Source organism: Quercus lobata, chromosome 6 (genome assembly GCF_001633185.2).
Source record: "Quercus lobata isolate SW786 chromosome 6, ValleyOak3.0 Primary Assembly, whole genome shotgun sequence".
NCBI lineage: Eukaryota > Viridiplantae > Streptophyta > Magnoliopsida > Fagales > Fagaceae > Quercus > Quercus lobata.
Window position 1 is genome coordinate 8774878 of NC_044909.1, and position 144179 is coordinate 8919056.

The 144179-nt window shown below is 35.6% G+C and overlaps 10 protein-coding genes, 1 long non-coding RNA gene and 1 pseudogene across 13 annotated transcripts; 5 read left to right on the forward strand and 7 right to left on the reverse strand.

Annotated features, from left to right (window-relative positions):
• Positions 1-14140: 14140 nt before the first annotated feature.
• LOC115993898 lies at positions 14141-18224 on the forward strand. Of its 2 annotated transcripts, none has more exons than XM_031117885.1 (7): positions 14141-14562; positions 14650-14691; positions 14991-15044; positions 15141-15194; positions 17475-17528; positions 17611-17682; positions 17818-18224. In XM_031117885.1, exons 1-7 carry the CDS (start codon positions 14509-14511, stop codon positions 18025-18027), a joined length of 540 nt encoding a protein of 179 aa, XP_030973745.1. In that variant the 5' UTR covers positions 14141-14508; the 3' UTR covers positions 18028-18224. The 2 variants fall into 2 exon arrangements, with proteins under 2 accessions (XP_030973745.1, XP_030973744.1); XM_031117884.1 differs by having other exon boundaries at positions 14145-14562; positions 17812-18224.
• Positions 18225-21996: 3772 nt separating this feature from the next.
• On the forward strand, positions 21997-23592 carry LOC115949683 (heavy metal-associated isoprenylated plant protein 35-like). The gene is made up of 3 exons (XM_031066975.1): positions 21997-22217; positions 22323-22398; positions 22601-23592. Exons 1-3 carry the CDS (start codon positions 22170-22172, stop codon positions 23362-23364), a joined length of 888 nt encoding a protein of 295 aa, XP_030922835.1. The 5' UTR covers positions 21997-22169; the 3' UTR covers positions 23365-23592.
• Positions 23593-27132: 3540 nt separating this feature from the next.
• On the reverse strand, positions 27133-33816 carry LOC115994977 (probable protein phosphatase 2C 40). 2 transcript variants are annotated; one of them, XM_031119353.1, is made up of 4 exons: positions 33475-33816; positions 29344-30539; positions 28287-28551; positions 27133-27598 (listed from the first exon to the last, which is right to left on the reverse strand). In XM_031119353.1, the coding sequence occupies exons 2-4, from the start codon at positions 30526-30528 to the stop codon at positions 27471-27473; spliced, it is 1578 nt and encodes a 525-aa protein (XP_030975213.1). In that variant the 5' UTR covers positions 30529-30539; positions 33475-33816; the 3' UTR covers positions 27133-27470. The 2 variants fall into 2 exon arrangements, with proteins under 2 accessions (XP_030975213.1, XP_030975212.1); XM_031119352.1 differs by lacking the exon at positions 33475-33816 and adding an exon at positions 33161-33440 and having other exon boundaries at positions 29344-30537.
• Positions 33817-39259: 5443 nt separating this feature from the next.
• On the reverse strand, positions 39260-45000 carry LOC115995299 (alanine--tRNA ligase). Its single transcript, XM_031119813.1, has 8 exons — positions 44793-45000; positions 44549-44698; positions 43127-43239; positions 42534-42626; positions 42026-42128; positions 41874-41948; positions 41124-41219; positions 39260-39563 (listed from the first exon to the last, which is right to left on the reverse strand). The coding sequence occupies exons 1-8, from the start codon at positions 44874-44876 to the stop codon at positions 39504-39506; spliced, it is 774 nt and encodes a 257-aa protein (XP_030975673.1). The 5' UTR covers positions 44877-45000; the 3' UTR covers positions 39260-39503.
• Positions 45001-49546: 4546 nt separating this feature from the next.
• On the reverse strand, positions 49547-51604 carry LOC115993644 (40S ribosomal protein S21-2). Its single transcript, XM_031117591.1, has 4 exons — positions 51501-51604; positions 50893-50987; positions 50646-50778; positions 49547-49830 (listed from the first exon to the last, which is right to left on the reverse strand). The coding sequence occupies exons 2-4, from the start codon at positions 50940-50942 to the stop codon at positions 49765-49767; spliced, it is 249 nt and encodes an 82-aa protein (XP_030973451.1). The 5' UTR covers positions 50943-50987; positions 51501-51604; the 3' UTR covers positions 49547-49764.
• A 1740-nt stretch (positions 51605-53344) lies between these two features.
• On the reverse strand, positions 53345-55351 carry LOC115949775 (annotated as a pseudogene).
• A 3173-nt stretch (positions 55352-58524) lies between these two features.
• On the reverse strand, positions 58525-60035 carry LOC115949776 (peroxidase 5-like). The gene is made up of 2 exons (XM_031067055.1): positions 59826-60035; positions 58525-59295 (listed from the first exon to the last, which is right to left on the reverse strand). The coding sequence occupies exons 1-2, from the start codon at positions 60033-60035 to the stop codon at positions 58525-58527; spliced, it is 981 nt and encodes a 326-aa protein (XP_030922915.1).
• A 2120-nt stretch (positions 60036-62155) lies between these two features.
• On the reverse strand, positions 62156-68334 carry LOC115993849 (cellulose synthase-like protein D4). Its single transcript, XM_031117827.1, has 6 exons — positions 67500-68334; positions 66663-67058; positions 65219-66023; positions 64484-64888; positions 63815-64152; positions 62156-63458 (listed from the first exon to the last, which is right to left on the reverse strand). Exons 1-6 carry the CDS (start codon positions 67946-67948, stop codon positions 62483-62485), a joined length of 3369 nt encoding a protein of 1122 aa, XP_030973687.1. The 5' UTR covers positions 67949-68334; the 3' UTR covers positions 62156-62482.
• Positions 68335-79909: 11575 nt separating this feature from the next.
• On the forward strand, positions 79910-80548 carry LOC115995213 (protein RALF-like 33). Its single transcript, XM_031119683.1, has one exon. It carries the CDS (start codon positions 79999-80001, stop codon positions 80386-80388), a length of 390 nt encoding a protein of 129 aa, XP_030975543.1. The 5' UTR covers positions 79910-79998; the 3' UTR covers positions 80389-80548.
• A 7444-nt stretch (positions 80549-87992) lies between these two features.
• Positions 87993-88816, reverse strand: LOC115993824. Its single transcript, XR_004093085.1, has 2 exons — positions 88694-88816; positions 87993-88603 (listed from the first exon to the last, which is right to left on the reverse strand). It is a non-coding gene; the product is annotated as an uncharacterized LOC115993824 (long non-coding RNA).
• Positions 88817-117044: 28228 nt separating this feature from the next.
• LOC115995265 (xyloglucan 6-xylosyltransferase 2) lies at positions 117045-119033 on the forward strand. The gene has a single exon (XM_031119768.1). The coding sequence runs from the start codon at positions 117354-117356 to the stop codon at positions 118713-118715; it is 1362 nt and encodes a 453-aa protein (XP_030975628.1). The 5' UTR covers positions 117045-117353; the 3' UTR covers positions 118716-119033.
• A 5223-nt stretch (positions 119034-124256) lies between these two features.
• Positions 124257-125114, forward strand: LOC115949778. The gene has a single exon (XM_031067056.1). It carries the CDS (start codon positions 124257-124259, stop codon positions 125112-125114), a length of 858 nt encoding a protein of 285 aa, XP_030922916.1.
• The last annotated feature ends 19065 nt before the right edge of the window (positions 125115-144179 follow it).

A 144179-nucleotide genomic window follows, 5' to 3' on the forward strand; every position in this document is an offset into this window, starting at 1 on the left:
TGGGGATTTAGATTTAGTTGTTAAGATTTGATGTTCCTTGCACGTGCTTGTTTTAGATTTTGATTTCAAATGTATTTGGTTTCTGTGAATAGTTTGATTTTAGCTAGAATAGGTGCTAATCAAAAGGCAAATTTCCTTTTGTTTTCCAGTCCGCCTGTGGACTTGCTTAAGATCTTAGAGGATAACTGTAATGGAGTTTATTTCAACAGACTTTGTACTGATTTGGATGTAGTTGTTTAGTTTAATGATATCGTCCTTTTTAATAAAATTAAAAAAAAAAAGTTTGATTTCAAATGTATTTGGTTTCTGTGAATAGGAAATTTGAATGGGTATGGTGGATTTGATTTGAGATTTACTTGGATTTGTTGTTTGTGCTACTGTGATTTTTTTTCTCAGGAAAACATAATTTATTTTTTTGATTGGGCCACGGATTGGGCCACTGTTAGGGGCTGAAGATTGGGCCCTGAGGTGGCCTGGCTGGGCGGGGCCCGTGGGGCCCGACGTTGCGGGTCTGGGTCCCGGGAAAAAAAAATCCGTTTAATAAACGGGCCGGATCTGGGCTGCGGGTCCTGACCCGTGGGTCGGGTCTAGGTATGAAAAAACCCGGCCCGAACCCGACCCGTTACCATTCCTAGTATTGTTTGGCTCCTTGGACCATATACTTTGAGCAAATTAACACCTACTACTCTTTTGGTCTGCTACTAAGTGGATGGGTATGTGAAATTGTAGGTAGGTGGATGTTTTACCATTGTTTAGGATTGAGAAGGAAAGCCTACATATAATCATATGAGTTGCCTGCTTCAGACACGTAAGGTATGTTTTTCAAGTCAAGATTACACTTTATTAAGAACTGTAGACTTGGAAGGTTTAACCTGTTATGTTGTTAATCGTGTAAAGTGTAGCAATTGTATTGTCACTTGTATAGATAATTGTTGAAGTCAAGAATGTAGGAATATCTTGAATTGAATGAGATTATATCTCATTTTTATTTCAATTAAGTGCGAGGTAAAGCAGAAGTTATATCTGAATTTGCACAAGTACAATAAGCATTAAAGAAAGCTAATAATTGTCATTAAGTCAAGCCTTGGAAAAGGCAAAGTAAGTACAGTTTCAGAAATGCAAGTTACAATTGCAAAAAAAAAAAAAAGAAAAAAAAAGAAAGGGGAAAAACATTACAAAATATAACTAAGTACCACTTAATCTTCAGTGGAGGGTTTTCTTTTGCTATGGCCTTGGTAGGTTTGGTTGTTGCAGTTGTTGTGGAGGCTGAACCTTTACCCTTAGAATCCTCCTTGGTAGGTATAGGGAAGGTTACCAGGACAATTTCCAGGCTTTGGGAGACCTCTTTGTTCTTAAAGGGGTCCTTAGGTGCAGCCGAAGGCTTGGTAGCTTCAGGGACCACCCCTTTAGTTATATCTTTCTCTTTTTCGGCAACCCTAACTTGCTCTGCCTCTTTGGGAAGATTGTTGGAGGAAGGGAGAGCCTTGGTAGCTATGTCCTTGCTTGGATTTGGATCCTTGGAGGTAGCTTCAGGTTGGGAGCTTGAAGGGCCTGATGCTCGGATGGCTGGGGGGTAATAGACATTTTCTACTTTCCTTAGGGCAGAAGATGCCTTAACCCCAACCTGGTTGAGGGCCTCATTCCACACCTGGAAGCAATAGGATCTATAGACCCGGAGACTTCAGCCCTGAGGGATTCTTCAGTCTCTACCACCCCAATGTCATAGCCAACCTTCTCAACTTTCTCTACAACCTTCCTCACCTCTTCCAGTTTCTTTTTCAAAGTCCCAATCTACTCCTTAGCTACAGACAATTGGTCCTTGGACTGGCAGAGCTGTTTGCGCTGAGTTTCCGCTTGCTGTTCGGCCCCGTGTAGAGTAGCCGCAGCACTCTTCCTCTCCCTATCAGCCTCGGTCAATTGATTATTAAGCTCTTGGATCCTCTTTTTGGCTAGGGAGAAGGCTTCCACACTATCCTTCTACCTTCCTTCTCCTTCATTTGCCGGTGGGACTTAATCACCAGTTCCTCGACCATATGCGCAGATTGCATAGCTTGTAAAAAAGACAACACAATGGTTATAGAAAGTAATTAGAACCTTAAGTAAAAAAAAAAAAATATATATATATATATATATATACACACACACAAAATACTTATCAGCACAAGGTCTCTCTTCAAACTTAGAAACACCTCGTGTTTTTTCATGGTCCTCAAGTCGGCCATGTCCCCAGGCAGTAGAAGGGCATGCTCCACGGCATTGGCCACGTACCTAGCCTTCCCATGTTGGAAGTCCCTTATAGAAGCATGGGTAGGGAGAGAAGCTTCGTCCAGCATCATGGGGGGGTTCCAAGCTTGAACCTTGGTTTGGCGATCATGCCCCCTCTCCACGATGGATCCTTCACTAGAGGACTTTGTTTGCGTTGTCCTAACTACTTTGGCCCCTTTCTGGGGCTTGGCTTCTTTGGAGGGAAGGTCATTTCCTTCTTCCACCACCTCCTTACCCTTCTGGTCCCGTTTCCTCTTCTTATTTGCGAGGTCAGGTTGGGGAACTTGGGTAAAGGGAGGGGTGGGAGGCTTGGTTTGGATTGTCGTCTTGGGTACATTGCCTCCTGCATGGGACTCTAGTAGATCCAGAAGGCTTGTTCTAGTTTTGCATTGTAGCACCATTGCATTAGGAACACTTGAAGTTTCCTGGAGGTTGCTTACTTAAGCTGGGGGAAGGTGGCTGAAATCACCAGCTGGAGCTTTTGGGGATTGAGGCTGGTTGAAAACCTCAAAGTCGTCCATAGAGTCTGAGACTTCAACCACTTGTTCTTCATCCTTAATAGCTAGTTGGGAAGGGGTTACGTCTTCCTCGGCCATGTGCTGAAAGGGTAGTAATGCTTGTTGTACGCCTTCTGGAACAGGGCTCGCATCAAGAAAACCCAGTACAACGATATTGATCTGGTGTAGACGGATGACTTTCGCTTTAATCACGTACTTGGGCGCCTGGAAGCTAGACGATATGGGATAGTAACTGAGGATGAGGTGGGCTGCTCTTAATTGTCCGTCTTTGTGGACAAAGATCTCGACCTTAAGTATTTTTGTCAAATCAGGCCCATTGACAAGATTCAAGTTCCGGATAGCAGAGTATTTATCTGCAAATTCATCAAAAATCAAAAACATTATTAGGAAACAATACAGGTAGAATAAGAAACAAAGTTGTAAATAAAAACAAAAAAGGATAAATACAGGAAAGGTTAGTAAGCAAAAGGATGTCGTTAGAATAATAGACCTAGACCTAAAATACCCCACCTGGTGTCCCTTCTCGTGTCGGACAGTGAAGCTCATCGTGTCACTCCCCTGAGATGATTAGATAATCTTTATCCATACCCTTGTTGGACTCAGGGAGATATGATATAAGCCTGACCGCGGAAACTCTAGTTTTTAAGTAATACCCTTGCCTTCTTAATTTGTGACGATTGTAAATCCAATTAACGTCATGGTGGGCAAGGTTCACACCCATCTTCTCATTGAGAACATCTACACTACCTAAAATCCTAGACATATTGGGGGTGCACTGAGTGGGGAGAGCCTGTGAGCAATTAGATAATCTTTAGTTACTCTACCCATAGGGATTCTCATCCCTCCCTCTATAAATGGATCATAGGGATTACTACTTCTCCCTCTTGCCTTATGGCATGCCACTCCCCCCGGTGACAATACCTAATAAAAACCCCAGGTGGGATACGATATTGAGCTTTAAAGCTTTCTATGCCCTCTGGGGTGTCCACTAGGTGAGCAAATCTACCCATATGAAAAAGAGTTGAAATTAGTAGTGAGACGAGGTGAAATTAAAGGGGCCAAGGAAGAAAAGGCTCTAAATAAAATAAAAATAAAAAATAAAAAGAGAAGTAGAAAATACTAAGGACAACTTAAGGAAGAAAAGAAGGGCTCCTCGGACTAGTTCTTAAGATTTGAAAATGCAAAAAGTGAAATAGTCGAAGTCTTTAGGCCATATATATATGGGAGGGAAAAGCAAGCGGGAGAATTCCCACCGAAGTCCTCATAAAATCTTCCACCGTTGGATCTCCATCGTATCGTAGAGCATGGGGAACATAGAGCCACAAAAAATAAATGCTAGTGCATCTCGGATGCCGAAATGTCAAGAGCAAGCTTTTGGGCAGTTGAGGAGACACCTGCATAAACAAAAATGACGTAAGAGTAGAGCAGAATAATTGCTGTAATATCGAAATCCCCCTTTTTTTTTCTGGAGAGCAAAAAAGTGGAATTTCAATGGGCTATTATAGGGATGAAAGGCCTAGGAATGTATATTGGGCCATGGGCCTTGTCCGAGGACATTTAGCTGTTTGAGGATGGTTAGACCTTAATGAAGATGTACAAATGAATAAGTTATGGAAGGATTTTGGTCATCAAGGTTTGGGAAAGTAGTCTAAGGAGAAATGCCTCCTCGGCTAAGCAGAGTAGAGGTTAAAGGTTCGACCAGCCATTAAGAACAACACATTGGACAATTTTATTGGTAAGGATAAGCATCAAGAGAGAATAGGACAAAGAGAAGCTGAGAAATATCTAGGAGAAAGCTGCTACCACCGCATTAAATGCTCTGCAGCTAACTCCCTATCCGCATTTATGTGGAGGTGATACCTGAATACTAGTATTCAACCTTACAACTATCCCCAAAGACTTCAGGAAGGTGTTGATGGGACAAAGATCAAAGCCAGCAGCTTGATCTACATGTGGAAGGCTGAGATGAAGAAAAACGTGGTAATATAAAGAAGAAAGATCCCATTACAAGGGGGGTGTTGAGGTACAAATTTTCAGGCCTTAAATTCTTTAGCCCACTCACAAAAATACCCACATGAGCCCACACATTATTTTAAGCCTACATAAATATTTCCCGCATATTACTCAAATATTCTCCATGATATTGGGCTCCCACAAATATTTCCTATATAAAGCCCCATATATTACTTTGGGTCCACTCACAAATATTATCCATTATATCCCACAAAAAAATACTTACCATGTTACTATCGAAATTGGGCCACAAAATTATACCATCTCTACAAAAAGCCCAAGCTCATTTACCTTGTAGGCAAAGCTCAAAAGCCCAACAAAACCTTTACAAAGCCCGTTGCTACACGGCATCTTTAAAACCCGCCACGATGCAGCATCTCTAAAGCCCGTTGCTACACGGCGCCTCTAAAGCCTAGTACGATGCGACACCTCTAAAGCCCGCTACGATGCGGCACCTCTAAACCCCGTTGCTACATGGCACCTCTAAAACCCAGTATGATCCGACACCTCTGAAACCCGTTGCTACATGGCACCTCTAAAGCCCGATACGATCTGGCACCTCTAAAGCCCACTATGATGCGACATCTGTAAAACCCGCTACGATGCGACATCTTTAAAGCCCGCTATGATGTATCACCTATAAAGCCCGTTACGATACGGCAATATTTTTTCAAAATCTTATAAATCCCAAATGCTAATTTGGCATCTATTTTCGTAAAGCCCAAACATTAATATTTGACACTTATTTTACAAAGCCCAAATCTATTTTGGCAACTATTTTACAAAGCCCAAAATAATATTTTGGCAAAAAAAATTACTTTATGCTCAAAGCCTAAATACTAATTTGGCACTTATTTTGCAAAGCCTGAATATTCTTTTGGTAACTATTTCATAAAGCCCAAATGCTACTTTGTCACATATTTACTAAATTCAAATATTATTTTGACACTTGTTAAATCCCTCACTCATGGGAAGTATAATTGTTCATCCCTCAAGAAATACCTCTTTTACAAGATTTATAAAAGCTCATGAATATCACCCATGGCAAAACTATTCATTTTGTAAGGATAACCAAGCCCAATGAAGCTTAACTACAAAGCTCAGCTAAGTTAGGCCAGCCCACACACAAATCCCAACAGCTAGAGGTCACGTGAACTGACCAGCCAAATTTCAGCAACAACTGAACAGCTGGAGCCCCTTCCCATCAGGTCCCAACTTGTCCAATCAGACCAAAAGAGGACACGTGTCCATCAGGGGTTGAACCCTTCCTTCACAAGCTGAAATTCCATCATCTCTCATGTGACATAAAGTTGAAACTAATGTGATAGAAAGCTGGGAAGCTTCAACCATCTGTCCCCTCTTTCTTCTCCAACCCAGCCGGTCAAAAATCAAGAGCAACCATAATCAAACCACTAAAGCTCCTGAAACAACATGAAATCAGCTTATTTTCATACTAAAAATGTGTATTCTCTAGTTCATGGACCAAGCACATGAATCCCAAATGGGGAAACTTAGGGAAATGTAGTTTGGAGAGCACCAAAGGGATCCTAGCAGAGTTCCCAGTAAGGGCTCCAAGGTTGACACCTGGCTTGGGGTGGTCCAATCTACACTAGGGAGCCCTGATTCTAGTTGTAGCACAACTAAGATCATTAGCCTAAAGCATGCTCTAATCCCATCAGCCAAGGTCAATCAGCATTCAATATTAAATCAGAATTCCAGCTGTTATTACCCAAAACAGCAAAAACCTTCTAAAGTTGAGCTTACTACTCTTAGCTAAAATCCTAAGAAAAATTCTCTAAGGATTTTCTGAAGATTAAGGGAGATTTAGCAAAGATTATTTGTTAATTACCCCCTAAAACCCAACTATAAATGAAATTCTCCATTAATGCTTCAAGGGGACTAAGCTACACACCAAGACTTTTCCTTAACCTCTCTGTAAAAGGGACTTCTCTAAGCTCTGAAAAAAAGACTGAATTTTTAGTTTTTCAAGCTTAGAAACTAAGTTCCCCAGCTCATAACTCCATTCATAAACACTTGGCTACCCCCAGCAGAAAATCCCTGCAGTCTTACTATACACTCCCACTCACTACTCATACTACTTACAAATGAGTCTCACTACTCATACCACCTGAAATACCCCTCACTACTCATTATATTCATGAGCATGTCTTGGTACCATAATGATCTTGCTGCGCTAGTTGAGATTTCTCTCTCTCCCTTCATCCCACACTAAGCTTTTCTCATTATTTATCATAATGAAACCCATGATATTTACTTATTCATTTACTATTGATGGTTATGATGTAACTGTTACTATAGCATTTTTCCCTCATGTTATTGTATTGGAAGACTCTTCTCCAGAAATAACTGATGATGAGTCTGAAAATGTAGACATTTTCCTTAATCTGTGAAATAGCTAACAGCTGGAGATTTACACCGTTTTATCTTACTATATCATTGGGACATTTTACCGCTGGGTTGTTTTCTGTAGAAATATTTTACCGCTAGGTTGTTTTCTGCAGAAACATTTTACCACTGGGCTATTTTCTGCAGAAACACTTTACTGTTGGGTTATTTCTTACAGTATGTTTTTTTAACCGTGCTAACGTGTTTGCTGTAGGGATTGTTTATGGGCTACTCTTGTCAGTCCTAATCTAGGCCCAAGGCATAAAATATAATGGATTCTTTGGATTTTCACCGATAGCCTTTGGGCCGTGCATCAAACCCATCGTCGAGTTTTGGTTTAGACCCTCCAACCCAAATGACTCTCACTACTCATACTACTTACAAATGACTCTCACTACTCATACTACCTGAAATATCCCTCACTACTCACTATATTCATGAGCATGTCTTGGCACCATAATAATCTTGCTGCGCTAGCTGGGATCTCTCTCTCTCCCTTCATCCCACATTAAGCTTTTTTCATTATTTGTCATAATGGTACCCATGATATTTACTTATTCATTTACTATTGATGGTTATGATGTAACTGTTACTATAACATTTTTCCCTTATGTTATTGTATTGAAGACTTTTTTCCAGAAATAACTGATGATGAGTCTGAAAATGTAGACATTTTCTTTAATCTGTGAAATAGCTAATAGTTGGAGATTTACACCGTTTTATCTTACTTTATCGTTGGGACATTTTATAGCTGGGTTGTTTTTTGCAGAAATATTTTACCGCTAGGTTGTTTTCTGCAGAAACATTTTACCGCTGGGCTATTTTTTGCAGAAATACTTTACTGCTAGGTTATTTCTTACAGTATGTTTTTTTAACCATGCTGACGTGTCTGCTGTAGGAATTTTTTATGGGCTACTCTTGTCAGTCCTAATCTAGGCCCAAGGCATAAAATATAGTGGATTCCTTGGATCTTCACCGATAGCCTTTGGGCCGTGCATCAAGCCCATTATCGAGTTTCGGTTTAGACCCTCCAACCCAAATAACTCTCACTACTCATACTACCTGAAATATCCCTCACTACTCACTATATTCATGAGCATGTCTTAGCACCATAATGATCTTGCTGCGCTAGCTAGGATCTCTCTCTCTCCTTTATCCCACACTAAGCTTTTCTCATTATTTGTCATAATGGAACCCATGATATTTACTTATTCATTTACTATTGATGGTTATGATGTAACTATTACTATAGCATTTTTCCCTCATGTTATTGTATTGGAAGACTCTTTTCCAGAAATAATTGATGATGAGTCTGAAAATGTAGACATGTTCCTTAATCTGTGAAATAGCTAACAGCTGGAGATTTACACCGTTTTATCTTACTTTATCATTAGGACATTTTACCACTGGGCTGTTTTCTGTAGAAATATTTTACCGCTAGGCTGTTTTCTGCAAAAACATTTTACTGCTAGGCTATTTTCTGCAAAAACACTTTACTGCTGGGTTATTTCTTACAGTATGTTTTTTTAACTGTGCTGATGTGTCTGCTGTAGGGATTGTTTATGGGCTACTCTTATCAGTCCTAATCTAGGCCCAAGGCATAAAATATAGTGGATTCCTTGGATCTTCACCAATAGCCTTTGGGCCATGCATCAAGCCCATAGTCGAGTTTCGGTTTAGACCCTCCAACTCAAATGACTCTCACTACTCATACTACTTACAAATGACTCTCACTACTCATACTACTTGAAATATCCCTCACTACTCACTATATTCATGAGCATGTCTTGTCACCATAATGATCTTGCTGCGCTAGCTGGGATCTCTCTCTCTCCCTTCATCCTACACTAAGCTTTTCTCATTATTTGTCATAATGGTACCCATGATATTTACTTATTCATTTACTATTGATGGTTATGATGTAACTGTTACTATAACAATTTTCCCTCATGTTATTGTATTGGAAGACTCTTCTCCATAAATAACTGATGATGAGTCTGAAAATGTAGACATGTTCCTTAATCTGTGAAATAACTAACAGCTGGAGATTTACACCGTTTTATCTTACTTTATCGTTGGGACATTTTACCGCTGGGCTATTTTCTGCAGAAATATTTTACCGCTAGGATGTTTTCTGCATAAACATTTTATTGCTGGGCTATTTTCTGCAGAAATACTTTACTGCTGGGTTATTTCTTACAATATGTTTTTTTAATCGTGCTGACGTGTCTGCTATAGGGATTGTTTATGGGCTACTCTTGTCAGTCCTAATCTAGGCCCAAGGCATAAAATATAGTGGATTCCTTGGATCTTCATCGATAGCCTTTGGGCCGTGCATCAAGCCCATCGTTGAGTTTCGGTTTAGATCCTCCAACCCAAATGACTCTCACTACTTATACTACTTACAAATGACTCTCACTACTCATACTACCTAAAATATCCCTCACTACTCACTATATTCATGAGCATGTCTTGGCACCATAATGATCTTGCTGCACTAGCTGGGATCTCTCTCTCTCCCTTCATCCCACACTAAGCTTTTCTCATTATTTGTCATAATGGAACCCATGATATTTACTTATTCATTTACTATTGATGGTTATGATGTAACTGTTACTATAGCATTTTTCTCTCATGTTATTGTATTGGAAGACTCTTTTCCAGAAATAAATGATGATAAGTCTGAAAATGTAGACATTTTCCTTAATCTGTGAAATAACTAACAGCTGGAGATTTACACCGTTTCATCTTACTTTATCCTTGGGACATTTTACCGCTAGGCTGTTTTTTGTAGAAATATTTTACCGCTGGGTTGTTTTTTGTAGAAATATTTTACTGCTAGGCTATTTTCTGCAAAAACACTTTATTGCTGGGTTATTTCTTACAGTATGTTTTTTTAACTATGCTGACGTGTCTGTTGTAGGGATTGTTTATGGGCTACTCTTGTCAGTCCTAATCTAGGCCCAAGGCATAAAATATAGTGGATTCCTTGGATCTTCACCGATAGCCTTTGGGCCGTGCATCAAGCCCATTGTCGAGTTTCGGTTTAAACCCTCCAACCCAACATAAATCTCATTTGTCGGAAAGGAAACTTTGTCGGGGGCACTTGAGAATCTGTAGAAAGAAAAACACTGTAGCAATAAGAACTATAATCAAGTTGAAGAGAAATTTTATACAAGAACTACTCTCCTCGGACTTTGTCAAGGAAGATTTTCCTTGCACAAAATTTGTTTATCTTTGTTTTCTTGTCATCTTTAACCTACTATGATTGTTGTCCAACTTATTGAAGTCTAGTTTCCAGTCCACTATCTACAAATTCATTATGTTAGGCTCTCTGGGTCTTAGTCCTTTTACTTTTTGGGCCTAGGAACCAAAATGCGCCCTTACAATTATTAGTAGAAACAGTAAATTAAACAACATATTGAATGGGTCAAAAGTAGCTGGGACTATAGTGCGGTATCTCCTTCATGCTGATTAAAAACAGAACAAAAGTCTCCTTCATGCCTTTAACTTTCCAGTTTTCTATATTGTTTAGGTAACATTAAAGGTTTATTATTATTATTTTTTAATTTTGGATTCACAACATTTTCACAACAAATCATATGTAGCAAGTTGTTACGAGTTGTTATTGATGGGGTAAAAAAGTAATTTTTGTAGTAGGTTCAGATTAGAACCAATAATAACTAACTGCCTATGATTTGTTGTGAAATCTTATGCAGCAAGTTGTTACTGGTTGTTATTGATGGGGTAGAAAAGTAATTTAGTGGTCGGTTCAAATTAGAACCAATAACAATTAACTGCCTATGATTTGTTGTGAAATCCTATGTAACAGGTTGTTATTGGTGAGGTAGAAAAGTAATTTCAGTGTTAGGTTTGAATTATAACCAATAACAACTAATTGCTTATGATTTATTGTGAATATGTTGTGGACATAATACCTCTCAAAAACAAAAGAACACATATTTATTTATTTATTTATTATTATTTTGAGTTTTTAGGGTAGCTCAATACATTTCAAAATGTATAGATGAGATTTTGTCTCACCATCGTCATTTAACCAAACATTGACTAACACAATTTTAATAATTATTTAAATTATTAATAACATGACAACATTAGTTTACTTATTTCAAAATTAAGGATTTTTTTTTGGGAGGGGGGGGGGGGGGGAACTTACCTAAAAACTCTTAAAAACCGTTTTGTATTTCTTTTTCTTTTTAGTAATTGAGCATCAACATTGGTGGTGCCAACAATTTTAACTTTTGGCATCACAAAAAAACTGTTTTATCTATTTACCACCTCACCTTATAAAATACTCAACATCAATGGTTTTATTTTAGCATTTAACAAATTAAAATAATATAAATAATACAATAAAATAATATATCCACTACAATAAACAACAACCACAACCACAACAAAAAGAAATAATAATTATAATAATAAGAGTACAAATAAAATATATTTTTTAAGTATAACATTTGAGCTACAATGCATAGTCAAAAATGGTTGTGCAATGTAGCTCAAGAACCAAAAATTATACATTTAGCTCCATTGATGTAACTCTATTTTTCTTATATTGGTTGTTAAATTTGGTAATATGGCAATTTGATACCACCAATGCTAATTTTCACGCTTCTAATGATTAAATGTGTGTTTGGGGAATGAGTATTAACTAACTTTCTTGTTTATTTTATGTATTGTTTGCTGGTCTCACATAACTTTTTGTCTCAACTTTATTTTAAATAATCTAACTTCTAATTTTTTCTAAATAAACTATTAACCTTTTTGTCTCACATGATTTAAATAAGCTTTAAAAAATAATTAATTTTCAAATGGACACTAATTCACTTTCGTTCATTATTTTCTTAAATGAGTGCCATTGAAAATATTTCATGGACAAGGGGAGGGTTTGATAGGAAAACAACGGTAAACGGTAACTGGCTAAAATTAATACATCTAACATAAATAAATACACAATTTTATGCGGTGGTTGTGATTAAATATCAATAGTAGTACTAGTAATAGTAGGTTAAATGGCCAAAATATTACCCCATTCTTTAAAGTCCTGAACCAGAGCTCAAGAGATGAAGCAATAAACTAATTAAATTGTCAATTTTGAGGTTCCCCTCCTTTTGTTTAAGTAATTAATTAGAGTATATTGAGAAGTCAATGATGCATAATAGAGTTAGGCTTTGTTTGAGAGTTTATAAGATAATGGAATCGAATGATCATAAGGAATGAAAAAAAATGGAATGAAATGGAATATATTTAAGCCTCGTTTGGGAATAGGGAATGGAATGAAAAAAATAATTTTAGAATATTCTTCCATTTCCTTGTTTTGGAGTTTTAATGGAGGGAATGGAAAACTCATTCCCTTATTTGGGAGTTTAAGTGGGAGGGAACACTCATTCCTCTCTATTCCCTTAAAATCTCAAATTTTCATTCCCCCTGAAATTAGGAGGATTGGGAGGGAATGAAATTAAATTTAATGATTTTTTTTTATTAAAACTCCTAAAATACCCCTATATATTCAATTATTTATTTTAAAATAGGGGTCTAACAGTAATATTGTTATAAAATGATTCAATTCCATTTCCTCTATGTTGCTCCAAAATAATATTACTTACATTCCATTCATTTTCATTTATTTCCATTCCTTTATTTTAAAACATTCAATCAAAGTTACTTAATTCCATTCCATTCCATTCTCTTATGAACTCCCAAACGGAGCCTTAAGCAAGGGAAATGAATAGAATGGAATTGAATTAAATAACCTTGATTGGATGTTTTAAAATAAATGAATGGAAATAAATGGAATATAAGTAATCTTATTTGGGAGTAACATAGAATGAATGAAATTGATTCATTTTACGACAATATTACTATTAGATCCCTATTTTAAAATAAATGGTTGAATATATAGGGTTATTTTGGGAGTTTTAGTAAAAAATTCATTAAATATAGTTTCATTGCCTCCTATTCTTTATAATTTCGAAGGGAATGAAAATTTGAGATTTTAAGGAAATAGAGAATAATGAGTGTTTCCTTCTACCCATTCAATTTCTTCCCACTTAAACTCCTTAGTAAAGGAACAGATTTTCCAACCCCTTCATTAAAACTCCCAAAACAAGGAAAGTAAAAAATATTCTAAAATTATTATTTTCATTTATTTTCATTTCATTTCATTCCCTCCTCCCAAACGAGGGCTTAGGGTGTGCAACTAACCTACTAACATGCCAAAGCCGAGCCAACAAGGGTTTGGCTCAGCTGGTAAGGTTCGTTCGCTCCGCCTAACCAGCTCAGGTTCGATTCCTGCTGCCAGTGAGCTCTTGTTGGTGGGTTGCTGTGCGAGAGATTTAAGGGGAACACAGGTTCGAGCCTTGGCAGGTATCTTAGTGGTCCTTGTGGGTCCTGTCCCTCATATGGTCTATACTAACTCGAGTGGCATAATACAACCATAAAGGCCCCCATTTTAAGATTATAAAAAAAAAAAACATGCCAAAGCTGACCGATCCAACCCAACTCACTGGGTTGGATTGGTTTTTAAGGGTTGATGGGTTGAGTTGGATTGGATTGTGAATTTTTTTTACATTAGGTCAGGTTAGGTTCGAGTTATAAGATTTATAAATTCGCATAATCCGATCCGACTCACTCATATTTAAAATTAAAAAAAAAATTTTAAAAATATTATACAACTTTACGTTGCTATCGTTTTATTAGAAGAACCAAACCATATTCAAGTATCTCATTCTCCAATCTCTATTATTGTAATTGAATTATGAAAAAGAAAAAGAAAAGAAAAAGACCCAAAAGCCAAGTAATTAAATTTGTGCCAAGTGGACGGCAATAGACAGAAGCATAGGTTGTCCTGAAAAGGTGCAAGCAACTACACTGAAAGAGACCCCCTTGAGTTTCAGTACAATAATTCTTCATGTTCCCCATGTGACTATGAGTCATGTGATTGATCTACGTTAAAAAACTTTTAAAACACAATTGAGTTTGAGCTTGACCAACTGGCCTTTCATTTTCCTCAAGTAGCTACAACTACTACTACAACTAGTGCTTTAATTTTGACATAGCCCGCCCAAACACATCCCTAAACTCAAATTTCAAATTCTCATTCCTGTTTGCCTCTTTTCCTAATCTCTCTCTCTCTCTCTCTCTCTGGCAAAACATCAAACACTTCACATTCAATTCACAAGTACTTCGTTAAAGCTTAGAACCTCATTCAAATCAAACCCAAAAAAAAAAAAAAAAAAACCCCCAAACAAGCCCTAGAAATCTCATCGGAGTTATTGATCCAATGGCTGATTCTGACTCCTCTCCTCCTCTTCCAAAAGCCGCTCCTCTCTCACTCGTAAAATCTCTATCTCTCTCTTTCTCTATGATTTATTTATTTATTTTACTGTGTTGAAATTTGATGATCTGTGATTTTTGTTGGCAGCAAAAGAAGGAGAACATTCCTCCGATCGGCACAAAGATCGCGGTAATTTTTTTTTTTAAAATTTTTAAATACCACCGTTGATTTCTTTTATTTTCTTTAGTGTTCTGTTTGGTAGCTTAGAAAAAAAAATGCAGTTTCAGAATTTTAGGTTTTAGATTAGCTGGGAAAGAAAAACCCAGAAATGAATTCGTTTAGCTTGATTAAGGCTTAGTTTTTTTTTTTTTTTTTTTTTTTTAAAGAGTAAGAACAGCTATTTTCTATTATCTGCCCCCATATTTTCTCAGCAGCCAAACAAGAATTTCAAGTTTTAATGTTCTCATTTACGTTATTTTTGCTCTCAGGAACTAAATGAATCAAGGACTGAGCTGCTTAATAGAATTCAAGGACTAAAACAGGTCACATTTAGCTTAGTGGTGGTGTTCTTTTTTATTATTTATTCATTTTACTTTATTAATTTTCAATTCTCAATGTGCTTGTTTTTGGATACTTAGGATTTGCAAAGCTGGAGATCAAAATTGGACACTCAAGTTAAGACCTATCGCGATGTAAGTGTAGGATAATTATTCACAAATTGTCATTGTATATATAGTATTATATGCTACATGGGTTTATCTGGATTTTGATCACTTGGATTTTTTTTGAGTTGTGGAAAGTTTTGGGCGAACATGATTTCTTGCTTGTGTGCGTGATTCAGTGATAAGTAATTTAGTAATATAAGATGTGGGTGTGTGTTTTTTGGTACTTACTGTGGCACTATATTCCTTTTGTATGGTATTTAGATCCTATATATGGTTTGATTTGTCTCATGTTAAGAGTAGCTTTCTTGCTTTGAATTTATTTTAAACAAATGTTGGAATTTGTAAGTCAGTTCTGCACTACTTTTTGCAAACTGAAGCTCTGTCTGTGTGGCTGGGTTGCAATTTTTGTATGCTAGACTTAGATTTAGTCTATAGGGGTGTTTGAATGATTGGCTAATATTATAGTCTTATGTGCCTGATGTTAGACTCTTCAAATTTAAGGTTGGATATATTCATTATCACTCTGTGATTATTATTTAATGTGGAAAACCTCTTTAGATTTTATAGTCATTTTATTTTAGTGACATTGATGTTCTTTAATTCTAAAGTTGCATGAAGAGTTAACTTTTCTGGTGCCTCTTAATTGATATGGGTTGAATTTTGATGCATGTTGTGTGTGCGTATTTCCATTCATCATAATCCTGATTAGCAACAGTGATTGTGTTGATCTTATGGTAGTCAAAGGCGAACTGTGCCTTAAACCATGTAAAAGGTGCTAAGGCAAGAGCCTAAGTTGTCGGGGGTTTTTTTTTTGGTGTGTTTGTGTGTGTGTTTGTTTTTTTTTTTTTTTTTGTCCTTCCTATATATATATATAATGATATAGAAGCTTGTTATAAATTCTTTAAATTATTAACTTACAAAAGCTTATTGTAAAATTATTGTGAGATTAATTAATTTATAAAATCTTGTTGTAAGACCTATTGTTAGAATAATTAATTGAGTGTAAATTGTGTTAAGCTTTTTTTGTAATCAATTAATAGACCTAATTTTTTCAAGTAAAACATGTCCAAAACACTTGATTATAATATTTTAATATATTAGATACATATGATTTTCGTTCTATATGTATAATTACTATATTTAGAATTTGGTGCCTTTTTGTTGCCTCATTCCTCATGTGATACAAGGCCTTGGCACCTTAAGGTTGCCTTTTGCCTTGACTGCCTTGGTTGATCTTTTCATCTCTTCTCACTTTCTGTTAGATTCTTCATCTTGTTCACAGCAAAAGTTTATGGAAATGCATTTAACTAAATTGCATATATATACACAATAGATACTTCATTTATACTAGTATAATCTACTCTGGATGAATGACATCAAGAGTGGATTATATGTTTTTGATTGTGTGGCATGCTTTAGTGCTTCAAGGTCCAAAACAATTAGAAAGTGATTGGACAGTTATGTAAAGAAAGTAACAATGGGCATGGTCACATTGGGAGAATTACCAAAAATTTCATTTAGATGGTAGTAGCTACCTCTATGCATTTCAATTTACAAATCATACAAGGTTTTATAGGCAACTAACTAGTAATAGATATTTGAGGATATTGGTTGACAACTCTATATGTCTAATCATTCCGTTGGAAACTAAGCATCATATGAAAGAGGACTAAGGACATAGAATACACATAGGTGCAGCATGTTGATGCGATAATGTATTTTAAATAAATGGTGACTTGGATGCAAGCAAATGATATTTGAAAATTTTCAATTCTTTTATTGTGATAAGTCTTCTAGGGATGAAAAGATGGAAGCTTGGCATAAATTTTTTTTCCTTTTCACTTGTTAATGCCAATGGTTAAACAACAATGGTCTATGTTCAAATCCTGAACAATAGGACAAAAATCCAGGTATAGGTGTTGAACATCAGTACTTGATATCTAAAATGATCGTAATCCATAAATTTGTAATATTATATGAATAAGTTCAGACTGTAACATATATACATGGTGATTGGGGTGGCAAAATAAATCTAAAATAAAACAGGATTGTCTATCAATTGAGATTCTAAAATCATCTTTAACCATGCTTCATGGAGTTAAATATTAAGTACATCAATGTGCTGAATATGTCCAACTGGTGATCTAAATGTAAACATTACTTTGTTCAATTTCTTTCTTTCTTGCTTGTTTTTGTTTGATATTTGGATATTTCAACTCATCTTTTCTAATTGGTGTGGAGATTACTTTGCTCTTCAACTTTCACTTGCAACTTTTTTTTAATGCAATTTTCTCTTGCTTCTTACAGGAGCTTTCGGAACTCAAGAAATCGCTCAATGTTGAAGTGGATCAACTTCGATCAGTGAGTGGTGCTCCAGATTTATCCTTCCATTTTTTTTAAAGATATATCTGTGTGAAGATTTTTTAAATCAAATTGAAACCAGGAATTTCAAGAACTGAGGACCACTCTGCAGCAGCAACAAGATGATGTTTCTTCAAGCCTAAGAACCTTGGGGGTAAGCTATTGTTATACTAAATTTCCTTTGCATTTGCAGGGTTTATCTATTAAATAAACTTCTGTCATTATCTTATGCTTTGGTAACTAATCACAAGTACCTGGATTGATCTATATCGAGTTTTTGCAGCTGCAGGATGTCTCAGGTGATCCTAAAGATGCCCAGGCACAAGATCCCAAGGTTGAAGATGACCAGGACGGACTTGTTTTGCCTAGACAGATGGATTATGATGTCTCAGGTGATGCTAAAGATGCCCAGGCCCAAGATCCTAAGGTTGAAGAAGATGACAAGGAAGAACTTGTTTTGCCTAAAAAGTTGGAATATGATGAAGGAAGTGAAAACTAGGATGGGATTTGCTCTGGAGTGTGCATGAGGTTTTGTCCCAAATGGAGATGAGTATTCTTCGTTGAATTTGTACTACTGTGCTTTGCCTTGTCTTTAGTTAGTATCAGTTACAACCTTGTTGTTAAGCACAACACAGAACTCTTTTCTAAATCAATTGTTTGTGGAGTTTTGCCTGGTTATTCTCTAATTCTTGTTTATCCTCTATTCACTGATTAGAAGTTATAATTTTCTTTAGCAATCTGGCCTGCACTTGCCCCCTCTTGTGGGGTTGATGCCAATATAATTACCATAGGGTGAGGTTTGGCTTCAGTATCTAGTTGTATTGGACCCGTTGAGATTATAATATGTGTCAACTTTTGAACATATGTCACCATCTTAACTAATCCAGTGCATGGTGCACTGGACCTAAGCCTCACCCATTACCATAACGGTGTAAATTTCTGGCGGTGCTGAGGTTTTAATATCAAATTCTTGAAGCAAAATTTTTTAAGTAAACATGCACAAAAATAACAGCATTCACAATTGAGGATGCCCTATTCATAGTTGTTAGGATCATATTTACTAGTATCGTCTGATATATATTGAATGGAGTGAAAAAAAATATTGTTTTGTAGGTGTGTATTGACCAATTCATGAATTGTAAGATATATAGATATTTATTGTATGAATCATGAATTATATGTATTGAACAATACACGGGATTAAATTTATTTATTTTTGTTAAAATTTGTGCTTTGGCCTTAGTCCAACAAGTTATTAGATTTGAATTTATAATTATTAACCTAATTGATTGAGTTAGATAAAATGATGGGTTTAGCTTACTTCAAGTATTTTTTTTAATTGGAATTTCTTTTTGTTTGAATGAGAAACTGTCACGTTACTCATTAACTAAATAAAATGTGGAAATTAAAATTTTAAAACTTACTGTCACTTGCTATTATGTATTTGAAACAAAATGACACCTTTAGTTAAAAAAGTTCTGGACGTAAGCCAAATTCTAAAATGATATGATCTTGAGTTTTATTTCTTCTCTTTCATACAAAATTTGAGCAACAAAGTTGACATTTCACTTTTATATCGGTAAATTTCTTTTATATACTGTAAATAAATTATTAAATGATAACACGCGTGCGCACACACACATATATTAGTATTGTTATAAGTTCAAGAAACTAGAATGCTAGAAAGAAATATAAAGAAAAAAGCTATTAAAATAGAAGAATAAGATATAGTAAATGTTGGAGATGATGAAGATGTTAATGAAGAAATGATTTTGCAATTTGATGAAAATGATGATAATATTGACTTAAACTATGGAATAGAGATTGATTACATAAGATGATGAATATAATAGGAAAGAAATTAGTATTATTTTGGCATATATATACAAATATCATGTATAATCATTATTGAATTTGACCGATTTGAATGTGTTATAAATATATTTTCATTTGATTTATTTAGTTAGCAGTGTTAAATCTTATTACATGATTAATGATTAAACTTATCTTCAAATTTTGAATATATTTCAAATTTAAAATGAATATACTTTTTTTGTTTTTTTGAAATAGTTTCTCTAGATTTCTTATACAATCATTAAAAACTTTATCAGTTGAGTTAATTAGAACTAAAGTACTTTTTATTTATTTATTTATTTTTAATATATGTATATTTACAATTTTATTTTTACAAATTTTATGGAGTCCATAAAAATGTCAAACGGGCTACGACTCTAATTGACCCATCAAATCATTTCACAGATTCAACCTGTTTGTAGCAATTGAATGGCTCTAAAATGATTTGATGGGCCAAGCCCACTCGCTCGGTTTTGATTATGGGCTTTTGGCGGGCTCAATTCAATTTCAAATGTATTATTTTACGCGAAAAGAGGAAATTCCTTTTCCCGGTGAAAATTCAAACCACACCGTTTTGGGCTTGGTGTTTTCATTTTTGTTCACAATTAATTAATTCCAACATTTAATCCATTACCTACCATTGAAATGTTTATTTATTATTTGCGACAAAATAATGAGATTATTAACGTAGAGTGTTAGTGTTGTCTACTCTTTTGTCTTGTCAATCTCTTTCTTGCTGCATTTAGGGAAATATGTTAATATAGGTATAGGGGGGAATTGGAGCTTCCATCTGAAAATGTCAAAAACCATTGATTGCACAACTAACTCAAATTTTGAGCAAGTTTAAAAATATATGGAGTAGAATTTGAAATACATTATGATGAAAATGAAATTAAGAGTTATGTAACTTTCTTTTATCATTAATGTACATTACTTAATAATCTTTTATTGGATTAATATTTCAAATTTTAAATGTAGAATTACACTTTTTTTTTTGTTCCTAACATATTTATACATTGATGTTAAATATATTTATTAACTATTCAATTAATAAATTCTTTGGTATAAATAGTAAAAAAAAAAATGTAATGCCCTGTGACTTTATTATAGAAAACATCCAATAAAAATATATGGAAAATGTTACAGTTACAAACTATTTTATAATTTTTTTATAAATTGTTGATGTAATGGATAATTATTAGTAAGTAAAAAGATAATATTAATAGTGAGTCCAGATAAGAACTAATAAGAATTTATAATATAAATAATGAGATGGGTTCAAGTTACACCTAGTGTAACTCTTGTTAAGTTACACATTTTTTACACCGTAGATTTGTAAGTAATCTAACGGTTAAAAAAATATCATTAAATGCTATTACTTTCCATCTCATTCATAATTAATATTAGTATTTTCTCTCTCTCCTTATTTATTGTTTTTCTAGTAGACCCTGTATGATAAATCAGATAGAAGTTACAGAAGAAAATTTTGAAGCTAACATCAATAATGGAAAACTTACAGCAAGAACTCAAGAAGAAGAGACAGAAATCGGTCGAGTGAAGAACAAATCCTGTTTTAAGATTTTATTTTGCATTTTGACAGCTTCACCATGATAAAAGCTAAATATGTTTCGAAAGAAAACGTACCAAAGCATCACACTTCATGTAATTCTTAATGAAAAAGACTATACATGTTTTATCTAACAATACTCTTACAAATATATGCTGCACGCATCATTTTCTTTTCATCTTTAAAAAATTTCATGTTTCTTACAATGGTGCATCACTAAACTGTGGTGTTCATTTCACCTTTCTGTAGGATTATTACATTAACACTGCTAGAGAACTAGCCCGAATGGTTGGAATTCGAAAGGCGCCAATCTTGCATCACTTTTCAGAATCAGTTTCTGGGGCAGCAACTAGTCATTGCTGCCCTTTAATCAAGCAAAAACTTTATTTTATTTTTTTTCAAGTATAGAAATGCAAGTGGTTAAAAATGGTAGTGTGCCCTTTTATCAAGCAAAAAACAATAAATAAGGACAGAGAAAAAAATACTAATATTAATTATGAATGAGATGGAAAATAATAGTATTTAATGATATTTTTTTAGCCGTTAGATCACTTACAAATCTACGGTGGAAAAAATGTGTAACTTCACAAGAGTTACACTAGGTGTAACTTGAACCCATCTCATAAATAATTTGTAAAAATATTATAAAATAGTTTGTCTATAATATTACTCTAAATATATTAAATAAATAACATTGACAATTAAAAATTACACTAAATGCAACTTAACTCTACAAAATATATTAGGGTAGTGTAACTAGTGATCTTCCACTCAAGTTGATCGACAAAATGAGTAGAAGTTTAAATGTTAATCAGTTCATTTAAGTTCAAGTTGATTATTATTATTATTATTATTATTATTATTTTTGAGGTAGGAACAAGTGAAAATAAAGGTAATCAAAACATGTTTTTCTTTGGCAATAAAATGAAGAAAGAGAGAGCCCTTGTTTTGTTTTATTTATTACACTCATTTATTGCAAAAGTAGGCAGCAAGGTGTTATTGTCATTTTCACTTTATACTTTGATAGTTATCCTTCCTGCACACTTGGTTCACATTCCTAACATTGAAGTACTGTGGAGTACAAAGGCATAGACTTGGCCTTATCTTCCTTTCTCAAATTCTCTCTCACATTCATTCCTTCCTCTCTTTAACACTCTTCTACTGTCTCTCAAGTTTCTTCACCTCCTTCAGTCTCTCAAACCTAAACCTCTCTTCCTCTAATGGCTACAAAATCCACTCAAGAACGCTCAGAACCACTTCAATACCAGGTACATTAAAAATTTAAAACACAAACCCCACTTCTTATTATTCTTCTTCTATTGCCACTGCTTTGTCATTTTAAAAGCTCATTAAGTTTGCATTTGTTTTTTCAGACATGGGTTTTGAAAGTTTCTCTCCACTGTGAAGGTTGCAAGAGGAAAGTCAGGAAAGTTCTACAAAGCATTGATGGTACTAAAAAAACTAAGAAAAAAAAATGAAAACCCTTTTTTCATTTGAATATATGCTTAGAAAAAGTAGGACTACGTAAACAGTCAAATCCCAAACCTTTTTTTATGTGTTTAATTGTACTTTGTTTACCTAAAATTCTCAGCAACCAAACACTGTTTCAAAGTTCCAACCTTTATTGTGCTTTCTTTTTTGTCATGTGCAGGTGTTTTTACCACAAGCTTTGATTCACAGCAAAACAAAGTCACAGTCACAGGAAATGTTGCCGTTGAGACCCTGATCAAGAAGCTAGTTAAAACAGGCAAACACGCCGAGATATGGCCGGAAAAGCTTGCCGGAAAAGGGAAAAAGTCCGGGAAAGCAAAGAACAAGGACAAAGAAAATGATCCAGAAAGTGGCATTCATTGCAGTGACCAAAAAAATGAGAACCCATGTGAGAAAGTTGAGGAAAAGCCTAAAAAGAATGGAAGTGAAAGTGGCGGGAAGTCGCCGGAAAAGTGTCCCGCCGGTGAGGTGGACCAGACGGCAAGTGAAAGTGAGGTTGGTGGTGGTGATGGTGTTGCTAGTGGTACTGCTGCAGCCAAAGGTGGTGGTAAAAAGAAGAAAATGAAAGGGCAAAAAGGTAATAATGAGGGTAGTGGTTTGGGTGCACAATTCCTTGATACACCTGCATCCACTGGATCTCAAAATCATGATTGGGGGATGAACCATGCTGTGGGCCCGGTGAATCTCGGCCCTACACGTCAGCCATTATCTCAGTATGCACCACAAGGGTACCCTCACCTGGTGTATGTTGCAAGTTACAATAGGGTACACCCTAGCCCAAGTTTTGGTCCCTCCTATTATGTTCCATCATCACCATACACGTATGCAGGTACCCACCGTGAGATGAATCCAGTGCATGCAACACCGTTCGATTCCTTTGAGATTTTCAGTGATGAAAATGCCAATGGGTGCTCCATCATGTGATGAATGATGATCAGCCTAGCCTTTCTTTTTGGGACTCCTTTTGTTAGGGACAGAGTTTATTAGAGTGCAGGGTAGGGGGCATTTGTTAATGGCTTATTACTATGGGTGTTTGATGTATTTTGTAGCATTCAACTCTAGTTTGTTTAGTCTTTGTAACTTGTGCTTAGGGCTAGTTTGTTGACTTATTGTAATATGAAAGCTGAAATCTCCTGGATTTGAGTAACCACATATGAGTATTACTCATTATAATTGTTTATAGTTGGGTCCGGTTAATATGTGCCTTAAGGGCACACATTAAGCCATTCATTTTTTGAAATATTTTCTTGGAAATTGAAAAAATTGTCAATATTTTTTCAATTTCTGAGAAAATATTTCTAAAAATGATTAATTATTGTGTGCCCTTAGAGCACATATTAGTAAAATCCTTGTTTATATAGTCCAAATCAACCAAATATACACCTATATAATCTAATTCATATAACGGATTTACTAAGATGAGTAATGCCATTGTTTTGTGTTTGTGTTTTGAGAATATGGTTTTTCATTTTTTTCTTTCAAAAAATTGATTAAGAACAAAGTAAAAATGTTTATGATGTTTATATTTGATATGTGCAAAACTTAAGACTCAAGACATTGATCCTTAAATTTGGGACTAAAATTTTATTGTTGTATTTGCGGAACTCGAGGAAAGCACATAGTAACTTATCTCACAATCTCACATAAGAGTACATTAACACAAGAAGCAAAACTTGTAGGATGCTCAAATAGAGACGATATGCCTAATGCATTACTTGTGGGGAGGTAACCCGTAAAATTGACTTTGAAAAGAAATGAATTTTGACTTAATCTGTGATGATAAAAAAAAAAAAAAAAAAAAACCATGGTCTTATAGGTAGCATAACACTGACACAAGCTTCTGGCAGTTTAGATTCGAAACAAAACAGAGTATTGTAGTTGCAGTGGCAACTGGCAAGAGCTATCTATACAATAATACTTCTTTTTCTCATTCATTGAGGTCAAACTAAGCGTCCAAGATAATACTATTAAATTCGAATCATTGTGTAGTGTATAGCATAGGATGGTAGTGTCTATTAGTTATTATCATCAACATGAGGAATTTTCTTATCATTCAAGTTCACTTTCTTTGGTATAGAATAGAATACTCACAAGAGGTTTTGTTCATTTGGACACTATATATTTAAAAGATAATTTATAAAGAGAAAGAAAAGAATGGATCAGACAAGCCCCAAACCTAATAAAGACTATTCCTTATACTTTGATTCCATTGGAAGAGTATGGTCAACCAAAATAATCCAACACCATTTGACATTTCGAGGCTCAGGTCAAAAGAGAACCTTACGACCAAATTTGTTTATTCTTTGATGCAGGTATTTATGCATTTTGATATATATATATATATATATTTTTATATGAAGATATTATTTACTACTACTACTACCTGAAAATGAAATTAAGCATTTAGCAGATGAGACAAAATGTCACGAGATGTACAGTAAAATGATGATGAAAGTATTGTGGACCCTGTTTTTAGAATGTGATATGATTGATACATATCTATGAAAGAAAGAGCACTTTTTGTTTGCCAGTGCTCATAGTCATTGTTCAATTAAGGCCACCCATTTTGGCGCTTCAAAATTTGATTCGTGGGCCACACTGCTGGTGGTGCAAAGACATTAGTACATTACCTTCCTGGTGAACTTGTTCTCTTTGGAATCTTGTATGCACCCAGGTAAAAACAAGTGAAACAGTTTCCTGTGTTTCTTAGAGCACTAGCATTGAAAAATGCTATCCTATACTATTATACCATCCTAAAAAGTCACTTTATTACTTATACCATCCCATTTTACAATACCTCCCACATCCTAAAACTCTATTCTTATTAAAATATTATTCTTTAATCTTTTTTTATTATTTCTTTTTAACCAAAATTTTTTTTTTTTTTTCAGTTCTACTTTCCTAGGCTTTCCAACCGTTTCTTTTTTTTTTTTCCCTCTGCCTCCCTCAACACCAGCTCCTCTCACAGAACCACACAGACCCATCACCGATCAACCCACCACCGATCAACTCACAACCCAACCACTACCCAAACACGACCCAAACCCCGGACCCAACCACCACCCACAACCCCTTTAAGCACCGGTCATAGCCAGAAAAAAAAACCAGCATCACAACAGAACCATCACGCACAAACACAACCATCAAACCTTAAACAGAGCAACAAACACACATAATCCAAATATCCGCCGGCGATTCGATTAACTGATTCTGGTGACATGTACAAATGAGTTTCTCTAAAATCCTACCGGAACAAAAATCCCAATTAAAAAAAAAAAAAAAAAACCAGCATCACAACAGAACCCGATCTCCACTCCGATCTCCAATCTCCGATCTCCGTGACCCACGCCGTGACCAATTAGCCATACCCACAACCCACTTCAGCTCACTCCGATCTCCGACTCCGTGACCCATGCCGTGACCCGCGCCGTGACCCACTTCAGCCACTCCGATCTCCGATCTCCGTGACCCACGCCATGACCCACTCCGATCTCCGTGACCCACAACTCACCTCAGCCATACCCACCACTTCCTTTAAGCACCGGTCACAGCCAAAAAAACAAAGCAGATGAGAAAGAGATGATGATGTTTGGGTTTGAAAGAGGAAAGAGCAGAGAGATTGAAGAGAGCGGAGAGAGCAGATGATGTTTGGGTTTGGAAGAGGAAAGAGCAGAGAGAATGTGAAGAGAGCGGAGAGAGCAGATGATGTTTGGGTTTGGAAGAGGAAAGAGCAGAGCAGAGAGAATGTGAAGAGAGCGGAGAAAGAGAGAGGAAGAGGAAAGAGCAAAGCAGAGAGAATGTGAAGAGAGCGGAGAAAGAGAGAGTGAAGAGAGAAATCGGTGGATTAAAATATATATATTTTTTATACCATTGTGCTACAGTACAATTCTAAAGATAGAATTGTACTGTAGCACTATTGTAAAATTTTTTACAATAGTTGTGTTTAGCATCCTTTGATGCAGCACATTTTAAGCCATAAAATGCTAAAAAAGGCTTAGATATAGCATTAGCATTTTTCAATGCTAATGCTCTGAAAGGAAGGGCCAACAATGACACACACAGCTCTTTCAAACTGGTTTAAGAAAATCTTTTTCAATTCATTATATATGATGATTTATAAGACTATCTATGTGCATTAAATCACGACACAGATAATTAAAACAATTAACATGACAATTGAATAAGTGATGATTAACACTCATTTGGTAATACGTATTTTTTCTAGGTATAATTTTTTTTTTAGATAGAGTTTTTCAAACAACCCTCTTCTCAAACGTAAAATCTTTTTTGGATTGCTATGTAAAAGGCTGGAGGAATTCCAATAGTTGTGTTGGTCAATGACTCAAGAAGAAGAAGATTCGCAACGATCTACCATGATAAGAAGTGCATATATATGCTGGTGGACCTGAACTCTTAAGGAAAACCACTCAAATGAGGTGCAAAAAGCACAAAAAGAATAAGCTTGTGTAAACAGTAGCTCCATTCTCACAAGCCTTGGGGCGAATAAGCTAAAAAGGATGAAGAGAGAAGAAACAAGTGGCATTATATTGATGTAAAAAGGGAGGTCACATTAAGATTGCAGGACCATTCATTAGGGGAAAAAAAGAGATTCTCAGAAAAAAGCAGGTAGATTGCATATTTAGCTTTAGTTTGTCTAATGGAAGCTGTTGCTCCACATGGGACACTAGGCCATTTTGTTGACAATTTTTTTCAACAACTAGATTCATGCAATTTATTAACCACCTTTGCCAAGTTTCTCACCATACAAAATTTCCAGTACAAAGGAAAATAATGCTAACATTGCTTATATACAGACAAAAGACACTCGTGCAATTTGTGAGTGCCATACAAGAATGCAGTAATAACAAACTTTTCTACACTCAAGAACAAGTGTTTCTGTAATCTTATATACAATTTGGAAACTATAATGTAGAAATTACTGGGCATACTATCGCAAGATTTGTTTTTTTTTTTTCCAATGAGTACTACAGGACAGGCTATTGCAGGATAGAAGATGGCCATTTCATAACTCACATGCAAGTTGATGCTTTTGAGGTTCGCTGGTTTGTTCCAAGCATGATCACAATCACAGTTACATCATCGTGATATTTCCTCCGCCTACCAGCTGGAATATTCATTAATTCTTCCAAAGTGAAACCTGCAGCAGTCAAATTCATGCTTAGTAACTTGTAGACTGGATTATATTCAAGAAACATGGTTCTTCTGACAGAAAAATGAGCAACAAAAACTGATTAATGTATCTTTTAATTCCTATTTTAAATATCCTCTGTAGCAATAACTACTTTTGGTGACTATCCTAAAGTACCTATTTCTAAAGCAGCAGGGTTGTGTTCGAGCGAATTGCTATTATTGTGTTGTTAGTTCACTTCCTGGTATAATTAGAATTAATAACTGAGGTTTTCTGATTCCAATGGTTTCAGTTGCTTTAATTTTAAGCGACTTAAATAAATACAATTGTTCATTGATTCAGAGCATAATCTTGTCACTGTAAGTTGCATTAAAAGTAGATATACATAATTTCTAAAGAAGGTAACTTGCTATTTCAATACACTTACAGGTTACAAGAATTCGTAGTATGGAAAATTTACAAATATTTGTACAATGCTAAACAGGAAAAATTCCACTAAGGATGCATTACACCTAAAAGAAACAAATCATGAGTAAAATCAAAGTACAATATTGCAACATTTAACTCTGAATAATTTAATTAACAAGAAAGAGATATCTTATATACTGAGAAGAGGAAATTTCACAACAAATAAACCGTTCACAATTCAAATGAAATGAAGATTAAGTTTTTGCATGAAGATAAATTAAAGGTTTACCTGCACAGTCAGCTGCTCTCTCTACAAGCTGCTCCAATAAGAACTTCGCTGGATCACCAGAAGGGTTGCTCAAGATATAAGAATGGACAAGCTTTACTGCCTCATCATTGCTGAAGAAGTCAAACAAACCATCACTCCCAACTATAACAAAGCAATCAGATTTTGAAATTCTATGTACATTCAGTGATGGTTGAGTAGATATATATGGAGGGCTAATAAGGTTCCGAACTCGAAGGATACCCATCAGTGCATCATTCAATTTTTTCTGCAAGGAAAAAAAACAGACTAATCAACTTTTCATGAAGGATAGAAGTATATTTCCTGTGAGCACAGATGAATTTATATAACGGCATACCTCTTGTCCTTTTTGGTGTTTCCACTCAGATGAAACATTAGGCTAATTTTTTTTGTTAAATTGGTATATGAGCAAGATGGAGAACAATCGCATTTTTCATATTGAGACAATTTTATCACACATGAAATTAGAGAAAGAAATTTTGAACATAGCAGATAAAGAAGACATTTTGGACATGGCAGAGAGAATTCTCCCTTTATGTATTAACCATGTCTATAACTTGAGTAACAGACTACAGTAGACTCCCAGAAACAAGTAGGTTGGGTCTCTTGTGGAAATGCTCTGTGTCAATAAGTTCCATATTCCTTTTTATAGTAATAGGAAGTGATTTTGGAGTTCAGGTTCTCAATTTTAAATGGATCTCTGGTTCATTAGGCAGTAATGCTGTTATTGAGGGAAAGGATCTAGGGATATAATAATGTGGGGAAGGGGGTGAAAGGTCCCCCTAGCAATCCCCTAGATCGGTGGTGGCTGCTCAAGACTATCATAGTATGAGATGGTCCTTCCACTTTCTTTGCCAAGAAGGCAAGAAGCAGCCTTTGCATGTCTTTGCCTTGTAACTTTCACGTATAAAGAACTCTGTATGACTAAGATGTGATGTGATGCAACGTTGTTGCCTGATGGATTTTCCAAGCACAAATAAAATAATTCCTATGTTTACCAAATATAAAATATAAAAATAAAAAGAAAACAAAAACCTACCTTTTTTAAGTAACCAACTCCAAAAGCACGAGTGACCTTCAATTTTCCTTTCACTTTTCCAGCTACAATGGTCATTGGGTCATCAGGATGATCATGCAGAAGTTGAGTTTTTTCAACCTCATTGTCAACAGTGTGACTATCGGTGAGCTGGATAGCTTTCAGTCTCTCATTCCCACTCATTTCATCACCTTTACCATATGTTGCCAATACAGCTCTGCTGTCACCTAAATTGAGCGTATACAAATCATTCCCATGAAGAAGCACAACTAAAACACAAGATCCTACTGAAACCAAATCAGGACGGTCCTCCATTTCTTGCTCGACCATGTATAAAAAATCATTCTCAGCCTGACTAAGAGCACGTTGGAAGCTATCAAGTACTCCATGCTGAATTGAGTCACATGACAATTCTTCTTTAGCAGATGAGCCATTCTTGTTGATATGGTCAAAACATGAATCCTTGTTATTATGAATTCTTGATGTAAGCTTTTCTTCATAAATAGTACTATCGTCTAGAATATATTGGCAACACCGATCCAAATACAAACTATCAGAGGCTCTTGAGAAATCCTGCTTTGATTCACAACCTAGTAATTTAAAGTATAACATGATGGTCTCATACAATGTCCCAGCCAGAAAATCAGCTGCATCTCTTCCATTAAAGCCATCATAGATTGCACAAAAAAGCCACCCATTTTCTTCAGAACAAACAGCTTGAACCCTGTCTTCACCAGCAGCCCCACCTGCCACTTGTACTTCCATAGCATTAAGAAAACCTTCACTTCTTGAAGGAGCGCTCATAGGTTTTAACAGATAAGAATCATTATCACTTGGAGGGGAAGGACTGCAACTTAAATTTGACATGCTACTCTGAAGAGAAGACGATAATATATCTAACCTAGAAAGGTTTGGTGAAGAGGGAACCTTTCGAAATGAATTAGGGGAGTCCAAACTAGGAAGTATTTCTGCTCCTATCAAACCTTTGCAAATATTTGTGTTTGCCAGTGTAGCATTTGCACTCAAGGCAGCACCAGACAAGCAGGAGAAGCTGCTGTTCTTTCGGATTTCAGGTAGGATTTCATATCCATTGGAAACCTCAAAAGAGCTACCTCTGTTTCCATTGCATTGATAACCAAAACTGACTTTTAGTTCTCCTTCAGGTTTAATCATAGTTTCTCCCCACATGATTTTTGGCTGAAACAGTAAAACACCGCATTGTTAATATTTTAGAAAACTAAATAATAGAATGACCTACTTTACAAGTTAGTTCTGTAGAACCATAACATGCATACTTGAGTACCTATCATTTAAGAAGAACCAGTTGAAGGTAGCTAAGGCTGTCAACTGTTATTAAATATTTAATAGTATCTACTGGGAATGGATTATCACGAACATCTTAGGAATCCATTAATGTTTAGTTGGTTGCTAAGAAGTTGGTGGGAAAATAATGGAGCTTTACCACTACAAAGGATCCTTACATGATAGTGCTTCATTTGTCTGCTTGGGAAAATACCCAAGCAGAACTTCCCGACAATTACACTTAGTATACATTCTTTACTTTTTAGAAAGACCATAAGAAATGTAGAATGTGCTGCTGTTCAGATAAACACTTAGAAATAAAATAAGACAAATTAATAAGCAAAGCACTTAAAAATCCAAATTTCTCTTTGACAGACCAATATATAAGATGCTGGCGTGTTCGTGTGTGTGCGTGTGTGAAAGAGAGAGAGAGATGCATTTGTTTTCTTTTATTTTATGTGGAAGTATAATTCAACATCTCCAATTCTTTTTTCTTTTTCCTGGCCAAAGAAAACAAAACTCTCCAACTTTAAATAGGATTCTTAGAAACTAGACTTGTTTGTTTTGGCCACAGTGATAAATGGTAAAATAAAAATAAATGATATTCAGGTAAGACAAACAGCTAGAAATAAGGTTTAGAAGGCAAGGAAAATGAAAGTGCAGATAACACGCAAGGAAAAATTTCAGTTTAGATGGCTGAAATGAAAATTCATCATACAAACTGGTACTAAAACTTAGTGTATACATGGAAGAAAGCTTACATCAGGAAATTTGGCTTCTAGGTAATTATGTCACTGAAATTTGATACACACAAATGAAGATTCTTATGAATATTAATGTGCTTTAAAGAAAATTTTAAAATTGTGGAATTGCTGTGATTTGGACTTGTAAGTAAAGATTCTCAAACGTTCATAGATACGTTCTTTCTCATATCATTATAAGATTTGCAAGTGATAGATTAGCTGAACCTTGAATATTGCAATCAAATAGTAGAGTCACAAAATCAAGATCAAAGGTCTTTACATTCAGGTTTGAGAAGAAACCTGATGAATTTATACAAGTAGAAGTAACCAACCATGAGCCCCTGGATGCAGACATTGCACAAGTTTCTAATATTTGTATTAGATTATGAATCTCCCATTTAAGTTTTAGTGCATGGTTGTAGAATTCCTCTATTACAATATTGGAACAAAAAAGAAGGCTTGGGTAAAATCCAAGACCAGTTATAGACAGACCTTATGTTTTAATCTGTATTAATCCCATCTGTGAATGTAATTCATATTCAAACATGTAATCATATTTCTGTTATATGTGTCTGGGGGCTACTTGCTTACAATTCAAGCAAAATGAAACTGAAAAAAGCACCTCTTGGCTAGAAAAGAAAAAGTGAGACAGAGAAAATATACGAAACTTCTATTTATGTGTGTTTATACTAAAGAATCTATTACAGGACCTCTCTCTTACTCCCCCTAAAACACACAAATACAAATCTCAAAGTTCAGTATGAATACTAAGTACTAACACACTAAATCCATAGGCACCACAAGAGAAAGAGAGAGATTCAAATGAGCTAATTAAAGAGATTTGGACACAAAATTGAAAACGAAGAATAAATAAGAACTTAGACATACCAAGAAGCAATTCCTATATGGGTTTGCTTTCAATATCAGCACAATACATCAAAACATTGACTTGGCAACATTTTACGCATCTAGCTGACTATTTCCAAACAAAATATAAACACCCATATGAACCACCAACATAACAAGAAGCAATCCCCATATGGGTTTGCCTTCAAAATCTGAACCACAACATCAAAAAGTTGACTTGGCAACATTTTATTCATCTAGCTGATAAATTCCAACAAAATATAAACACCCATATGAACCACCAACATACCATGAAAGAATCAACAATTCAATCCAAAAATAAACTAGACATACAAAGAAGCAATCCCCACATGTAAATTGCCTTCAAAATCTGAACCACTACATCAAAACATTGACTTGGCAACGTTTTACTCATCTAGCTGACTATATCCAAACAAAATATAAACACCCAAATGAACCACCAATATACCATGAAAGAACCAACAATTGAATCCAAAAAAAAAAGACTTAAGACGTACCAAGAAGCAATCACCAACATACCATGAAAAAAATCAACATACCAAAAATAAACTTAAGACATACAAAGAAGCAATCCCCACATGAAACTTGCCTTCAAAATCTGAACCACTACATCAAAACATTGACTTGGCAACGTTTTACTCATCTAGCTGACTATATCCAAACAAAATATAAACACCCATATGAACCACCAATATACTATGAAAGAACCAACAATTGAATCCAAAAAAAAAGATTTAAGACGTACCAAGAAGCAATCACCAACTACCATGAAAAAAAATCAACAATTCAATCCAAATATAAACTTAGACATACCAAGAAGCAAAAGCAATCACCAACTACCATTAAAAAAAATCAACAATTCAATCCAAATATAAACTTAGACATACCAAGAAGCAATCCCCACATGTAAAATGCCCTCAAAATCTGACCACTACATCAAAACATTGACTTGCCAACGTTTTACTCATCCAGCTGACTATATCAAAACAAAATATAAACACCCATATGAACAACCAACATACCAAGAAAGAACCAACAATTGAATCCAAAAAAGAAATGAAAAAAAGACTTAAGATACACCAAGAAGCAACCACCAACATACCATGAAAAAATCAATCACCAAAAAAAGAGAGAGACCAAACTCATGAAATATCATACAAAAACAGAACAAATAGACATGAAAATCAAAACCCAACTCACCTTTTTTGATCTGAACGAAGGCACCAAGTGCCCACAGAGAGATAAGAGGCAAGCCCAGAATGCAAACTACACGCACTTAACAGCTGTGTGTGTGTGTGTGTGTATATATTTATATAAAAGAGGTCAAAAGCGACCAAGTGTGGTAAAAGAGGGTGTGTGGGCTGTGACTGTGCAAAGCTAAAAAGCAACAAAAAAAAAAGAAAAGAAAAAAGAAAAAAACCTGGAGCAGATCTAAAAGAGATAGAGATAGAAAGAGAAAGGAGAGGATTGTAATGGAGAATCTGTATCTGGGTGGTACGTAAAAAGTGGTGCTTTTTTTTTTCTTTTTTTTGAAAGGATTGGATGGTAGGGAATGAATGAAGGAATGAGTCTATGCTAAATTTAGAGGAATTTTATTTTTCCTTGGCTGGCGTTTTACAGCTTTTGTTTTTTCGAGATTCACTGTTACCGGTATTGCGGTTATTCACTTATTCTTGTGTTCCGTGTGTTTTTCGAGTTCCTTTTTGAATTTGAACTCTTAAGACTATCTTATGTTTTATAGTACTTGTGTTCAACTTAAATCTCTGCTAAAGGCTCGGTTTTGGAGTGTTTACTATGCCAATATAAGCATATAATTTTAACTTTTACTTTTCCAATTTTTTTTTTCAACTTTTACTATATTAGGAAAAAAAAGTACATGTTATCGGTAAAATTCTCTGTGAAAGGCTCGGTTTTTAAGTGTTTACTATGCCAATATAAGCATATAATTTTAACTTTTACTTTTCCTCAACAGAAAAAAAAAAAAAAAAAAAATCAACTTTTACTATATTAGGAAAAAGAAGGTTCTTCTCAAGAAAAAAAAAAAAAAAAAAAGGAAAAAGAAGGTAAATGTTATTGATAAAACTTAGATATAAGATGTTAGATGTAGCCGTGTAGACTGAGTTATTTAATTAAATTCAAATACATAATTATATTAATCAATAAAATACAAAAATTATTGTTGTGTCTTATTATAATTAAATTCAATTCACTTAAGTGTCTGAATTTTTTTGAAAAGACTTAAGTGTCTGAATTTAATTGAAAACTTAAAATATTGCATCTACACATTAGTTTTTTTTTTTTAAAAACTAATCACTAACATGTGCGATGCACGAGATAGTTAAATAAAATTATAATTAACCAACCTCACGTTAAAAAAAAAAAAGGCTAAAAGAATTATTGAGAGACTGATTTGCCCACCAAGAATTTAAAAGAAAAAAAGATTGAAAAAGAAAAAGATTGTGTAACGTTGGAAACTAAAGCAACATTAAAGACAATAGGGAAACTATTTGCAAAGAGGATTGCAACCTTTGTATGTTTACTTGGCTCAAGGCCAAAATTCAAATTCAATTTTGCAAAAAAAAAAAAAAAAAAAAAAAAAAAAAACAGCCTCACTACACAAATCCACTTTTTGCTCTAATTTATTTAACAAATCATACACCATCAATAATTCAATAAACACTATTGCTAAATCTGCTATTTACTGAAACAAACTTGATGTAAAGCCAAACATTGGGCTTTCAAGGGGTTCAACAAATACATTTTTAGCATTTTGAAAAGATGATTGACAATAGCTTTTGGAACTTGAACATTTGTTTTTATAAAGAATATGCACAAATTGTGAATGGTTTTCATGTATATAGCTAATTTAAAAAGAAAAAAAAAGTGTGCACAATCAAATTATTATTAAGTAATTGTTTGTATTTATCTCAAAAGTCATACCCTTGTATAAATACATTAACTATTTTATATATACATATATATTATCGCCTATTATATACTATATTAGATTATATATAACATTCTTTCTCTCAACAACACGGTAAAACTTTCAAAAAAAAAAATACGGTAAAACTTTAAACTTTTTTTTTGATACTAGACAGAGCTTACAACACAAAATTTGGAGTTTGTCTTGCTATCATATTAGCAAGTTCCTTGCATTCAGTTAGTACATAGTCTGAAGTTAAAAAAAAAAACACGGTAAGACTTCAAACTTGACAGCCACAAATTTTATTTTTATTTTTTTAATGAAATCAATAGATAGCCACACGTTTAGAAGTCAAGGAACTTAAATTGTTGAAGTAGAGCAATAAGTTTATACAGCACACAGTTTCTCAAATGTCAAAAGAAAGACAACAAAAGCAGTAAACCACTTAACAGTAACTAAACAAAGTGCGAGAGAGATATATACCAATGGTGGTGCGAGTGTAGAAATATATATATATATATATATATATATATTTCTTAGTCAACGAACAATGGTGGCTATGTCATGGATGGGAAAGATGGAAGAAAATTGGGGAGGGTGTTTGGGGTTTTATATATAATAATAATAATAATAATAATAAAAACAGAACACTAGAGCAGAACATATATTTTTATATTTTTATTCGGGGTTGTTATTATTTGCTTATTTGTCTATCTATCTTATAAAAGAAGATTCTCCTTTTGTGGTTGGGTTTGAAGTCTTTGGACTTTTAAGTGAAGGCCTACTAGTACGGACCAATGTTTCATATATGGTCATGTTAGATTTTTTTATTTTTTATTTTTTTTATTTACTTTATAAACTTTGGATACTTTATAAGAGGAAAAAAAAAGTGGCAGGAGATTAGCGGAGCATAAAATGGAACACCTTATTATTCTAAGGAAAGAAGATTCCTAGCTAATTAGGCAATAAGCATTGCCATATACACGTTTTTCCTTGAGACTTTTATAAGAAAGTTTGATAGGTAGGGGGCATTAGGTTATTTCGACGATGATTTTTACCAAGAATATGATTTTCCATTATTTGACAACTAGATAAAATAATGAGCAGTTCAGATTTTTTAAAGAATGAGGAGCATGATTTTGTATATTGGAGAATATGGTACTAGTGTTGTGTTGTGTTACCAATCATTTTTTTAAATGCATGGTAATAACCAACTCAGATTCAAATTTAATCATACATTTTATAGTATAGTTGTCCCAATTATTGAGTTTCCAAATTTGCTAAATGTTTTCAAAGGAAATATGGATGGTTGAGATCTAATGCAAGTTTTTGGATTTTAGCATTTTTTACCTCATAAGCAAAAGCACCAAATTTGCTAAGTGCTAACATAGTCTATTATGGTGATTGAAATGTGAACTAGTCACAACAATGACAACTTGATTTTAAGTTTGTTTTACTAGATTTCTTTCCTCATACAATCTGAATTTGAGTGGTGTTTGTCAATCCCCCTAATTAAATAACCCATCACTCTTTGGATAACTTGTATACAAATCTTATTTTATTTTTATTTCAGCCCCAATATCTTCAAAACATAGTTTGGAGTAAATTGGTTTTGAGTGAAATAGAAAGCCCTTGCCTAATATATTAAAAAACTAATGAGTTGGGTTTTCAATAATTTTATATAGCAATTACATTCAACTTTGTAAATTGAGTTGCAAACTTGCATTGTCCTCTTTTTTTAGGATTTCTTCATGTTGAATTGTACAACAATCAGATACTATGGGGACAGAGGACCAAAACGCCAAAAAAGAATGGAGCCGCAAACTATATCTTCCATGCAATATATATGTGGACCACATTGGCATGCCTTCTTGTACATTTGGATGCAACTTGTCTCCTAACCTTAGCCTTCATGTTCTGACCAACCCTAAAATTCATGGTTGTCATCATTTGTTCAATGACAAAGACATTTTTTTTTCTTTTCATTTTTTGGGTTTGAGAGTTTAGACAGACTAATTCCAATTCCAAAACAAGCTCATCACTGATCACCACGTTTTCCAATTATCAGCCACAGGCAACAATTCTATTTGTCTGGGCTTGCAGCCTCAAGTGGGTTTGTACTTTGTATGTGGATGTTTATAGCCATTTTTATGTTAGTTTTTGGTGCTAAATTGTCATATTGTTAAAACAAAAAGAGGGAGGGACTAGCCCAGCTCTATCATCCCCTAATTGGGCTCAACCCAATTACAACTATAAGTCCGTTTTAGCAAGATTAACCCTACGTTTGTTTGGAAGAATTTTAGGGAGGACGGATAATTTAAGAGAGAAAAGTGGGGAGAAATAAATTTTAATAGATGTTTGGTTGGGAAGGGAGGTGAAAAAAAGCTGGAGAAAATTAAGGTGGAGAATCTAATTTGCTTGATTGGCAAAAATGCTTATGCACTTGCACATGGATTCTATCTCATTTTTATTTTATTTTATTTTTTAACTTTTGCTTTCCTTGGCAGCGTTGACTCTTTTTTTTATTTTATTTTTTATTTTTTATGTGACGTTGCTTCTTACTTTTCTTCTTTTTTTTTTCTTTTTTCTTTTGATTTCTTGGGGACCATGGGCGTAATAGTGCTTTGTTTTGTATTGCTTTGTTTTATTTATTTTAACTAGATGTGATTTTTTTTCTAGACATGATTTTTATTTTTTTTAATAAATTTGGGTGATTGCTTTTTTTTTTTTTTTTTTTTTTTTTTTTTTTTTTGTGTGTGTGTGTGGGGTTTTGTTTGTCACTTTTTTGTTTTAATTGGACATAATTTTTAAAAAGGGTATATGAGTAAATTTATACAAACTCACTTTTTCCATTCCTCTATTCTTTCACTCCCAAACAAACAAAAATGAGGGAAATTAAAATCTTTTCTATCCCTCTCACTTTTTTTTATCATTCCATAATTTTCTATTTTCCCACTTTTTCAGCTCTCCAACCGAACGGACTAAGGGTCACAAAATTACAATCTCTAAACACAAGTCTACTATCAAAACAATAAGGTGAAACAAATTGTGTCGACTCATGGAATTGATAGACCATGAGAAAGGGTAATCCAAATTCTTCAAGGAATCTACCACAGTGAGTGAGTCGCCTTTAACAATGACCTTTTCAACTCTAGCAGGCGTGCGCGCGCACACAACAAATCACTGCTAATATGACTTTCATCTTACTGAACAACTGCATCAAAGTTGAACTTAACCCAACCTGAAGGAGGGGGAAAACAACTTCCATGCTCTTTATCAGCCTTGAGAGATTCTTTCCAAGCCCTTTTATGCTCAAGTCTGGGAAAAATATACCCAAGCAACCAACTAACCAATTCACCTGTCTACGAGTCTCTTATGAGGAAAGTAATGAAGTTTGCTTGAGCCTAAGGATGAAAAAAAAGGAGGCAAAAACTAGCAAACCACAGAGGGCAGTGTTCCAACATTTTCTTCTAAGGCAAACATTCATCATACTGTGCAATTGCTATTATCTAATGCTAAGAAGATAGAATCCATATCTCCTTTGAACATCAACCAGAAATTTGTCCCTATCTACTAAGATTTTGTAATTGGTGCGCATCAGAAGGAAAACGCTTTTCTTAATCTAGTATGTACAGGCAGAGTCGCATGGATGATTCACGTTTTACAGGTGCCAATATATTTACAGCCAATAACTGGCATTGGAAAATTACAGCAGCCTTGGTTGGCTAAGATCAAGTACCAAGCCTATCCCCACAAAGGATTAAAGAACTGTCAGAAGACAAAGATGCTAAAGAAGATTAGTTTAAACACCATACTTGTTTGTCAATTTGCAAATTTTAAAATGCAAATTGAATCTGAAACCTGAATCAAATGCAACTGCATCATGAACTCAATCTGTGCTCCAAAAGAAAAGGGCCATCAAAAATAGATATAGAAGGAAGGACAATCTTAACAACCATATCACCAAAATGATGGCTACCTTATTTATCTGAGATAATATATATATATATATATAATGATTATGAGAGAGAGAGAGAGAGAGAGAGAGAGAGAGAGAGTATGAACTAGAAGTGGAAGTTTATGTATCAATTTCTTAGTCATTACAAAGCATTTGTTCAGATTTGCAAACATTGAGATCCCCTTGGTCTCCAAGAAAGTACATAAATGGGGCTGACCATATATTTCATCTGATATTGATGTCACATAATCACATCTAATCAGCTAACTAATGTAGGCATCAAGAATGAAGTTCTGTATAGTATTTCTTTACCATAAGTTGCAGAACTTTGTATGGTCACCATAAATTAGGACCCAACATTGTAAAATACTTTTGTCATTCCCTTCTTTGACCGAATTTGAGAAACCTGGAAAATAAATAATGTATAAAGTCAGTGAAAGCATATTAATAGAACATGGTGTAACCAGACAAATAAGACCTCAATAAACATGGTTTATTCATCCATGTTTGGGAAAATGACTTGAATACATGTCAATCATTTTATAAGCTCTGCAATACTACAAAGAGAATGCTTGATTAAAGTGAACAAAATCCTTATAAATACAGACACCCACTTGCTCAGTCAAGTTATTGGATCAGGTAATTGCAGGAACTGGAAGTTTGCCAAGTACATCAATGGATGCAATGGACATCCCAATTCTGGCACTCGAAGATGATTATCCATTAGCAAGGTTTACGTATTAATATTGAGCAAAATTTGCTCACTGATCCATATCTCAGACATCGCATTACATGCAAGGCATGAGCAACTAGTGAACAAATTTTTCTTAGTGACAGAATAAGAAAGCAATTATTTTATATTTGGCTAATGAATTCCATTACAGTTGCTAAGATGATAAGAGTCAAGTTACAAACATCCAAAATCTTAATTTTTTACAATTTGAACATCTAATATCCACATGGGATGCCTAACCAAATGTATTAGTAGACTAGTAGTAGTGTAGAATTGGAGACCATTGTGTCAGCACCTAAGATGCACAGGTACTGGTACGATATGTTGGGGATACATGTATTAATTACTTATTAAATATATTTTATTTATATTTTTTATATATAGTTAAGCATTTATGTTACATATATTGTTAAGTATATATCAATTTAAGAGCAATAATGGATAATAAAGTGAATCAATGGCCACTAAATGATGTCTATAATACAAACCAAGATCCAAAAGAGTATATAAAAAATATAAATAGATAAGTTTTCTGTTCAACATTGAAACCAATATATAAAAAATATAATAAAAATTCTTACAAGTTTGGGCTATCTCACATTATTGGGGGTTGGGTTACTAGTTACAACAGTATCCAAGCTGTATCACAGGCACGTCCTAGACATATTACGTATCTTAGAGGTATTTGGTATGATATCGGTACAATATGTATCAGATACGGGTACATAAGCAAAAGTGGAGTATCTGTGCATCCTAGGTCAGCACCTTGTGTCTTATGGGATAATGATGCTTAAGTATTTACATAGGCAAAACTAAATCTCAGATCACAACAAATTCATGCAATTATTTGATTAGTAAAATGATCTGAATGCTACAACAGCAGGAAAGTCCATGAACTCAAAGGTGGAATTATCAAACATAACAAAATTAAAAATGCAAAACTGAAGCCATCAACTAGGCAGATGAACCCCTGTGCTTCTAATATGTTATTGCTGATCTTGAACAGTGTCTAAATAAGGGTAAATTCACTATATCACATTCTCTTTTATAGCATGACATGTTTGGAATAGGTTATGATCACAGCTAGTAAATTCACTATATCACATTCTCTTTTATAGCATGGCATGTTTGGAATAGTTTATGATCACAGCTATAGAAATATCCGATAAGACATCATCAGAAAAAGTGAACATGAAAGGAAGAGATGAGTCCCACGACAAATTGATTCAGTACCTTTAAAATCCCGATTTCAGAAATATCAGAAACATGAGTCCCACCACAGGGGCCACCAGGACTGTTTCCTAACTTCACAATACGAGGTGTGCTGCCCTGCAAGAGATGCAAAAATAAGCTGCACTTACTATTTAAGAAATTGTAACAGTAAAGTGAAACAACCTCTATGACCTCATGAAGAAAACCAGCCTAATATAAGGCCTGAGAATCTGAGATTAGATGACATGGTTTTCTTCAAGAAAATGTGTATGGCCTAGCCACTTTTAATGCTAACACGCAGACACATCAGGGATGCACTCTGTACTAGAGATCTTACAACCTACTGTAACTAAATTGAAGTCAGACATGATATTTGTATGTACAAAACTATAGAGCTAATTGACCATCTAGCAAAAGCAAAAAACCATCATATGGACAACAGGCATATAGTTATGCATGCTTGTCCCCCATGTGGATAGAACCCCAGAAAAATATGTGCAGAGAAATAAATTAAGTAAATGTACTAATCCACCACATTCTTTATAGGGTACTGATAGTGATTGCAGTGATCTCTTTTTCTCTCTTACAACATCCTCACATTGACCTCAAAAGAAAAATTCGACAAACCATATTCATAGCCCCCAAAAGTCATATTTCTTCCAAAACCAAAGGCATTGACATAGGACATAGGGCAACTTATACAGTATACTCAGCAAAGAAAAGCAGAATTGGAAAACTAATTGTTTGCATATTGATTTTTCACAGCCTGACCTTGGGAATATAATCTGGAAGGGATCCTCCACATTGCTCAGAAGCTTCTTCATATGGTAGTATAGCGACAGAAACCTAAATCAATGTGATAAAAGAATTTCAGAAATTAAATGCTATACAAGGCAAGTAAATTTACAAATAAAAAAACTTACTTTCCCTCCTTCAGATATTAATGCATTAGCTTCCAGCTCTATATCCTTTTGTTTACCTTGCATCTCATTTTGTGGAACTGTACCTTTATACTCAACAAAAGGCCTGGCAAAAAGTGCAACATTAAATGCTAATTCCAAGGAAAATTATTCTGAAACAAAGACAACATCTTTACAACACAACTATGTTAATATAGAAAATAAATGGTAGGTACACATAGCTAGTCGAGCTTAAGTTTGCTTGGTTATTCCCTCCTACAGTGTTTTCACTAACTGAACGACAAAGTATTTGGACATATGTCCAAGTACTTTTGACAACGTAGTCTCAAAACTATTAGTCAGTGGAAGCATCAGATAAAAATATTTATTAAAAAAAAAAAAAACACATATCTAATGTCCTTTGAAGCTTTTAACATGATTAGTTCTTGTCATGGGAAACTTGTTTTTTGATCTAAGTCTGTTTTCATTGGAAACATGGAATATATACAAAAAATACAGGTCAAAACCATACCCATCAGGGAAATGGTATCCTTTGGTTGGCTCTATATGACCCAATCCCACTTTTTGCAAGCATGCGTCAATCAAATGCCCAGCTGAGTGTAACCTGCACAAGATAGAGACAAAAAGCTTAAAGATCAGAAAGGGTATGATTTTTTTTTTTTCTCTCTGAAAATCTAATAGTGACATATAAATGACCAAACATTCAAGTTTGTTTCAATAAATACCACGTTTCTGAAAATACAAAGATCAAAACATTACAGTTATGTATAGACAGACTTTTCAGTAAGATCCAATGATAACTGTAGGTCAAAATTCAAGTCATTTTTCAATCCTAAATTACTTAATGCACCTAGCAAATAGTATCATAAATAATCTCATAGAGATATAACGAACTATCAAAAACATCTTCTCAGATATACCAACATGATTGTCTCGATATCTAGCATTTTGAAATTAGTAAAACAAAAAGCTTCATAATGTTAAAAAAAAAAAAAGTGACAATTATCTGACATATTATATAATCCTTAAGTAGAATCAACAATAATACAATTAATTCAAATTTATATTCCACTTAATCCCATTTTTTTGAATGTTTTATAATACCTGGAATTTAGCTTACGCCTTGACTCATCCACATATAATAAAGCTTCCTTCCCTTTTTCAAGCTTTGACTCCAATTCCCCGTCAGGATTCTCAACGAACCCGTAATGAAAAACCTATTAAATTTCAATTACAGAACAAATCAAAATTAATTCATTTAAAAAAGGCTTAAACATTTCATCGTCCCTGAGATAGCCCAAGATTTGATTTTAATGGTCTTAAGTTCATTCTTGAAAAAAACTCAATGAAAAGTATCAAATTTGTTCTTATGTTCCATTCTATTAAGGAAATAAAACAAAATGCTAATGTGGCACGTTAACATGTTAAAAAAGTGACCTCAAATAAATTTAATAGTTGAAAAATATTGACACGGTTACAAAGTCCATAATATCCTATCTATTCATTTTGAATCGGGAGGATTAGATTTTACCACCTTATCAATAATTTCACTAGACGCCAAGAAAGACGATAATCAATGTTTCTTTAAATTGTTTATGATGTGATAAAATCTAATCCACTCATTTCAAAATGCATGAATTGGATTTTAAGAACTTTACAATGGAGTTACCTTAAAAACTCTTAAAAGATCTAAATTCAACTAAGCATTAAGTTCTGCCTGGCAGCCTACATCAACTGCATAAAATTCTTGAGCAATTACATCTTTACTATATAGAACTTCCGTTTGGATTGAACTTATTGTTGCTGAAATTGAAAACTGAAAACTTAAAACATAGTAGTAAAATAATTTTTAAATGTGTAAATAGTGTCGTGGGATCCATTTTTAATATTTTTTAATCTATAAACAGTTTTGCTACAGTTATGAACAGTATGTAAACAGTAACAGAACGGTATATGAACAGTAAAAATGTCTTCTGAACAGTAAAATTACTGTTCATGCACAAAAAAAAAAAGAGAGACGTAGACGTAGGATTAGGTTGAATCCAAACGCCCTCTAGGTGTTACAACAATAGTAGCTAACCCTAGGCTTGCACTACACTTACAAGTTAGGAACTTAGGACTAGGATTACTTTACTTTCAACATATACTTTTCAATTTTCCGAAAAAATAAGAAAGAAAATATTGTTATTTTTTAATGGCAAATGTTAACTGATGCTCAAAGACGTTAATTTATGAACTATTTTAAGAAGCTTTAATGGAAAAAGAAAAAATCAATTAATTTTTTACTACTGATTTTTTATTTTTCATTGAAAATGGTGTAAAAACTTTTATGAACGGTTTATTAACAAGAAGAGGACCATTTTTTTTTTTTAATATAAGGATGAAAATCGACCTTAGAATAAATTTCAATAATAAAAATAATTTAAACAAAGAGCTTATTTTGCAATCATAAAACAATTATTAAATGATTGAGGGAAAAAAAAAAGGGATTGAATTTGTTGTTGTTGTTGTTAGGTTTGAACTTACAATTCCGTCTTTGGAGCGAACATCTTGAACAATGAATTTACAATCGGAATCGGCAAATTGGATGAAGCCAGTGTCAGCAGGTTGACCACCACCTTGTGGGTAAAAGATCGTTGACTCTAATATCAAAGCGTCTCGACCATCTTCTTCGCCCTTCAATTTTTATTTTATTTAAATTGTGAAAATTTGTATATAAGGCTGTGTTTGGGAAGCTAAGAAGGAAAAAAAAAAAAAAGTGAAGACTGACCTTGATGAAGGAGAGGAGTGTGGTGTTGGAATGAAGTTTGGACATGTCGTCGAAGTAATCCAGCTTCGTCGCACTCACATCCATGGCTGAGACTGAGAGTTCAAAACTGCTTTTTCTTTCGATAAAGGAATTTATGTGTTTACTGTTTTGAGAAGCCGTTTCTTAATTGTGTTTTTTTGTTGTTGAATTGGAGGGGCAAGCCTCCACTTATATACTAGCTATTATTTGTAACGGTCAAATTCGCGGACTATTTGAAAAGAGTGAAAGTGATAGGCGCACTATGAACAGAGAAATGGTAAGTAACAAAACATTTTCACGGCAATTTCCCATTAAATTCTAGGTTAAGTTATAATTTCAATGACAGACCTGGGAGAAATGCTATGTGCAGTGAAGTTTTCACAACATTTTCACAACAAATAATTTATTTTGATTTTTGAGATTTCCCTAAACCCAGATTAGAACCTTTAACAATAATCACGTTAAATTTGTTGTGAAAAATTGAAAATGTTATGATAGCATTATTCTTGCGAATGAGAAAGTTTAAAGACGAAATATTTCACACCTCCTACACATGGTGTGGCTTGATAGTAAGAGTTCCCGTTCTACACTTAAAGAGGAGTAACGATAGCCCTAGTAAGGCTCGTGTGGTACACGTGGTATTACTCATTACCGTTACGTGGCGTGGGATCGATGAGCCCACATTGGACCCCTTTTTTTATTTAGCAAAAAAAAAAAAATTCACACCTGCAAATTGTTTTTTGTGAAAGATACTGGGTTCGCACGTAAATAGGCCCAAACAATATGATTTGTAGAGCGTGGGTGTAAAGAACTAGGTTAACTTTTGTATAATAAAAAGATTCACCCTCACGTATATTGAAGGCCTAGAGCTGGCACAATGATCGTTTTCTTTGGTAATCGATACAGTTCTTTTTCTCTTTTTGTTCTTCTTCTTTTGTCTCTGTTTTCTTTCTCTCTATTTTTTCCCGATCCTCCCTTGCATGTTCTTCTTTCAGTTTATATACTACCCTTTGTGTTCCATCCTCACCACACACGTGTAGGTTGGGTTCGGAGGATTTCTTTCTGTCCCATCTAGCACCTCCTGGAACTTCCTATGGGCAACTGTAAAGCTGTCTCCTTACTGTTCAGGTATCACCTCCACATTAATGCGGCCAGAAAGTTGGTTGAGAGGTCATTAATGCGGAGGCAGTTGTAGTTATAGATATTTGTTGGTCTTTTCCCTTTTACCCTTGGTCTGTTATCCTATCTTCAGTGGTGACGTAATTCTAAGGTCCGGTTGCAACAAGACCGTGTCCTGATCGTCCTCGGACGCATACTGCCGAGGAGTATGGCGTCCTCGGACGAATACAGAACTCTACCCTCGTGATATTGACTACCACCCCCCTTAGTAATTGCCTTATGACCTGACTTAGCCTCCTCGGACGGATATGCATCTTCGAATGGGTCACAGGCCCAACGATCCTGACCTTAATGGGCCTATTGATCGAATGACCCCCACATAATGTAAGTAGAATAAGTAAAAATTTATCAACTTAACTAAATTTTTTTGTGAATGTAGGATTGTTCTAATATGAATAGTGGATGAAATTAATACCTCATAATTCTTTAAATAAAAGTAACAAATTAAATTTGAGATTTCAAGAAGTGATAAACAAAGTCTAGAGTTTCAACAAGGAATTTTTGTGTTTTACTGTTTGAGAAGCCGTTTCCTAATTGTTTTTGTTGAATTGGAGGGGCAAGCCTACACTTATATACTAGCTATTATTTGTAATGGTCAAATTCGCGGGCTGTTTGAAAAGAGTGAAAGCGATAGGCGCACTATGAACAGAGAAATGGTAAGTAACACAACATTTTCACGGCAATTTCCCATTAAATTCTAGGTTAAGTTATAATTTCAATGATAGACATGGGAGAAATGCAATGTGCGGTGAAGTTTTCGCAACACTTTCACAACAAATAATTTATTTTGATTTTTGAGATTTCCCTAAACCCAGATTAGAATCTTTAACAATAATCACGTTAGATTTGTTGTGAAAAATTGAAAATGTTACAATATAGCATTACTCATGAGAATGAGAAAGTCTAAAGGCAAAATATTTCACACTTACTTACGTGGCAAAATGTTTTTAGTAATTTGTGAAATATAATGTCAGTAGAATAAGTAAAAATTTATTAACTCAACTAAATTTTTTGTGAATGTAGCATTGTTCCAATATGAATAGCAGATGAAAATTAATACCTAATAATTCCTTAAAAAAAGTAACAAATTAAATTTGAGATTTCAAGAAGTGATAAATAAAGTCTAAAGTTTCAAAAAGGAATTTTTGTGTTTTACTGTTTGAGAAGCCGTTTCCTAATTGTTTTTGTTGAATTGGAGGGGGAAGCCTACATTTATATACTAGCTATTATTTGTAATGGTCAAATCCGCGGGTTGTTCAAAAAAGAGTGGAAGTGATAGGCACTGGCCGTGGGGGGTGGGGGCCGAAGGGGGCTTCCTTGGGTTTTGAAAAAAAAAACCCTCCTTCTTGTATTTTCTACGAAAAATAAAAATTTTATATTAGTTTCTGCACATAAACACCCCCCCCCCCCAAGAAAATAGTCTGGTTTCACCATTGGCGATAGACACACCATGAATAGAGAAATGGTAAGTAACACAAACATTTTCATGTCAATTTCCCATTAAATCTTAGGTTTAAGTTATAATTTCAATGATAGACCCGGGAGAAATGCTATGTGCGGTGAAGTTTTCGCAACACTTTCACAACAAATCATTTATTTCGGTTTTTGAGATTTCTCTAGACCAAGATTAGAACCTTTAACAATAACCACATTGGATTTGTTGTGAAAAATTGAAAATGTTACGATATAGCATTACTCATGCGAATGAGAAAGTCTAAAGACAAAATATTTCTCACCTACTTACATGCAAATTGTTTTTAGTAATTTATGAAATATAATGTCAGTAGAATAAGTAAAAATTTATCAATTCAACTAAATTTTTTGTGAATGTAACATTGTTCCAATATGAATAGATGAAAATTTATACCTAATAAATTTTTTTTAAAAAATTAACAAATTAAATTTGAGATTTCAAGAAGTGATAAATAAAGTCTAAAGTTTCAAAAAGTATAAAGTTTAATTTAAAATCACTTCCATAAAAAACCAAAAAATAAAAAATCTGTGTGAATGTAATAGGTTCACTAAATAAAAACGTGGTCAGTCACGTCACGTGAATTGGGCCTAGATAGTCAAAACCCACAACTCAGAAAGATATAGGAAATTGCACCCAAAGTTTCCAACATTGCATCGGAATTGGATTTCAGTAAGATATAGGAAATTCAATTTTAGCTAGGAATTCTAAATCGGTTTAAAGAAAACTATACTCTATACTATCATAAATAAACTTGGTTTAGGTCCAGTGCACTAATGCACTGGATCTGGTTAGATGGTGACACGTGTCTAAAAGTGGACACATGTCATTATTTCAACGGATTTTAGATACATGTCATCATTTCAATGGGTCTAGTATTACTGAACATTAGATCTAAACCTAACCTATCGTAAATCATCAACACTGTCCTCATAATTATTATTATTATTGTTATTATTTTTTTATAAACACATGGGCTTGATCTTGATCAATAAAGTTTGATGAAACTTTCTAAGTGGAAACTGAAGCAGAATTAGATAAATTGTATAAGCCACAGCAATTGATAAACAACGTCTGATGGAAGCTACATATTTGCTTGCTAATCTGATGGAATCTATTTATTTTGAGTGCTAGTTTAGAGATACATTCATACAAATAAATTAATTTGAATTAGGATTAGTTGGGTTATGAATTAGTTTTATTGATAGATGAAATTAGTAATCATAATTTTTTTTTTGATAAGATTAGTAATCAAAATTTATTAACTGTAGTCTGAACTTTCTCGAAATAGATAATTTATCAATTTAGAGGTTTTAATTCCATCACAGCATCCAAGGTAAAATAAATTCAATTTTGAGGCCCACAATATTATTTAGATAAGAATTATGCTATGCAACAAGATTGTCACAAGAAAGCACTTCTCTATTATTTATGCCAATAACTTTGTAAACCCAAATAGAGGCTGGCACAACTTTGTAACCCAAATAGGCCTTAGGAACAATCAAATTATGACAAAAATCAACTTATCACAAAAAGGAAAATCATCCACCCAACCCCACAATCACTTGAAGATCCACAGGACATCCAATGCTTTAAACAGAATATGCAAGGCAAAACACATGCAACCAAATAACAATGAAAGACCTCTACTAGCTGGTATGAATCAAACATGTACCGGTAACAGAAAAATTAGCCATTACAATCAAAAATCTTGAAAAGAAACCTCAAAAACTAAAATAAATGCACGTCACAATTTAAACACCATCTCAAAGCAACTACCTTCTTCTTCTTCTTCTTCTTCTTATTATTATTATTATTATTTTTTTAATGACGTGGAACCACACCAAGTAGGCCAATTTGGACCAACTCTTGAGGAGTAAACTATGGATACATGGACCCATCCACCAAAATCGTGTATCTAGTAATTCTGGGGTGACTCCTAATGGGGATCAAACCCAAGATGTCTTGGCTTACAACTCAGACCAAGCCTCCAAGGCTCCAACCATTAGACTGCACCCTAACGAGTTCAAAGAAACTGCCTTATTGGCCACATTTAGCAATAGTTCAATAAGCAAATCGATATATGTGTAGAAAGAAATTTGACACATTAGCATAAATATTTTAATTGTTGAACAATCACATTAAAACAGCAACACATGGAAGAGCTAAAGCTAGTTGTAATATTTTGAATAAATGATTAAAAGTACTCAACATCAACAGACAACATTGTCTTTTTCTCTAAGCAAAATTTCACAAACAAAAGCAAACTTGAGTCTCCCCCTTTTTGATCTACTGTCTCTTGTTCTACTGTTGTCGGGCTTCGGCTTTCTTCTTTTGCCAGAGACGGTCCAGCCCACTGTCTGCATCTCCCTGTAAAGAAAACAAAAAGAACAAGTATAAACAGCCAAAACTATGAATTAAAAACTGAATAAAAAGCATTTCATGAAAGACTGAAGTATTCCTATCAATACACTTAACAATAAAATAAGTTATAATGCCTGAATTACAGTCCTACATAAATCCACAAGGTTTGATCAATTGTACATCTTTTTTCTTCCAATTTGCTTCGACTGAGTATCTACTGTGGATTTTAATGGGAGTCCTACCTTCATATTTAATTGATGAGGATGTAAATTTTAATAAGACCAAGTTACCCCACATTGTAAAATCTGAAAGAGCTCAATTTAGGATTCTAATGGTTCAACTACAGGATAGATTTAAGAAAGAAAACCTATAATCTTTCTTTTAAGAATAACCAAGAATATTAATAACAAAACTGCAGTCCTTGCTTCAACATTCAGAGTTATCAAACCCTACGATAGAGTCAAAGGAGGTTTCAATTTCAACAATCTTCAAACCATAGATCAACCAGAACTAACAGGAGGCCCCATTTGAGCTAAAGTTCATTGGATTGCACAATTCAAACACATGTCGTAGTGTTATCAGAACAACGCGGGTAAACCATATTAAACAGAAAGCCAGATCATTTATTCCTGTTAAGAATCTCAAAGAATCAAATTACAACCAATACCACTACAAGAACCATTCAACAAAACAAAAACAAGCAAATCAGTTCCAACACTCCTCTACTGCACATAAAATAAACTAAAATCAAAGCAGTTACACAAACTATTATCACAAAATGCTTTACAACAAGTACAAAAACTTTTAAAACCATAACAAACCTGAGCACGGACAAAACCGCAGAGAGCAAAGGTGGAGAAATGGCCGTTGTACACACCATTCTCATCCAAATGGCCTACATTGATCTGAACGGAGGCGTGGTCCTTAGCGGTAATCAGCCTGTTGGTGGCCGAGCTGCATTCATAATACTATTAGTTAGCTAAATCCCAATAACAAAACATAGTCCAAAAACCAATATGAAAACAAAATAGAATCATAATATATGATTAACTCAATGAAATTGAATACCATTTCCTAGGAATGTAAAGCTCAGTAATAACTCCCTCTTCGTTCTGCATGTTGGCTAGTACGTGTCAAGTGCTTCTTCAAACAACTTAGTAAATCTGAAGAAACAAAACCAAATTAAATCCAAGAAAAAAAAAACCCAATAACCAGTAAGTAAGAATCAGACCCAGAAATGAATAAAGATCCAAATTTCTGAATTTCAAATTGATTTTCTGCTTTAAGCAAATACCCACAAAAAAAAGAAAGAAAGAAACTTCAGGTTATTAATCCTCATGCACAATTTACACAGCATTTGAAGAGGTTTTTAATTTAAGCCAGAAATAACCAATAAGTAAGAAACTGACCCAGAAATAAAATAAGATCCAGAATTCTGAATTTCAAATTGACTTCTAATTTAAGCCAAAAAATACCCACAAGAAATAAAGAAAAAATAAATTCAAATTATTAACCTTCATAAACAATTTAGACGCATTTGAGGTGATTTTTCTCATCAAAATTAGAGGGTTTGAAATTTAAATTTCAAAGCAAAGACAATTTATGCTTATTTTTCTTAACAAATTAACACACTGATAGATCTAACACAGAGAGAGAGGGAGAGAGAGAGAGAGTACCAGAGGAGGCGAAGGAGCAAACGACGAGGGAGAGACTGAGAGAGGAGGCTAGGGTTTTTAAAGAACTAAACTTACTAAACCCTAAATTTGATTCAAAAGCCCACTTTGAATTATGGGCTTTTTTTGTGTGATGGGGAAAGTGAAGATTTATATGTATATGGGCTTTATTTAACCAAAACAATAAACTGTGACCATATACATGTGTGTTTGGGCTGAATAGTTTTCAAACAGAATATTTTACGGGCCTAAGTTCATTCAGTGGAGTTTCGATTTTTTTTTTTTTTTTTGGGTAGAGAATAGAGATGGAGTTTTGAAATCATTGTGAGTTTATTTAGCACTCTTGGAGTATCATAAGTATGTATTTTTCCCTTTCATATAACTGTAAGTTCTACTAATTAAATTTATGGTGAGACTCACAATTCATGTGAGAGGAGGAAATACATATTTATGGAACTCGGGTTTACGGATCTAAGTACACATTTTTACTTCTGAAGTATTCAATAATTTTCCATATTTTATGGGCCTAAGTTCCTTCTACTGTTTGGTTATTTGTGAGTTACAACGGCTCTGACCCTACTATTACCTAGCTGCAGAGGGTTATTATTATTATTTTGTTTATATCATTGATGTGTGCATTTGTTGCTGAGTAAGGAAAAAAAAATTTTATTTGAAGTTTTTAAAATGAATGAGTTGTTGGTTTTTGGGTAAAATTGGTTGCTCGAGTTTAATTTTTCTTAATTTTGCTATCAGTTTTTTTTTTAATATTTTGTTTTAGATTTTAGATCTATAATTTTTTTTTTATGGTCTTTAAAAGGAAGAAAATTGTAGAGTTATAAATTTTTTTACAAATTGCTAATGTAGTGAGTAATTATTAATAAATAAAAAGTAATGTTATAGAAAAACTATTTTACAATATTTTTGCAAATTGTTAATGTGGCAAACTTTTATTGATTCTCATCTGGGCTCACCACTAACACCACTTTTTTACTTACTAATAATTACCCACCAAATTAGTAGTTTGTAAAAAAAATTTTGGTTTTAGCATTCTTCTAAATAAAAAAAAAAAGTGATGTGAGGGTGGAAGCAAATGCGAACTAGTATTAATTTGCTATTTCAACAGTTTGTAAAAATGTTGTAGAAAAGTTTGTGATTGTAACATTACTCTTAACAGAATCTAGCAGTACTTTTAACCGAATCAATGATATTTTTAAGGGGACAAAGTGTAATTTTATAGAAAAAAATTACTAATTTATATATATATATATATATATATATATATATATAAACACTAGTATTTCTTAAAAAATGATTTGAGGGGACATTTGTCCCCCAAGGTTCAGGAGTACCTTTGTCTCTATGTGTGTACATGTATAAAATAAGCCTAAGAACACCACTTTTACCACAACTTGATAAAGTGGTTGAAGATAAGTAGGTAAAACAAGAAAACTAATATCATTTAGTTTAGGGATAGCTTAGAATTCTCTAGTAAATAATCCTAACATTGCATTCATTGTAAATTAACTAGTGCTTAATAGTAAAAGTGTAACAGTCTTTCTACTGTGAACTTAGACTGTTTGATTGATTCGTGTGAATCATTGCTTTTGTTCTCTTATTTTCTCTTTTTAATCTCTCAATTACTCAACAATTTTAACATCAAACATTTTATTGCTCATCATATAAATGGACACACTTTTACCAAAATGAAGTGGGCGAAAGCTGCGAAAAAAGGGCCAAACCAATTCACACAGAAAGTAAAAATCACACAATTACCAAGTCTAAACTGAAAAAGGCAAGACTGCAAACAAGAGAAAAAAAATCATAGCTTATTAAGGGAAAAAGATATTCTAATTCACCATCCTACAATTCTTCCTAATTTCACCTTGTTTCTCACTAAGTACATCAATTGAACCAATGTGCACCACTGCAGCAGCAAATTTTGAAGCCCATGAACTTGGATGTTTTACATTTTTCTTCACCATATTTCTCGTTAAAGAACTAGTCCATAGCACTTGATCTGTAGCCAATAGCCCCTTGTAACTTTTTAAGTTCTTATAGTAGTGTTATCGAGCCGGGTTGGTGTCGAGGTATTGAAATGCACTAGAGGATCACGCAGGATTCATGGAGGGATTGAGAACTTTAGCATAAGCAGGATTCATGGAGGGATCTTGTGCATATGTTGCATTGAATGAATATAAACGTTTTGAGAAAAAAGAGCAATGTGAGCCACCAATAGAGTGAGCACCAGAGAGTGTGACCATTTCCTCTAGTGACAACCCTTTTTGGGCAAAGTTTTTTTCTATTTGTGTCACATTGAAAAATGGATCAGGAATATTTTTGATTACTTCATCTTTCAATGAGACCCTTCCATCAAAACGCCCTCCAGGGACATCATAGTGATCAATACCACCAGCATTAAATACACTATCTCGAGCTGCAAATGCAATTATGTCAGCACATGAAACTGTTTGTGGGCATTGAGCTTCTATCTTGGCTTTAGCTTCGTCTATCACCTCAAAGCCTTGTACCCCTTGGTTCACTGTGCTTTCTTTCTTTCTCTGCCTTCTTGCCTGGTTTGGAATCAAGCAGAATAGAAGCATCACATCCCTACAACATAAATAAAATAATCAAATTTCTTAGACCTTGACTTTCTCAAAAAAAAAAAAAAAAATTTCTTAGACCTTGAAGTTCTATTCTATGAGAAATTGATTTTTACAGGGCAAAACTGGCAATAAATATGGATGTGCTTTCTATTTTTCCCTCATACTTTTGTCTTACCCGGATAGGCAATAGTAGATGTCACCATAGAGAAAGGTAATTCTATTAAAAAAATTATTAAAATTATAATCAAATTTACTGTAAAGAGCTTACAAATTGACATGACATTAGCAACATAATAACTATTTTTATAATGTGTAAGAGTTGTTATGTTGTAAAATTTATCATATTCTTAGCATTACTTGCTATTTGAACTTCAAAGAAAGAGATAGATATGAACCATTAGAAACATTATTTGGTTAAAAATTGATTTTAATACTTCCAATAAGCTTAATACAAGAGATGGATTGATTTTAAGAGCAATGGGATTTCTATACAATTTCAAAGAGCAATATATCCTTGTGTAAATTAGGAAAATGAGAGTAAAAAGTGTTATTACCCTAACAAAACAGTCATGGAAATGGAGCCTAATGAGGAAGGCAGCAGCTATGCCAGAATCATTGACAAATGCTTTTGTTACTGTACTCTTCACTATGGCCTCAGCTGATGGGCATGATTTCTGATAGAAATCAAGCTTCAAAGGCACTGAGAGTGTGGGAGAGTTCAAAAAAGAACACAGAATAGGTGAACAAATTTGCCATTGAAGCAAAATGGTTATATAAAACAAGATTGCTCCAAGACCAAGAGAGAGAGAGAGAGAACCGTAGAGGACACAAGTCTTGGTTAGTGCATTTTATAGTGACTCGCCATAGCATGTAGACAATAATCAATTGTGGTAAATAATGGGAATGCTAAAGACAATTGTATTAAAGCTTTTTTTGCGCATTAATTTGTGCAAAAATTCATGTATATTTTAACATAATAATTTACTCTTTCTATTTTACGTACTTACTTTTTAAAACACCTTATATTAGATTATTTATTTTATTTTTATATAACATATCATTAAAATATTAAATTTTCTTGATTTTTTAAATTGTTTCTGTTTCTTCACATACAACAACCACCATCACTCTCTTTTCTCATCCTTAGGATACGTAAAGAAAAAAAAATGCAAAATAAATAGTGTCAAATGTAAATTTACACGGTTACTATAGCAAACTTGTAAAATTTATACACTGACTGATGTGGGTCATTTTTAGATAAAGTTGTGTACATTTTACACATTTTTCTATTATACACCCACTAATATGAGTGCTCCAAGTTTTGTTCTGTTTTTTTGAAAAAGTGGTGATTTTAATAAGTGTGGTATGAAATTAGGTTTTCTTTATTAAAAAAAAAAAAAAAACAGTGTTTGTAAAAAAAAAGAAAAAAAGAAATGCTTTTTGAAAAAGTTTTTTTTTTTTTGAGAAAGTTGAATGTTTGTATAGAACTTTTCAAAATTGTGGTTTGGGTGTAAATTACCGAAAATGACAAACTATATATGTAAGGTAATTCTTTCATAATTATGGTTTCACCTTCTTAATAATAATAATTTATTATTATCATTATTATAGTTTGTCTTATTTATTACTTTTGTTAGTGTCATAATTTTTTAGTTATTACTATTAATGGGTTAGAATCAGGTGTAACTTGGTGCAATTATCCCTCCTCACTCACAAAATATTTTTACCACTTTCACTTTCTAACTTTTTTTGACTTTTCTTATTCAATAATTGAGATTAAAAGTTACTTTTTTCAACTTTCAATACTTAGCCATTGAGAACTATTGCATCAAGTGCAATATCTAGTATTAATAACTCCTTATAATAGTAATTAATTATTTAAGTCTTCATCATCATGTAGTACAAATTCAAAAAGAAGATCAATGCATACCAATAATCAAGTTTAAATTGTACTACATCATTTATAAAAAATAAAAAAAAATGCAACTGGGAATAATCATCCCTCGAAATAGAATTAGCAATGCCATTACAAAGAAAAACTATATGGGAAGCTATTAAAAGATCATATATTGTATTGAATTTAATTCTCATTAAAAAAGATAAAACTATATATTTTATTATTATTATTAATTAATGCAACTAAGCCCGTAAATTCCTTGGCACAACCAAGATGTGTAGATCATATAAAACTTTCTCAAACGTAACAATAGCCAATATTTAAAGTTTTAAACCATTAGACATTATGGTGTGGTTTGGATTTAGCATTTTCAAGTTTTGCGCGTTCACGTTTGTGTGTTTTTTTTTTTAAAAAAAAACCAGCACTTGGTGCACCAAGGCATATGAATAGTAAAAAAAGAGTGAACAGTAGCCGTAATATTTGACTTTTCAGCACACCAATGGGTCCCATGCACTGTTCATGGGACCCACAAATTTCACTTTTCAGTAATTTTTTCGTTAAAAATGGTATTATTCATACATTTAAAAATCATTTTACTACAGTATTTTCAATTTTCAGTTATATCTAGACATGGCAAAACGGGTCAGACCCGTTTTGACCCGACCCGTTTGACCTGCAACCCGTTTGACCCGTAACCCGATTGACCCGTTTAAAAATGACCCGTTTTGACCCGTGACCCGTTTTGACCCGCGACCCGATTGACCCGACCCGAACCCGAACCCGAACCCGACCCGCATGTTTTGCCACGTTTACCAATGTTGAGTAGATTTAGATTGAGGTGTAATTTTTATAAAATATTTACTTATTCTTTTTTACTTAATATGTTATGTACTCCATTATAGTTTGTTATTTTTTACTTGTCATCTTTATTTTCTCTTCCTACTTTAAATAGATTGAAGATTATACCAAGATTAGTTTCTAGAAAGCTGGAACAGGAGTTGCACCAAATTTGGGTATCAATTCAAGTGTTTAGTGGTAATTGGTAACAATATCACTAGTGAGAATCTAATCACAATTAAGGAACTCATAAACAATTGACAGATTGCATCTATTTCCCAAAAAAAAAAAAAAAATTGTTTGAAAAATACGGGTCAACTCGACCCGACTCACGACCCGACTCAACCCGCGACCCGTTTGACCCGCAACCCGATTGACCCGTTTTAAAAATGACCCGTTTTGACCCGTGACCCGTTTAACCCGTAAACCCGATTGACCCGACCCGAACCCGACCCGACCCGCCCGTTTTGCCACGTCTAGTTATATCCAAACAGATCTTATATAGTCCAAAAAGGTCCATACCAAACGTAGTACTCGTAAATCAAGAAACTACAAGAGTTGGTTTATGGTTAACCTAGAATTTTTTTTTTTTTTTTTGGTGAGAAAGGTTAACCTTGAATTCTATAGTAAATAGCAAGGATGTCAATACCGTACCGGTTTGGCCATTAGTACGATATATTTCGGATACCGGTCAATACCGGTGTACCGTTTCGGGTTTACCGCTATTTTATATATTTAATATATGTATACACACACACACACACACACACACACACACACACAAAATCTCTATTTACCATAAAACAATACCTCAAAAATTCATGTTTACCATAAAACATTACTTCAATTGAGAACAAATAATTCATAGTTTTAAACTTTAACATCAACTAAAAAAAAAAAGAAGGTATATTTCATGTTTCGGTCCGGTATCCAATTACCGACCGGTACAGCTGGATTTCGCCGGTACGGACGGTACGATGTCGGTATTTTTTCCAGTACGAAATAGGGGGGTCAAGCGTACTGGATTGCTGGCCGGTATGGTATATTCCAGCCGTACCGGCCAGTATAGTACGGAATCGATAATCTTCGTAAATAGTCCTTACATTTTTTTTTTTGAAGAAACAAACACACACACAAGAGAGAGAGAATAATCCTTACATTAGATTCATTGTAAATTAACTAAAGTGCTTAATAGTAAGAGTAATGTTACGACCACGAAAATTTTATAACATTTTTATAAACTGTTGTTATATAGCTAAATTCTTACTAGTTCTTATATGGGCTCACTAATAACATCATTTTTTTTTATTTACCAATAATTACTCACCACATCAGCAGTTTGTAAAAGTTTTTGTAAAAAATTTTTTATCTTTATTTCTAATAGTAAAAATGTAGCAATAAATGACTTTTTACTATGAACTTAGGCCGTTAGGTTGAACCATATCCATGTGAATCATTGCTTTTGTTATCTTATTTTCTCTTTTCAACCTCTCAATCACTCAACAATTTTAACATAAACATTTTATTGCTCATCATATAAATGGACACTTTTACCAAAATGAAGTAGGCGAAAGCTGGCCAAACCAATTCACACAGAATGTAAAAATCACACAATTTAAGTTACAAAGTCTAAACTGAAAAGGCGACACCGCAAACAAAAAAACATAGCATATAAAGGGTATAAGATATTCTAATTCACCACCCTACAGTTCTTCCTAATTTCACCTTGTTTCTCATTGAGCACATCAATTGAACCCATGTGCACCATTGCAGCAGCAAACTTTGAAGCCCAAGCACTTGGATGGTTAACATTATTCTTCACCATCTTTCTTGTTAAAGAACTAATCCATAGCACTTGATCTGTAGCCAATAGCCCCTTGTAACTTTTTAAGTTCTTATAGTAGTTGTTATCAAGCCGGGTTGGTGTCGAGGGATCAAAAGGCACTACAGGATCAAGCATGGTGTTTTTTGAGGGTTTGGGACATTGAGATTTTAAGAAATTAGCATAAGCAGGATTCATGGAGGGATCTTGTGCATATTTTGCATTGAATGAATATAAACGTTTTGAGAAAAGAGAGCAATGTGAGTCACCAATAGAGTGAGCCCCAGAGAGTGTGACCATTTCCTCAAGTGACAGCCCTTTTTGGGCAAAGTTGTTTTCCAATTGTGTCACATTGAAAAATGCATCAGGAAGATTTTTGTTTACTTCATCTATCAATGAGACCCTTCCATCAAAACGCCCTCCAGGGACATCATAGTGGATACCACCAGCACTGAATACACTATCTCGAGCTGCAAGGGCAATTATGTCGGCACATGAAACTGTTTGTGGGCATTGAGCTTCTATCTTGGCTTTAGCTTCGTCTATCACCTCAAATCCTTGTACTCCTTTGTTTCCCATGCTTTCTTTCTCTGCCTTATTCCCCGGTTTGGAATCAAGCAAAATAGAAGCATCACATCCCTACCACATAAACAATACAATCAAATTTGTTAGACCTCGAATTTCTATTCTAGGAGAAATTGATTTTTAAAAAGCAAAACTAGCAATAAGTATGGATGCACTTTTTATTCTTTATAATTTTGTCATACCCGAATAGGCAATAGTAGATGTCACCATAGAGGAAGGTGATTCTACTATAAAAAAAAAAATATTAAAATTATAACTAAATTGACGGTAAAGAGCTTACAAATTGACATGCCATCAGCAACGTTATAACTATTTTTATACTAATGTTTAAAAGATATTACATAATAAAATTTATCATATTCAAATATACTTAGCATCTCTTGGTATTAGAACTTCACGGAAAGAGATAGATTACATATAGGCCATTAGAAACCTTATTTGGTTGAAAATTGATTTTAACACTTCCAATAAGCTTAATCCAAGAGCTGGATTGATTTTAAGAGCAATGGGATTTCTACATAATTTCAAAGAGGCATATATCCTTTTTGTAACACAAGGAAAATGAAAGTGAAAAGTATAATTACCCTTACAAAACAGTCATGGAAATGGAGCCTAATGAGGGCAGCAGCTATGCCAGAATCATTGACAAGTGCTTGTGTTACAGCACTCTTCACTATGGCCTCAGCTGATGGGCATGATTTCTGATAGAAACCAAGCTTCAAAGGCACTGAGAGTGCAGGAGAGTTCAAAAGTATGGCAAAAAAGAAGACACAATAAGTGAACAAATTTGACATAGTAGCAAAATGGGTATATTAAACAAGATTGCTCTAAGAAAGAGAGAGAGAGAGAGAACCGTGTGGTGTGGAGGACACAAGTCTTGGTTAGTGCATTTTATAGTGACTCACCAGATCAGCATGTAGACAATATTAAATCAATTGTGGTAAACCATGGGAATGCCAATTGCTAAAGCAGTCAATTGTATTGAAGCTTCCTTGGTTAGATCGTTTAATATAAACAAATGACAACATGTAATTAACAATTGCAAGGCGTGTGCCCGCCACACGATTCCCTAATATTTTTTTAACACTTTTATTATTTGTATAAAGACCGGAACCATATGAATTTCCCCGGGTGAACCTACTTTGAAATTACATTTATTGTAAATTTATTATAGAAAAGAATATACAAAATTCTTATGTGGTTTTTTTTTTTTCCCTGAAAAATACAATACCCTTTCAATGTTTTTATCATAGCACTAGAACTCCACGTGATAATGTTTTGTGTATGAACCGCTAAGGATGTGTTTGGATAAGTTATTGCAAACTAGTGTTTTAGGTTTAAAATAAGCTTTCTTAAAAAAGTTATGAGAAGTTGCTTTTATGAAATGAAGTTTTAGGTTTTAAAAATGTACTTTTAGACTCCCAAAATGCTTAACCAAAAAGACCCTAATTGTGTAAAACTTAATCTCCGCAGTTTTGAATTTAACACAAAATCTCTATACGATATTACTCTAAATGTAGACACATATCATCGCATGAGCAATTATATTTACTCTTTATTTTAAAAAATGTTTAGCATTTTATACATAAAATAATATTAAATGGGATTGAGTGTTACTTTCAAATTTAAGAGTTTTTTATTTTTTATTTATTTAAAGCGAACCAAAGATTTTGTATATTTTTTCTTTTATTGAATTTAAGTTAGAATGCGCCAGTGGATTTCAACGAAAGATTAAAGTAAATTCAATAATAAACACAACTAGTTGTCTAATCTAATATATTTTAAAGTTTCTATGTGGTTTTACAAAGACATGGTTCAACGAAAACTTAACGCGTCAAGAGATATATAGTTTATCTTTTTCTTCCTTTTTATTGGTATTATATATATATAATCAAAAGTCAAAGGTTTTTTTTTTTTTGATAAGCTTCAATATTTATTCAAACCAAGGCAAAGAACAGCCTGTCTTACAAGCAGCAACGATTAATGCCAGAGGGAGAGGTTTACAACTATGACGCGTGTTACTAGAAGAACATTTTAGTCTACCATATTTGACTAGGTGTTCCTATTTTATACTGAGAAATAATGCCATGTCTCTTGTTTTTTTAGGATGACGTGGTTGTCTACTTTTATATTTTTCATAGCTTCAACTCTAGATATCTTTATTGGAAGTATCCAGAATATTAACTAGTTGAATTATAAAATTTGTAGCAGTTCAGCTCGGAAGTACTTTGTAGAGTTAATAATGGTTTAAAATAAAATCAATGGGCTTGGATTACATATCACGACTGAGGTAGGCACTAAATATATATTATATATTCAAGTAACTATGACTTTAATTAGACTTTTGAGAGAGGGGAAGAATGAAGAGGACACTAAAGAACTATGCATTATATAGTAATAAAGTCCATCACCCTTTTTTTTCTTCTTTTGAGAAAGAAGTCAATCACTTAATTATATGGGTATAGGAAGAATAACTCTGGTTGTATCCAATAATTTCACAAGAAAGATGGACTAAAATCATAACGTGAGAGTCGGCAACTTATTTTACATGCCAAGTTCCTTTCGATTTGGTAAAGGAGTTGTAGGGATTTAGTTGAAAATTTTCGGTCATTGCAATGAAACAAATGCATGATAGGCCAACAACTTTTTAAAGTAATCATGCAATACTCTTAAGTTAATGACAAAAAAGGTAGTTTTCAATTAATTCAAGTGGTCAAGTTTCTATTTGTTATATAGTCCACAATTCACATGAAATTTTATCCCACTTACACTATAAAAGAATTAAAAAAAAAAAAATTCATTAGCGTTTTGAAATTATTATGAAAATAAATCATATTTGATTGTACTCATAATAAAAGAATCTGTAATTGAGAAGTATTAATACTACAATATATTTATTACAGTCTTTCCATGTTACAAAAAAATATGTTTGCCTTAACAAAAATTATGTGTGCAGATGTATTTGGAGTGGAAGTCCTTGATGCACATACCGGACAAGATGTTTGATGATATTGTCCTCCATGCATGCATTACATATACAGCATTGTCACAATTGCTAAATAAATAGTTTTTTTCTTTCTTTCTTTCTTTGAAAATTCTATAGTACCACAAGAGAATAAATTATGTTATACTACCATTACATATAATGCCCCTCATATATAAATGTGTGCTACTTAAAGTGTTTGTCGGTCTCCTTGCTCTGACAGAGGCATTGCATGTAATAAAATCCATCATTTTCTCTTCAAGGGAATTGAAAAGTTGAACCACCTGTTCCTGTACTAGAATCAGCTGTGGCTATCTGAGGTGGATTAATGGAAACCCAAAGCAGAGAGAGTGTGATTGCAATGAGACCAGACCAAACAAACACAATTGTTGGTGTCTTTCCTCTCCTCCCCATCAAACCTTTAGCAAAAGGGTACAAATGAGCCAACACCCAGAAGCTGAAAAATGCTCCACCAACAAACTTACTCCACTGAGGAACTGTGCTATACACTGTCCTTGAAAATGCAACAGCAATTGCAATGATATTCACCATTGCAATAACGATTGGTGGGATCATCAATGAGGTCCACTTCACAAGGTACAAGTCCGCAAAAGCGTCATCAATGTCCTCTCCTCCTGACTTAGAAGTCAATGTGAAAGAAATATCAATCCCTGCAATCACTTTTAGTAGGCCTTGTACCACAGCAGCCAAGTGAGCACTGGTCCCAGAAATGAGCCAAAATTGTTCATTCCTCCACCACTCTTCTAATGCAATACCAGACCATTTCACTTCTAGGATAGCTAGACCCATGAGGCATAGGGTTATGGTAAGCAAGTAGATCAAGAAGGACACACTTAGAGTTTGCACAATGAAGTAACCAGAGAAAAGTGAGAGTGCAGGGAGGAAGCAATAGACAATGAGGAATATGGAAGTAAAGGGGTAGACACCAACATTAAGGTAAGCCAGGCGTTGAAGAAGCTTGAGCTGCCTAGAACCTAGCAAAGGATTGTTTCTAGAAAAGAAAATCTCAACAGAACCAGTGGCCCAACGAAGCACTTGGTGAAGCCTATCAGTGAGGTTAATTGGAGCTGAGCCATGAAATGCATCACGCTTGGTGACGCAGTACACTGAATGCCACCCTCGATTGTGCATTCTATACCCTGTTACCACATCTTCTGTGACTGAACCATAAATCCATCCCACACGGTCACCCCATTCTGTCTTGTCCTCATACCTATCACGGAAATGGTAACATGCAGTTTCATCATGTAATTACTTCTTGTGTCTAGGCTTTTTTTTTTTTTTTCACAAAGGTAGAGCTAGGGGATAGAATAAGTATAAGTAAACAACATTTTTCATAATATACACACACACAAACTATTTCATTTGTAAGGTTTTCTTGACCCTTTGCATAATTAATTTCTGTTTTATATGATTATGTGTTTGGTTCTTACTCAAATTTCGACCAAGATTGAGGAACTGAAATTATTGGCACTCGTGCATTGCAGCTCTTAAGAAGCATGATTCTGATAGTAAGATTCCAATCACATGAATATAATATAGTACTAATTGAAAGGCAGGCAGGCATACCAGCAGGAAATGACAGAGACAGCTTCAGCAACAGCTGCAGCATCAAGAGGATCACGCGGGGCCCTGAGAATACCAGGAGGCCTTCCATACTTAACTGCAGAATGATCAGCAAGGGGTCGGCCGTGAAACTCAGCAACGGGTATGGACTCAGCCAGCAACGTAGAATTTCCAAACCGTTTCGGCAGATGATTTACATCAAGTTCAGGATCAAAGTCATTGGGCTTCAAGGTTTGCATTTCAGTCTCAGTACTTTGAACAATCTTGTCGGGTTTTGGTGGGTCGAAACCATACAGTGCAAACCGCCTGAACATGCAGCCAGTTCCCACATAAACTGGACCCTGCATATTCAAATATGATTTTGTTATAATTTTCCAACTTCTTGGCCAAACTATCAAATCTTTTTTTGAAAATTAAAAATAAAGGACGGGGTTTGTTCCATAGACATTTTTCTTTATCATTTTGCCAAAACACCAATTGAGATTTTATAGAGGCAATTCAATCTAAGTATGCTATTCAATAACTAGAGAATTTAACCGTTGAACTAACTAAAATCCACTTTAATTAGTTAATTAAACAGACGTTGAATAAGTTGTGCACACACAACATCATCCTCCAACCAGTCTTGTGGGAGGAAGTCTCAATCGTGACATGGTTCATATAGTGTCATACCTGAATACCATCAAGGGCACGCATGTTGCCATCAAAGAACACAGTATTATGGTTGGCATATCGGTCAGAAGGATCAATTCCTTCAAATCTTTGAGGGAATTGAATGTAGCAAATGTTCTCGCCTCCACGATCCATCATGAAGCACATTCCTTCGCGGATAGCTTTGCAATTGAAAATGTAGTGATCACAGTCAAGATTGAGAATGAATGGGCCATTGGACAGGATGGCCGAAGCTCGTACCAAGGCATTCATGGCACCAGCTTTCTTGTTATGATCATAGCCCGGCCGTTTCTCACGTGATACATATACAAACATAGGGAGGCGTATGTCCACATCACTGAAGTCTATGATCTTCTCATCTGTCCTTCCCATTAGTGGATCATTACTAGGGGGCTTCAACATCACCTGTGCATTGTTTAGTACTTGAATGTCAGGGCTCTAGGTATATGATTCATGAAACAATGAAATGATAATCCTAATGGTATAATAATAATAAGACAACAGAGTAAAATGCACAAATAGTAGTAATAAACATGAGTGATATCAGGAATTTTACCATATAATCCATTCAAATTGACATGTGATCAATTACATAAAAGTAATTCGAACATCTCTCAAGTTTTTTGAAGTAAGACCCATCATATTCATTGCTACGTCAAATTGCAAGCATATTTATAATAAAAGTCTTCCACTTAGCAAGCAAAGGAAGAGTGATTAATCTATGCAAGTGTGTACCTGAAGAATTCCTGCATGGTCACCTTTGGAATGTTCAGCATAAGGTATTGTCCAGGTACCAGGCCAGTGTGTTCCATCAGCCATCCATGTGGCTTTGGGGACCTTTATTGGCTCCCCAGGTTCACTTCCACTCTCCCTCATATGCTTCAACACCTTCATTTCCTCTCTTGCATTGAATGCTTCTGATCTCCTCCTTATCGAGTCTGTAAGCCCATTGATCCTTACCTTAAACTCATCAAACTCTCTCTTGACCTTCCTCCTATCCTTCACAAAATCCAATCTGCTTTTGTTCTTAGTTGGGTCAACTTTCAAGCCGAAGTAAGTCTCAGGATTCCTAGGCTCAATATTATGTTTTCGACAAAATGGAACCCATAAATCAGCAAAGCTTGCAGCCTCAGCCATTGCCTCAAATGTAAGGAGTGCCCCTCCATCATCAGAAACATAACATGCTAACTTTTCCACAGGAAAATCAACTGATAGAATTGAAAGAATGGTACAAGCTGTGACAAGAGGTGGTTCTTTTTCAGGATCAGCTGTGGACACAAATAAGTCAACACCAGGAAGGTCAGAGCGGCCTGTGGGATTGGAAGGTGATGGCATATCAAATTTTTCACGTAGGACTTCAAGGTCAGTAGAACGGTTTACTGGGCAGATCTTAGGAACTTGGTCAAGGATCCATGAGAAGGCAAACCATATCTCACACACTACTGACATGAACCACAACCATACTGCATCAGTGTTTGGATTTGTGATTCTCCAATGCAAAAAGAAACCCAGCACCACTAACCGAATAACGATCAACAACCTGGGCAATGTTTTAACTCTTTGTCATTTAATAGCACATGAGCTTAATACAATATTAGGCATAAGACAATAACTTTTAAGCCAGATATTTTCTTTTTTATTTGTGAGGTTTTCACTTAAATTTTTTGTTATATTTTGTCTATTGCCAGTAAAAAAATTTAACAAAGGAATCATTAAATTGTCTTGACCTTCACGAGTAAAGATGGATTTACTTAAAATCAAATTAATAAGATATTTTTTTTTTTCACATCAACATCATATAAAGCATAGTATTAAAAATAAATAAATAAATAAACTTACTTATCTAAAATGTGATGTGTGATAAAGCTTAAGGCTAAGAGGAAAATAGAAGTTTAATGAGGACTTATTGGAGAAGAGATGCTTTTAGAGATAAAGTGAAAGTGTATTTGTGAGTAATTTTTCTTTTGTATAAGATGAAAATATTTTTTTAATTTATAAAGAATAATAATAATCTATGAGAATATTTTTTTTATATGTACATATAATATAAAAATATAACACTAAAATTGGGGTTTTCTTCCATTTGGGACCTTGTTGTAATGTCATATACATTTAAAATGTTCATTTTCCCCCCAGAGAATAACAAATAAATTAAAAATGTAACTTGCATGTAAATTACCTGTAGGGGCTTATGATGGCTGTTGGAATTGGCAATTTTCGACTCAGGGGCTTCCAAGGCTTATCCATTGATTCCATCATGCCCCCCTTGAAGCCATTATTATCATCATCATCATCATCATACATGTCATCTTGGGGCCAAAAAGCATTTCCAACTCCATAGGTACCTTTTGTCTCAAACAACCACCTGTTGTGGTCAAAATCTCCAGTTTGGTTCCTCTTCATCATAGACATATTTTTAGGATCCCTTTTTGACCCATCTGGGCCTGGCAATTGCAGTGTTCCATTTGAATAATCTTGTGGCTCATCCTCATCTACTTTGTACAACTCCTTGCAACCTGGGCACGTACCAGTTTCTTTTTGTGCATCCAAGTAGCAATCTCTACATATTTTGAACCTACACAACACGTTTTAATTGAATGTTATCTACTCATTTTATTCCTAGCTAACAATCTATATATCCTTTGCACATTAGCCTTTCTGGCGTTGCAAGTGAATGAAAATGAGAAGGCCAAAAAAAAAAAAAAAAATGGCGTTCACCTTTATATTATTAAGAAAATTTTGTTTTTAAAAATGGGACAAAAATGCATTTTCAAATCCCAATTCAAGGGGTGCTATTTTTTAAAATTGCCAGATTTTTGCATTTTCATAACTACACTTTTCGTACATTTTACCCAATGCTCAATTGCGTTTTTTTTTTAAAATCATCATGTTTTCAAAATGAAAATTTTAAAATTGTTATTTTTTCAAAAACTCAAGCTTTCAAACAATTGACCCAAAGGGGCACTAAATATGCATAAATATATATATATATATATACAAAAAGAAGAGCACATACCTACACTCACAAGGCGTAATATCATGTCCCCTTTCATCCTTCATGACCTTACCATCACAAGCAGGCATGGCACATGCTGAGCCCTTGGCTCCAGCCATCTGAGGATGAGTGACCTCCGACTCTATAACCTTGTCCATGAGATGTGCTCGTGTCACGCTATTGAATCCCCCCGTGAAAAGGGAATTCGATACGTATTGTTCTTCGGCCTTGGCTGCCACGGACGTATCCATTGGCTGATTGTCCGGCGTGGGAGGAATGTGCACGGTGTAGTTCATGTAATCGGCGGATAACTCTCCTGACATATCAAGGTCATCTCTTGAAAGACTAACATACCTTCCACTTGAAGTTCTTCTTGCAAATTTGACGGTTTGTGAACTACGTTGAGACCCATCAGAACCTGCAGGGGTACGTAAACTTTTCTTTGATGGTTGGGTTGATAGGGACGCCATTGTAATATCTGAATTGCTATTATATCATGCCAATGTTCTATCACGTTTGCATGGAAAAAGTTACAAAATAACCTTTATTATTGTATTCTAGCTGATATAATTGATAATGTTTCTCAGGAAATGCATGCACAAGGCTTTTCAAAACTCTTCTAGATCGACAATAAAGTGCCGCTTGGGAAGATGTTGAACTAGCACGTGAGGAAAAGAAATTTATTGGGTTACATTAATCTCTAATAAAATTGTTCTGCATGCATTCCAATGATTTGAAAAATTCCGATTGAATCAGGCGTGGTGGAAAATTAAGCTGTGTATTTCATCAAGTTTCTTCACCACCAACGCTGGAGAGCAAAAGTTAGGAATTTTGATTGGAGAGAGAGAGAGAGAGAGATGTGGGAGTTTCCGAAGAAGATGAATTAATGGTGAGAGACCAAGTCTTAAAATGACCATTTTTAGAGTGTTATGCTACGGGTTTTAAGGACTAGTGCGTGTTTGTTTGTGGAGGGGATTGGAATAATTACCTTTCACAACATTTTTATAACAATTTTACAACAAATTCTAAGTAACAAGTCGTTATTGATGGATGAAAATTGATATCAATAGTGGACTTAGATTAAAACCAATAACAATTTGTCACTTAGAATTTGTTGTGAAATTGTTGTAAACCTAACATTATTCATACATACCTCCCACAGTCTGTTGGCCATATTGTTTTTCTTGTTTCTGACTTTTTTCCTTTTCTTTCTTTCTTTCCTCTTCTTCTTTCTCCCCACCCTCACCCTAAATTGGTAAGTTATATATACCCACTTTGTTGTTTTAATTCATTACCATATATTATTTTATATATAAAAAAAGGCAGTGATTAAGTATGCCTAAAAATGTAAGTCTTCACTTCTCCAAAAGTGCTACTGCCAGTTTGCCAAGTTGGTATAACTCAGTAAACGCACGACATAGAAAAATTATCTCATTAGATGGTTTATGAGGCCTCTCTCTCTCAACACGTGAGATAGCATTGTCATCGAGCCTTTATTAGACTTGTTGAAAGCGTTTTTTTTTTTAAGACTCTATAGTTTTATTGCCTTTTGAAAGGATGCCTTTTAGTGGGATTGTGTGTGGGTGAGGAAGCTAAATGGGACGAGGGAATCTTGGGCGAAAAAAAGATGTCTGTTTTTATTTCTTATATATGGTAAAAGCACATCTATAGGCAAATTCAAAACTTCCTTGAGCTTTTTTATTTTTTTATTTTTATTTTCCTTCTTTTTTGAGAATCAAATTTCCTTGAACTTGTAATACATACAATTGATGACAAAAAAACACATAGGAAATTTGTAAATCAAACAAATTTCACGTTAAAAGTGAGCTTAATTTTGCTCCTCTCAAAATTTCTCTTAGAGAGTTAGAGGTGGCAATTAAGATTAGTTATACAATACAAATCCTTCTCTCGCTTTTTGCCTTTACCCCTTTGCATTATCCTATGAATATGATGAATGATGATGTTGATCTCAATTAGTTCAGCCCACAACTAGCAAGATTTTCCATAACAATAAGTAGGCCTGTCCATGGGTCGGGTCGGATCGGGTTTGTGCTCAACTCGCATCTGACCTGACCAAATTGGGTGGACAAAATCTCAACCAGCCGCCGACCGATAGGATGATTGGATTGGGCGGGTTGGAACTTCAACAGACGGTGGGCTGGTCAGTCGGGGTCGAAGATCTGGAAAACGACAGGAATCCAGCATGAAAACGACAAGAATCTGGCATGAAAATGAAGAAAAAACAACTAAAATCTTTGAGGTCTCACCAGATACAGCCTAATCTAGGCCATTTTTGGCTAGATCTGACGAAATCTCGCCAAGATCTTGATGAAAATGGTCTGGATCTACCAAATATCACCGGAAATTTTGTGGGTTGGTTGGATTGGGTTAATCGTATTTTGGAGAAGGAAAACTGACATCTGACCCGCCAAACTCGGGTTTTGGAGAAACAAACCTATCGTCAACCACCAAAGAAGTCGGTTCAATCGGCGGCGGGTCGAGTTCGGTTGGTGGCAACAAGTGGGTTAGGTTGGCCGGGTCTCTGGACAGCCCTAACAATAAGTAATAATAGTATTACAAAATTACATTAGAAAAATAAAAGAGGGTACTTAACTTTACCATTGCCACGACATGAGCAATAATGTGCTAAGATTACACACTTTCACACACACTTTGCCACAACTAAACTATGTGACAGATTGTGAGTGGTGGAGGGAAAATGATAAGTCCGTGTGATAGTGATAAACAACAATTCACATTCTGTTACATAAGACAATTACGTTAAAGTATGCGATACTAACATTATGGATGACACAGGGAATTGAGATCAAGGACACTTATATAGATATGACAGCCATAAACTGTGATACCTTGGAGGTGCCTGTTCCATGTCAGAGTTGAATGAGTGTCACCACCGCCATACGTATTTCATGGAACCTGTGAATCAATGTACCATTCCTGGATTGCTGGATGACTTGGCTTTGAGATGTTTAGCAAAGTTGTCCCATGGACACCATAAAGTTTTTGAATCTGTCTCAACAAAGCAGAGAGATTTAATCCCAAGCTCTGACTTTGCCAATTTTTAAGGCTAGAGAAGGAAGGATGGTGTGGAAATTGGCTATTTGTTCTTATTGAAGGCTCTAGCAACGAGTGGGTTGCCTATGACACCATGGTCTCATTTTGCATGCAGTGTTATGAGCCCTTGACAGACAAGTATGTTTAATTATATGTTCATTTTTTTATCTATGTCGTGCTCTTTAAACTTCATTCCGGTAGCTGACTAATAATTGTCAATTGCTTCTTCTTTTCTTTTTAGCTATTGCTTGCAGGTGTATTCTCACCTCAATTGCAATTTGATGCATTCAATAACAAGAAACTTTCCCAAAAATTTATTGAATGGCGTGCACACTAGTTTTGTACAGATTTAAGATTCCTCTTTTTCTTCTTCTTTTCTGATAATTTATTTTTAATTTTTTTTATGAAGTGGAACCTCACCTAGGTAGGATCTTATGAACTCACTCTTGGAGAGTAAAACATAGATAAACAAGAACAATTATACAATTTTTAAAAGTACAAGAATGACATGCTTCCTCCTCTCACATTATAGTAGATCCTAATAATTAAATTTATGGTGAAACTTACTATTCGTGTAAGAGTAAAGAGTTTGTCATTATTGTACTCATAAAATATTGTATATTCTTCCTGCAATTGAACCAAGAAAGTAAACTGAATCCAACATTGCATGTCATCAACTAGGAGAAAAGGCACACTAGAATAAAATCTTTTGTTCCACTCTTAACTACAGAATTGAGAATGCTATTATGTATCTTCTTTTTTCTTTTTCCTTTTTTTTTTTTTTGGATGTTTTATAATGAAAGATAAAATAGAACTTGTGGCATGTTGTGAATAGTGGAGTATAAAGTGGAAAACTCAAAATAGAACAGATGATTTTCATTAGGCATACAATACACAAAACCATTATTTACTCCTCAATATTAGTCATTTATTCTATTTTGAGAAGTCCTAAAATATGGTATTTTTTGAAAAATGAATGGACATTTATGATTTCCTCAACTAATCCTCGTCAATACCCATTTTTCATTTTTAATTTAATATAAAGAGGATAGTTTTAAAAGCCTATATTTTTTTTAAAAAGATGATATGTAAAAAAATTTCAGTTTGGAATAAAAAAAATTTCAGTTTTGAATTGAATTGAATGAAATTTCAGTTTGGAATAAAAAAATATTTTTGATCTGATCTTTGATTTTTTGAAAAGAGAAAAATAATCGGAGAGAGAGAGAGTTTCTTTTTGATTTTTTTTTTCAATTTTTTAGTTGACATGGCAGTTTTTTTACTATTATTTTAAACACCACGTAAGCATCATCTGTGACAACAATGCAAACTGTATACCACGTAAGCATTTTCTATTAGTGAGTTAACGGTAGAGACCAAATTAATTGTAAATTGAAAATAATAGGGACTAAATTTTCTGCTACCAAAATGTAGGGACCAAACTGACTGTAACCTCAAAATATAGGGACCAAAATAATGTTTTCGCCTTTAATTTAATATCAAGAGGATAGTTTTAAAGCTTATATGTTTTTTTAAAAAGTTTTTTATAAGTGCAATGGAATTTGAACTTATGACGGTCACTCTATGATGAATAAAATTTTAAGATTTCATAGAGTCTATGTGTGTGTATGTGCGTGCAAAATAAATTTGAAGACTAAAGTTTAATTTGACCCTTAAAGTTTGGGGTTGTTTTCATTTTGATGTTTCTTGTTTGATTTATTTTTTTATTTGGCCCCTTAAGTTCATTTTGACAATTTATTTTAGCCCCTAATGAAAATTAAAATTTTGAAAAGTAAAGGGCCAAACAAAAAAAATTGAATCAAACATGAAGAGCCAAAATGAAAATTTTAAAATTTAAAGGACCAATATGAAAATGAATCAAACATGAAAGGTTAAAATGAAAATTCGAAAGGTGAATTGCCAAAATGAAAACAACAAAAAATTTAAAGGTCAAAAGTGTACTTTAGTCAAATTCGAAATTATAGGATCTACTTCATAATTATTGCTTTATATCACTAGGTTAAGGTATCGATTGGATTTTTTAGTGTGAGTGAGATTCGAACCCACATCATTTATTCGATGACAGAAAATTACCGTTTGAAAATTAGACCAAACTGGTCGGTCAGCCCAGTTCAATTGGGAACTAGACTTAGAACCAATATGATAAAAACTGAAAATTGGTATCTTTTTTAGTTTTTTGATTGTTTTGGTTTTTAAAACCATGCAAAATTTTTTACTAGTTGAGCTAAATTCACTAACCTTTAAAAATTTGAATCTTATGGGGATGACCAACAAGGATGGAGGAGTATTTGACATCTTATTACAAAACCATTATTTTGTATTTGTTGCTTTGCTCTTTGATCAATAGTTCATGACTATATTTTTGCACTTGATATCTTCGTAAACTTTTCCATAGATATGGTACGCACTACACGGTAAACGGATCCACAAGACAGTCGGTGGTCTGTGCTTTTGTAAAGTGCGGAAAAATTCTGCTTTATATTATGTCACTAACCCATATTTGTTTGCTTTAGTTGCTTCGGTTGAAAGATACAATAAATTTTCCACACAGCCTTTATATAGACTATAAAATATAAATACTATACAGTTGGATTTAGTGCAATTTATTGCAATCCCAAATCACTTAGGAATGAGCAGCCTGAATGCAGTTGAACATTTAAAACTTCATTTGATTTGGGTGAAAAAGTGAAAAAATAAAAGTAAAAACTAAAATGAGAGATGTTTGGTTTGAGTGATTTTAGCGGGAGAAGAAAATGGGGGTGAGGGAGTTTTCTCCCCAAGCTTGCCACTTTTTTATACCCCAAAATAGAGAGAAAATGTAGGAAATACCCAAATAAGGGAACTTATCTTAATTACTATTTTACCCTCACTTTTTATAGGTTGATTTATTTATTTATTTAATCTTTGAGTTACACATTTGGCATCAATTTTTTATTTCCTAGCTCTAGTTTTTTTTTTCCTAATAAAATATAGGGTTCAGTTAACAAGTGTCATCGGGGTCTTTGTTTTTTTTTTGACGAAAGGTGATAAAATTATATTAAATAATCAAAAAAAGTACAAAGTACTTAGTAAGAAGAGTGTCAGAAGCAAAAAGCCTACACAGAGGCTATGATAGCTACTAGGCTCAGAAAAAGAAAAAACAAACATGAAAAGATCAAAAGCAAGATGTGTGTACAGTCACTACTACATAGGACGGAGAGTTGCCATGTGCCGTTGATACTCCTCAAGGAAAGCAATCGCTCCACGGTGGATCCCAGCAGGGTGAGGCTGAACTTGCTCAAAGTGGACCTTATTGCAAGCATTCCACAGGGACCAGGAAATCATAGCCCACGCTTCCAACTCTTTCTTTAGAAGTCTACCAATCATCTGCCTAGTCAGTAGGTGAAAACATGAAGCTATGGAGTTGGACTTCTGAATTTTGCCTCGGACATGGGACCAAGTACACCGAGCAAACGAACACTCCTAAAGGACATGGCATGTTGTTTCATCCTGTTGTCCACAGAAGCCACATTTGGGGTCAACCTGTACTTTCCGCCGCCAAAGATTGACCCTGGTAGGGAGGATGTCAGAGCAAGCATGCCAAATGAAGTTCTGAACTTTCGGGGGAGTATTAAGGGACCAAACCTTGTTCCACAAACCCTTATCCTGGTTAGCAAGAGAATGCTCCCCAATGGTTGCATTGGAAAGACGAAGTGCAACATGGTAGGCGGATTTGACCGAAAATGTTCGACTCTTTGTCTCAATCCAGTGAAGCTTATCTCGCGTCCGTGCATCCCCAAGCTTAATTCGCAGGATATCATCCCTTGTGGAAGCATGGAACAGTGACTGAATCAAAGGTCTATTCCACTGTCTGGTATCAGCATCAAACAGATGACTCACCTTAAGTGATCGGTCAGCTCCAGGCTTGAAATTAGGAGGCCATGGGAGCCATTTATGACTTTCTATACCAACAGTTTAGCCATCACCAATCTTCCAGGCAGAACCCGTAGTGATGAGCTCTCTTGCTTGAAGGAGGCTGCGCCAGACAAAGGAGGGGTTGCTACCCAATTCAGCATCCATAAATGAGCAGGAAGGAAAGTATCGAGCTTTATACACCCTATAAAATAAAGAGTGGGACCCCTGGATAAGGCTCCAAGCTTGTTTGGCAAGCATGGCCAGGTTGAAAGCATGAATATCCCAGAATCCAATACCACCTTTATTCTTGGGGGAACAAAGCTTATTCCAATTAATCCAATGAATTTTCCTCTCATTACGAGATTGACCCCACCAATATTTAGCCAAGAAAAAATTTATACCATCACAAATGGCCTTGGGAATTTTGAAAAGACTCATAGAATAAGTCGGAATAGCCTGTGCCACGGTCTTGATCAATACCTCTCTTCTAGCTTTTGAAATATGTTTGTTTCTCCTTCCACCTCATCACCTTATTCGTTATTCATTCCAACAACCCCTTGAAAGTAGACACCTTGGATTGTCCCCCTACCATTGGTAGCCCTAAATATTTCTCACAGTCATTCATCACTTATGCACCAAGTAAGGCTTGAATCTCTTGCTTAACCTCAGGTGCAGTGTTCCGGCTGAAGAAGAGAGTTGTTTTTTGCCTATTGATAGCTTGGCCAGAAGTAGCTTCATATTGTGCCAATATGGCTAAAAGGTTTTGGCACTCCCTAGTGCGAGCCTCACAGAAAAGCAAAGTATCATCAGCAAAGAGAAGATGAGATATCTTTACACCCCCACGACATGACATTAGTCCATGAACCTGATTGCTTTCTATGGCTTTCCTAAGCATAGATGAGAGACCCTCAGCACATAATAAGAATATATAGGGGGTAGGGGGTCCCCTTGCCTTATCCCTCGGGTTGGGGTGATGAAACCTTTTGGCTCTCCATTTATAAGAATGGAGTAGGAGGCTGTGCAAATAGTTTCCATGGCCAAATCTACCCATTGCATGGATAACCCCAACTTGAGCATTATTCTTCTAAGGAAAGCCCATTCCACTCGATCATATGCTTTACTGATATCCAGCTTGACAGCCATGTGCCTAGTACGGCCTCGCCTCCTATTTCGCATTCGATGCAACATCTCAAATGCCATTGTCGTATTATCAGTAATAAGTCTACCTGATACAAAAGCACTCTGTGAATCCGAGATGACATTAGGGAGGATAGTTTTCAACCTGTTTGCTAACACCTTCGATACAATTCTAGAGACCACATTACTCAAGCTGATCGAACGAAATTCAATAATATGCTGGGGGTCATTTACTTTTGGGACAAGCACAATGTGAGTAAAGTTCATTTTACGGAGGCATCTCCCTGAATGTAAAGACGAGAGCACAACAGAGGTAACATCTTGCCCTACAATATGCCAGTACTTTTGAAAGAAAAAAGGAGACATACCATCTGGTCCCGAGGCTTTTGAGGGGTGCATCTGGAATAATACTGTACGAACCTCTTCCTTAGTGTACGGCTGCACTAAAGTTTCATTCATGTCGTCTGTGACAACCCGGTCTACAGAGTCCAACACCTCATCCATGTGCATCGGGTTATTGGAGGTAAACAATTCTCTGTAATACTCTTCAGCTATAGAGGCTACTCTACCCTCATCTGTTTGCCAAACTCCCTGCCCATCATGCAGACCTTTGATATGATTTTGGCGTCGTCTATGGCTTGCTCGCTGGTGAAAGAACTTTGTGTTCTTATCCCCAGCAAAAAGCCATATAGCTTTAGACCGCTGTTTCCAGAAGACCTCCTCATGATGTAGAAGCTCGGTGATGGATTTTTTGACCTCCGTAATCCTACCCAAATTTGATGAGAAGTCCCCACGTGTAAGTTCATCTAACTCCATCTGCTTTTGATTCAACCTGGTTCTTGTATCCCTAAAAGTGACCCGGCTCCAACTAAGAAGGTCCAGGCGGCATCTCTTTATTTTTTCGAATAAGCGAAACATCGGACTTCCTGACAGTACCTCCTGAACCCAAGAAGTTCTAATTCTGTCTTCGCATTCCGTATGAGCCACCCACTTCTCCTCAAATCATTGTAAACGTTTCCAACAAACAATTTATGGGCCTGAGTTGTCAATATTTAGTTGGATAGGGTCATGGTCTGAGTATGCAACATTAAGATGTACCACGCTTGCTCTAGGGAAGAGTTCCGACCACGCATTATTCGCACAAGCTTTGTCAAACCGCTCCTCCACAAACTTCATCTCCTGCCTCCCATTTCGCCACGTGAAGATCTTCCCACTGTAACCCAAGTCAACTAGCCCGCAATGGAGAAGTGTGCTTCTGAAGGCTTGCGTCAGTCCCAACGGCTTAGGTATTCGACCATTCTTTTCATCCGAGGACAATATCTCATTAAAGTCACCAATGCACAGCCATGGTAGGGACGTGTAGCTGTTCAGGTGACGCATAAGATACCAAGTTTCACTTTTCCGATGGTCCTCGGGGTGGCCATAAATCCTCATCAGCCTCCACTGCACCTGCATAGGATAAGAAACATAGGCATCAATATGATTAGGGGAGACAGTTTGGGTGTTAAGCAAGACATCATCCTTCCACAAGAGTGCAAGCCCTCCACTCCTTCCTCTACTAGGTACCACGGTCATGGAATGAAAGTTCAGCTCTCTTTGTATGGGTTCCAATTCAGTTTTAGTTAATTTTGTTTCCATGAGAAACAAAATTTTGGGTCCTTGTTTTCTCACTAGGTCAGCGAGTACTTGAACTGCACGGCGGTTCCCAAGCCCCCGGCAGTTCCAACTTAGGACAATCATTGTGCTCGGCGGGGTTGAATAGCAGCCTCCGCCGTTGTCTCAGTTAGAGAATCATGAGTACTCGAAGTTCTTAGTCTTTTTCCACACCCCAGATTAGCCAAATCAGTGTCCCCATTCAGGTAATGTCCACGTTTCGAACCAACGTGCACAGAACCACCTTCGTCCACCACCATAGACTGTGTCGGGGTTCGTACTATTCTTTTCCAAGAAGGTTGACCAGGGTTTGTACTGGGATATTGTGGGGATGGAGTATCCATATGGGTTTTACGTAGGTGGTCTATGTCCAAGGATGGGGCAATAGTTTTTCATGGCACGGGTGGTTCCAAAGTTTGGACCTGAGAGCATAAAGGAGTTGCCACTAGGTGTACATTGATATCCTCAGGAAAGTCGTCTTGGGTAGTGGGGTCACTAAGGTCAGCCTTAGAGGTCGGGACATGTTCTTTGTTAGAGTGTACAGGAGCCATGGTCAATGGTGGGGCCCTAGGTGACCACTCGGCTAGGTGGCTTGGTGGTTACGGTGGCTGATCATTCGGCACCGACTTTATCCCTGGCTCCTCATGGTGCAATCGCGTACTAGCCGGGGTCTTTGTTAAATGACCATTTTAGAAACAAACAATCTCTTTTCTATTGGATTTTCAAATCAAGATTCTTCCAGTTTAGATCAATAGATGGTGTAGAAGTTGAGAGCCATTCTTTTCGCTCATGAACTTGGCCTCTCATTCATTATTCTTAATGGAGACTTTGAGGTGGAAATCAATGCTTTTTAAAGTGAAAATGAGTCTCTTTGCCTCGTTTGATCATTTTCTTGCCTCAGTCCAATCCACAATAAATGCCTTCTATATTATCTCTTTCTTATTGCCGATCATGGCTACTTTTTTAAATAAAATTTTGATGTTTTCTTCTATAATAATAAATAAAAATAAAAATAAAAATCATTATGATTTTCAATATGTGTGGCTCCATTGATGGTTCAGAAATACATGTGCACAGCTACTATCTTTATCAAACTTCAAATAATAACAATAATAATGAATAATACTAATAATTTTTAGTAAAAAAAAAGAAAAGAAAAAAAAGGCAACTGTGTCTGTGAAATCTTTTGCCGTTTTGCGAGCTAAAGTTGCTCGCGTTTGTGCCGTTCGTACTAACGAAGAATTTTATTCTTACTTTATTTTATTTTATTTGAAGGATAATTCTTACTTCTTATCTAGAGTCACAGAAATTAATAAATAAACCCCATTTACAGCGCAAAACGCGCTAGAAGGCTAGAAGCTGATATACAAACTGGACCCAACTGAGAAATGATAATCATTCCGTTGCAAATACGGTTCTAACATTACTGCAATTTATTTAGTTAGAATTAAAAAAATTTTACTATCAGTATAGATAAAACTAAAAGATAATTGAAATAGTACAATAAAATTTATAAATAATACCAAAAAGTGCAATAAAACTAAATAGTAAAAGAATTGACTTTTTAACTCAATGCCAAACACACACTTATTACTTGCAAAAGCAAAACTTTTTTTTTGAAAAATAATTCTAATAACACATAAAAAGTCATAATTTTTATCATAATTATCTCACATGATTACCTATAATTATTTTCTATCAATTTTATCTAGACTCACAATAAAATTAAATAGTAAAAAAATTGACTTTTTAAACCAATGCTAAACACACACACACAACTACTACTTGCAAAAGCAGAGCTTTTTTTTTTGAAAAATAATCCTAATAACACATAAAAAGTCATAATTTTTATCACAATTATTTCACATGGTAACCTATAATTATTTTCTATCAATTTTATATAGACTCACAATTTTGTCGACACTAGTTTACTGCACAAAACGCGCTAAAAGGCTAGTAGCTGATAACATACAAACTGGACCCACCTGTGAAATGAGGAAAATACAGCTACTATTTGCAAAAGCAAAACATTTTTTTTTTCTTTCTTTTTATTAGGAGGCGAAATTTTAGTAACACATAAAAAATCAAAAATTTGTCATAATTATCACATATGATAGATTATAATTAATTTTTTTTATTATTTTTATATAAATCCATAATTTTTTTCTTTACTACTTAATTTGCTATGTGAACAATTGTTGATAAAGTTGTACATTTTTTTTTGGTGATACTAGATTTTGATTTGAATAGGAATTTATCCCATTTACAAAAGGATTCATCAATCACCAATCACCATTCACCATATACCACTATTTTTTTAAAACGCTCCCAATTGTCACAATCACACATTGGCTGTCCACTAACTGGCCTAATTGTTAAAACAGCTCATAATTCATGGCATCATTTAATTTTCTCTCACTCTCTTTTTCTTCTTTGTGGGAAGAGACAAATGCAGCAATTTACTGAACAAATGAGTCAAAAGGTGAGATTAATATTATTAGTGGGTGGACATTCTTAAATATCAAGCAAGCTAAAAGCAAAGCTAGTTCATACTTCATATTTTAAAGTCAAGTGGCAGTCTTTGTAAATAAACCTCAAATCCAATGTCATTTCATACCCCAACTGTCATTTATAAACTTTATATATATATAATAAGAGGAGCCTCTCCCAAACATGACCTTCAATTTCCTTTCCATTCTCTCAAAAAACTGAAACAGAAGGGAAAGGCAACTCACCTTCCAAAATGGGAACCTCAAAGCTGTGCAGTTTTTTCCTCGCGATCCTAGCCGTCCATCTCGCGCTCAGCATCAGCTCAACCAAGGCCGTTGATTTAAGTGGCGGAGGGGACCACTTCCAGCTGGGCTTCGCCCCGATTAAATCGGAGTGCCGCGGCTCGATCGCCGAGTGTTTGCTAGCTGGCGGGGATGACGAGGAATTTGGGCTGGAGTTCGCTATGGACTCGGAAATCAACCGGCGCATCTTAGCCACGAGGCGGTACATAAGCTACGGTGCGCTGAGGAGGAACACTGTGCCCTGCTCTCGACGTGGCGCGTCGTACTACAATTGCCGAGCTGGCGCTCAAGCAAATCCCTATAGTCGCGGGTGCAGTGCAATTACTCGTTGTAGACGCTGAATTTTCATTTTTTTTCCTAATTAAAATATTTTTATTCTTTTTTTGTGTAATTTTTAGTTTCTAAAATATATGTAGGTAACCTCAAATTACAAATTTCTGTGTGTTATTTTATTATTACTATACATATTTGGAATAAGGTTGAGATTGTTGCTTTATTTTACACGATTTGTTTCTTTTTTTTTGGGTGAATTTTGTCTATTTGTCAGTATTATTGTTAATTTGTTATTGATTATCATGTGGGATTGTGGAGAATATGATTTTTTTTTTTTTAATTTTGTTATTTTTTTTTTTATTTAGAACAAAATAGTGATGGGTGTGATAAGGAACTAGAGGTCGATATGCGTTGTCAATATTATATTGTTAATTTGTTATTGATTATCATGTGGGATTGTGGAATATGATTTTTTTTTTTTTTATAATTTTGTTATTTTTTATTTTTATTTAGAACAAAATAGTGATGGGTGTGATAAGGAACTAGAGGTCGATATGCGTTGTCTTTGTATGGTTGGTCTAGTTAGGAAGTCATTTTCTTTGGTTTTCTAGATGGGTCTAAAGGCCCAGGCACTCTGCTCAATTTTTATTTTTCCTTTTTTTCTTTTTTATGGTGGTGCAAAATATAAATAAGCGGTTAATATTTTAAATTAAAGGAATTTTATTTTATTTTTTTGGTTAGAAGAGCTAATATATTAGACTAATCAAAAATAGAAATAAGTATATTACAAACGTTTGCTGGCTTTTCTGGAATTTAAGTTTCGATTATTTAGGAAAAATAGTTGTGAAAAATGTTCTAGGTGTCAATCATGACTTCAATTTGCCTTTTCTTTAAAATTCGTTTGCTTCATGCCATGGATAGCAATAATCTTTAAATCGACCAATATGACACAATTGTTCTCTAAGTGTTCAAATTCAGAATCTATATCATACCAAAACTTTAACCAATTGGATCATGACTTTGGATGATGTTAATGTTTCCTTAATTTGTGGCCATTAGATTTTGTGGAATCTAAAAAAAATCTTAACAAGCTCCTATTGTCCCTTCTTTTCTTCTTCCTTTTTATATTCTTCTTTCTTTTTCGCTTTTCTTTTAAGTCCTTGTATGGCTTTATACCTACATTTCAAGCCAGTTTAACACTTTCACTTTCTAACTAATTTTGGTTTTCCTTATTCTATCTTTTGCAAGGATTTCAAATGTTCTCTCTTTACTTTTTTTTTCATTAAAAAGTTGCACATTTTAATGAGTATGACATTATCTTTTACGTTTCTTCTACCAATATAGGGGGTGTTATTTGAAATTCAACTCAATAGCTTAAGGATTACAATATGTAGGTTTTACTTAACCAAAAACAAAACCTTTCTTCAAAATCACCGACCAAATTTGTTAAATTTTTTCTTGAAAGACCTTGATTAGAATTTGACCCATAAAAAGTAAAGAAACATTGGGCCCAAATGCATCAAATCAATAATGGTTTGTGGGAATCTGATTCTATTCTACAGTTCCCAATTAGAGCAAGGCTCACATGCATCCCCATTATCAAGTCAACATCAATGATTGATTGACACAATTTAAAACACGCCTCATATGTCGTTGTCTTAACAGCTTAGATTAACTATAAAATCTACATTAATACCCACATAGTGGAGGTCCACACGTACATTGCTTTCATTTAAAAAAATAATAATAATACTTTTCCTAATTTCCTTAAGTATGTGCCATATTGAAGTCCTTCAATCCAATATATTTTACTATTTCATAATATTCCTTTCTAGGAGCTTTCCAATCAGTGGTGCCAGGTTGTCAATGGCACAGATCATAGATTTTTTTTGGGGGGGGGGGGGGGGGGGTAATTCTAGATCATAGATCTACCTACATTATCATAGATCTACCTACATTATACAATCACATTGAAATTGTAATGAAAAAATAAAACTAAAAATGTTTTAATTTTTCCAAATTTTGTACCATCTACACATAGACCAGACATATCACATATCAACATTCGGTGGTGGATTGAAAAGGTCTTATCAATACAATTTCTATTTATCCGAGATCTAGGCATAGGTAACAATCCATTCTATAATTTTTTATTATTTTTTTTTTTAACTACCTCTTGCGAGAAAATGATCCCACAAACAAAAGGAATTAATTGTACAGTATGAAATAACATAAAAAAGAATCATTAAAAAAAGATATGACCTTCTATTCAAATTATTTGTTTTTTTGAAAGGAATTAATAGAAGAAAATATTTAAATCCGATTAGATTCGATTTAATTTAATCCGAATGTAGTTGTCTAAGAGGGGGGGGGGGGGTTGGTGAATTTGACCATCAAATTTAAGAAAAAGTAAAAATCAAAAGAAAATAGCTTTTGAAACTGGAAAAAACTTAGATAGTCCTGGAGCAGTGCTCCCAGACTATGTAAGAATTTTCCATTGAAATTTGAAACCTTCATACATTGAAATTAGTTGATATTATATTCCTCCTTCAAATCAGAAAACAAATAACAAACTAAATCTTATTATGTTGAAGGGATTGAAAGAGAAGGTGAAATTATTCCAGATTTGTATTTCCACCCCATTTTTATGGGAAAAAAAAATTCCTTATTTAGGATGGAAATAACAACCTGTTGTTTTACAATTAAAAAAATATGTATATGTAATTTATCTAAGATATGTCAAATGTGGAAAACAAATAAAAATAGATCTAAAATTTCACTATGCAATCTATTCACTGTCCACATTGGTGGAAGGCACAACTGTTAGCTTATTAATGAAGTTTTCAACAAACCAACCACCCCAACCTCACCCTGAAAAAGGGCTACTCAATGTTAATAATATCCTTAATGAAGATGTTGAGCAAAAGTTACACATGATCTGACTATACTTAAGCAATACCCTATAGAAACAAAATGGACCATCATTTTTTTTATTGATAAGTTATATGTACAACTTATGAGTTTTGAACCGACAACTTTACCCTCTATCTTATTATTAAGGAATGAGAGGCAGCATTTGAGCAAGAGTTTATTGGCCAAAACAGACAGAATCCAAATGGCAAATTAAGAACAAATGGAATGATTTCATTTCACTAAGACATCGGATTAACAAGTGTTGTAAAATCATATCAAATGATACAATTTCAATTAAATGTCAGATAATTAAGTGATTCAATATGCAAAATAAGAGAAGGATGTTCTTTGTAATGATGGAGTCGGACATTATCTTGGACCTGGATTGCTGAAAATGCCAAAAATAAAACCACCATACTAAGATCCACTCATTTTTAATTAACAACTTAATTTCACATAGCTGTGCAGGAGCTCACAAAGCTGTCATATTAAATAATAGTGCTCTGTTTTGGATCATCTGAATCATTCCCCATCCTGCAGAAAGAAATAGAAGAGACACTACCACATAAAATGTTGGCCAAAGTACCAAAATGATTATTGAATGAACTCATCTTTAGCCCATAAAGGTGAAGTTAATGACTGATTAAGTGTCCATGCATGTCAAGAGTTGTGTAGCACAATGGCATTGCGTGGTTTTCTTTATAAGGATAACCATGGTTCAATTCCTCCACACCTACCTCCCGATTTTTTGTACCAAAAGAATTAAAAAAAAAAAAAAAAAAATTCCTTATACCATATGTAAACAGCTTAAATTGAAATTGCACCTAGATTTGAATATGTTTTTAGCAAAGACATGTATGCATGTCTCCATCCTCAACAATCTAGATATCAGCTAGCTATAAAAAAAATCATAAATAAAAAAATCTTTCTTTTTCCAAAAACAATTAATGTTATTCTAACTTTACAATTAAATATATGTACCATAATAATAATTATTACATTACAACATTTTTTACTACAAAAATATAAATTATTATTTCTATTGTAATCTCCATTCAATATATCAGATGTGTCCTAATATATCAGGTAGTTAACATTTCTTCACTGGATCGTTGGTATTTAGCAATTAGTTTGTTTCTAAAAAAAAAAATTAAAAAAAAAAATCAAATTTTCATAAATTTCCAACTTGATCATAATCAGTAATTATACCCTTACAAATAATTACTACATTTACCTAGTTTACCAAAAATACCCTCATGCAGCTAAGACCCAGGCCCCAGCCATCCAAAAAGGGTCAAAATTAAAATATCAGAACACCCAGGCCCCATTCCAAAGTCTCTCAAGCAGAAGACACAGAAAATGGTAATTTTCTTCTTAGTCATGTAGTATTCACCAGAGTAGCACAATATAGTCGTGTAATTTTTTTTTTTTTTTTTAATTATCATGCATTTTATTAGTTATCTTAATCAAAGTTTGTCTTAGGCTGTGTTTGGTTCGATGTAAATTCATTTCCAAGTGTAAAATAGATTTAGAGGAAAATATTTTACGTAAAAAGAAAACATGTTTGGTTGTTTGACTGTGTTGTGAAAATTATGCCGAAAAATTATTTCTTGTGTTTGGTCTTACATGTAAAAAACCTATTTTCAGAAAAAGGAAACACAAGTTAGCCCCCGGCCAGCACTTGGTCCAACCACCGCCACCACCAAGGAAAAGCACAACCCACCACCAACCACCCAAAATCCAGATCGAGAAGAGGAAAAAAACCGCCCCCATTGCTCCATTACCACCAAAATCCACCACTCAAACCACCACAATAACAACAAAATCTAAAATCAAAGAAAAAGAATATCAAACACAGAAATATGTGGTGGGTTTGGTTCGGGTTAGAGAGAAAAACTGAGATGAGAAGATGAAGACCACAGGGGAGAAGAGAGGGAGGGTGAGACCGATTGAAGAGAGGGATGGTGATACCGTTCCAGATCGAGCTATGGCGGTGGTGGATCAGGTTCATGCAAAGTGGAAGAGGTGTTTGACTGGTTGACGGTGAGGTGGAGTGAGAAGATGAGGGAGAAACTCACCGTGGGTGCATGGCTGGCGATCGAAGAGGTGGATCGGTGATGAGGGAGGGGTGGGCTGAGATCTGGGTGGATCGGTGTTTGTGGGTCATAGGTGTTTGGCCAACGCGTGATCTGGGCGGTGAGGGCGGGACAATCTGGGTTGGCTAGAGCTTAGTTGGGCGACCACCTGTGCTCTCTCTTCTTGCTCTGTCCCTCTCTCTCTCTCTCTCTCTTTGTTTGTGAGCCTGGAATTCATTTGAAGGTAAAATAGAAACTGAAAATCATTTTCGGCTTTGGAGGGGGTATTTTACGGTCAACGTGGAAATTGATTTCCATTTGACCCAATTTTCTATGTTTACCAAACACTCAGGCTGGTGTAAAATGATTTCCTAAAATCCTTTTCAGCCAAAATAAACACAACCAAATTCATTTTTAGAGTTTCAATTTTTATCTTTTATTTTGTTATTCCTTATTGCGTTGGTCCAAAAATGCTTTGTTAGAGACCGTCTATTCAATAATCGTAAATCTATTTTTAATTCTAAATTTATATTATTTTCATAGCCATTGAATGATTGGTTTTTATTTAATGCATTGTTGTTTTATTTGGTTGCTGAGAAAACTTGAGAAAGTGAAAGAAAATGAAAATTTTAAATGTTTTCATTTTCCATTATTTGCAATTGTAGAAAAACGAGGAAAATGCTACAATCATCCTAAAAAAAAAAAAAAAAAAAAAAAAAAAAAAAAAAAAAAAAAAAAAAAAGAGGAAAATGCTACAAAAAGCTTTCAAATTCATGTGATAAATCAACAATAATGTAATAAATAAATTTATAATTATTTTTGTACTTTTGTATATAAAAGTTGACAATAACATTATAAAGTTTATGTGGTAAAATTTGTAATAGTTGTAGTGTCCTGATACTCGAATCTCAAGTAAATTTAGGTTAATATTTTCTATGTTTAGAACTTAGAAGGCCAAAACAACAGAAAACTTGTGGTTTAGAATTTAATTGTCATTCCGAGTGAGTTAGTTTGTCTTTCTTTTATTTCCTTCTTTCTTTCCACAAGATAAGTGTGGAAAGAAGAAAAAAAAAAAACAATATACTTTTGCAAAATAAAGGAAAGAGAGTGTGCGACAGAGACGTGGGTACTCAGTTTTGGTTGAATAATTTGGGTGTAATTTTATGACTTTTTCAAAATAGGCCTCTGAAGCAAAGAGGGAGATGGGAAGAAGATGTGGGATAAAGAGGAAGAAGGAGAGATGTGTGTGGCTGTGGGGCCGTGGGGCTCTCATCAAAGAAATTAAAAAGCTTAAAAGTACTGTTATGGTCAGAAAAAGTAATAACTTTATCACGTATAAAAAAAAATAACATACACATACTAAATACAAAAAATTTTGTCAAAAAATACAAAATTCTTTTTTTTTTTTTTGCACATTTGAATATGTGTTATTAAAAACATGGTATTAAACACATTTTTTTTGCATTATGAGCACTATAAACACGTATTTTTAAAACACTTTTTAAATCACGATTTTCACATAATTTTGAACAATAATATTTGAACATCACTACAAAACAGACCCTTAATTTTCTCCAATTTGTGTTGGTTGGAAAGATGGAAAAATAAAAAAAATAGAAAACTTATATGTTTAGTTGAAAGGAAAAATGAGATGATGGAAAATAAAATTGATATAAATTTACAATTATGTCACTATTAAATCAAACAAAAAAGTAACACATTGTTTTATTTAAAAAATTTGTGTATGGCAAATGGACACTTCAATTTTTTTATTATTTTTTAAATAGCACAAGTTAAAGGAAGATAGCACCCAAAAAACAAAAAACACTACTGAGAAGTACAAGAAGAGCAAAAAAAAATTAAAAATTAAAAAAGGAAAAAAAACAAAGAAGTAGAAAAAAAGAATAAAGGAAAAAAAAAAAAGGGAAACTTGAGGTAACACGGAGAGATAAAGTCACAGAAGCAAAAATCAAAGGAAAAAAAAAAAGAAAAAAAAAAGCAATGGGATGAAACCCATGTGCACACACATAGGCCTTTTCGTCAGCTCAATACACTGAGCTTTTTTCCTCCAATTTTCTCTCCATTTTAGTGTGAGAAAACATTTTGATGGATGCAGGAAGAAAACACCTAACCCCACCACCTTTTTTTTCCTCTCCTCTCCCAACCAAACATTCACTCAAAATACTCTCTCCACTTTTCTCTTCTTCATTTTTCATCCTTCCTAAAATCCCTCCAAGATGAGAAACGCTTAGCTTTTATTTATTTTTAATTTCAATCTTGAACACTTGATTAATTATCTTTTATTTACTATTTGATATTATTCTAGGTTTGTATTCTAATTTCTAAACATTATTTATTAGCCATGAATTTACTTTATTATCCATTATTACTCTTAGAGTGATATATGTTTAACCTTATATAAAAAATTAAAAAAAATGCTTAACAATATTTAAAAAAATAATAGTAATAATTAATTAACATATGTATCTGCGTCGTGTTTTGTCTTAATTTTAAAAAAATTATTGTATCGTCGTGTCATACTCTGTCCGTGTTTTCGCCCATGTCAATTGCATTGGTAGAGTAATGTGAAGCTGGCAACAACTTATACAAACTCCAAAGGTCTCATAGTAATTTTAGTAGGCACATAGCAAAGGGGAGATGACAATTTAATAGATCGATGTTGGAACGCTAGACAAAAGAGATTCATCTTCATTAATTTAGAAATTAATAACAGTACAAGTATAAGAGGGACTGATAATATTTAGCAACAGCTCCACGACCAACTGTTCAAGTAATTATGTTTACACTCTATACATATCTATATCACTTCGGTAATAACAGATAGGTGAAGTGTGTAAACACTGAAAAACTTGTACAAGTCTGTGAAAAGGTTGGTTTTTCTGTGTTGGCACATATATAGCAAAATAAATGCATAAGGGAGAATCTCTTATTTTTATTTATCTAGTTAGGAGGCTAGTTTGGCTTAGACAGAAGTATGGAAAGTAAAGATGGAAAGGATAGAGTTAGGTAGAAGAGCAAGAGTCACAGTTACATTTAATGGGTGAAAAAGCACAATATCCAGGAGGCTTTTGGGGAATGTCGCATCTCTCGCTATAGCAGCATTGCTGAGAGATGCAACCTTCCCTTTTAGAAGGATCTGCGCAACAAGTGCATTTTAAACAAACCTTTCCAGCACTTGCATCAGGAAAGCCTGGAAATCCAATTCCAAAAATTGGGCCTATGGGCACTAATGTTTTGGTTGATGTCTCAACTGGCATCAGCTCAGCATTGGATCCTGCAATGCATGCATGTAAATTGACTATTAAGAGAGAGAGAGAGAGAGATTGAATTGGAGCCTTGCTCAAAAATCATAACAAAAACTTACCTGGAGTACTGATGATGATGATGAACTGAACAAAGATGAATAGTGAGAGTATTAACTTGTTATTAATTGTGAAATTTGCCATGGCTTACAAATGAGCGCACACACGCATGCATACACAGAGAGGAGATGTCTTGAGAGATATGATAAAAGAGTTCTTATATAGAATTGTGTGCACTGTGCAGTGGAGAAGAGGTTTGTTGGGGAAATGGGACAATGAATGGAAATATTAATTAACTTTCCATCTATCCAAAAGAGAAATAATAATTAACTTGCCACTTAAGCATAGATGCCTTAAAAAAAATCAAAAGGTTTTAATGAATGGATTCATTTACTCTTCTATTTAAGTAAATGTTTTAATAAATTATTTAATTACTATTATTTATTCATATCCAACAATAGAATAATGCTAGAAATACAAACTATTTTACAAAAAATTTTACAAATTGCTGATGTGGTGAGTGATTATTGGTAAATGAAAAAGTGATATTAATGGTGAGTCTAAATGAAAACCAATAAGTAGTTGGCCACATCAATAGTTTGTAAAAATGTTGTAAAATAGTTTGTGTCTGTAGCATTACTCTCAACAATAAATAATTTTGGAAAAGGCAAGAAATACAAATTTTTTTACTAAAAAAATTTATAAACAGTTAATGGAGTGAGTGACTATTAATAAATGAAAAAATAATGTTAATGATAGGCCTATAGGAAAATCAGTAAGATGTTGGTCATAACAACAGTTCATAAAAATGTTGTAAAATAATTTTTGGACATACATTACTCAATAATTTTATTTCCTTGGTACATAATTTTTACTCTTTTTTTATACAATATAAGAAATTCAATTATAGCTTAATTTAAGTGTATATGTGTGTGAAACTTCTTCCTGGAAGCTTGAACTTTGACCCTTACTCCTGGAAGCTTGAACTTTAACCCTTACTTCAACACCCCACAAACGCTTTTATTTGTGAAGTGACCATCACATCAAGAGTCATGTCATCATGGAAGACTTGGTATCATATGCAATTACACCATGCAATTAACCCCCTTTCTCACACAACAATTTTTTACTAATCTAACTTTTTTACTTTCACTTTTTTTTTTTTTTCAATAGTTGAGATTTAAAGTTGCAAAAATGCAACTTTAAATCTAAGTCATTCATAGCAATTATATCAGGTTTAATACCCTAAAAATGCTAAATATCACTTTGATGAAGCATTCCCTCTCACCTAAACTTTAACATGGAAAAAATGAAGTTGAATACTTGAAAGTTGAAATAAAACGTGAATACGAAAAGACTGAGTTCGGTAGTTTGATTCATAGTTGCTGGGTCTGATCCAGAATTTCTGTTTTGAATCTATTGTTTAGTGAATGGTCTTCCCCTTCTTCCCTTTAATAGGTAAACATAAACACTCTTTCTCTCATTTCCGTTATGTGATTTTATTTTATTTTATTTTCATTAATTTGTTTGTTCTCTCTCTATAATGCATTCATTTGGCTAATTAACAATTTGGTTGAGCTCTCTTTGCTTATTGTCCTTTTCTTTTTCTAGGTTTTGTTCCATTTTCCATTTGTATGTTTGAGCTGTTTGGTTGCCACAAAACAGAGGAACATATAGGAAATGTGGTGCTTATGAAATACTTCTCTTTCGAGGTTTTTTTTATTGAACTAAAAGGTAGAATCTTTATTGCTTTAAGTATAGAGTTACAAGCAACATTGAAATAAGCTTTGCTACACTTGATTAATATATTGTGGTCCTCATTATTCTAGCACAATTACATTGGGCCAATATGCCTAGTATATCTCTAATGTTAATGAGAGATTTAAGGAGATAAATTTTCCTTTTATGAGGTTGTTGAGATGAGCTATATTTCCTTAACAGAGATGGTCTCTAACTATGATAAAATGAAAACTATACCCTAGTAAAAACAGAATAATCTGATTTTAACTGAATGAAACCAAGATCAACAATGGTAGAAGATAGTTTGGCAAATCATTGCCTGCTGGCCTGCTTAAGATCATATAATGACTTTGTTAACCTACACACCTCCCCCTTGCTGCCAAATCCAAGTGGAGGAAGCATATACACATCCTCATCCAAATCCCCATGAAGAACAGCATTGTTGACATCCAATTGAGTTAGATGCCAATCATAGACAACAACAAGAGCCAACAAGGTTCTAACAGTTACAAACTTCACCACAAAAGAGAAAGTCTCATAAAAATCAACACCCTCAGTTTGAGTGAAACCCTTAACTACCAATCTTGCCTTGTATCTTTCAACAAAACCATTTGCCTTGAGTTTAACCTTGTACACCCACTTACATCCAATATGGACTTTGCCAGGAGGCAACTTAGTCATAACTTAGGTATGATTGGCTTAAAGGGCATCAATCTCAGCCTTCATTGCAGCTTGCCACAAAGGATCTTTCAAGGCTTGAGCATAGGAATCTAGTTCTTTGGCAACATATAAGGCAATAGAAAAAACTCTATGGGGAGTTGATAATTTGCTACAAGAAAGAGTGGAAGAAAGGGAATAAGGAATACCTGAACTCTTAGTAGCAGTGGATTCATGTGACTGAGTGAAAGAAGCTGAGACTAATACATGTGCAAAAGCAAGGTTGCAATGATAGTCATGAAGATAGGAAGGAGGTTATAAGGTCTGGTAGACCTTCTAATAGGTGGAGGAACAATGGAGGTAGGAACAGGAGCATTAGAAACAAAAGTAGAATCAAGATCAGTATTAGAAGCAACCTGATCAGTATGAACTAAATCAGGAAACTCATCTAGAGGAACTGCAATATCAACAGAAGACAAAGGAGGGGAATATTCTGCAAAAACTGAAGGAATAAGAAACTTTGTACTATATGAAACTAAAGGTTGAGATGGAAACATGGAATGAGTGATAGGAAGGGAAGTAGATACAGATTTGGAGACCCAATGTTTGAAAGGAAAGATAGACTCCCTAAAGACAACATCTCTAGATATGAAACAAGATTTAGTAGACAAATCATACAATTTGTATCCTTTTAAGCCAAAGGGATAACCAAGGAAGATGCAAGCTTTAGCTCTAGGATCAAATTTGGTTCTATTTCTACTTAGAGTGGAAGCAAAACATAAGCAACCAAAAGTCTTAAGATGAGCATAAGTAGGAGGATGACCTAGGAGCTTTTCATAAGGAGTTAAATCATGTAAAAATGAACTAGGTATCCTATTAATGAGATATGTGGCCATTAAAACACAATCACTTGATAATTTTAAAGGTAAGCTTGCTTGAAACCTTAAAGCTCTAGCAACATTTAAAAGATGTTGATGTTTTCTTTCAACCACAGCATTTTGCTGTGGAGATTCAACACAAGATAATTGGTGGACAATACCTTTAGAAGCATAAAAGGAATCAATGGCAAATTCAGGGCCATTATCAGTTCTAAGAACCTTGATAGTAGTTTTAAATTGATTCAGAATCATGTTGAAAAAGGATTGAATAAGCAAGGATGCATAAGATTTTTGTTTCATTAAGTAAACTCAAGTACACTTGCTATAATCATCTACCAAGGTAAGAAAGTACTTAGAACTAGTCAAGGAAGGAGTAGAATAGGGTCCCCAAATATCAACATGAACCAAATCAAAACAAGAAGAAGAAGTAGTCACAGAATGAGGAAAGGGCAATCTCTTTTGTTTAGTTAAAGGACAAACATTGCATTCAAAAGCTTTATTATTATTGCAAGAACTGAATTCAGGTACAATATTTATCATCAAAGCTAATCTTTGTGAAGAAGGATGACCTAACCTGCAATGCCATAGCCTAAAAACATCACTGGTTGAAGTTGAAGTACAAGAATTGAAACTATTAACAAGAAAATAAGAAGATGACTTGGACAGAACTTCAGAGACAGAATTTGGCAAGGCAACTTGAGTAGAATTATGCAATGTATAGAGACCTCCTTACTTTTTACCCAACCCAGTCATCCTCTAAAGCTGCAAGTCTTGTATGAAACAATAATGGGAAAGAAGGATATAACAACATGAAGGATTTTGAGTCAGTTTACTTATGGAGACAAGATTAAAGGAGAAAGATGGAATACAAAAGACATTTTCAAGAATCAAGGTAGCTGATACTTGCATAGTTCCTATGTGAGTAACCTTGGCCATATCTCCATTAGGCAACTTAACTGAAATTTGGACTGAAGAAGTAATGGACTTAAAGAAAGTAAGAGAATGGACCATGTGATCAGTGACTCCACTATCAAGAATCCAATCAGTGGAACTAATGTGAGATGTGTCAACAGTTGAAGGAAAAATAGAATACTCTAGGGATGGAGAGGACCATATACCTGATAGCTCATAACCTTAAAGATCAAGTGAAGGTTATGCAATGATGTTAGCAACTTAAGGAGTCTCTACAGCTACTTTTGGTGGAGCTTGAGTACCAAAATGGCATTGAGAATTCAACAAACCAATCAGTTGTTGATATTCTGCCTTGGTCAAACTGACACCCTCACTTGAGCTATCTTCAAAAGTAACAGCAATATTGGCAAAGGATGATGAACCAGCTGATTGAGCCTTATTCTTGAACTTATAACCAAGTGGGTAGCCATGTAGTTTATAGCATTTATCTATCACATGTCCTATGGCACCACAGTGAGCATACTGAGGCCTCCCAAACTTGTTCTTAGTGAAATTCTTGGCATTTGTATTAGTATTCTTGCTTCCCAATGCTGCCAAAACTGTTGTTGTATCAATCTGAACCTTCTTTCCAGCACCAACCTTCCTTTGTTTCTTGTCTTGAAGTAAAAGAGAGAATACCTTACTCAAAGGAGGAATAGGATCCATAAATAGAATATGCCCTCTAATTGCTGAATAGGTATCATTCAGTTCCATCAAGAAGGACATGGTGCAATCTTCCACTTGATGACCACACGTACAATTTCTATAGTTGGTAAATTCATCCCAGAGTCCCTTGAATTTGGTGTAATAGGCATTAATGGTCAAATTCTCTTGAGCCAAAGAATTGACTTCTTTCCTTATCTCAAAGATTCTAGGTCCATTACCTTGTGAATACCTATATTGCAAATCAAACCAGACCTCCCTTGCTGTCTCAAAATACACCACACTAGGCTGTAAATCTTTGAAATAGTATTGAATAGCCAAGCCAACACTGTGCTATTGCATTTACACAAGCTGTATAGCACGGATGATCAGGTGATTGGGGTTTTGGTATTAAACCATCAATAAACCCTATCTTGGTTTTGACATCCAAGGAAATTAGTATTGCCCTACTCTAGGTACTATAATTTTCTTCAGTGAGATGTTGCATAACAAGGGACACACCAAGGTTATCACTACTAGACAAGAAATAAGGACTAGAAGGATTTTCCCATGGTTGAATAGTAGGAACAGAAGTACTAGAAGCAGTATCAGCCATACTCAATGCAATTGAAATCTAAAATCACAACCTCAAATCAAAAATCAACGAAAGAACCACAAGAATCAGTCCTTAACAAATCAAGGTTCTTGATCACAAATGATCAACTCAATATTATCTTGATCAAGAAAATCCAAGAATCAAAACAGGATCTTGGTGAATTGTGGAATAAATTACAAAGTCCACAATTAAGCAATTGAAAACCCTAAATCAAGAATCAATTACAGAATTTCCAATTAAGCAATTGAAAACCCTAGATCAAGAATTTCAATATGCTATTATATACTGCCAGAAATCAAGATTACAATTTGCCTTTGAGAGCAAAGATGAATCAAGATTTAGAAAACAAGAACTTAGTGCCAGAATCAAAGAAAGAACACAGATGGAAAATTTGCTTGATTAATGAGAAAGCACTAAGAAAACAAAGAAAGAAAATGAACTAAGGAGTTCAGAGAATACCAGATGAAATGATTCTCTGAAATTAGTTCAGCTCTAATACCATGATGAAATCCACTCTCAAGCCTAAGGTCCTACAATGGTGGATTGCAAAGCACACGAAGAACAGAGGCAGAGAGTAAGGAAACCAAGATTGTGAAAATGAATCTTCTATTGATAAATATCTTGCTCTGTTCCTTATATAGCAAGTACAAAAGGTGGGAAAAACTAATAGAAATTTAACTAACTAAACAACCTATAACTACTATACATGTGTCAGAAATAGTGACTAACAAACTAACTAATTATGAGCATCAGTCAAAACTACAAGTCGTTTTGACCTTCTACTAATCTATCCTACATGTAGTCTATGTACACAGTGTTGCATTACATTATATACACTAATCAATCTTTAACAATATATTAACGACAAACATAATGTGAAATGTGAAACCAATGAAATGCACAACAAAATTGTGAAACTTTCTTGCAGTAGTGCTGGTTGTAGCCTCAATTCAAAGCTTAGGTTTTAATTGGGTTCCTATAAGTGCAAACATGGCTGTACATTTCCTGTCTCATTGTTCAATAGTAAATTCATTGGCAAGTTATTTTTATGTTGTTTTCTTTTGTATTTTCCCTACTTCTAGTTGCTATGTTATCTTTTTTTTCTTTTCTTTTTTTCTTTTTTCTTTTTCTTTTCGGTTTTAAACGAGCAGGTTTGGATAACCAATGGAAGAAATTATTCTTCCCCGCGTACCTGCAGAATTTACACCATCAAAAGCCATGGAGTTCACATTTCATTATTTAAGGTTTTTCCAAATAATAATAATAATAAAAAGCTTTTAAAACTATTACTCTTAATTTAATCTCATTAAAATTTAAAACTAACAATAATTAATGGCTACTGAAAATAAAGATAAGTCAATAAAATTGTTAATATTATGTGGATTGACTTTTTGTTGATGATGTTTTCAAAGATTTCAATATAAAATAAAGAACTAAAAAGTAAAAACATCACGGGATATGCCACGAGTCTTGTAGCTCAACTGGTATATCGGTATTTTCAATGGAAATATCTATAGTTCAAATCTCCCTATCCTAACTATCAAAATATTTTTTAAAACAAAATAAATAAATACAGTAATAAATAAAATAAAATAAAAACCACAAGACACCCAATAATTGGCTTATTTGTCCGTGGAATGATGTAAATCTGGAAGTCTTAAATTTAACCTACCACACTATCAATTCAAAAGATTTTCAAGATGTCGTGACTCTCTTTTTTTTTTTCTTTTTTTTTTTTAGAAACAAACATACAAAGGAGATGGAAAAGGGTTCTAATACAAAAGTACATTACAATTTCACTCAAAAGCCATGGTAACTTTTAAGGGAGGGTGGAGCAAGTTATACTAGACACAACACACTCTCTTAAGCAATGTAGGACAATTTCCATTCTTTTTTTGAGAAACAAACACACACACACACACACAAGGGAGAGAGAAAAGGAGTTTTAACACCAAAGCACACCATAATAACAAAGACCAAAACACTTCTTTGTATTAAACAATAACAAAAATAGTACCATAAAAATAATTATTTATAAAATAGGAAAGGAAACTAAAAAAAGTATAGGGGAAATAATATTTATTTTTGTTAAGAAGTTTGATTTTCTAACTTGTAAGGACGGCCAACCAACAAAAAGGGACAGAGTAAATATTTGTTTAAATGCAATTTAATTCTTCAATCCATTTAAGATATGAGTCTTCTGAGATGATGATGTTATAAATGGGTATAAAATTTATAGCATAACCTTTTTAAGAAATTTTGATACGTAACATTCCATCTTATCCCTCCAATGTCTCCACCATCTGTCTCCTAATCTTTTGTCTCTTCAATTCATACCAAATTTCCTAATCCTATCCACACCACAAAGCACAAATCCCATTACAATGGCTATGCAAACCCTCCAACACTGGTCCAAGAACGAACCTACCAACACCACCAAGGCCAAGCAAGAAACCAAGAAAACTGGGTCCAAAAGGGCTATATAGTCCCTAACCCTAGCCATTGTTGTCCCTGTCTCTCTAACCATGACCATAATTTTTATGTTTGGCTCGGGCCACAAGTACCAAGCACTAGACAAACCATTTTGGTTCCCACCTCTTTGGTTCATACACTCAGCCTCTTTAGGATCATCTTTCCTCATGGGTTTTGCAACTTGGCTTGTGTGTGCTCATGGTGGATTTCATACACATCCTGATGCGTTACCACTCTACATTGCTCAAGTTTCACTAAGCATAGTGTGGGATCCTCTTGTGCTCGTGATTGGTGCTAGATTGCTTGGGCTTTTGTTTTGTGTTGTCAACTTTGGAACTCTTCTCGCATGTTACACTTGTTACCATTATTTTCGAAAGGTAAATCCATTTGCAAAAGATCTTGTTAAACCCTGTTTGGCATGGACTGGATATCTTACTATTGTTAGTTTTAAGCTTATTTTTATTTAGAGTTTGGTTTTGCATAAATTTCGCTTAGGACATATCCAAATTGGAACTTGTAGATGTTTGTGCCTTTTTGGCAGATAACAAGTGTTTTTGCAGACTATAATACTTGTTTGGTTATTGATTTTTATTTTATCTTAGATGAAAGGTGATGCCTCTGATTTTACCTATTAAAAATGCCGTGACCCAATACAATTGTTTGGGGGAAAAGGCTTTCAATTTGAACGGTGTATACGAGTCAAGAGCCTAGTGTAGTGACCCATTGGCTTTGCCCGGTTTTCTCGAAAGGAAAATCTGAGTACAAATTCTCCTCTCACTTATTGTAAGAAACAAAATATATACCAACCTTGGAGATAGTATATGAATATGGCTGCAAATGACATAAAAATGGTAGTCATATATATATATAGACAAAGTTTAGTTACAAAATTGATTGTAGTTTAAGGCTACAAACTCACTCGATAAAATAAATACTACAATATATTTTGAAAATCTAATCGTTGAATTACATGTTCTTTACGCCCTTAATACACATGTTAAATTTTGTGTCAATTGGATATCATTTACTATATGATCTATAAGTTTATATTTTGTACATAATTTTAAATTACAAAAACTTGCAATTTAAAAAATTTATTGATGACATAGCTATTGATCTTTAATTTTCTTGAAATTTTGCAAGTACGGAGGATATAAGAAGAAGATATAATCCAATGGTGGATTTGTCAAAATTCACATCCAATAAAAAGATATTAAGTAGTTTTTAGCTTAAGGTTACAACCAATTTTGTAGCTAAATTTTGTCCTATATATATTCCTTTCTTTCCTTTTCAATGTAGTTTTTTTTCTTTCTTTCTTTTTACAAATACAATATAATTAGAAATCTGTTATCCCCAATCCATTTGGTTACTCTTAACCATCCGGCTAAAACACCAACAAATTTATTTTTTCTGTTGGAGAGATTCAAACTCTTTTCCTTTATTGCGCAATCTAATTGAGCTAACTAGAATCAACATTTCTAATGTATGGTTTTTTTTCTTAAGGATGTTCAAATGTATAGTGTAAGGACACAATTTGTAACGACCTAAAATGATATTGGGTTCGTACGTGAAAAGACCCAAACAATATCATTTGTAGAGCGTGGGTTTGAAAGGCTAAGTTTTGATCACCGGACGGTCGTTTGTCGTGGTATTCATATAGAATTAAATCGTGTTCGCTCAAGGAGTCTTTCTCCTAGAGATGGGCTAGGAGGCTTTTGTTCTTGGCCATTTTTCCCAGCCCCTCTCCCGGATTGCTTGTTCCTCTTTTTATATTAGTCTGTATTCTTTATCTTTCGTCCACGTGTAGGATCAACTTTTCCAAGACTGATACTTGTCCTATCAGCCCATACCTAAAGTGGTTGGGGGTGGTTGTAAAAGTTGAAGAGCATGGCTCTGTTAGGTGCAGAATGTTTTATTATAGTTCTGGCAGCCTTTTACTCGTGCTATTCTGCACTGTGATCACTCTTCCTTTTAGGGGCATTTATGGCATGCCGAGCAGGAGCTCGTCCTCGGCCATTTCCTTAGACCGTCCTTGACTCTCATGGTGCGTTCTCTGCCTTGTATCTCCTCGGCGCAGGCCTTGGGCCTTAACATGAAATGGGCTGGGGTCACAAACTCTCTAGCCCCACAATAGCCCCTCAAAATCCTGCTGTCCGACCTCTCGGTCGGAAAAGAGGGTTTTGGGTGATGTCACGCCTTTATTGCAGTCTGCTTAGATTTGCCCTTCATCAATGTAAGTGTCTCTTCATCTATCCAAGAAACACACCGGTTTACGAGACATTCCTCTAAATTCATTCACGCTGCGTTCCTGCCGTTTCATTATCTAAAATGCGCCTTTAATGACTTCCCTTTACGAGACCATTTAAATTCAATGATTACTGACGGCATGGGGAAGTGGAGTGGGTATATTCTCATTTACAGATTTCTTTGGAAATTTGGATAGATTAAATGCCTCCTGTTTCGTCCTTCATATAAGAAGAAAGGCAAGAGATTAATTCTCTTACACAGAGACCTTTTAATCCTTTTAAGGTCTGAAACCCTTAGCCTTCCCTAGAGTTTCCTTTATCCGCTAGTTTATACCTTGAATTGTGATGCGTTCAAGATAGGAGCGGGAATGAAGGGACCATACCCTTCCCAGAAATGTCATGTCCTTCCGAAACTTAAAATGGCTCAGTCAGGGCAGGGATGGCGGAGACTTAAGATACCTCTCATCCTCCCTTCAGCCAAAATCCGAAGCAGGGGCTCATCACGCCAAACTCTTGGTGCGACTGAGCTGGGGTCACTCATTATCAGTACCAGCCGCTCTCTTATGAGCATAGCTAATATGGCACCAGCGTGTTAGGAGTCAGGGCTGACGCAGGGACTAAGTATCCCTGCTTCTTCCTCTCTTCCTTCACTGGTGCCTCCTTTTGCCTCCCCTTCTTCTTCTTTCCCATCACCAAATCCATCCTGATGCTTTTCCTTCTTCCTCTTTTTCTCCTCTTCCACCAAGGGAGGTCCTCCTCTCAATATGGGTGCTATTGGGGCAAAATTTGGAAAGATTTCGAAGTAGAGCTTAAAAAGACTTCTTGTTGTCCGTTGTTTTTTTTTTTTTTTTATTGTTTTTGCAATTAGTTTTCTGTATAGGCTTGTTTGAGCCCTTCATTGTACGCTGTAATACCTCTTTATATTAATAAAAGTCAACATTGCTTTATTTTGTACATTCTACCTTTTCTTTTTAAAATAATTATGCCATGAATAGATGTACTACCATATGACTTCTTTTCTATTTTTGTATTCTGAACGATGCTTAGGGCCGAAATCCCAGTTAATAAAAAGACCTTGCTCTGTGCTTATTGAAACTATCCGGCACAACAATGCCGATTTGAACAAATGATATTTAGAAAAAAAAAAAACCTTTGTTTGAGAGAAAGATGTAATTCTGTACTTATCGGGCTAGTCGGCTTGATAATGCCGTCCTAAAAAAACAATACTTAGGGCTGAAACCCCTGCTAAGAAAAAGATGTTATTACGAACTTATGAGGGCTGTTCGGCACAATAATGCCGACTTGAACAAATGATACTTAGGGTCGAAACCCTTGCTAAGAAGAAAATATTATTATGAACTTAATAGAGTTGTTTGGCACAATAATGTCGACCTAAGAAAACGATACATACCCCAAAATAGCCGAGATGACAGCTGAATGCTCGGTGCGGTATAGGAGGTAACCATCCGAGGATGGGTGGTTCAAAAGTAGACTGTCCATGTGGGCCGCCAAGTACTTAGAGTGTTTCGCCACCTTCCTTATAGCTTTTGTAGCCTTGGTCCTTTTTCTTTTTTTTGGTATCCAGTCCGAGGACCGAGGTACGACCATGCTGAGTCTCAAACGCTCGTTTGCATCAAGTCCCTTAGAGCTGAGGCTCTAAGGATAGATCGGGATCTTCATTATGCCTAGGATTTAATCCGACTTGTAGTAAATGATCTTCCTGTAGGTCTGAGCAACCTAACATTCTTCTTAAATAGGTGGTTGCCCATAGGTTTGAGTCCGAGGACCATGCAATACCTTGGTTCTGCCCAAAACTTGATTTTTAAGTAATTGGTTTCCCCATAAATTTGAGTCCGAGGACCATGCAATACCTTGGTTCTGCCCAAAACTTGATTTTTAAGTAGTTGGTTTCCCTATAGGTTTGAGTCCGAGGACCATACAATACCCTGATTCTGTCCAAAACTTGATTTTTAAATAGTTACTTTCCCCATAGGTTTGAGTCCGAGGACCATGCAATACATTGGTTTTGTCCAAAACTTGATTTTTAAGTAGTTGGTTTTCCCATAGGTTTGAGTCCGAGGACCATGCAATACCTTGGTTCTGTCCAAAACTTGATTTTTAAGTAGTTGGTTTCCCCATAGGTTTGAGTCCGAGGACCATGCAATACCTTGATTCTGTCCAAAACTTGATTTTTAAGTAGTTGGTTTCCCCATAGGTTTGAGTCTGAGGACCATGTAATACCTTGGTTCTGTTCAAAAGTTGGTAGAATGAACCCCTCGGCTATGGCGTGGGACCTTGGTTTAGGGGGATTAGCTTCTCGGCCAAGCCCCTAGAACCATCCGTGCTGCTGACGCTACGAAGCGTAGCCCTTAGTAAAGAAACGTAGCCCCTAGTGGAATTTTACGCTAGAACACTACATCCAGCTGTTAGAAATGATGTGAGGGATTGTCTTAACCCACTACCTGTGCCAAGACACAAGCCCTCCCCACAGACGGCGCTAATTATAAGGATACAATTTGTAACGACCCAAAATGATGTTGGGTTCGCACGTGAAAATGCCCAAACAATATCATTTGTAGAGTATGGGTTTGAAAGGCTAAGTTTTGGTCACCGGACGGTGGTTTGTCGTGGTATTCATATAGAATTAAATCGTATTCGCTCGAGGAGCCTTTCTCCTGAAGGTGGGCTGGGAGGCTTTTGTTCTTGGCCATTTTTCTCAGCCCCTCTCCCGGATTGCTTGTTCCTCTTTTTATATTAGTCTGTATTCCTTATCCTTCGTCCACATGTAGGATCAACTTTTCCAAGACTGATACTTGTCCCATCAGCCCATACCCAAAGTGGTTGGGGGTGGTTGTAAAAGTTGAAGAGCATGGCTCTGTCAGGTGCAGAATGCTTTATTGCAGTTCTGGTAGCCTTTTACTCGTGCTGTTCCGCACTGTGATCACTCTTCCTTTTAGGGGCATTTATGGCATGTCGAGCAGGAGCTCGTCCTCGGCCATTTCCTTAGACCGTCCTTGACTCTCATGGTGCGTCCTCTGCCCTGTATCTCCTCGGCGCAAGCCTTGGGCCTTAACATGAAATGGGCTGAGGTCACAAACTCTCTGGCCCCACATATAGTTAAGAAGGCATTGTATGCAAATACACCATCCAAACATTTAAAAAAGGTTTAACTTTTTACCTAAAAATAATGACTTTGTGACAATTTTGATAATTTAATAGTTACAGTGAGAGGGTGGAGGGATTTAAGTTCTAGATATCTCTAGTAGAAACACAAAAATATACTAATTGAACTATAAGACTCTTGGCAAGTTTGTGACTATTTAGTCATGAATCTTACAAGCATCTTATGTATATACACATGGAAAATTATCCACTACTTCAGGACCAATGTTCCCTCTTTTCACATGAATTAGTTAATAACTGATGAAATGCATGAAAATTTTAACAAATTTTTTTCCCTTTTTTGTTTAGATATGAAATTTGATATTTATGGTAATTATTCAATATTAATAAGTATTTTTATGATTGTGTTTGTATATGTAACTATCTATTCTATTCTTAAAGGAAATATGAAGTGGCATGATTCTAATAGAAGGTTTAGATATTGAGTATTGTAGGGTCACGATTCGTGACGGACCGTAACAGTGTCGGGTTCGCACGTAAAACGGCCCTAACAATATCATTTGTAGAGCGTGGGTTTGAAAGGCTAGGCCTTGATCGATAGGCGATGGGTTTTTCATGGCGTTCATACAAGGTTAAACGATCGTCACCCCTAGAGTACTTCTCCTGGAGGTGGGCTGGGAGGCTCTCGCTTTTGGCCATTTTTTCCCAGCCCCTTCCCAAAGTTACTTAGTTTTCCTTTTATACTCGCCTGTGTTCATTATCCTTCATCCACGTGTAGGGTCAATCTTTACATGGCTGATACTTATCCCATCAGTCCATCCCCCAAAGTCGTTGGGGGTGGTTGTAAGAGCCAAAGAATGCGGCCCTGTCCGGTTCAGAACATTAAATGACAATAACAGCAGCTTTTCCTGGATATTTTAGATCTTTCTTCCATGTTCCAGTCCTATACCGTTTTTACCCTTCCCTTTGGGGGTACTGTGGGTCTGCCGAGGACTGAACTACCCTCGGCGGTACCCAAAGGCTATTTCGTTGAACTTGGGCCATAACCCTCCTCGGCTTGGGCCTTTGGACTCTCCCTGGGTAGATGGGCCTGGCCCATAAATCATTTGCGCCCCACAATTACAATTATAATTTAAAATCAATTAAATTTTATATTAGAATAATGATGTGTGACAAAAACTTATGTGACAAAATATTATGAGGTCAATTAAAAGTCAAATTATTTCATATATATATATATAATATATATGATCTTCTTCCTTTGTTTTAAATTTTTTTCTAAAAATAGGATTTGCTAATTATGGTTGTTAATAAACATTTATTATTTTCAAATATATTTTGATCAAGCATGCTAAGGACATAACAAAAATATTATAATGGGCCTATATATGACGTGGTAGGATAATTTAAAAATGTTGTGACTTTTTTTTATGTCCTTCTGTGTGTGTGTGTGTGTGTGTGGTAGGATAATTTAAAAATGTTGTGACTTTTTTTTATGTCCTTTTGTCCTTTGTGTGTGTGTGTGTGTGGTGTGTGTGTGTGTGTGTGGGGGGGGGGGGGGGAGTATTTATTCTACCATTAAAAAAATATAGGGTTTTGGCTTACCTCCAGTGTTTTTTTAATTAGAGTTCTCTTTTTATTTTAAATACACAATAGCAAGTGATAGTGAGTTTTAATCTTCACATTTTATTTAATTAGTTGGTAATGTGGCAGTTTCTCATTAAAATAAAAGGAAATTTCAGTTAAAAAAATACTAGAGGTAAGTTAAATCCAAAAATATATACAATTTGACAATATTGAATAATGCTATTGGTACAAAATATTATACAATATTTTTATAAATTGTTGATGTGACAAATTTTTACTGGTTCTCTTTTGAACCTATCACTAATATCATATTTTTATTTACTAATAACTACCCACAACATCAACCTTGTAAAATAAATTGTGACTTTAGCATTAGAGTTTCCATATCACCATTAATTAAACATGTATTGCTTTCTAACTGCACTTACATAATTTATTAGTAGAATCTTTTCTCTCTCCCTTATTCATTTCATCTATGATATTTGTCATGACAGAGACAATATGGTTTTGATTATGAAAACTGGGTTGAAAAGTAATAAATATTTAATGATGATGGAAATACTAGTGTGTAATTTTTGCTAGTTTTCAAAAGTTTATGTGATATACCACCACGTATTCTTGGTGTGATGATCACTCCACAAGTATAAGTGCTTGTGAGGTGAGGGGGAAATTAGGTTGGAGTTCAAGTCTTCAGAATGGAGTTTCACACACATATATATTTAGATTAGATTAGAGTAGAATTTTTATCTTGTATTAAGAAAAAAAAAAAAAGTTTACGCGGCATCATTAGAAGAAGTAAATAAGAAGTCAAAGATTTCGGTTATTTATATATCATAGATTATAGATTATTTATAGAGATTTGGCTTGTGTCACTTTATGACTTTAATGCATTGAACTTGTTAAAATAATGACACATGATCAAAAATAGATCCCAAACTTTGCCCAATATATAATAAATCCACAATTAATTTAAGGGAAAATTTAACAAATGCCCTAAAGGTATAGTTTGGAAAATATTTTTTAAAACTTTTTTTATGGGAAAATGAAAAGTGCGCAACTAGTTTTTTTTTAATAGTTTTTATATTTTCTATGATAGTGGTATCAAATTTTTTTTAAGATGATCTATTAACAAATATTTTAAAAGCACCTATTAACCAGACTCTTAATTTAATAATATAATATTTTATTTTATGGAATTATTGAATAATTACCCAATAAACATTACACGTGAAATACAATGACTTTTAGAACCGAAATGATTTACGAAGTACTACTAATTCATTTCCCTAATAAATAAATAAATAAATTCGAATGGTTTAATAATATTGTAAGTGATTGTTTATAAAGTCCATGAATAGCTATTAATTACAGTATTTTTTAGTGCATTTTTATATTTGGTGTTCTCGTTTTTCTTAGATTGGATGTTGTTCCAACCCTTTATTATTGAGTCATGACATGGAGTTTTTATCATGTGCTTCTAATTGAGGATTTGACCTTGGGACTTCAACCCCTAGACCACTTGAGGGTATCGCTCCATTTATTTTGATATTAATATTTTGTGAAAAATGAATTCATTTTTTATAAAACATTTTTTTTAACTTATCTTATTTTGTTATATTTGGTAGCAACCTTAGAATATGTTGGAAAATTGTTTTTTACTTCCCTTATTTATGTTAGCATGAGATAGAATTGTTTTTCATAAAATTTTAGTAAAAAAAAAAACTCTATTTTACACTGAACTAAATAAGGGAAATTAAGAGATAAGTTTTATCTAACCCATTTTTTCCTTATGTTTTTAATCATTGATAAATGCGGAAAATTATTTTCATATAAACTGATAACCACAAGACCACCGCATTTTGGTGGTTGTCTTTGGTTAAGGTGCGTGTATATATATATATATATATATATATATATAGATATATATATATATATATATATATAAAATGGTGAGTTTTTATCCTAATTGCGGTTTAAATTAATATGTGCTTCCATAGAGAGGAGGGGGAAATCTTGATATTTTTTTATGTGGAAAAAGAAAAACCGAAAAAGAATTGGTGTTGTTGACTGGAGTAATAAAGAAGCACGAATAATTTCTGGATCCTTTTGAAGGCCAGCTTGCAAAAAGTATAAGAGAAGCTTCGATTAGAATTTATGAATTGAATTAGGGAAGGTCTTATTAATTAGAAAGTGACTCGTAGAAATATAGTATGCAATGTGTGCCGCGTGGGACTATTTAGACGGTCAAACACTAATTTTGTCCGTATAGTAAACATAAATATTAGGCACCCTTCGTCACGGGGAAAGATAATATTAGTTGTTAACATCACACAATTCACATAGACAACTAGCAACCCATGTGATTTGAATAAATGCAGTCCATATAAAACTTTAGCACCAAGCGCCCCAAGCCACATGCTCTGGATCGCAATGTGGAGATTTTATTTTTGGTAAACTAAAATTCAATTAAAAATAAATCAACTTATAAAATGTTTATCAAAAAAACTTATAACCCAATTGATACATTTTGACATTTTTGAGCGAAAGGGAACCAAATTATTACTATCAAGCACTTCTACTACAAACTTTTCATCAAACATTATAATGAGCTTTCAAATTTTCTAACTTTGTGCTAGTTCTAGGCCATCTTGAAGTACCCAAGACCATACTAAATTTCTACTTTTTCTTTTTTTTATAAAGGAGAAATATATCTATAGTTTTAAACTACTTTTATTTGGTCTCAATTTTCTTTTAACTTTTACATACTAATAAAAGCTATAATATGCCTAAAATATGGTACATTAATAATTTGCATTGGCTAAAATACTAACTCACAAGGAGCATTAATATATCCTTTAAACCCATTAAAAAAAGTATAAAAAGTATATATATATATATATATATATATGGTTGGATTCGAGTTACACCCGGTGTAACTCAAGTGTAACTTTAAGCAATATTATACCACCTAATAACTTATTAATGAATTTATATTTTGAAAATTTCACAATTTGATTACATCTTCTATATGTTCTAAACATGCATATGAATTTTCATATCAATCGGATGTTATTTACCATTCAATCCATAAACTCATCTTTTATACATTATTTTAAATTACAAAAACTTGAATTTATACAATTGATAAATGACATGATTATTGAGTGGTGTAACATTATTTAGGGTTATACTACTTATAACTTGAACCCAACTCATATATATGGTTGGGTTTAATTTACACCTGATGTAACTTTAAGCAATGTTACACCATCCAATAACTTGTTATAAAATTCATATTTTGAAAATCTCACTGTTGAATTACATGTTTTATATGTTTTTAAAATTCTTGCCAATTTATACTTAGGGTTTTATATGGTTTAATTTACACCATCCAATAACTTTAAGCAATGTTACACCATCCAATAACTTGTTATAAAATTCATATTTTGAAAATCTCATTGTTGAATTACATGTTTTATATATTTTTAAAATTCTTGCCAATTTTCACGTCAATTGTATGTTATTTACTATTCAATCCATAAACTCATATTTTATGCATTATTTTAAATTACAAAAATTTGAATTTAAACAATTAATTGATGACATGGTTATTAATCTTCGATCACCATGAAAATTTGCAAACTTAGAGAATATATGAAAATAATGTAATCTAACAGAGGATTTGTCAAAATTCGCATCTAATTAAAAAATATTAAGTAGTGTAATATTCTTTAAAGTTATACCAAATGTAACTTAAACCCAACCCATATATTTACATTTTTATACATACATACATACATATATATATATATATATATATATATATATAAAGAAGGAAACGAAGCAATATTTCACTATGTTGTGGCCATATTAACATGCCAATCACATGGCTATTGTTTTGTGCTTTTGAGATTATCACTACGCTATTTGCACAATAAACAACAATCAATTGATTCCTAAAGTTGTTAATGATTAAGATCACCCATGCTCCTGTAACGTAATGTTAATTAAAATATATATATATATATATATATATATATATATATATATATAAAAACAAAGTCAAGTCGGCTAGTATTGTATGTTAATTTGATTTTTTTTTATTTAATTCTCAAAAAGAAAAAAATTGACATTTTTTCCCTCTTTCTGCGTCAAGCTTGACTGAGATTGTTTCTCTTTTGGCCTTTTCAACTCGGAATATCAATAACAGAACATTTCCTTCGTAAGTTTGTTTTATTCTTCCTTCCAATTGCCCATTTAATCTTTACATTAGTAATATGCTTAACTTTTTTGTGGGGTAATAATTTACCTAAATTAAATAGATCTGCTTATGCAATCATGATCACAAAGTCGTACTTCAACAGGGTTTTTTTTTTTTTTTTAGAAGAAAGTACTTCAACAATTAATCAGTATTTAAACGGTACAAAAATCGGTATTCACTGAATCATTAGTATTATTTAAATAAACTCACTATTCCTGTATATAAATACCATTCCTGCTTGTCTGGCTCTTAGAGTATTATTTTGACGCACCAAAAGTCTACTTTATTATTTTATCACATCATTTTATAATATCTCATTTATTAGATGTTTTATTCTTCAATTCTATACAAAATAATATTTACAACACATTAAAATAATATATTAAATTCCTCTACCATCATTATTATCATCATCAACAACCACCACAGCAACAACAACAACAACTAGAAAAATTGTTGCGGCCACAATCATAGAATCACCAAGAAAAAAAATAAAATAAAAAAAAAACACAACCACCAAAATCAACCCACAACCGCCACCGAATCCACCACCAAATCACAACCACCAAAACAGAAAAACAAAGACAAAAATAGATTAGAACAAAGATCGGTACCACCACCGAATCGCCCATCACCAGCCGACCCACCCACCACCACTAATCCGCCCATCACCATCTCAACCCACCCACCATCGATCTACCCATCCGAACCCACCCATCAAACCAAAGCCAAAAAAAAAAAAAAAAAAAAAGAACCCGAAGCATAATAGAGAAGACAGATGGTCGACAGTGTCGAGTGGTGGTCTCTGGTGAGATCAGTAGCGTCAAGTGGTGGCCATTGGTGAACGGCGTGCTGTGAAAGACGAATAAAGAAGACAAAGATGAGAGAGAAGATAGAGATGAGAAGACGGAGAGAGAGAGAGAGAGATATCTGTGATGAGGAGAGAGAAAACAAGAATAAAATAATAATATATATTATGCAATTGTTGTCTGTATCGTCTCAAATTTGAGACGGTACTATAGCATGTTGCAAATTTTCGAAACATTTAACACATCTGATAATGCATTGTTTTTGATGTTTGGTGTGCTAAATGTGCCAAATATTTGGCATTTAACACATATACCATAGTTGTTGTGGATGCTCTTAGAAAGGAAAAAGAGTCAACCTCGTATTTCTATATATATAGAGGAAATTCTCTCTCTCTAGTCTCTATATATATTATAATATAAGTAAATAAGTAGAATTTTCTTTAAAGAAAGGTTTCTCTAATCTATTAAATAACAAAAATTTAAATAAATATCCACTTATAGCCCTAAAAATATGAACATCCTCATATAGTCATATAGCCTTCTTATGGGAGTTCATAAAAAAATTGAATGAAATGATCATAAGGAAGGAAATTAAGGAATAGAATGAAATTAAGTAATTTTTTTTTTATATTTTTTAATAAATGAATGCATAATAGGTAATCTTGTTTGGGAGTAACATAGAGAAAAATGAATAAAATTATTTTATAAAAATATTTGTGGGGCCCAATAATTTAAGGACCAAGCCCGATTGCTCCTGGAAAATCCGAAGGCCCAGTCCGAGGAGAGCTGTGGCCCAAACTCTACAGTACAAAGTACAAAACAATTTTGGAAGGCAGCCGAGGACAGTTTGGTCCTCGGCAGATCCTGAATCCCACCGAAATAAAGGGGTAAAACTGGTATAGGGACGAATTTGTAAGGAGATCCAAAATATCTTGGGGAAGTTATCCTTACTACCCTTCCAGATAAGACCCAACACATGACAGAGCCGTACTCTGCAGCCTTATCAACCATACCCAACAATTCTGGGATTAGACTGATGGGACAAATATCAGTCTTGTAAAGATTGACCCTACACGTGGACGAAGGACAATTAACACAGACGAGTATAAAAGAAGAAAGCAAGTAAATCTAAAGGGGATCCCATCCCACCTCCGAAAAAGGAGGATCACATGGGAGAGAACATCTCTACAACACCGGACTTCACTGAAGAAAGTCCGTCTTTGGATAACCGGGGTTAGGCCTCAATGGTCCTCGGATCAACTCCGAGGAGTCCCATCCCATATGGTGCGACGTCTTAGGGTTTAAATGTTCAGGCCCAACACCTTTTTCTACCTGAATTCCTCTAAAACCAGGATCGGACATCGCCTCGCGACCAGCGGCTAGCTTTTTAAGCCCACTCTCTACAAATTATATTGTGAGGGATCTTCCGTGTGCGAGCCCAACATCCTTATTGGGCCGCCCGAGAATCGTGTCCTTACAATTGGCGCCGTCTATGGGGAAGCTTGCGCGTTGGCGCAGGTGGTGGTGGAATCAACTCATTGGCAAGCAGAAATTTCTGGGATCTCCTCCGTCTCCGGCGACATATAGTTGTTGCTCCGACGTAAACTTCTGCTAGGGGCTACGCCTCGCAGTGCTAAGGGCGCGGGCGTCTCTAGGGGCTTCCAGCCCCAGGCCAACTGTCCCCGCCTTGGTGTAGGGGCTGGTGGTTGAAAAATAAAACAAATAAAAAGATCGTAAGTTTTGGACAGAACCAAGGCCTTGCATGGTCCTCGGACTCAAGCCTATGGGGAAACCAAGTACATAAAAAGATCATAAGTTTTGGACAGAACCAAGGCCTTGCATGGTCCTCGGACTCAAGCCTATGGGGAAACCAAGTACATAAAAAAGATCATAAGTTTTGGACAGAACCAAGGCCTTGCATGGTCCTCGGACTCAAGCCTATGGGGAAACCAAGTACATAAAAAGATCATAAGTTTTGGACAGAACCAAGGCCTTGCATGGTCCTCGGACTCAAGCCTATGGGGAAACCAAGTACATAAAAGATCATAAGTTTTGGACAGAACCAAGGCCTTGCATGGTCCTCGGACTCAAGCCTATGGGGAAACCAAGTACATTAAAAGATCATAAGTTTTGGACAGAACCAAGGCCTTGCATGGTCCTCGGACTCAAGCCTATGGGGAAACCAAGTACATTAAAAGATCATAAGTTTTGGACAGAACCAAGGCCTTGCATGGTCCTCGGACTCAAGCCTATGGGGAAACCAAGTACATAAAAAAGACCACAAGTTTTGGACAGAACCAAGGCCTCGCATGGTCCACGGACTCAAGCCTATGGGGAAACCAACTAAAAAAAAAAGAGAAAGAAACTACTATGGCATATAAACCTCAAAATCCATCCGAAGAGAACTTCTCGTTAACAGTTGGGTCAATCTTTAATTGCACGGGTTCCCCGGTCTACCCTCAGATCCCCAGTGCCAAAGGGGCTAATACGATACGGCACAGTATGTTACCCCAAGGGCACGATCCAAATCCATCGCTGCTCGGCTGCCCTCTCGGATATTCGTCTAGCGTGCATCACGCAGCGCTCAGCAGCTATCTCGGTTAGTTCCATGAATTCAATCTATTGAGGATTGCCATTGTTATACTTGATAATATTTGCGAGTTTAAACTAATAAGGGTTTGTATTAAAGTGTTCTTCCGTCCAGAATATTGTTAAAGGCAGGCTTAGACTTAATATTCAGACCCAAAGTGGTAGTTGCAAAAAAAAAAAGTATGTATAAAGAAATAAACACATCTTTTATTAAGACAAAAGAACAGTACAGTGTACAATAAAAGCTGAAACCAGCTTACATTAGAGTTAACTGCGTAAGCAAAAGAAAAGTACAAAAGAGTGAAGATGGTGCCGAGGAGATATCTCAGAGGAGAGGTTGGCTACTGTTCCAAGATGTCGTCTAAGGAAACTATTCCTCGACGCTTCTACATGCCCATAACTCAGGCAGCCAAAGAACCTGACCTCAGGCTAACACCATCTACGGAAAAGATGCAGGGAGCCGGAAGTTGGGAAGCCCCCGCAGAGATTTGCCTGCTACAAGGCAGACGGCGCTGATGGCGGAAATTCCTTCTTCGGGCATACCAAAAATCTGGCATGACCAGAACCTGCTTCGGATTTTGACTAAAAGAGGGAGAAACATCCTTTCCCCTCTCTCGAACTGAAATATTCTCTTGAGTCTACGCCTCCCTGGCCCGCACCTCACTATCTGGAGTCGCAGGAAGACACGACGCTTTCGTGGCGGAGAGAGCTCCTTTGCCCCAATCCTCGCCCCAAACATGATGTACTAAGAGGGGAGACTGAAGAATTCGTGTGAAAGTAAAGCAACCTTCTCTCCTATTTATTTAAAAGATGAGGTGATGGCATTTAATTCACGCAGCGTCCCAAGGAACGCTACAGACAAAATGTCTCCGGCTCGATTTCCAATGCCGTCTGCAACCCTGAGATTAAAGGAGCCTCGTGAAGACGCACCTCGAATACTGGGACGCCAAAAAGTACCGCGTGACCAAAGACTACGGAAATGCCTCTAAATCTGTGGGCCTAATAAATTCGCGGCCCAGGCCCGTTCTGCATGGAAGCCCGCGGACTATGGCCCACACCAAGGAATAACCGTTACCGAGGACAACTTCCTGCTCGGCAACTTATGAGACACCTGAGGAAAGACAGGTGCAAAGAGAAAAAGGGAAGGGCATAAAGTTTTGGACAGAACCAAGGCCTTGTATGGTCCTCGGACTCAAGCCTATGGGGAAACCAAGTACGAAAAGTTATTATTATTACAAGTTTTGGACAGAACCAAGGCCTTGTATGGTCCTCGGACTCAAGCCTATGGGGAAACCAAGTACGAAAAGTTATTATTATTACAAGTTTTGGACAGAACCAAGGCCTTGTATGGTCCTCGGACTCAAGCCTATGGGGAAACCAAGTACAAAAAGTTATTATTATTACAAGTTTTGGACAGAACCAAGGCCTTGTATGGTCCTCGGACTCAAGCCTATGGGGAAACCAAGTACAAAAATTATTATTATTACAAGTTTTGGACAGAACCAAAGCCTTGTATGGTTCTCGGACTCAAGCCTATGGGGAAACCAAGTACAAAAAGTTATTATTATTACAAGTTTTGGACAGAACCAAGGTCTTGTATGGTCCTCGGACTCAAGCCTATGGGGAAACCAAGTACAAAAAGTTATTATTATTACAAGTTTTGGACAGAACTAAGGCCTTGTATGGTCCTCGGACTCAAGCCTATGGGGAAATCAAGTACAAAAATTATTATTATTACAAGTTCTGGACATAACCGAGGCCTTGTATGGTCCTCGGACCCAAGCCAAGGTGGTAAGTACTACTTTTTATTGGTCTGCCCTATTGTGCCAAGCACTCCTATTAAGATTATGGCAACATCTTTTTATTATTAAGTATTTTGGTCTTAGTCGTCATTGATTTAGATGCGGTATTATTGAGCCGAGCAGCACTTGCAAATTTATAAAAACAAAGAGACAGAACATGTAAAGTGAAATAGAAACAACTTTTATTAATATAAAAAAATTATTACAATGTACAAAAAGAGGCTTCAACAAGCCTATACAAAAGAGGGGCTGCCGAAGCAATACTAACATCCACAGTACAGATAAGCAAACGATCAAGCGCCTTTTTGAACTTGTCTTCAAAGTCTCTCCAATCTTTGCCTCAGTGTTGCTCATACTAAAAGAAGAACTCACTTCAAAAAAAAAAAAGAGAACGAAGAAGAAGGAAATAGTAAGGAAGAAATCAATGAAGAAGATGGAGGACATGAGTAAGAGAAGGAGGAGAAGAAGAGTGGGAGAAATGAAAAGACAAAGAGAGGAGCAAAAGAGGGAGAAGGACAGCACCAAGGCGGAACTGGTGCTGGGAAGACTATAAGAGGAAGACGGAGGAGGGCACCAGTGAGCAAGGAAAGGGAGAAGCAGAAGCACTTCTCCCCTGCCTTAACCCTGACTCCTAACACACTGGTGCCATGTTAGGTACGCTCGTGAGGAGCCGAGTGGTGCTGATATTGGGTGTTCTCGACTCAGTCACGCCAAGAGTTTGACATGACGAGCCCCTGCTTCGGATTTTGGCTGAAAGAGAGGCGGGACAGATCTTAAGTCTACGCCACCCTTGCCCCGATCGAGCCATTTCAAGCTTTATCGGAACATGGTGTTTTGAGGAAGGGCATGGTTCCTTCATCGTTCGTTATGGTAGGCGTGTACTGATATGGCGTATAACAAACGGGCTAAGCAGGCGCTAAAGGAGGCTACGGGTTTCAGATCTCAGAGGGAAGGAGAGGAGTCTGCACGAAAGTGATGGCCTCCTGCTTGCCTTCTTATAGGAAGGGCAGAACTGAGGGTATTAAATGCATTCAAGTTTCCCAAAGGAATCTGAAGAAAAAAGAGGCGTCCGTTCCACTTCCCCACCTTATCAAATGAGCCGCCGGACATAAATGAGCCTCGTAAAGGGGATTCATTAAGGGCGCGTCTGGGACAGTCAAGCGGCAGGAGTAGATCACGAGCAAATTAAACGGAATCCCTAGAAAACCGGCTAACCTCCTGGACAGGTGGAAAACCGCTCATATAAATGCGGGGTTGAACTAAACAAACCGTATTAAGGGTCCGGGTTTGCCAAAACCCTCCCTTCCAACCCGAAAGTCGGATAGAAGGGTTTTGAGGGGCTATTGTGGGGCCCAATAATTTAAGGACCAAGCCCGATTGCTCCTGGAAAATCCGAAGGCCCAGTCCGAGGAGAGCTGTGGCCCAAGCTCTACAGTACAGAGCACAAAACAATTTTGGAAGGCAGCCGAGGACAGTTTGGTCCTCGGCAGATTCTGAATCCCACCGAAATAAAGGGGTAAAACTGGTATAGGGACGAATTTGTAAGGAGATCCAAAATATCTTGGGGAAGTTATCCTTACTACCCTTCCAGATAAGACCCAACACATGACAGAGCCGTACTTTGCAGCCTTATCAACCATACCCAACAATTCTGGGATTAGACTGATGGGACAAATATCAGTCTTGTAAAGATTGACCCTACACGTGGACGAAGGACAATTAACACAGACGAGTATAAAAGAAGAAAGCAAGTAAATCTAAAGGGGATCCCATCCCACCTCCGAAAAAGGAGGATCACATGGGAGAGAACATCTCTACAACACCGGACTTCACTGAAGAAAGTCTGTCTTTGGATAACCGAGGTTAGGCCTCAATGGTCCTCGGATCAACTCCGAGGAGTCCCATCCCATATGGTGCGACGTCTTAGGGCTTAAATGTTCAGGCTCAACACCTTTTTCTACCTGAATTCCTCTAAAACCAGGATCGGACATCGCCCCGCGACCAGCGGCTAGCTTTTTAAGCCCACTCTCTACAAATTATATTGTGAGGGATCTTCCGTGCGCGAGCCCAACATCCTTATTGGGCCGCCCGAGAATCGTGTCCTTACAATATTATTATTAGATCTCTATTTTTAAATAAATGACTAAATATATAGGAGTGCTTTGAGAGTTTTAGTAAAAAATTTATTAAATCTAATTTAATTATCTTAAATTCCTCTCAATTTTTTGGGGAATGAAAATTTTTAGATTTTAAAGGAATAAAGATGAATGATTATTTTCTCATACTCATTTCATTGTCTCCAATTAAAACGCTCAAACAAGAGAATAAATAATCTATTTTTTTTTTCATTCATTTCCATTGCCTTTCCCTCCTCCTAAACAAGCTAATAATATAAATATTTTTTGATAATTTGATAGTTTTTTTTTTTTTTTTGGGGAGGAATAAGAGTATTCAGATCTCTTTAAGTATTTGACTATTTTCTCAGGTATATATAGTCCTCTCATCCCACATACACTAGATTATTACATGGAAGAATCCCTTAGCAGTGGCTATAAGAAGTTGGCATGCAAGAGGTTTCGAGCTTATGATCTCATAGATATCATGAGATTTTAGGAACTATTAAGCCAATTCCTTGGGATTAGATAATTCGATAGTTACAATAGGAGAAAGGGGTTTAAATCTTAGATGTACCACCGCGCACCCTTAACATGGTGGTTACTCTACAAGTACAAAGCTTTTGTGAGATGAAGGGGGCAAGTGTCGAAATTCAAGTCTTTAAGAGAGTGCTTCACACATATATATTTAGATTAGACTAGAGTATAATTTATATCTCGCATTTAAAATAAATAAATAAATATATATATATATATATAGATGTCTTCAATTTTTTTTTTAGTAGGTAGATATGGTTTTATTGAAAATGCCAAAAAGCTTGTACTAGTTAAGTTATAAGATTATTGACAACATTCACATCTAATTATAGTCACATTACTTATCTTTTTTAGAAAGTATGATATGACTTACTTAAAAATATATCATTATATGGTAAGTTAAATGAGCATCAATATATGTACATTTAACCAAGTATATTACTTATTCCTATCCAAAAAAAAATATATATATATATATATATGTATTACTTATATGACTTAATTAAAAATATATCATTATATGGCAAGTTAAATGAGCATCAATATATATAATTTTTAACCAATTATATTATTAAAATACCAAAAAGTTTGTACCAATTGAGTTATAAGATTATTGACAACATTCACATATAATTTTAGTCACATTACATTTTTTTTTTTAGAAAGTATAATATGACTAACTTAAAAATAGATCATTATATGGTAAGTTAAATGAGCATCAATATATATACTTTTAACCAAGTATATTACTCATTCCTATCCAAAAAAAAAAAAAAAATGTATTACTTATATGACTTACTTAAAAATATATCATTATATGGCAAGTTAAATGAGCATCAATATATATAATTTTAACCAATTATATTATTTATTACTATAAAAAAAAAAAAGGCATATTACTTATTCTATATATATATATATATATATATATAATCACATTATTTATTAAATAGTTATATAATTTGAGATAAAAAAAATAGTTATATAATTTATCATGTAATTTAATATACATAAATATTTTAGTAGCATGAAAAGAAATCAAATTACTACAAAACTTTGTAAAAACTTAAAATCCAACAAAAATATCATAATATTTTTCACAAACTGTGATAATATTTCTATCGTTTTCATTTTTTTTTTTTTTTTTTTTAAGTTGGAAGAAGGGACCCACCAATGTAAAAATACAAAGGATGTGGCTTGTGTCCCTGGAAGTTTTCACTGGACACAATCCGTGTCCAAATACAAATGGATTCCAGTCCATTTGTCCCAACAAGTCAGACCCACACTGAAGGAGGTAGCTTTTTAGACAGACAGATATTAATTATTATCAACGTGATTACGTGCAATTATATTATTATTACAATATTATATAAATAAAAAATAAAAAAATTGTCGGAAGAACACTCTCTCGCTCTTTCTTTATTCCCTTTTTCTATCTGTGGATCTTCCTTGTTCCTTCTTCCTTCTTCATCTCCCACCGACTTATCTATCTCGTAATCCCAAAACTACCCTTTAATCTTCTTTCTTATTTACAATCCTAGCCTCCAGCTAAGCTATCATGGTTTCCAATTTCAACCAGAGCTTTTAGTTTCAGCCTCCTATAAAAAAGAAAAACCCTCTCTTTCCAATTCCTTTGTCTTTACCTGAATCGTCCGCCGGTTCAACTCGGCCGAGTCAAAAACAAACAAATAAATAAAAATGCTGGAACGCTTTTTGGGACCAAGACGAGTCCGCCAGATCCACCGCGCGGCTCGAAACGGCACCGTCACGTTCCTCTGCCTCTTCTTGACGGTCGTCGTCCTACGTGGCACTATCGGAGCCGGTAAATTCGGAACCCCGGAGCAGGACTTCAACGAGCTCCGCGAACACCTCTACTCTCGCGGGCGGCGCGTGGAGCCCCACCGCGTCCTCGAAGAAGCCCAACCCGAAACCGAATCCGATAGCCAGTCCAACAACTACGCCACTTTCGACATCACCAAGATCCTCCACGACGATGAACCCGAAGAGAAACCCGACCCGAACAAGCCCTACTCTCTCGGCCCCAAAATCTCCGATTGGGACGAGCAAAGATCCGAGTGGCTGAAAAACAACCCGCAATTCCCCAACTTTATCGGGCCGAATAAACCCCGAGTCTTGCTCGTTACCGGTTCGTCCCCGAAACCTTGCGAAAACCCGGTCGGAGATCACTACCTGTTGAAAGCGATCAAGAACAAGATCGATTACTGTAGGTTGCACGGGATCGAGGTCTTCTACAACATGGCGCTTCTCGACGCTGAGATGGCAGGGTTTTGGGCGAAGCTTCCATTGATTCGGAAACTTTTGCTTTCTCATCCTGAAATCGAGTTCCTATGGTGGATGGACAGTGATGCGATGTTTACAGACATGGCTTTTGAGGTTCCATGGGAGAGGTACAAAGATCACAACTTTGTGTTGCACGGTTGGAACGAGATGGTTTACGATCAGAAAAACTGGATCGGGTTGAATACCGGTTCGTTCTTGTTGAGGAATTCGCAATGGGCTTTGGATATTCTTGATGCTTGGGCTCCGATGGGTCCGAAAGGAAAGGTCCGAGACGAAGCCGGTAAAATCTTGACCCGAGAATTGAAAGATCGGCCGGTTTTCGAAGCTGATGACCAGTCTGCAATGGTGTATTTGTTGATGAAAGAAAGAGAGAAATGGGGGAGCAAAGTGTACTTAGAAAGCGCGTATTATCTTCACGGTTATTGGGGGATTTTGGTGGATAGGTATGAGGAGATGATGGAGAATTATCATCCTGGATTGGGTGACCATAGGTGGCCTTTGGTCACTCATTTTGTGGGGTGTAAGCCTTGTGGGAAATTTGGGGATTATCCAGTGGAGAGGTGTTTGAGACAAATGGATAGAGCTTACAATTTTGGGGACAATCAGATTCTGCAAATGTATGGGTTTGAGCACAAGAATTTGGGTAGTAGGAGAGTGAAGAGAGTGAGGAATGAGACAAGCAATCCACTTGAAGTGAAAGATGAACTTGGTTTGCTTCACCCTGCATTCAAGGCTGTTAAGGTATCAACATCTTCTTAATGATGATGATGATGATGATGGATGTGTTCTAATTTGCTTCAATTATGTACTACGTTGTTGTTGATACGAGTAAGCCAATGTTGTATGTTAATTTCTGGATATTTATTACTATTTTTTTGTTTTTTTGGAGTAATCTTTTTTGTGGTTGTAGTGAATTAAAACTCGAAATTGTATTGATTTTTGGAAGATATCACAGTCTTGATTATGTATCTTTGCCTTTGGCTAGTGTTGGTTACTTTTTGTTATTATTAGCATGTTGCAAATGTCCATGAGGATTTTAGTTTTTCCTTTTGTTACTGACGGAGTATTTTGCTTTAAGGTATAGTTGGAATGTTGGATATACTTGATCTTATATATAAAATTAAATAGACACTTGGTTGATGAATGATGAAAAGTTTGAGCTTACTAAGTACTTCTTAGCGTGGGGTTGGGGGTTGTAAAGCATACTGTGTATGTATTTGACACAACATGAGGTTGTTCCGTGATAATTGTTCTTTACTATCAGGTGAAAACACAAATGAGTTTCAATTTGGTGTAGGTGGGATTTGATCCCAAGTCTCTTACTTGACAACAAGAGATCTTACTAATTGAGCTAACTGAGACTTATGACAAAAGATAAAGATGAAAATTTTGTTTTCTAATTCTTTTTCTTTTTGCGGGGGAGAGCTAATTTATTGTGTTTTGGTATAAAAGGCTTATAATGGAATGAGGGTGCATGTATGTTACAAAGATGAAAAGATAATGATACTAAAGACTTTCACTTTTTGATACACATGATGATGATAAATAATTTTGAGGAGTTAGCATTAGCAAAGAATGATGGGTAGTGACTAGTGAGATGTGACTTGTGAGCTAACAAGCCTTTTTCCCCTTTCCCTTCCTTCACTTGGTAAATCTTAAATTGATTTTCAGATTATAGAAATAGTAATTGATAGCTTTCTTGGTTTATCTAATTCTAGATATGAATTTGCATATTATTTCTGGGTAATGAAAGGCAATTACCAAATCTTAAGATTTGTTCTTTGGGGATTTATCACCTTTCAATTTAATCTAATGGAAAAGGACAGCCTTCTTGTCATTGTAAGTCATAACACAAAGTTGCAAACAACATTTAAACATCACATTCAAGTTTGGTTAGGGAAATTGCAACATGAACACATCAATGGAGTTCAGCTGTCGTTGTTGCTTTAGAAATCTCATCAGTGCTGCAAGGAATGAACGTGATTAATTATTGAAAGCTCATGGAGCCATATTTTGCCTTAATTTTTCTTGTAAAATGTTGATGACTGTCGACTGATGGTTAGGTATAGACACAGATAGTGCAATCACCACTGAAATCATAATCAGCTTTCTGTTTCTATACTTCCATTTGGAGACTATGGAGAGTACTTTCATCTCTCCAATGGCTGTAGATAATCGCCAAGACGAGTAATCTTGATTGCTTTTGCCTCTTATTCTTTATCTCTTTCTTCATGTTGTTTTTTTATTATTTCATAATTGCATATAGATAGTTTCCTAGTCGTGGAACTTAAGAGACCTAAAACAATTGCCATATGGTTGAGAATTATGGTTTCATCAGGAGTTGTTTTCTTCACATCCTTTGTTAAGCTTATACAGACTGTCTATTGTCAATTTACACACACAAGCAGCTTTTGTCTTTAAGCAGGCAGCAGGCTAAATTAACACAATATAGGGAGCATTTTATTAAAGAATGCCCAAAACATATTTTAAGGTTTAAACTAAGGTGGGTCTCTCAAGTAACTAGAATGTGAGAAATAATGTCAAAAGACCCCATAGGAACCATGAAGTTTGAATTGGCAGAAGGATAGAACAGCAATAAAATTGACATCACGATAATGATATCACGATAAGGATAACAATTTTTTTTAATGATAATGACATCACGATAAAGATAACAATTCTTTTTAATAAGTAATAATGGTAACATTATCGTTAAATAAAATTCTTTCATGTGGGATGTCTTTGTTTCGATCATGGTAATGATCACTGAGATCTGGTGTCTGAATACATGTATGTGTTGGCAAAAATGCTGGAACTTGAATTCTTTCATGTGGGATGTCTTTGTTTTGATCATGGCGATGGATCACTTAGATCTGGTGTCTGAACACGTGTTGGCAAAAATGCTGGAACTTGAAGGCCATAGAAAGAAGCTCACAAGAAATATTGTATGGGATAGGATTTGAAATTTTGAATGGCCTTCTCTGCATACAAAGTCGAGGTCAATATTTTCAACAAATTCCTAATACAAATATGATTCCAGCTATCAATTTCACAGCCAAGATCGCTTCCTTAGCAAAAAGCATCTCAAAGGGAGAGAAGGATTTTAGCCATGAACTGAAACCAGTTAACATTTTTTTTTTGGAAATGGTTCAGACCATCATGGAATAGCAATCAATATGAGGCTTTATGCGGAAAGCTAACGCAATTCACTATTCTTGTCCTTTTTGTTTAATTACAAGCGAAGTGTCAGAGGCAATAGTATTGGCAATTTATGAATTTATCAACGTCTCCATTCGCACAGCAGTTGAACGGTCCAAAACCACAAGTGGAGCACGAAAGAAATTTGATATACTGAGATTCTGAAGTAAAATAATTTCTGAAGATAGTTTTTCACCCTTTTTATGTGTTTGGAAGTATTGGGAAAAATTAAGTTAAAGGAAAATTATTTTTTAACTCTCATTATTTAGTTTGATATGAAATAGAATTATTTTCTATTAAAATATTCTAAAAAACAATTTTAACTCACGTCAAGTTAAATAGAGAAAGTTAAAATATAATTTTTTAATTCATTTTAAGGTTGTTATTAAATATAAGAAAATGACATAATTTTAAAAAAAATACTTTATAAAAAATGATTTCCAAAAATTATTAATGTCAAAACAAATATATCTTTTTAGTATAATTGATGACAATCAATTTAATAATTAGTTAATTAGAATTCACTGGTGACCACGTTATTAATTGTGGAATATTTATAATAAAAAAAAGTCAATTATACTTTTTTTTTTTTTAAAGAAAAAGTCAATTATACATTTAAGCGGTCAGTCACACATGATCTCTATAGGAGATAATGATGAGCGTAAAAAATGGAGTGATTGGCAAAGTGGACAGACAAGATTAAGAACATGTAGGCAGTAGCTTGGTGAGATTAAGAAGGGTGTGATTTGACAATGTTTTTGTTTTTTGTTTTTTGTTTTTTTGAGAATGAGTGATTTGTTAAAGTTGATGTCATGAAACTGTGACAATGGAAATGAACGTGCAGTTGAGTGGAAGGTTAGTGTGGTACGAGTGAAGGGCTAGTGATTTAGTCAAATGCCAATAGATTAGCACAGAAGGGCAATATTTAGGTGGTTTCAGAGCATTGCTCTGAGTTCTCGCAAAGTGTGTAGGCCTCATGGCAGGGTTCATGTTTGAGGTTCACTCATTATTTTGTAAGAGCTCAGAGCAGTTTTTCGGGATTACTTAAATTTTTTTCATAATTAAATTGGAGAATGAACTAGTGAAGGTTAAAATGATTGGTTACTTGATTTGGTGAGAGAAAATATAAATTCACATAGCATTTGACTACTAATTTCACACATATTGTTAAGGTGATTGTCTGTAATTAGTGTGCTATAAAATGATGATAGTGATAGACCTAGATAAAAATGATGTAGCCACCAATCATATTTTGTCAACTTAAGAAGTTGTGAAATTTGTTCTCTCCATATCATTACTCATTTGCTGGAAGTAGTTACGCGTCGCTCTTGATTAGAGTTAAGATAGCCAAATAAATAAATAAAAGCCCAAATAACAACAATAAAAATAAGCTTAAATAACAACAAAAATAACCTGAACGACAATAATATTAGGCCAAATGACAACAAATGAACAAAGTATTCAACAAAAATCCCATTGAAAAAAAAAAAAACAGTCCTAAGCATTGAAATTTGCAACCGTTCAACACATTCTATAAAAATTATTCATAATTTCAATTTTCTTATAAAAAGGACCCTAGAGAGATATTGTGGTAGTGAATTGGTGGCATTGGTAGCTCTACTCTCTTCTACTTTGCAATCGCAGTAGCCCCACTCTCTTTCTCTAAACCCATTTCGCCAAGTTGTGCTAATTTCTCCCTTTTAGAATGGTTTCGGTGGCTACATTTATGTTTAGTTTGGTTGCTCGAACCATTATACCGTTTTTATTATGGTATGGTATTGTCAGATCTGAACATGGGGCTGCATTATTTGTTCACTTTCTCCATTTTTCTGTTCTCTATCATCATTTCAAACTTCCTCTCACTTTATTACTTTCATCTCAAAAATTTCTGTTCCCACTTTATCTCTCATCCGTACTTTTTTGCCTTTTCATTTTGTTAGTAGAAGGAAGTTGTAAAATTTCATGTATTTACATTTTTTTTAATGTCAATATATTCAAGTTCTCTTTTTATTAGATTTTATATAATTTAAGTTTCTTAATGTCTATCCTTGAAAAAAATTCTTAAAGCTGCCACTATTAAGACAAACTTTGGTATGCTATAATAGATTATGTAATGGAATGTGTATTCATGTATAATAACTATTCGGTAATTTGCTAAAAAGGAATGGGTTGAATAGAGAAATCAAATGGTTTTCCTACATGAGTGTTGATGGGATTGACGAACTCAACTTACCTGGACGACCTCATCCAAACCAACAAGGCAGCATTGACAGACGAATCAACCATGTCCCTCTAACAAAGTAAGCCACATTACTGACGAAGATAAAGAAGCCATTCAATGCAGTCAAATAAATGCCTCAGACGGTTATAGGGACAGTTGTACAAACCGTTGGAGGCCCATCAAAGCTCACATGATTGACCATGAGGCGTTACCAAAAGAGGCATTAAAACCACCATAACAACCACAACGACTAGGGGCCACAGGAATGTATATATATAACTCTCCCAACACCAACATAAGGTACATAGACATACCTAAGAACACTGCTAGCCATTCTAATACTCTGTTATTTCCTAAAAACTCTTAATACTGACTTTGGCATCGGAGATGTTGTGGCAGGCACCACACCGGTGACCACCTTAAAAGAGTTATCTTACCATTTTCAAGGTGATATAAATAGAGGAACGACTCCATCTAGACGCACACACAACGACTGATGAGTTTGCACTTCATCAGTTTGGCGCCGTCTGTGGGGAACAACATTTTCGTACTTCAGCTCAAAAGCGTAGTTTCCAATTAACATCTACATTCAAATGGAGTCCAACTAGGATTCTGCAACATTAGCTCTACAGGTCCAAGCTCTTGCAGCTACCGTTGAAGAACTCACTAGGCAGAATCAAGAAATGAGGCAACGGCTTCAACAGGAAGAGAACCGGTCTAGAGCCAATTAAGAAGATGAGGGAGAAAGTTATAGGAGGAATGATCGTCGAGGACCGACTACTCCGGACGAACAAAACTCAGATCTACTCTGGGAGATGAGGAAGGAGATGGATGAGCTGAGAAACACCATTAAGGAGAAAACAGACTGAAGCCTGGATAGAATGGTCAAGGCAACAAATTCACCCTTCACCATGGCAGTCTTGGAATGCCCTGTACCGTCAAAGTTTTGGTTGCCTCAGCTTGAGCCATTTGACAGACTTAAGGACCCTCAGGACCACCTCAACACCTTCAAGACGACACTAGGCCTTCAACAGCCTCCTGATGAAATATTGTGTTGTTCATTCCCTACCACTCTCAAAGGAGCTGCAAGGGAGTGGTTCACAAAGTTACCGACATCGTCCATCGACAGCTTTGAGCAATTGAGCAACGCCTTTTTGAGCCACTTCGTCGGGAGACAACGTCCTAAGAGGCCAACAGACTACTTACTCACCATTAAACAAAGGGAGAAAGAAACCCTGAGGTCGTACGTGAAACTCTTTACCTGGGAGACCCTGGAGGTAGATGAAGCTGACGATAAGATGAAGTTGACGACCTTTAAGGCGGGGCTAAAGTCCCGAGAGTTCGTGGTCTCGCTAGCGAAGAATCCTCCTAAGACAATAGCAGAGATGCTCTTGAAGGCACAGAAGTACATGAACGTTGAAGATGCATTAACCGCCATGAAAGATGTAGAAAAACAGGGAGATAAGGGAAGGAAGGATGACGATCGCAGAGGACAAAAAAGGGAGCGTCCAGATCGTCAAACTAATGATGGGGGTAGAAGGAAAGATGAGAAAACTCCCAGAACAATAAAATTCACTCCAATAGTTATGCCTGTTGATAAAATTTTGACGCAGATTAAGGATGAGCACTACCTCAAATGGCCAAGGCCGTTACATTCATCCTCTAATGTCCATGACAAGAAGAAGTACTGTCGATTTTACAAGGATATGGCCACTACACAGAAGATTGCCGAGATCTAAAGGAGCAGATAGAGAAGTTGATACGGAAATGAAATCTGCAAAAGTATATAAAGAAGGGGGAGTCTAGCAGGTTCGGGGACGATAACAAAAATCAACGCGAGTCCTCGCCCAAAGACAAGGATCACACGTCCCAGCCTCCGCAGAATGTGAACGGGGAGATAAAGACGATTGCAGGGGGGCCATTCACAAGCGGGTCATTTAGATCCCTTAAGAAAGCATGTCAAAGGCAGGTGAACAGCGTTCACATGATACCCCCGTTTAAGCAAAGACGGATGGACCAGGACATGTCTTTCAACGAGGAAGATGCTAGGGGAGTGAAGCAGCCTCATAATGATCCCTTAGTCATAATGCTCACGATAGAAGTATTCAATACCAAGAGAATCCTTATGAACAATGGTAGCTCCGCAGACATCATCTATCTTCCCGCTTTTCAGCAGCTGAAGCTAGATCCAGGAAGACTGCGCCCATTTGACTCCCCCCTTGTCAGTTTCAGTGGAGACAGAGTATATCCCAAGGGCATAGTAACATTGACAGTAACAGTGGGGACCTACTCGAGGCAGTTGACCCGTCAGTTAGACTTCTTGGTGGTAGACTGCCCCTCATCTTATAATGTGATTATTGGGAGGCCCACGCTCAACCGATGGAAGTTAGCCACGTCCAGCTATTGCCTAAAGATAAAGTTCCCAACTAAGAATGGTGTTGGCAAGGTAAAAGGAGATCAAGTCCTAGCCAGAGAATGCTACCAAGCCGTGTTGGTTGCAAAGGAGAACCATATATGGTTGATCGAGGAGAAGGAAGAAGATAAATTGGAATCCCTGGAGACAGTGGAACTGGTCAAAGGAGAGACAACCAAGACGACAAGAATAGGGACGACACTAAGTCCCGAGATGAGAACAAGGCTCGTCCAGTTCCTAAAAGAAAACCTGGATGTCTTCACGTGAAGTCATAAGGACATGCCAGGCATATCTCCAAAAGTCATTCAACATAAGCTGAACGTGGACCTGGAAAGAAAGCCCGTCCAGCAAAGACGACGAGTCTTTGCCCCAGAGCAGAACTAAGCAATTACAGACGAGGTTAACAAACTATTGTCAACAAGCTTTATTCGGGAGGTCTACTATCTTGATTGGCTCGCAAACGTCATCCTAATGAAGAAAGCAAATGAGAAATGGAGGATGTGCGTGGACTTCACGAACCTGAACAAAGTTTGCCCGAAAGATAGTTTCCCTCTACTAAGGATAGACTAGCTAGTGGATTCTACAGCCAGGCATAAGTTACTAACATTCATGGATGCTTTCTCAGGATACAACCAGATAAAAATGGTTGAAAAAGATCAGGAGAAAACCGCTTTCATCACAAGTCAAGGGCTCTATTGCTATAAGGTAATGTCCTTCGGACTGAAGAATGCAGGAGTAATTTACCAGAGGTTAGTGAACAAAATGTTCAACAAGCAGATTGGCAGGAATATGGAGGTATACGTGGATGACATGCTCGTCAAGAGTAAAGAAGAACTTGCCCATCTGGATGACTTAAAGGAGACGTTTGGCACCCTCAGACAATACCAGATGAAGTTGAATCCTAGCAAATGTGCCTTTGGCGTAGCCTCAGGGAAATTCTTGGGATTCATGGTGTCCCAAAGGGAGATAAAAGCAAACTTGGAGAAGGTGCAGGCCATACTCAACATGACATCGCCCAAGACCATCAAAGAAGTCCAAAAGCTCACAGGAAGGATTGCAGCTCTCAATAGATTCGTTTCTAGAGCGACGGACATATGAGTGGCTGGGTCGCAATGGTAGGCTATCTCTCGGGGCAACCCATTATGTTTTCATTTAATTAATCTCCCAAATCAGGAAGAGAATATATATGAATTTTTTTTTCCTTTTAAGAAAAACTGGATTTCAATTATATTTTGATATATCAAACTATAAGATTCTAATAGAGGGTTTAATATATAATATAATAGAATTTAAATTCAATATTAAAAAATATATATTAAAATCGTAACACATAAAATTATAGGACCAGTTTTTATATAGTATTGTATAATTTTTTTTTTTTGGATAATTATATAACCTATAAATTATAGATTACAAATGCTATGAATAAAAATAAAAATAAAAAAGTTTTGTACCATTTCTTTCTGAAATATAATTACCATTTCTTTGGGTTATAAGACTCATCATGGCCTCATATAAATCTCACATCCATTCTAGAAATAGATTTCCTTTTCTGGCGAGGATTGACCGGAAAATTCGACAACCAATCCTTCAGTAGCAGAAAAGAAAACTTATGCCATATGTTCTCTAACCGGCCCTTCCATCACCCATGAACTCAGAAGTGGCGCCATTGATAACTGATAAGCAATCACCCAGAAAGAAACCAATGCAATATACAAAAGAAAGGACAAATTGGAAAGTATCAAAATGGATAATACAAAGGAGGGCTAGGCCTACACTACACAGAACAATAAACTAGGAACTATAGAATAACATAGAAAGATAAAGCGAGGTAAAAACAAGAAGGAATGATATTAAATTATATGTAAAAATTGACAAGGAGAAATAACAAAGACAAGAAATATAATAAAATAACAAAAGAGGAGGACAAAGCTGTGTTTAAATAATGCAAAAAAAAAAAAAAAAAAAATGCAAAACCAGATATCAACAACACAACACATAAACAAAGAAATCAAAAATCAAGAACGAAAAGAAATTGTCGAAATTTGAACACTCTTTCTCTACATCTTCCTTCTTATTTACGATCTTTGTACCCAGCTAGAGCTAGCTACCAACTATGGTTTTCAATTTCAACGTAAAAAGCTTCTAGTTTCAGATCCTATAAATAATGCTGGACCGGTTTTTGGGACCAAGACGAGTCCGCTAGATCCAACGCGCAGCTCGAAACGGCACCGTTAGGTTCCTCTGCTTATTAGTCGTTGCGGTCGTTGTCCTACGTGGCACTATTAGAGTCGCTAAATTCGAAACCAGTCTAGAGCAAAACTTCAACAAGATACGCGGATGCCACATGGAGCCCCATCACGTCCTCCAAAAGGCCCAACCTGAATCCGAATCCAAATCTGAAATCTCCAAAATATTGGTAGCTGAAGAACCCAAAGGAAAACCCAACCCAGACAAACCCTACAGTCTCAGCCCCAAAATCTCCGATTGGGACAAGTAAAGATCCAAATGGTTGAAAAACAACCCGCATTTCTCGGAATTTTTTTTTCCCAATTAACCTTAAATTCGTAAAAATTTCGTTAGTAGTCAGGTTTCAGAAGTTTTTGGGAAACTAGCATCTCAAGTTTTTAAAACTCGAGATCAATGCAAAACTCAAGCTTCTAATACTCGAGATCAGGATGTTTTCATTCACTGACATGGACAAATTTGCCACGAGGATGAAGCCATTTTACCACGTAGAAATCGAGTATTATAAACTCGAGTTACAGATACTGGATTTCTAACCAATTATATCATCACCTCGCTTGTCACTCTCAAACTTTCAAACTCATTCGGCCCTTTCAAACTCACTCCTCACTATCAAAATCACTTACTCTCACACCCAAATCAGTCACTCAAACACTCTCACCCTCAAACACTCTCCTCCTTCAAACACCGAAACCCACCTAAATCACTCACTCTCACACTAAAACACTCTCACCCTCAAACACTCTCACCCTCAAACACTCTCATCCTTCAGCACCGAAACCCTCATCGACGGCTACACATTCAGACAGCCAAACACTGGAGACGCTCACCAAAACCCTCTTAAGGTATGTTTTTTCCTTTCTATGTTCATTTATAGTTGGACCCGATTTCTTTGTTCTTCTGATGGATTTTATTTGGTTTGTACCCATTTTTTGTTTGGCTGTTGTTAATTGGTGTGTGTGATTGATGAAAAAAATGTTGGAAAGAAATGATTTTGAGTTGGGTATTAGAGTTTTTGAGGGTATAGTATTGAGTTAGCTTTTTAATTTTCATATTCTTTATTTTTTTTATTAAATTAAGGTTTTGGTTGATGAAATATTGTAGGAAACTAAAAGAAAATTATTCAAATATTAGGTTCTTAGGTAGTGCTATGTATGAAGTGCTATGTATTGTCTGCTCAAAAAGAAAGCTGGGATTTTTTAAGTGGGTTATGTTGAGGCAATGGGTTGCATGAACAGGGGTTTATGTGTGGTGGTCTGTATTGGATTGGTGTTGATTTCACAGCCACATTTTGTGTTAGGCTCACTAACCCAACTGATGGTAAAGAGCAAAATCACATTTTTCTATTTATATTTGTTCATAGTGTTCTTTTAGTTTGTTTGGTTGTAGGGAATGTGAAAAGGAAAGTTATTGAAAGTTGCTTCTTTGATTAACATTTCATTAGAGGTTGTTTGGCATAGCATGGTACCCAAGAAGGCAATTTTCTTTGTGTGAACTTCTGGTTAGGTAAGATTTCAAACATAGCCTTATAAAAAGGAGTGACAAATCTGTTGATCATCTTTTGCACCATTGCCATCTTTAACTATGAGTTTTAGTCCTTTGTTTTCTTTTATTTTTGGGTTGCATTGAGTGTTGTCTTCTAAGGTGATAGATGACTTTTCTTGTTTGATTGAGGTGCATGGAAGGCATCATAATAGTACTATGTGGGTAATGGCTTCTCATTATGTGGTTAATATGGATGGAGTGGAGAGATATATATTGGAATTTAAGTTATATTGAAGCAAGCATCTTATTAGAGGTTGCTTCACAATGGAATTTCTTGTTTACATGTAATCCTAACAAAATTATTATAGCAGGTAGAGTTAAATTGTCAGTAGATAATTTGAGCTTGTAATTAAAGGAAGGGGTAGGTTTTAAAAGTGGTACACACCACATGCTTGTCTAGTAAGGCCACTAGTTGCATACTCAATTTTCATAGATTCATGGTGTCCCATGTGATAAACATTTTACTAATAATTTTTTTTTTGATAATCAAACATTTTACTAATAATTTTCATAGATTCATGGTGCCCCATGTGAAAATTTAAGAGGATTATTTGCCTTTGTTTTATGATAGCTTTTGGATTCAAAGACATTATGTGGGAGTGTTTAGACAACAAGACAACTGTGAGTATGGATCATTTAGTTTAGTTGGGATCTATGTTTTGTATTGAATTTTGTTTTTTGTTAGGCATGATGCTGCTTCTCTCATGTGTTATTTGGACTCTATCTAGTAACATTGGGGTCAAATTATGATTGAATTTACTTAGTTTCTTCATTCTTGTATGATTTTTTTTTTTCATATGATATAAATAAATCTGCTTTTATTATATACTAGCGGCATACTCGTATTAAATCTGTTTTTTCAGACATTCTCCTTACTTTGTAAAATCATCCATCATAAATGTTATGATGGGTTTAAATGATCTCACAATAGCACTCTTTGCAGTATGAACCCTCAGATCAATGAAGAGCCAGAGATCGTGCGCCTTAGTCCCATCAATACTTTAGTGCTGACGCAACAACCAAATCATCGATCAACCGACAATTGGAATGGTGAGGTGAAATATCTAGTTCTAACAACCGCATTAATTTTTACGTTCTCTATGACTTTTAGTAAGTTCTTTCAAAGTTGTATATCTAATTCTAACAACTACTATATTTTTTATCGATTTTGCAGGACTTGGGCCCACTTGAGTGTTGTGGTCACTCTAAGGAGATGGCAAAGATATCGATGCAAGACAATCGAGTGATGGACATTATCAAGTTGGTGGGGCTAAAAGGATTGTTTAGGGCCCCATCTAGAGAGATAAATAATGGCCTAATATTGGCCCTAGTTGATCGATGGCGGCCGGAGACTCATATGTTCCATCTTCCTCATGGTGAGATGTCAATCACCCTACAAGATGTGGAAGTCATTTTGGGACTTCCTATAGACGGTGAGGTCTTAGTTGGGCTGATTGGTGGGGGGGAATGGAGCTGACTATGCAAGGAGTTGCTTGGTTTTGGAGTTCCGGCAAATGACAACAAAATTTTGGTGGGGCAAAGAATTCTCAACAACCGCCTTGTTAAGCGCATTTCAGAGCCACTGCCTCATGATGCAATGGAGATTTAGATACATCAGTATGCCCCGTGCTATATTTTAGCGCTACTAGGGGATAAGATTTTCCTGGACAAGTCGAGAGACAGGGTGCATCTGATGTTCTTAGAGTTCTTGCGGAACCTTCGTGATCCCCCATAGTATAGTTGGGGTAATGGTTGCCTGGCATGGTTGTACAGAGAGTTGTGCCAGGCAAGCCATAAAGATCATTCGCAAATTGGTGGGGCATTGCAATTGGTCCAATATTGGGCATGGGCGAGATTGCCATTCTTGTGCCTGAAGATAGAGCCCCCACCTAGATGTGATTATGGCCCATGGCCAAAAGCTCCACTTGCATTTAAGTAAGTATTTTCACGATATTCAATGTGTTATGCAATGTACTTTTCTTAGTAACTAAGTGGTATTATCTTATCTTATGTTATTCACTCGTAACTGTAGGTGGATGCAGGTGCCAAGCTCGAAGAGTAGACCATCCAGCATGGTGTTGGTCTACTATTGTAAGCAATTAGTTAGAATGCAGCCAAGCCAAGTAATAATATACAAAAAATTTGTTTGGTTATGTGAATATGGAGTGTGAGTTTCCATTAGCAACTTTTGCAACCTTTGGTAAGATTCTTCCTAATTCTCAAATATCTTCTCAATCACCTTTTGTTTCACATCCCATGCCTTATAGTAAAAAGGCTTATAGCCATTATATTTCAACTCTATCAATGATCTGGGATGCTTAATTGGGTTAGTGTGATCCTCACATAATTTCTTAAAAATGTTTGATGCAATAAGATTACAATTCATAATTCTACCATCGTTTCGCAACCCAATCGGTATACACATGTGAGGACCCACATACACGGTGACCATCCATAGTCCGTGGAGATTGGGCTTCATGACTGCCGCGATATACCACTTGCATGACTCATCCACGCATTTCACATAAAGTTTAACCTTAATTGAGCTACTGATCATAAAATGTTTGTTTCCCTTGAGGGCACAAATTGTTAATGCACGCTTCACCTCTACTTTATTGGCAAAAGTTAACCCTTTGCACAAATTCATCCCCTTTCTCCAAGTAGACACAAATGGTATCTCAATATTTGAAAGATCAACCATATTTGGCCAAGTATTTGTAAAAAATGACAAGGCAGGAGGTGTGTAGGCAGGGATTGTGTTCGTAATGTTTTGGACACTAATGACATTGTCTACATCAGGTTCACTATCGTCAAATGTCTCATCGTCATCAATGTCTCTCTCAATGTCCCTTTCAAAGTCCCCTTGTTCAATTCTCTCTTCATCCTCATCTCCATTGACAAAATCTTCACCGTTAATAGCAGTTTCATCAACATAGTCATCATCATTATCATCATTGTCGTCGTCGTCATCGTCATCATCATCATCATCATTGTCATCATGAACATCATCATCCTCTACATGTGTAGAATACTCATATTGAGCATCTGAAACTATAACCTGTAAACTTGTAGTTGTTTGTTGGATTTCCTTGATACCAACTTCTACATGTGGCTCCAACTGTATGTACAACTCAATATCATTTATTGCAGGTATTCTCTCCAACATGTCAAACATGAACTTTACATGTTTGTCTACTTCTATCGCTATATATTTGTAATTAAACCGGTGCTTCAGGACTTTGTGTGACATACGATAAGTAATTTGTATGTTGTGCACAACAAGATTCACACACAATTCTTCCATAACTATCATCTTCAATTCATCAATGGTCTTCAACCTACGATCAATTTGGGTATAATAGCACTTTATTACCGACTCTTCAAATGGCAATCCCTTGTTTGCATTGGCATTCTTAAGCAGGCCACCGTGGAATAGGATTATATCAATTACAATCATTGTGAACCTATTAGAGTCAAGTTACTATATTAGTTAAAAAATACTTTATTTAGTCTAACTACACAAAGTACAAGTTCCAATTCACTCAAAGGGCATGAATTTCATTACACATTTCATACCCAAATCCTTTTTCTGTCATGCTAAGACTACCCATTTCGTACCCAATACAATACCCAAAAAAAAAAAAAAAAGCCAAAATCCTTGTAAAAGTATACAACATTTTATCTAATTACATACTCATTTCATACCCAATACAAAAAAAGCCATTTTATTACACATTCAAAGGGCATGAAGTTCACTACCCATTTCGTACCCAATACAATGATTTTGAAAACCTTGTGCGAAGTTTGCGGATTATCCAGTGGAGAGTTGTTTGAGACAAATGAATAAAGCTTTTAATTTTGGGGATAATCAGATTTTGAAAATGTATGGGCTTGAGCACAAGAATTTGGGTAGTATGAGAGTGAAGAGAGTGAGGAATGAGGCTAGCAATCCACTTGGAAGCGAAAGATGATCTTGGTTTGCTTCACACTTCTAAGGTATCAACGTCTTCTTGATCATGATTATGAGTTTAATTAGCTTAAATTGTTTACTATTGCCTGTAAATTGAAGGCTTCATTTGACAAGAAAAGAGTCATTGACCATCTAACATCCAAGACAAATTTGTATTTTCAAATAATAGTAAATCAATGTAGGCAAGTAGTCCTGTAGGCAAATCGATTCATGCTTGTAGGCATATGAACTAGGAGAAGACTTGTGTAGTTTTTAGGTTTGTAAGTTCTATTGTTCTTATATGTTCTCATTTATATTTCTTGCTTGATCATTTATGCAGTTGAATTTTCTCATTCTTATCGCTAACTTGTGTATTTCGCAATGAGGTTTCGATAAGTTAGGCATTACCGAACCCATATATTATTTTTTGCGAAGTTGAATAAATATTCTTGAGCAATTCTTAGGGTGTGTTTAAATATAGTTTATTTTATTGAAACTGAAAAATTATTGCTGAAAGTACTAGAGATAAAGATAAAAGTTAGTTGAAATAGTATAGTTGATTAGGTGTTTCAAAAATTTGGCACATGAAATCTTCAGCTTGAAAAAAAAAATATGGTTAGCTCTTCCTCTCTCTCCCTCTCGCAGGAAGAACAGGCGGAGTTGGCTCGCAGTAACAAGAAGGTTAAGAATGTGAATCATGCTGGGTTTAGTGAGAGCAGTGACTTAAGACCACCATCTCCAAGTCAGTCTCAGGGCCTGAGGAGTCAAGAAGTGTCGTTTAAAGACAAGGTAGTGGGTGAGATTCCTGGTGCCTATACTCAAGCCTTTAATTTTAGAGATCTCATGGAGGATGACGCAGAGTCGGATGATGATGTGGAGGCTCTTAGGGAAGGTCTCGTTGCTGTTAAGTTCTCGAAAGATCTCAAGCAGAAAATCAAGAATCCTTGGGCAAGGGCTTTGATAGTTAAGGTGTATGGGAGGTCAATAGGTTTAAGCTTCCTCCAAAGTAGACTTTTGTCATTATGGAAACCAATAGGCAGACTTGACTGTGTGGATTTAGGCAACAAATTTTTCCTTACGCAACTGTATCTCAAAGAGGATTTTGAGACTATGTTAAAGAGGGGGCCATGGTTTATAGGTGGCCACTTCCTTTCCATACGTCCATGGGAACCTGATTTCAAACCGGCGTTGGCGAATGTGTCATCGATTGCGGTCTGGATTAGACTTAATGAGTTGTCGATAGAGTATTACAATGCTGAAGCACTCTATTTGATTGGGAAAGCCATCGGAAATGTTTTAAGGGTGGATTCCCATACTAGGGCAGAGGCTAGAGGTAGGTTCGCTAGGGTGTGTGTTCAAGTAGATGTTACTAAGCCTTTAGTAATAGCAGTTTTGATTGGGAAAAATGAGCAACCTGTGAGCTATGAAGGAATACAGTCGCTGTGTTTTGATTGTGGCCGAATGGGACATAGGCGAGAAAACTGCCCATATTCAATCCGGAAAGAGGTAGCGCTAAAGGAGACGGTGGCCATGGAGCCTGGAAAGGATCGTACAGAGTCATGCAATTCCCATGGGGCATATGCGGACAAGGGAGGTGTGGGGTCCAGCGAGATCGTGCTTGAGAATGGACAACAAAATGGGGGTGAGAACGTACATGATAGTACGTATGGCCCGTGGATTATGGTCTCACGTAAGGTGAGTGGAGCAAGAAGCCAAAGGAGTAACAAGGGACCACCTGGGCAGGAGAATGATCAGGTTAGGAGTAGGGTCACTCGTAGTAGTTTTGTGAAGGATAAATGGGCTAGTGTAGGGTCTACAAGGGATGAGCAAGTCGCTGGGCCATTGAGAGAGTCTAAAAGGAAAATGGTCCCAACCAAGGTGACGGCTGAAGCATTGGGGGAAGGTAGCAATATGGGCTTAGACGGTTTTAAGGATTTGAAGGGCCTAAGGCTTGCGGGCTTAAGCCCAAAATTGTCTGCGATGGATTCAAAGTTGAATCTGGCCAACTCGGGCTTTAAGCCCAGTTCGCATGCTTCTATTAAGGGGAAGAAAGCTCTAGCATGGTCTAAGGTATTGACTAATGTGAAGGGCTATAAGGTGAGTTCCTCTAATCACAAAGCCGCCACTGAGCCTTTCCTTTTCACATCTCCTAACTGTGCTACTGCCAATGGAAGCTCTGAGTTGGAAGTCGCCTTCAAAGATGGCGAAACCAACAATGAAGGGGATTTTATGGGCAAGCACGGTAGAAAGAATGGTGTTGTTGCGCTTGGAGGAAGAGATTACCAGAGATTGGGTAGGTCCGAATCGGAAGTGAGGTTAGTTCGTCACCAGGAAACGGAGAGCATGGATAATGATCTATCCGAGAATCGCCGTAATTGGGTTGACCCTTGTGTGGATGGGTGTGAACCTTCCATGGGGGATGTGGCCATCGGAGCTGTTGAGTCTAAAGGAGGTTCGACACTTGGTGTGGTCAGCCATACCCAAAATTTATGCGATGCCGAGGGAAGCCTTGAAGAGGCTGGAATGGATATTGAGGGTGGAGGTAAAGCCGCTACCTTTTGTTGACTGGTGTCCCTGCCTAAAGCTTATTATCCCCATGAATATTATTGCTTGGAATTTTAGAGGTGCGAGGAAAGCCGCGTTTAGAAGTCATGTTAGAGATTTGGTTCGCATCCATGATCCAGCTATTTTAATAGTGATGGAGACTTGTGTTGGTGGAGAGAGGGCGAAGCCGATTACTGATGAATTGCCGTTTGATGGAGCTATCCATATCGATACCATGGGCTATGCTGGTGGGTTATGGCTGCTGTGGAATGGAGATAGAGTGGAGATCAACCAGTTAGCAATTATTAAACAAGAAATTCATGTGGCTATTAAGGTACCTCTTCTAACCTTAACTGGGTATTATCTGCAATCTATGCTAGCCCAAGGTGTACTGAAAGGCAGGTGTTATGGGGGAATCTTAAAATAATGGCGGACCTTCACGATTTGCCATGGGTAATGGCGGGTGACTTTAATGAGCCACTGACGGAGGGTGATAAATTTGGAGGAAGGGGGGTGAGTGTTAATAGAACTCTCCATTTTAAGGAATGTCTGGATGCTTGTAGTATGATTGATATAGGTTTTTCGGGTTCGCGGTTTACCTGGACTAATAGGAGAGATATTCAAGCTCTTATTCAGGAGAGGATAGACAAATTCTTTGTCAATTCCCAATGGTGTCTGATGTACTCGAAGGCCCGTGTGGCCCATCTCACTAGGTGCCACTCCGATCATTACCCTGTTTTGTTGGAATTGCAACTGAGAAATTAGGAGAATAGGAGGAAATTATTTAAGTTTCAAACTTGTTGGCTGTCTAATTGCAACTTTCCTTCCATTGTTACTCAAGCCTGGAGTCATACCTGGGTCTAGCACAGGCTATTGAGCTTTTCACTAACGAGGCTACCAGGTGGAATAAGGAGCATTTCGGTAACATTTTTACTAGGAAAAAGACTATTATGGCAAGGTTAAATGGTATTCAGAGAGCTATGTCAGTTAATCCTTCGGCTTTTCTCCTTAACCTTGAAAATGAACTCCTAAAGGATCTTGATTCTGTGTTGAACTAGGAAGAGGAGCTATGGGTGTTAAAATTGAGAGTTAATTGGATTATTCAAGGGGATAGGAATACGGCTTTCTATCATGTGTCTACCTTGGTGAGAAGGAAGAGGAATAAGATTTTGGCTAGCAAAAACTCAGTGGGTGAGTGGTTATATAAGGAGGAGGAGGTCAAAGATTTTGTGATGAAGGGGTATAGGGATATTTATACTACTTCTTTCTGCTGTGACTCCTTACTGCATCCTCAAATTACTTCCTGGCAGGCTAGGCTGTTGGAGGAGGAAAAATGTAGTATTAGCGGGGAGGTGACGGAAGAGGAAATAAAAGCCGCATTATGGTCTCTGAAAGCTTTTAAGGCTCCCGAGCCAAATGGGTTGCATGTTGGTTTTTTCCAAACATTCTGACTCACTGTGGGCAGCTTAGTTATGTCTGAAATTAAAAATTTTTTTGCTGAGAGGAGAGTCCTGGAGTACCTCAACACAACTCTTATTGCTCTTATTCCGAAGATCCAAGGTCCGGAGACGCTCAGTAATTATAGCCCTATCAGCTTGTGTAATACAGTGTATAAAATAGTGTCGAAGATTATTGTCGCCAGATTGAGACCGTATTTGGATAAGCTTATCTCTCCTTGTCAATTAGCATTCGTGCCGGGTAGAAAGGGTATTGATAATGCCATTATAGCGCAGGAGGTCATCCACTCCCTTAGCAAAAAGAAGGGGAAAGTGGGATACATGGCTTTGAAGATTGATCTTGAGAAGGCGTATGATAAATTGGAGTGGAGTTTCATCCGAGATATGCTTATTAGGGTCAATTTGCCTACTGATCTGATTGATACTGTTATGAGTTGTGTAACGACGGTCTCCATGTCAATTGTTTTTAATGGGGAAGTTCTGGATCCGATTTTTCCATCAAGAGGGTTAAGGCAAGGGGACCCTCTTTCTCCCTATCTCTTCATCATTTGCATTGACTTCCTTGGTCAACTTATTGAGGAAAAATTTAGTGCTAAACTTTGGAATCCGATTAAAGTCTCTCAAAAAGGGCCCTCAGTATCCCATTTGATGTTCACGGATGATTTGGTTCTCTTTGCCAAAGCAGATAATATTAATTGCTATGCCATTAGAGATATGCTGGATGAGTTTTGCAAAATGCCAGGGCAAACAGTTAGTGATTCAAAGTCGAGGGTGTTCTTCTCTCCCAATGTTGATATGGATGATAGGGAAGCCTTTTGTGATATCCTTGGATTTACCTCCACGCCTTGCTTAGGAAAATACTTGGGTATTCCCATTAGGCAGCTGGGTAGATCTTCTCGTGAGTATAATTTCATTCTTGATAGAGTGAAACAGAAATTAGCGGGTCGGAAAGCAAATTTGCTCTTTCTAGCAGGGCGTGCGGTTCTCATCCAAGCTTCCTCAGCGGCTATTCCTTCCTATGTAATGTAGTGTGCTTCTCTTCCGGGTAGAGTGTTGGATGGTATAGATTGGGTTAACCGTAATTTTTTGTGGGGTACTACAGAAAATCAGAGAAAGATGCACTGGGTTGGGTGGCAAAAAGTGACTAAGACGAAGGAGGAAGGAGGCTTGGGTCTTCAATCGGCTAAAGGAAGAAACACTGCTCTCCTGGCCAAACTGAACTGGAGATTACACTCAGAGAAGGATTCCCTTTGGGCCAAGGTTTTAAAGCAGAAATATTGCTCTGGGAGGAGAGCTAATGCTATAAATGCAGATCGGCTTCCATGTTCTCAGGTTTGGTCTGCTATGAAGAGAGGTAGGGAAGTCTTTAATAAAGGTAGTATGTGGCTGGTAGGCAGGGATAGTACTCAGAATTTTTGGTCTGGGAATTGGATCAAAGGGGGGCCCATCCGTCATTTGATTCAGGGGCCTTTGACTTGTGAAGCTGATCAATTAATGGTGAAGGATGTTTTGATTGATTTGGGCTGGGATTGGAGTTGTATTCCTTTTATTCTGCCTACAGATATTAAGGATTTGATTCTAGCCACGCCGGTGCCGCTTACTAATAGAGGGGCTGATAGATTAGTTTGGACAGGCAGTGCTAGAGGCGGGTTTGATGTCAAAAGTGCGTATAAGCTGGCTGTAGATTCTAACAAGATGCCTTCCTTGCTAGTGGGGTGGATCTGGAAAATTAATACGCTTCCTAGGATCAAAACGTTCATTTGGAAATGTGTTCACGATAGTATTGGGGTGAAGGGCTGCCTGGTTAGGAAGGGAGTTGGAACTGATGATTTATGCCCAATTTGCCTAGAAGAAAAGGAATTGGTGTTGCATGCTCTTCGTGATTGTCCTCGGGCTAGGGCGATTTGGTTGCAGCTGGGTGTTAGGAATATGAACCAAGACTTTTGAAGGAGCAAGCTACAAGAGTGGTTTGCTTCGAATGGGAGTTTGGGCAGTAGGACCATGCACGGTAAATCCCAGTGGAGCATGTTATTCTCCTTTGCCATTTGGATGTTATGGAAAAGTAGGAACTAGGTGGTCTTCACGGGTAAAGCTTTGAACCCGAATCTTTTGGCTGAAATTGAGAATCATGTAATTGAATTCATGTATTGTGTAAGCTCTCCGAGGTGCCCCGTGCCAAGAGTGGTTGTTGCGTGTCGTTGGGAGAAGCCTCCAGAGGGCTGGATGAAGCTAAATTCTGATGGGTGCACTGCTGGTAATCCGGGTCTTGCTGGTTGTGGTGGTGTAGTGCGAGATAGCCATGGGGATTGGGTCATTGGGTTTTCACGGCACATAGGGAATACGAACAGTTTTGTGGCTGAGTTATGGGGTTTAAGGGATGGGCTAATGTTGTGCAGCAATTTGAACATTCCTGCTCTTATAGTTGAAATGGACGCTAAATCCATTGTGGATATTTTCTACAGAACTGGCTATGTTAATGAAGTGATTTCTTCTATATTGGATGACTGCAGAATGCTTATCAACAATTTCCAACAGATTCAAGTCAATCATGTGTTCCGGCAATCGAATCGTTGTGCGGATGCTCTTGCTAGAATAGGGGCTGATCAAGTTTTAGAGTTTAGGTCCTTTGAAAGTCCGCCTGTGGACGTTTTTGACCTTGTTGAGCAAGATAAATCTGGGATGTACTTTAACAGGCTTTGCCCTGTTCCTGGTTAGTTTGTTTTATGAAGTCTCCTTTTCACCCAAAAAAAAAAATAGTGGAGCCCATAAATAGTGCAAAAAGTACAATGGGGCCCATGAATAATAGCAAAAATAAGCTAAATAATAAAATAATTTTAATTTTTCATTAGTGTCCAAACACACACTTAAGCTTCATTTGGATAGCATCTCTCACGTCCACGTTTTGCCCTTTTTTTTTTTTTTTTTTTTTTTTTTTTTTAACCAGCGCCTATTGCACTATTCAGGGGACATGAACAGTGTAAATAGGCAAATGAATAGTAATTTTAAAAGTGAACAGTAACTGCCTAACTAGTAGGAATGGCAACGGGTCGGGTTTGGGCCGGGTTTTTCTATACCCGGGCCCGACCCGCGGGGCGAGACCCGTAACCCGGACCCGGTCCGTTTAGGATACCGGGTTTTTTTCCCGGGGCCCGGACCCGCCCCAGCCGGGCTCCACGGGCCCCGCGGGCTCCGTTTAGGGATTGGGCCCAATTCGTGGCCCAATAAAAAAAAAGCCCAAATTTAAGATTGCCTACATCAAGCCTGCATTTTTGGGCCCAATCCAAAAAAAAAAAATTTGAGCCCAGGAGACAGTGGCACCGAAAACACAAAGATAACTTCAAATTCTACCTCTCAAAAAAAAAAAAAAAACTTCAAATTCTATCCAGTAGACAAAATGTCCGCAATCAATCATTCCATTAATTTCAATTGTACACTTTCCACATTGGTAATTACAAAACAGAAAACTCAGAAATGTTTTAAAATCAGGAAAAAAAATAAAAAAAATTAAAGAGAAGACAAACTACAACACAAACTACATATTTGACCATTTAAATATGCTTAAAGTCATGCTTCAAATTTTGCAAATCTTAATTTTTGCCTACATTAAGCCTGCACATTCACACCTCTGAAACCGAAAGTCCAAGATCCTCAGTGATTGCGGTTGGAGTAGGTGATGAAACCGAAAGTCCAAGATCACTCCCGTCGTGATCGGCGATCTTGAAGCAGGCGACGACGTTCCAGAGACGCTGACGGTACCAGAGACACGAACGGCTGCCGTAACCAGGAGTAGAGGGAGGGTAGCCGGAGCCGGAGGCTTGTGAGGGTCGGACTGAGGGACTGACGGACGGAGGGTACCAGAGGCGCTGAGGGACGAAGTGTGGGAGTGAGGGTTGTGAGGGTCGGACTGAGGGACGGCAGCGTGAGGGAGGGTCGGACTGAGGTGTGGGAGTGAGGGTGATGGAGTGTCGGAGCTAAAGCCTGAAATGAGAGAGAGGGACTGTCATACTGAGTAGGGAGGCTGCTGAAGAGTGAAAGAGTGAAGAAAATTAGGGTTAGAGTAAGGTATATATATATATAGAGGGGGTAGTTTTGTAATTTCAGGTGCCGGGTTTTTACACGGGTCGGGTTTCGGGCCGGGTCTCGGATTTTTTAAATAAAACCCGGACCCGACCCGGACCCGTTTCGGATTTTTTTGGAAAACCCATACCCGACCCTATTCCTAATCGGACCGGGTAAAATCCGGCCCATTAGGGTCGGACCGGGCCGGGTACCCGCGGATCGGGCAAAAATTGCCATCCCTACTAACTAGAAAATGATTTTTTATTGTTTTCAGTTTTTAGTTTTTAGCAAAATAAGCGGTATCTAAACGCACACTTAATCACCTCGAGCAACATAAAATCTGATTTGTAATCAAAAAAGAGACAAGTCAACGTGTTTTGGTATAAAATGATGGAGGGCGTTGAATAAGGGTGTGTATATGTTACAAAGATGAGAAATTAATGATACCAAAGTCACCCACCAGGACATGAGATTGACTTTATAGATACACATGATGATGATAAAGAATTTTTGAGTTAGCAGCATTTATAGATACACATGATGATGATGATGAAGAATTTTTGAGTTAGCAGCATCAGAGAATATTGATAGTGAGAAGATGTGACTTGAGAGCTAACATGCCTTCCCTTGCTTTACTTGGCAAATCTTGAATTGATTTTCAGATCATAGTAAAATAGTAATCGATAGCTTTCCAGTTATCTGTAATTCAAGATATGTATTTGCATATAATTTCTCGGAATGAAATGTAAGTACCAAATCTTAAGATTTGTTCTTTGGGGGATTTATCACCTTTGTATTTAATCTAATGGAAAAGGAGTTTCTTCTAGTCATTGTAACTCATAACACAAAGTTGCAAAAATTTTTACACTGACCCTAATTTATTTTAAGCCCAGCTGAATTTAGCTTCTAAACTTTGAAATGAAAATAAATAAATAAATAAAAAGAAGCAAGTCCAACATAAATTTTTTGATCTTAAATCTAAAAAATAAAAGCCCATAATCTATCGAATGAAAAAAATCATTAAAAAAAAAAAGAAAAAAGAAAAAAGAAGCCAAACCAGACCTTGGGAGCAAAACGCACTGCTCCCTCACTATGCCCTGCCCTCTTCACTTTCACCGTGTGTGTGTGTTTATTAGTTTATAGTGTTCTGATAAACTCTGTTTCACCGTGTGTGTACTGTGTAGTTAACTGGTCATAGTGTTTTGATAAAAACCTTTTGAGTTTTGAGTTTTTGTCTTTTTGTCTTTGACTGTCAGTTTCTACGTGTGTTTACTGTTTGTATTGTTAAGTGTTTTTTTGAGTGGATCAGTCAGTGGGGAGCATTAACACTAAAAGACAACGAAAGTATGAAACAATTAATCAATCAGTCACTTAGTCAGTGGGGGCTGTGGGACATAAACTAATAAATTAAATTAAAGAATCGTAAAGAAAATACAAAAAATTGCTCAAAAATGTATTGTGAATTAAATAAAAGAATTGTGAAGAGTAAAGGACATAAATAAATAAATTAAAGAATTCTAAACAATAATAATTAATATGCTTATTATATTTAGAAGTAATAGATAATTTTTAAATTTTAATTTTAGTAATAGCAATTAGTAAGTTTATTGTATTAAGAAAAAATATGTCAAATGAACTTTACAGTTTATTTTTTATTCTTTTACTAGTATTATTGACAAATTTGTAATAACAAACAAAAAATCAGTAAATGAATGATTGTTTAGTTGTATATATTAAAAAAAATGTAGCTAGTAAGATTGATAATAAAACTATTATGCAATGATTTTAAAATATAAAACCTTAAAAGACAATTATAAAACTTTATGTATTTGAATACATTTTTTTTTTTTAATGTTGTTATATTCAGGTTCTCTATCATTTTAAATTTTATATAATTTATATTTCTTATTGATCCTCTAGAAAAATCCTGAAACCTCAGTTGTGATAAACTTATATAGATAGTTGTTTTCTCATACATGGAGAAGCAGCTTTTGTCATTTAGCGGGCTAAATTAAAAGTTGATAATAAGGAGCATTTTATCAAACATTGCCCAAAATATAATTTAAGGTGGGAACGGCTGTAAACTAAGGCGGGTCTCTAAAGTAGCTAGAATGTGAGAAATGATGTCAAAAGACTCGGAATTGAATTGGCAAAATCATACAACAATCAAGTCCCAAAATTGACATAATGATAATGGTAACATTATCGTTATTATTATTTTTGTTTTCTTGTGGGATGTCTTTCTTTCGAACACGGGAACAGATCACTGAGATCTGGTGTAAGAATACATGTTTAGACAAAAATGCTGGCTGCATAAAGAAGCTGATAAGAAAAATCGAATGGCATAGGATTCGAATGGCCCTCTATGCAAGTTTAGATCGAGTTTTTCAACAAATTCCTATTGCAAATATGATTCTATCTTTCAATTTTGCAACCAAGCCTATTGAGACAACATTATCTACAACTAAAATCAAGGCATTGGATGATCATCAATTATTGCCACTGGAATCTCCAAAGCAATATTTAAGAGTTCTCTTGTAATCTAAATACCTGCAACCTCAAAAGCAATCTGATAGCATATAAGAGTTCT

Excerpts from the sequence above, each read along its gene's own strand:
- LOC115993898 (XM_031117884.1), top strand. The coding sequence starts at position 14,509 with ATGGCTGATTCTGACTCCTCTCCTCCTCTTCCAAAAGCCGCTCCTCTC. Across the intron at positions 15,045-15,140 it reads GAATTCAAGGACTAAAACAG|GATTTGCAAAGCTGGAGATC; the intron begins GTCACATTTAGC and ends TTGGATACTTAG. Across the intron at positions 17,683-17,811 it reads CAAGCCTAAGAACCTTGGGG|CTGCAGGATGTCTCAGGTGA; the intron begins GTAAGCTATTGT and ends GAGTTTTTGCAG.
- LOC115949683 (XM_031066975.1), top strand. The coding sequence starts at position 22,170 with ATGGCTACAAAATCCACTCAAGAACGCTCAGAACCACTTCAATACCAG. Across the intron at positions 22,218-22,322 it reads CAGAACCACTTCAATACCAG|ACATGGGTTTTGAAAGTTTC; the intron begins GTACATTAAAAA and ends TTGTTTTTTCAG. Across the intron at positions 22,399-22,600 it reads AGTTCTACAAAGCATTGATG|GTGTTTTTACCACAAGCTTT; the intron begins GTACTAAAAAAA and ends TGTCATGTGCAG.
- LOC115994977 (XM_031119353.1), bottom strand. The coding sequence starts at position 30,528 with ATGTGGGGAGAAACTATGATTAAACCTGAAGGAGAACTAAAAGTCAGT. Across the intron at positions 28,552-29,343 it reads GAGTTGGTTACTTAAAAAAG|AAAAAATTGAATGATGCACT; the intron begins GTAGGTTTTTGT and ends TTTTCCTTGCAG. Across the intron at positions 27,599-28,286 it reads GAGAGCAGCTGACTGTGCAG|GTTTCACTTTGGAAGAATTA; the intron begins GTAAACCTTTAA and ends TGACTGCTGCAG.
- LOC115995299 (XM_031119813.1), bottom strand. The coding sequence starts at position 44,876 with ATGGATGTGAGTGCGACGAAGCTGGATTACTTCGACGACATGTCCAAA. Across the intron at positions 44,699-44,792 it reads CACTCCTCTCCTTCATCAAG|GGCGAAGAAGATGGTCGAGA; the intron begins GTCAGTCTTCAC and ends TAAAAATTGAAG. Across the intron at positions 39,564-41,123 it reads CTGAAATCGGGATTTTAAAG|GTTTCTCAAATTCGGTCAAA; the intron begins GTACTGAATCAA and ends TTTATTTTCCAG.
- LOC115993644 (XM_031117591.1), bottom strand. The coding sequence starts at position 50,942 with ATGCAGAACGAAGAGGGAGTTATTACTGAGCTTTACATTCCTAGGAAA. Across the intron at positions 50,779-50,892 it reads CTTTACATTCCTAGGAAATG|CTCGGCCACCAACAGGCTGA; the intron begins GTATTCAATTTC and ends TTATGAATGCAG. Across the intron at positions 49,831-50,645 it reads GCGGTTTTGTCCGTGCTCAG|GGAGATGCAGACAGTGGGCT; the intron begins GTTTGTTATGGT and ends TTTTCTTTACAG.
- LOC115949776 (XM_031067055.1), bottom strand. The coding sequence starts at position 60,035 with ATGTCAAATTTGTTCACTTATTGTGTCTTCTTTTTTGCCATACTTTTG. Across the intron at positions 59,296-59,825 it reads TCCATGACTGTTTTGTAAGG|GGATGTGATGCTTCTATTTT; the intron begins GTAATTATACTT and ends TTTATGTGGTAG.
- LOC115993849 (XM_031117827.1), bottom strand. The coding sequence starts at position 67,948 with ATGGCGTCCCTATCAACCCAACCATCAAAGAAAAGTTTACGTACCCCT. Across the intron at positions 66,024-66,662 it reads GCCATCATAAGCCCCTACAG|GTTGTTGATCGTTATTCGGT; the intron begins GTAATTTACATG and ends AACATTGCCCAG. Across the intron at positions 63,459-63,814 it reads GTCTCTGTCATTTCCTGCTG|GTATGAGGACAAGACAGAAT; the intron begins GTATGCCTGCCT and ends TTTCCGTGATAG.
- LOC115995213 (XM_031119683.1), top strand. The coding sequence starts at position 79,999 with ATGGGAACCTCAAAGCTGTGCAGTTTTTTCCTCGCGATCCTAGCCGTC.
- LOC115995265 (XM_031119768.1), top strand. The coding sequence starts at position 117,354 with ATGCTGGAACGCTTTTTGGGACCAAGACGAGTCCGCCAGATCCACCGC.
- LOC115949778 (XM_031067056.1), top strand. The coding sequence starts at position 124,257 with ATGGTCAAGGCAACAAATTCACCCTTCACCATGGCAGTCTTGGAATGC.